The sequence below is a fragment of the Ziziphus jujuba genome, chromosome 5, assembly GCF_031755915.1.
Source record: "Ziziphus jujuba cultivar Dongzao chromosome 5, ASM3175591v1".
Classification (NCBI taxonomy): domain Eukaryota; kingdom Viridiplantae; phylum Streptophyta; class Magnoliopsida; order Rosales; family Rhamnaceae; genus Ziziphus; species Ziziphus jujuba.
In genome coordinates, this window is record NC_083383.1 from 21,121,636 (window position 1) to 21,265,814 (window position 144,179).

The window sequence follows — 144,179 nt, forward strand, 5'->3', positions numbered from 1 at the left end:
GGTCAAGACCTAATCTTTGCTGGTCATTTAAGAGGTGTGCGCATGAGAGAGAAAATGGCCGGGTTTTGTTGTATTATTTGCTGGCTTTACTGTATTTTGCTGAGTTGGCTTTTTCTCTTTTCTCCAAGCAAGGGCAACACGTGGGACTCCATAATAATCTTATTTGGCATCCTATAAAGCATATACAAGCTGATTTGGAGCTCAAACTGGTCAAATATTGATCAAAGTCAACTTAGTCAAAAAGCTAGTATTCTAGTTTCCTAATTTGATTTCTACTTTTTGTTTTAGGAAATTACCTTTACTTTTGGTTTTTATTTATTTATTTTCTGGACATATAAGTTTAGGAAAGTTATTGTTTTATTATTTTCATTGTAAATTAATTAATTCCTAATTCAAAATAAGGGAATTAATTAATCCAAATTAGATTAGGAAAGGGTGTGAAATTAGGCAATTTCCTAATTGAATTCTATGTTGGCCGAAATTTTTTAATCCTTTTAGGGTTTTATTTTTTTCATTAAAAACCTATTTAAAGGCTTATTTTCAATGAGAAATCAAGCTTGAATTTTGTACAGAAAATTATTTATGAGATTGAATTCACTTTGTTCTTTTGAAGACCTAAAACACCATTAGTGAATGAATGTTTTAGTTTGACTTATCAATTGGTCTTCCATCACCTATTGTGGCATCTTCATTATATACAAAGATTTCTAATCATAGGTTGGTTAGGGGTCAAAGTGACCATTAGAACTTGAACATAATTAGATCCAGGCTAATATAATATGGGTTTAGGCGCAGGTCGTCCTAGGTTGGTATAATTTGGTATCAGAGCCGAATTTTGTTCAGGTTTGATCTATCTTTATTTGCCTTATTTGTTTTGTGTTATTCTGCAATTTTAGCATTAGGTTAAGGTTGCTTCTATCATCATACATGTTCTGCATATTTTACAAAAAAAAAAAAAAAATCATTCCTAGTTGAATTAGGATTTCCTAGTTTTACTGTATTTTTGCTTCCTAGTTTTTTGGTTGTTTTTCATCATTGTTCTTGTTAATTTTGGTTTTTGTTGATTTTATTTACTGTTTTAGTCTTAAATAGTTGCATTCATATATTCCAAAAAAAAAAAAGAAAAAAAAATAGAAAAGCTGAACATAATAAAAAGAAAAAAAAAACTGCACAATTTGTATTCTATTTGGGAGGTCATAGGTTTGGTGATTATTTGGTGTTGGAATTGAAATTTTGGTGTTGATTCTTGTTACTGCAGTTGTCTTTTGTTCTGTGAGTAAAAAAAAAAAAAATTTGAATTTGTTGTTGAAATTTGTTGCTGGAAATTTTCTTGGAGCTACTGGGTTGTTGATTATTTATTCAATATTTGGAGTTATTCGAGAATTATTTTGTTGCTGATATTTGAATTTTGGGTGCTTAAATTATTTGGATTAAAATTAGTTAAAGGAATTGTTACAAAACTAGAATTACAAGAACAACAACCAGCACTATTCTTTAATTTTGTTCGAATTGATTCTTGTTCGTGTTTGAAATTCTTTTTATAAAATTTTATTCTTGAACCCTTAATTTCTTACCATCTAGTCTAGTTCTTATTGATTCTGAAATTTTCTTTGTTAATTTGCCTTATTTTGCCTAGAACAGCCGAAAACTAGATTTAGCCAATTCATTTGGTATTGCTTGTTTTTCCTACTGTTTTGTTGATAAGTTAAATTAAAACATACTTGTGATCTAATTGCTATTTTATGGGTGTTTTAATTAGAACTTTGATATGATTCTTTAAGTAGAAAAAGGCAAGAGTGTGTGAGCTTAAAAGAGGGTAAAAGCCGAAACTAGTGTGAAAACCATGGCATGATGAGGTTGAGCATGAATGAGGATCATGAGGCAACCATAGCAAGGTTTTTAGGTGGTTTAAATCGTGAGGTAGCCAACCAAGTGTAGTTACAACAATATGTAGAATTGGAGAAGATGTTTCATGTGGCCATCAAGATTGAAAACCAATTCAAGAGGATGGGGTACAAGCTCATGGTTTGGAGGTGTTTGTAACAGCAGGAGGACTAATTCAAGTTTTTGGAGAAGCAATCCCACCTATGAATCAGGGACAAAACCGAAGCAAGAAGATGAGAGCACCAATCGGCCAAGAAGGGAGGTTAAGGCCGAACCTGAACAAACAACAAAGTTTGAAGGTAAAACTTATCCTAAACCTTCTAGAACTCATGAAATTGTTTGTTTTAAGTGCTAATGTCAAGGACACGTTGGCAATCAATGTCCGAATTGAAGAATAATGGTGTTGAAAGGTAATGCAGAGTTGGAGTTCGAAAGTGAAGAATCCAAGGGAGAGGCCGAATTTGTTTATGAAAAAATTGGAGATGAAGAACATGAAGAGTTCGAGACCCTAAAGGTGTCAAGGGCTAAATTGAGCTTGGTAACAAACAGGGTTCTAATCGTATATAAAGATGAAAACCAAGTCCAAAGAGAGAACATCTTCCATTCCCGATGTGAAATCTAAGGTGAAATTTATAGTATGATAATTGATAGTGGAAGTTATGCTAATATTTAGTAATGTGGTAGTTGAGAAATTAGGGTTAACAACCATTAAATATCCCAAAGCATATAGATTACAATGGCTTAATGATAGTGGTAAGATGAAAGTGAATAAACAAGCCAAGGTAAAATTCAGCATTGATAAATATGTGAATGTTGTTTTATGTGATGTTGTTCCCACGCATACTGGCCATATATTATTAAGGAGGCCATGGTAATTTGATAAAGACACAATACACTATGGAAGAGAGAATGCTATTGTATTTAAGTTTATGGGAAAGAAGATTAATTTGGACACCAACTTCAAATGCAACAAAGGAGGGAGGCCAAAAAGCTTTAAAAAAGGACTAGTGTGGCACCCATAGCTTCATCACCTATCCAAGAGGGCAAGGCCAAGCATCTACATCCAGGTAAGTCTTCTACACTCAATGGTGAGGAGAAAAAGAATGAAAAAGCCTAGAGGGATGAAATTAAAGGAAAAGCTAAGAGTAGTGAAGGAAAGATAGAGAACCCCATGAGCCACAAAGAAGAAGAAAGAAAAGAAAAGAAAAAGAAGAATTTTTATCTTTGCTTGAGTGAGATTAGAAAGGCATTTATGACTGATAAACCATTGTTGGTCATGATTTATAAATATGCTTATCTAAATGATCAAACTAACTTTGAAGAGCTTGAATTGTCAAGTTTTATTTCTTCTCTTTTGCAAGAATTTAATAATGTGTTTCTGGAAAAAATTCCTAATGGATTACCATCTATCTGAGGGATTGAATATCAAATTGATTTTATTCCAAAAGCTACAATTCCTAATAGGCCTATATATAAGATTAATCCCGAGGAGACAAAGGAGCTACAAAGGCAAGTAAGTGAGTTGTTAGACAATAGTTATATTCGTGAGAGTATGAGTCCATGTGTTGTTCTTGTTTTATTAGTACCTAAGAAAGATGGTTCATAGTGCATATGTGTTGATTGTAAGGCTATTAATAATATAACTATTAGATATAGGTACCCAATTCCTAAGTTAGATGATATGCTAAATAAATTACATGGTGCATGCATATTTACTAAAATTGACCTTAGGAGTGGGTATCATCAAATTGGGATGAAAGAGAGTAATGAATGAAAAACCGCATTTAAAACTAAACATGGATTGTATGAATGGTTACTCATGCCTTGTGGTTGTATATTTGATGATATTTTAGTCTATAGCCAAAATCTTAATGAACATATAGGACATTTTAGGCAAGTTTTAAATATTCTTAGGAATGAAAGGTTATTTCTTAACATGAAAAAATGTGATTTTTGTAAAGATAAACTTGTTTTCCTAGGATTTGTTGTAAGTGCTACAGAAATTAAAGTTGACCAATCTAAAGTCCAAGCAATTCAAGAATGACCGAAACTTACTTCTATTACCCAAGTGAGGAGCTTTCATGGTTTGGCTAGTTTCTACAGAAGATTTGTCAAGGATTTTAGCACTATTGCAGCACCTTTGACCGAAGTTGTAAAGAAGAATGTTAGATTTAAATGGAGGGAAGTGCAAGAGAAATCTTTTAATTTGTTGAAAGAAAAATTAACTAGTGCTCCTTTACTAGTTTTGCCTAATTTTTATAAAACTTTTAAAATTAAATGTGATGCTTCAGGTGTAGGTATTGGAGCTGTTTTAATGCAAGAAAGAACACCCATAGCATACTTTAGTGAGAAGTTAAATGAAGCGGCATTGAAGTACCCGATCTATGACAAAGAGATTTGTGCGTTGGTGAGGGCTTTGGAGACATGGCAACATTATTTGATGCCAAAAGAATTTGTGATTCACATAGATCATGAATCATTGAAACACATCAAAGGCCAAAGGAAGCTTAACCAACAACATGCTAAGTGGATCGAGTTCATTGAGACTTTTCTTTATGTCATCCACTACAAGAAAGGTAAGGAAAATGTAGTTACCGATGCATTGTCCCGAAGGTATATATTGTTTTCTACCTTAAATGCTAGATTGTTTGGATTTGAACAATTGAAAGAACTTTATAAGCATGATAGTAACTTTGGTGAGATATTTAAAAATTGTTCTAAGCATGGTTATAATAAACTTTACATTTTTTAGGAATATTTGTTTATGGAAAATCAACTTTGTGTACCTAATTGTAGCATTAGGGAGTTACTAGTTCAAGAAGGTCATTGAGGGGGGGGGGGGGTTTAATGGGTCATTTTGGTGTTTTAAAAACTTTATCCTTACTGCTAGAACATTTTTATTGGCCTCACATGAGGAGAGATGTAAAGAGAATATGTGAGAGGTGCCTTAAATGCCAAAAGTCCAAGTCCAAGTTGAATCCGCATGGCCTTTACATGCCTTTGTCGATCTCATCCTTTCCTTGGGTAGATTTGTTTATGGATTTTGTTCTTGGTTTACCTAGGTCTAGGACACGTAAGTATTCAATTTTTGTTGTTATGGATGAATTTTCTAAGATGACACATTTTATTACATGTAATAAAACTGATGATGCATCTAATGTAGCTAATCTATTCTTTTAAGAAATAGTAAGACTTCATGGAATGCCTAAAACTATTGTTTCGGATAGAGACGCTAAGTTCTTAAGTTATTTTTGGAAAACTTTGTGGGCTAAGTTAGGGACTAAACTTTTATTTTCAACTACTTGTCATCCACAAACTGATGGGCAAACTGAAATAGTAAATAGAACTTTGTCTATATTGTTAAGGGCATTAATTAGTAGAAATTTAAGAACATGGGAGGAATGTTTGCCACATGTTGAATTTTCTTATAATAGATATTGCATTAAGCTACTAAATATATTCCATTTGAAATTGTTTATGGTTTTAATCCTTTGACTCCACTAGGTTTAACACATTTGCCTTTAAGTGAGAGTGTTAATTTAGATGGAAAACAAAAAGCTAATTTTGTAAAGCAGATTCATGAGAAGACAAAAGTAAACATCGAAAGAAGGAATGAACAATATGTTAAAAATGCTAATTAAGGCTGAATTAAGCTTGTTTTTGAACCTAGAGATTGGGTTTGGTTGCATTTAAGAAATGAGAGGTTTCTTGAGCAAAAAAAGTTAAAGCTGATGCCACGAGGGAATGAACTTTTTCAAGTTTTGGAGAGGGTCAATAAGAATGCTTATAAACTTGACTTGCCAGGTGAGTACAATGTGAGTGCTACATTTAATGTTGCTGATTTATCTCCATTTTCTGCAGGTGATGACTTTGATTTGAGGGCAAGTCTTTTTCAAAAGGAGGGGAATGATTAGAATCAGCTCCTACCGCACAACTGACTATCCACTGGGATGCTGATCATGTACAAATGAAAACCGGACCAATCACTAGGGTACAAGCTAAGAGATTTAAGAAAAACCTGGTTAGCTTCATACAAGGTGTGATTGAAGTTCAAGAGGGCATGACAACATCCGAAGAACCAAAGCCCATTTCATGCATCTAAGTAGTGAAGGCTAATATGGACCTGGATAATTGTTTTGGTGCATCTGTGGACTTTGAAATGGATCCAACACTTTATGAACTCAATTGATATCACTAAGATATCATAGAATCATGTCATGATAAAATCAAAGGTATTTAAATTCCACTTGTACGCATGACTCCTCTTGTTAGCCGAAAATGCTCATTTTGGTGCTGACTTTGACTTCTTTTGTTGTTCAAGCAAGTTTGACTTATTCCAATCAAGGGTTGATGTATGGGAATCATTATTGATCCTATTTGGCTTCCTACATTGCAAATGGGAGCTAATTTGAAGCCTAAATTAGCTGGTAATTGGATAAAGATAGTTTAGTTGTTAACTAGTCAACTAGTTTTCTAGTTTGAGTTTGACTTTTTGTTTTATGAAACTATCTTTTGTTTTGCTTTTTATTTGTTTATTTGCTGGACAAATTAACTTAGAAAATTTGATATTTTATTATTTCAATTGTAAATTAATTAATTCCTAATTCAAAATAAAGGAATTAATTAATCTAAATTAGATTAGGAAAGAATTGAAATTCGACCAACACCATTGTTTCCTAATCACTATGACCGGTTTTAAACTAGTGTTTTAGGATTTTGTTTTGTAAACCTTAGCCTATTTAAAGGCTTATTTTCTCAATAAAATATAGTACATTATTCATACAGAAAAAATATTTGTGAGAGAAAATTTTCTTTGTTCTCTTTGAACACCTAAAACACTTAATAGAAATCAAGTGTTTTAGTTTGACTTATCAATAGGACATTCATCACCTATTGTGATGTCATCATCATATACCAAAGGTTTCTAATAACAAGTTGATTAAGGGTTAAGGTTTCTATTAGAATCTGAACATAATTAAGATCCGGGCTAATATAATACGGGTTTAGGAGCAACTCAACCTAGGTTCGTATCATCATGATAATCCAAGCTTGAACACTAATGAAAGCCCTTGGCTTGAAGTCAAGCTTTATAATGTTCAATTGAACCATTAGGTTTTCATTTAACATGAAAAATCTATTTGTACCCAACTATATTTTGTGATGGAAAAGAAGGAACCAGCTACCATGTGCCATTTTTTATGAAAGTATTGTATTTTTCACTTATAGCTACTTGGCGAAAAGGATGTTGCAAAGGATGTTTTAGAGCTTGAGTCAAGAATTTAGGCTCATCAAAATCATTATCTTTAGTTTTAATAGCATGCAAAAAATTGGGGTTCAGTTTAAAGATAAAGTTTTTAAATCGAGTGATGATTATGGAACTTAGAACACGAGAAAGAGCAGAGGAACTATATTTAGGAGCAGAGTTTGGTTACTATAAGGATTATGTACTAAAGGATAGACTTGTGGAAGATAATAAGGAAAAAGAGTCACATTTAGTTGTGGCCATCTTATGCAAACATGAAGAAGGAGCGGCGGACATGTTTGACAATGAAGATGTAGGAGGACTAACAGACGATGGGGATGAACTAGAAATGGACAGAGACAATGACAAGGATGATGGAACTAAATGGGAGGATATGGACAGAAAAGAAGATGAATCAATTGGGTTAGAATGGGGATGTAGCATGGGTATAGGAATCGGAATTGAAAATTATGGAAGGGAGTTAGGGTTTATAGGTCTGTGGGTGTCAATATCATAAGAGGTTATGTTTCAAAATTAGGAATACGTATTTGTAGAACTTAACATGTTGAGATATGTACAACTTGTTTGATTGAGGATCATAGCATAAATATGCACTTTGAGAGGTGAAGTAATCTAAGAAGACACAAAGCATGAACCGTGGTTTAAGCTTGTTGTGTGTATACAGCTTGAACCAAGGGTAGCACAAACACCCAAAAACTTTGAGTTTCGCATAATTTGGAGCATATCTAAATAGGTGATAAATTGGGGAGTCCATACAAATTAAGGGATTTGGAAGCCTATTGATAGAACACACTGCGGTGGCAAAGGCATCTGATCAAAAATGGAATAGCATGGATGCTTGACCTAGTAAAGTGGGTCCAATTTGAACAATGTGGTGATGCGGACATTCAAATAAGCCATTACGTTAAGGGGTCTAGGATGGAGTATGATAGTGAGACATTCCATGTTGAGAAAATAGATCTTTTAAGTTTAGAAACTCCCATCCATTATTATAGTAAAAGGAAATAATGGAATTTTAGAAAACTTTTTCCATAATTGTCTTAAATTTTAGAAAAATGGTAGCAACATTAGATTTTTGTTTTAGAAGCTAAAACCATATATATTTGGTAAAAGGATAAATGACGATCACACAATATTTATAGCCATCAATGGAATGGATTGGGGCAGGACCCCATACATCAAAGTAAACCAATTTAAATGGTGACATCCTTATAAGAGAAGATAAAGAAAATGGTAACTAATGCATTTTTATTTGACTGACAAGAGTTACATGGCTTAACTTTAGATCACTGGTAAATGAAAATGATGCACAATATAATTTAAGAGTTTTGGCAATGGATGGCCAAGGTGATTGTGCCATTTCTAACTCGAGACCTTGACATTGGTAAAACCACATGGGGAAGACAAGAACGAAGATCATGAGAGGGCCACTCGTAAACACCATATTTATTATTGCCTTCCACTAGATGTGCTCCTGTAGAAAGATCCTTGAAAACAAAATAAGATTGGAAAAATTCAAGAGAAACCTAATTAAAGAACATAGTTAGAAATAGATAGTAAGTTCTTAGTCATTTGGGAAACAAAAAGTACATTAGATAAAGTAAAAGTGAGGAAAGGAAATGAAAGAAAAGAAGTGTGAAATTTAGAAATATGTTAATTTTTCCCATCACCAATCATGATTTCTTCTTAACCTTCATAGTTAAAATGAAGGGACAAATTTTGGAAGTCATTGGTAACATGGTGTGAGGAACCAGAGTCAACTAACCAATTAGAGGAAGGTGGAGCAGTTTGAGTAGCAAAATTGGCTATAAGATGGGAGTAGCTGGCATGTGAAGGAGGTCCCCAAAGTAATGGAGAGGTCGAGAACAATGCTGAATATTTCTAATTCGAAGAGGAATGTGGTGAGAGTCGTGGTTCAGCAACAAATAATTACCTACAGATGTAGACTTGGAGTTCCCCCACTGAAACCCTAACTACATCTTAACTAAGAGAAATCCTATCATAGATTTTGTAGAAAATCCAACAGCGTCTCTTCTAAAACAAGGACTTCCTTAAAATTTTCTTGCACAAAAAAGCGCACTCTAAAATGTGCAATCACCTTATTCTTCCCACTTACCATGGTTTCCACAAAGTTGCAACACTTCATAAATAAAACAACATAAAATAAACAAATAAATAAATTGATATGAATCTTCTTGTCCACAATTAGCATTAGAGCACTCTAAGAGCATTTAAAGATGTAAATAGCACAAATAAATGAGGAATGATAAAATAAAATAATATAACAACAAAGTAAGGAGATAAGAAAATATTTTTAGTACAGTAATGATGAAACGTAGTCAAAAAGGATCACACAGCTTGCACAACTGGTCCACTATCTACCCAGACAAGGGGAAACAGGTTTGGAAAAGAAAGAAAATTATTGAAATACTAATCATCTAGTTAGTGGTATTCAACTAATAATATCAATAATTACAATAATCATCATCATCATCATAATAATAATAATAAATAGACAAGGACACAATAATAAAAGAAACAGTAATAACAATAGTGAATAATAATTAAATAAGGGAATAAAATAGACATTAGAAAACAATTTTCTCTCAAAACTCTCACTGATCCACTCATTTTGAAAAGTTCCCTTGTTTAAACATTTTCATAGAACCCATTAATTTTGTATTTCACAAATGTTTAAATATCATTATTGAAAATAAAATAAAATGAGGTAAAATATTATTTAAATAAATATCCCAAAAATAGCATTTAAAAAAATAAATGAACTATAATGAGAATAATAAAATAAAATAAAATAATTTAAAATACTTAAAATAAATAAGTAAATAAATAAATAAACAATTACACGATTAAAATCAAAAATTAAGGAATTTTCTCTAAAAGTATTCAAAATACAAAAAATATCAGACGTACACTAATGCATTTTATTATATATTAAGTGTTGCCAAATGGCGCTTGACATCTCAAACACCACCAGACAAGAAGAGAAGGGGAAGAGATACTTGCAATCGAACACATTGGCATCCTAAAGACACCTATCATTCTATAGCTAAAGAGAGTGTGGCTAATGCTCATATCGTAAAATACCTGCTTACCCTTTCTTAACATGCTGCCATAGGATGGCTAAATAATACATGCAAACTAATCAATGATAACCAAAGAAAAAATAATTATTTTCACAAATCAAAATTTATTTAATAATTTAATGGAATAAAAAAATCTTTAATTAACATTTGTGAATAAATAAAATAAAAAAGGAATACCAAGTCTCAATTTAGCATTTACTCAAATAAATTAATTACTTTACATACCATAATTACCTTAATAAAATTTCATAATTATCATAAATAAATACATATAAGAATGTTTCCCAAAACTTTATATAGATAAATAATCTAAAAATACAATTTAAAATATACCACTCACCTAAAAAAATAGAAAGTACTCCAGTTCTTCCATGGGATCTATTGCACGATTTATACAAGTGCCTAATATAACATCTAGAATGCAATATATATTAAAATACTAATTTTTATTGTGTATTTTACATATAACTCACCTGAGAGATCAAGCACAAACCTTAACTAAGAATAACAATCTTATACCAAAATGAAGCTTGACGTATGAGTATTACAAATTTGAACTCGCCTCTCAAAGGCACGGTTGGTGGTGGCCGAAAAGTTTTGGCCTAAACTTGATCCCTTGATATCTCTTAAAATAACTCAAATTAAACTAAAAGAACCTTAGATTTAAACTAAAGAGGGTTAAAATGGTGGAAAAAGGTCGTCACTCTATCGAAAACTCGATGGAAATGGGTAAATCGACAACTTGCTGACCATCACTAAAGATTGGCTGAGCTCAGTGCATTGCAGGCGATTTGGCCATGAAATTTAAAAAGTCAGTTGGGTTTAGGGTGGGCTTCATGACAGTAGGGCGGTGAGAAAAAGAGATGGCCACAGAGAGGATTTTTCTAATGAACCTATGGGTTGTTGTGTAAAATACTTGCAAACACATAAATCAAGTAATAAAATAATTTTGAGTAAATGGATTATCAAACCCAAAAGAATAATAAATTAATAATTCTAATTAAATTATAATATTAAATTGAATGCTCCAAGTTTGATGAAAGTTGCATTTAAGTTAAATTATTAAGCTAAATAAATGAAAAGACAAGACAACAACGCAAGCAAATTAAATTGAGATTTAATTCAATAACGATGTGAAAGGGCTATGAAATTCACCATTAGTTAATCCAATTTATTAAATATCATGCTAAGTAATGGAATTTAATAGTTAATAATTTAACCAAACTTAATCCTATTATCATCAAAAATTGATTTCTCAAGTAATTGAATGTAAAGACACTAGGAAATTAGTAGATTCCTCATACTAATGACAAGACCCCTAATTAAGATCCTAAATTCATGCATTTCCATTAAGAACACGATTAAGTAATCTTGATACATTTACTAGCATGGGAACTTAAGCATGTAAATCAACCGTTAAACTACAATATAACCAGGATTTCTTTACAATTATATTGCTTAAATCAATTATAAAAGAGATCAACAATGAAGCATTAAGAACTAGTTGATTATTTAAATCACTTAAAACACAAATATTCGATCCATAAAAATTAAATCATGATAATAAAATAAATATTCATAACTTGGGCTACTTTCAAAGACTTAATTATGATTTAGTTCATAATAAGAACAAAATCAACATCATTAAATCAAAAGACATGTTTAAAAATTGAATTAAAGAAAAAAAAATGAAAAACCAATTATGTAAGCCACAGGCTTGATGGATTTAGTGTTTGCCAAGGCTTCATTGCTTCCTCCTTATTCCAAACTCGTTTCTCATGCCTCCAAAAATGAAGAAAGTCTAAGAAAAGTGGCTGCAAGAATGAATGGAAAAAAAAAAATCCTTATGAATGCTGCACATTTTTCCTCTCAAGCCTTTGAAATCTTACACTTAATTCTCCTCCTTGTAGCATGTATACGTGCCGTATATGATATGGTGTATATAAGCTATGCTTGTCGTACAAAACATGTAGCCTTTTATAGTGTTGTATTTCTTATTACCCACATAAGGTTTACCCACTCTACTAGATCACCTAGGTTTCCTAAATCCTCTATAGTAGGTCAACATGAATATAATAAAATTAGGATAAATAAGTGACTCATGATTGTAGGTTAATGATCAAATTTGAAAAAAAAAAAAAAAAAAAAGAAAGTGGGGGACCATGACATGTGGCAAGTGGGGACCAAAGGAATGCTTGAGAATTTTGAAGAAGCTTGGCCGAAATTAGCTTGTCTTGGGTGAGCTTGGTCTTCCAAAAAGGATAATTTGGTCATTTATTTCTATTTCTGCATGTGCTTAAAAATTGATCTTCAAACCTCCACCATTGAATTTTACCTTTAAATCTTGGCCCTTAATTTTGATCCTTGAATCTTGGAGATGCTTGATAACTTGAGCAAATAATATGCTTCCACATGAACCAATTATAGCCCTTGACTTGATCAATGGTGAGAATGAAATTAGAATCTCTAACCTTTTTGGAACTTTTCTTTTATAAATTCTAAACTTTAAATGATAATAACTTTTACTCGTACCTTAAAATTTGAAAATAATAATATATATAATTGTGAGATTGTGAAGATTCACATCATATCCACTTTCATTATAAAATTTTCAGTAGAACTTTTATAGAATCTTCAGAGAATCTTAAGGGACTCTTTTTAGAATCTTCCAAATGGCTTAGTTTATTTGAGCTTAAATCTTGATTTTCCTCAAAGAATCCAAATTCAGTGTTATTTTTACCAAATTCTCTCTCTCTCTCTCTCTCTCTCTCTCTCTCTCTCTTATAATTAGAAAATGACACAATTAATGGCTTTTCATAACAATTAAGCACAAATTAGTAAATAATAAGCTAAATAAAGTGGCAGAAAATCATGAGTATTTTATGCTAACACAGGTCTCTCGCTCCTACTCTCTCTCCCCTCATTGCAACCGATAACCCCCTACCAATTCTTAAAATAACCAAAGGGGTCATAGCTCACATGACCACCACCTCCATGCTAACATGTGGCATGTGTCAACATATATTTACAAATTTGTCCCCCCTTTTCACATGCTCTTTAAAGAAGTACCTAAAAAAACTTATCCCATAAAAAAATAGTATAAACTTTACAGAGTTATAACTTCATAATTGTAGCTCTATTTTAAGCATACCACTTGTCTACAGACTCGTATTTACGAGCACTGCACAATAGTATACAAGTTAAAGCCATAACTTATATAAATCAAAATTAAAACCCAACCCCCACACTATAAACATAGACAAAAATGAAAAATTCTAGTACAATTTTAGTACGAAGTATTACACGAGCTGTGATGATTTAGTCCTCAAATTTATCTTATATTGCTGCTGTAATATGCTTTAGAAACTAGTGCAGAAACTGATGCAGAATCTGTTTTGAGTGTTTTGAAGCTTCAGGAGGTCAAAACGGTGCACTTCATTATTTTGGAAGTAAAGAATGGAAAAATGGTCACTTTGCCTCACATCTTAAGTAGAGTGATGTCGTTTCAAGCAACACTTGTTATATTTATATATCTTTCTTCTTCACAATGTAACAGAGGGTAAAAAACACGAAATTTCTAGAAAATTGTAGAAGGCGGGAAAGCTCCAAGACTCTGTTTTCATTCGCTCATGTTCTTCTTTGTGTAACTGATATTCTTTGTGAGTTTGGTAAAGAAGATAGAGTGTAAAGTGTGTAATAGGGGCTTTGGGTTGTGAATATCTGAGTGTTTCCATAGTTTGAGTTCTGTAATTGTTTCCTAGACAGCAGTTGTTTAATAAAATACGAGAAGCTCTCACCGGAGCAATGAGGATGTAGGCAATCTTGGCCGAACCTCGCTAAATCTTGTTGTTGTTTGTGTTACTTAGTTTTTCCAGTTTTGCTTTCTGATTTTCCAACAGTGGTATCAGAGCTATTGGGTCTTCGCAAATTTTTGGTGAGTTGGGTATTCTTCTTTTCAATTCTTAGTGAATTAGGTTTTTCTTTCAATTCTTGGTGAGTTGGGTCTTTTCAATTCTTGGTGAGTTGGGCATTTTTCAATTCTTGGTGAATTGGGTATTTCTTCAATTCGTGGTTCATTGGGTTTTTTTTTTCTTTTTTTTTGGTTCTTGGTGAGTTCGTAACTAACAATCTTGGAAGAGAAATTTTGGTTCTAGCTAATCGCAAGGATGTCTACGAAAGTGGAGGTTGAGGTTTTCAATGGCAAAAGAGACTTCTTGCTCTGGCGCAAGAAGATAAGGGTTATCCTGGTCCAAATGAAGGTGGCAAGGGCAATCGATGGATCATATGCAGCAATGTCACCGAAGAAAAGATGCTTGAAATTGATGAAATTGCAATGAGTGCTATCATCCTTCATCTTTCTGACAATGTGTTGAGGCAGGTAGATGATGTGAGTACTACTAAGAAACTGGAACAATTTTACTTGGTGAGATCTTTACCTGACATAATTTTTTTATTAGAACAATTTTTTGGTTTCAAAATGGATACCACTAAGGACTTAGATGCTAACCTTGATTCTTTTAATTGCCTTATACTGAGTCTTGCAAACTGTAATGTTGTTTTTCATGATGAACATCATGCTGTGATATTATTAAACTCCTTGCCTGAGACTTATAGAGAAGTGAAGAATGCCATTAAGTATGTAGAGACTCTTTGTCCTTAGAAATAGTAGTGAGTACCCTCAGGTCCCGAGATTTTGAATTGAAATCTGAATCCAAAGGGGAAGGTCTTACAGTGAGAGGTAGAAACACCACACGAACTTGGGGTCATGGTGACTATAGGAGCAAATCTAGAGAGAGTTTTAGATCTAAGTCTAGGACTCCAGGCAGAAAGTGTTACTACTGCAAGAGAGGGGGCCATTTCATTAAGAATTGTTTTAAGAAAAAGAAAGATGAAAAAGAGAAAGGCCAAGTAACTGGTGATTTGGCAGTGGCTTAAAATGGTTGGGAGCCTGCAGAGGTCTTGGTTGTGTCTTCCAACCAAGACAAATTTGAATGGGTGTTAGATTCAGGTTGTTCCTTTCATATGTGTCCTGATTTAAGTTGTTTCCATTCTTATTCTAAGTGTGAGGGTGGTCAAGTCCTTTTAGGAAACAACCGGTCATGTCAAGTAGTTGGCATTGGAAATCTACAACTACAGCTACTAGATGGTACTGTTAAGACCCTTACTTCAGTAAGACATGTCCCTGATTTGAAGAGAAACTTAATTTCCCTTAGCATGTTAGATGAGTCGGGTTTATCGTGTAAAACTGAAAATGGTACTATGAAAGTGACTAAGGGCTCTCTTATTGTAATGAAAGGTCTAAAAAAGAATGGCTTGTAAACAATAGTTAATTCTAGTAATGCTTCAGTTAGTTCACAAGTTATGGACAAGACTGTTTTGTGGCACAAAAGGTTAGGTCACATAAGTGAAAAAGGCCTATATTATTTGAATAAACAAAATGTGTTTGAGAAGGACAAAATCAGCAATTTGGAGACATGTGAAACCTATATTTTGGGAAAACAACATAGACTTAGTTTTAATTTGAGTACACATAGAGCTAGATGTGTATTGGAGTATATTCATGCTGATTTATGGGGTCCTGTTAAGGTGCAAACACAAAGTGGAAACAGGTATTTTTTTGTCTATAATTGATGATTTTTCTAGAAAAGTTTGGGTTTATTTGTTGAAGATGAAAGATGAAGTTTTTACTAAGTTTAAAGAATAGAAATTACTTGTTGAAAACCAAACTAGTAAATCTGTTAAAACTTTGAGAACAGAAAATGGCCTTGAGCTTTGTAATAAAGAATTTGATATTTTTTGTAAGTCTCATGGTATACGAAGACATAGAACTGTTAAGTACACACCAAGGCAAAATGGTGTGGCTGAAAGGATGAATAGGACTTTGCTTGATAAGGTGAGATGTATGCTTGTTTCTTCTAGTTTACCTAAATTGTTTTGGGGTGAGGCTGTTATGATAGCCATGCATTTGATAAATTTGTCACCATCTACTGTTTTAAACTTTAAGACCCCTGAACATGTGTGGCTTGGTAAGAAACCAGATTACAGCAAGCTAGGAGTCTTTGGCTACACTGCTTATGTCCATCAATCTGAAGGTAAATTAGAGCCTAGGAGCATAAAATGTGTTTTCTTAGGTTATCCTTTAGGTGTTAAAGGCTATAGACTTTGGGATAAAGGAAGTCAAGGTTATAAAGTCATTATAAGTAGAGATGTTATTTTTGATGAAAATTCTATGCCATGTAAAGTTACTAACAATGCAGGTAATCAGACTAGTAACCAGCTGGAAACTAAGAGTTTTGATTTATGTCCTGAGATGGAAAAGCACGATGATGGAAATCTAAGTGATAAGGTATCCCTTGAGGCTGCTGTTGAATCTAGAGGAGTTGATGAACCTGAAAAGCATAACCCTGCCCAATCAGATGTGGATTTAGAAGATGATTAAGCAAACCAGCAATCCTCAAATTCAAGACACACAAATATAGCTTCACCAGGATACTTGTTAACCCGAGATAGAGCAAAGAGGCAAGTGAAGCCCAATAGGAAGTATAGCTATGCAAATTTTACAGTTTATACCTTAGTGGCATTTCAAGATCTTACAGATAATTAGCCAAAAAGTTATTTAGAAGCTGTGAAATCAAAGGAAGCTGCAAAATGGAAAGAAGCTATGGTTAAGAAATGGAATCTCTACATAAAATTGAGACTTGGGAGTTGGTACCAGCACCTGCAAACCAGAAATTTGTAGATTGCAAATGGATCTACAAAGTCAAGGAAGGAATGTCAAAGTTTGAACCAATGAGGTTTAAAGCTAGATTAGTGGCTAAGGGGTTCACTCAAGTGGAAGGCATAGATTACAAGGAAATCTTCTCACCGGTGGTTAAATACACAACCATTAGGGTTATGTTGGCCTTGGTGACTCAGTTTAATTGGGAGTTAGAACATATGGATGTCAAGACTGCGTTTCTTCATGGAGAATTAGAAGAAACAATATACATGAGGCAGCCCGAAGATTTTGAAATTAAGAAAAACGGTGGAGATCTTGTGTGTTTACTTAAGAAATCACTTTATGGTCTTAAGCAATCACCAAGACAATGGTATAAAAGATTTGATTCTTTTATGGTGGATGCTGGTTTTGTGAGAAGTAATTTTGACAGTTGCTTATATTTTAAGGATCCTATGATCGATAAAGCTATGTATCTTCTGTTGTATGTAGATGATATGGCACTAGCAGGTCTGAATGGTAAATTTATACTCTTTGTGAAGAATTTACTCAAGTCTGAGTTTGATATGAAAGACCTTGGACAAGCCAAGAAGATTTTTGGAACAGACATTGTGAGAAACAGATCAAGATATGAAATGAAGCTGTTGCAATCTTCATACATTCAGAAAGTGGTGTCCAGGTTTTCAATGGAAGGTGCAAAACTAGCTAATGTTCCACTTGGTGGACATTTCAAGCTGTCTAGTGAGCAATGTCCAGCTACAGAGCAAGAGAAGGAAGATATGGTGGCTGTACCATATTCAAATGCTGTGGGATCTGTGATGTATGTGATGATCTGCACTAGGCCAGATTTAGGTCATGCCATTAGTGTCTTGAGTAGATACATGGCTAATCCTGGCCGAGATCATTGGGAGGCAATGAAATGGCTTCTACGATATTTGAAGCACTCAGTTAGTGAAGGATTGTTTTATAAAGGAAATTCAAGTGAAGTTGAACTAATTGGGTATGTGGATTCTGACTATGCTGGTGATAGGGACAAAAGGAGATCTATGTCTTCTTATGTGTTCACTTTGGGTGGAAATTGTATAAGTTGGAATTCTCAGCTGCATCCTGTGGTGGCTTTATCAACAACTAAATCTGAGTATATGGCAGCAACAGAAGCTGCAAAAGAAGCCATTTGGCGTAAGGGTCTGTTAACAGAACTTAAAGCACTTAATCAAGAGGTCGTTTTATATTCAGACAGTCAAAGTGCAATCTACTTGTGTAAAAATCCAGTGTTTCATGAAAGATCTAAGCATATTCAGGTCAGGTATCACTTTATCTGAGATAGACAGCTTAACAGGTGATTAAGTTGAAGAAAATCCCTAGTGAGCTCAATCCTTCTGATATGGTTATAAAGGTGCTAACTGTTAGCAAGTTTAATACTTGTAAGAATCTACTCCAAGTTGGAGCAGGCTGATTTGGTGATGGTTATTTTTGCTGGGATGGTGATGAGCTTCTGTTGAATTGAATTTAAGGATTAGGTGGAGATATGTGATGATTTAATCCTCAAATTTATCTTATATTGCTGCTGTAATGTGCTGCAGAAATTGGTGCAAAATCTGGTGCAGAATCTGTTTTGAGTGTTTTGAAGCTTCAGGAGGTCAAAACGGTGCACTTCATTATTTTGGAAGTAAAGAATGGAAAAATGGTCACTTTGCCTCACATCTTAAGTAGAGTGATGTCGTTTTAAGCAACACTTGTTATATTTATATATCTATCTTCTTCACAATGTAACAGAGGGTAAAAAACACGAAATTTCCAAAAAATTGCAGAAGGTGGGACAGCTCCAAGACTCTGTTTTCATTCGCTCATGTTCTTTTTTGTGTAACTGATATTCTTTATGAGTTCTTTGTGAGTTTGGTAAAGAACATAGAGAGCAAAGGGTGTAACAGGGGCTTTGGGTTGTGAATATCTGAATGTTTCCATAGTTTGAGTTCTGTAATTGTTTCCTAGACAACAGCTGTTCAATAAAATACCAGAAGCTCTCACCGGAGCAACAAGGACATAGGCAATCTTGGCCAAACCTCGCTAAATCTTGTTGTTGTTTGTATTACTTAGTTTTTCCAGTTTTGCTTTCTGATTTTCCAACACGAGCACTTTGACCAAGAATGTCAAAAAATTGACGTATAAGGTGCTAATCAAATCCAATAACCCCATTGTTGTTAGGTTGGGAGTGAGAGAAAGAATCCTTGGAGTTGTTTGGATATGATGATTGATTAGATGAGTTAGACTTTCCATTAAGAGAGGCATAGTTGGCTGTGATTAGTGTGATTGTTTCAGAAGAAAATTTTCCACGTTTAAAGAAAGCTTCATAACCAATTCGCTTGTCATGGATTTAAGCAAAGGAAATTGGAGTGCCTCGCTCACAAATCATAGTAGATATTTCCATGTATTCAATATTTGAACCATTGAGGATATGAAGAGTGATTCATTTTGTGCAAGTGGTTCTCCCACAAGTGCAAGTGAATTAGCAATATTTTGAATAGAGATGGAATAAGAGTCTTTTGTGAGTTTGCTTAATGTCTCATGTCAACCTATGACATGACCACGAGAAGATTTGGCATATATGGTTGCAAGTTTAGTCCATGTTTCATGAGATGAATCCTTTGAGGCAACAAAGTTAATAAGAGAAGGAGAGAGAAAGGCAATGAAATCACTTTGAAATAAATAATCTTAATAGATCCAAAAGGTACAAGAGGGTTCGGTTGATGGACAAACAGTAGCGCCATTACTATGGCCCAAGAGATCATAGCCAATATGTAAAGAGTAACATTAAGCATACTATGTAGCGTAATTGTCTAGGGTGAGTTTAAGAGGGGCTTGTGCAGAGACATTAATGTAAACAATACTACCCAAAGAAAGGGGTGTAGTATTTGGAACATCGATTGGGTAGTTCTAATTGTCATTGGAAGCACTAGCACTAGAGGTAGAAGACTTTTCAGGCAGGATGAACTAAGAATAAGGAAATGAGGGATCGATAAATGATTTAAGTAAAAGAAGAAAAATAATATAGGCCTGTTAAAGTAAGGATTGCTCTATCACCATGTGGAAGATTACAAAATTGGGGAACAATACTCATATATTTTGTTGATAAAAGAGCAAAGCTTTCATACAAAGTATTGAACATTTTATAAGGTAATATATAGCTATCAAAGGTACATACCAATCAAATATATACATACCTAATAAGTAAAACACAATTATGGATACAATAACATAAGTTTGAAAAAATATCAATAAAGATATGATCTCCAATAATTGGCATGTTCAATGGTTTAGAAGGTCTATAGAGTGGCTTAAATGCCATGTCCAAATTGGAATGTAGGGTCTTCTCATGGATTACATCTAATGACACATCGCTAATTCTCAACAAACTTACACCAAGCTCTCCTCTTTCATCGGTATCAACCACATTTTCTTTATGTCACTGGACCAACCAACATACCGAGGCCAAAAACTTAACTGCCAATGCCACCATGTTTCAAAACATCCTCCATGCAATTGTCCTTGGTGATCCTAATCTTTGCCGCATTTGTCTCCAAAAAAGCCAAAACTACCTTAGTTCATCATTAGAGTAAAAAAAAAAAAGATCAAATCCCATAAGCCACATCAAAATTAGAGTACATAGACAAGACCAAATCTCATAAGCCGCCTTTTTGGCCAACATTTGTTGCTTTTGGATTCCCCAAACGTCTACTACACTCTCGAAGATATCCTATTCGAAGAGTGTGTGAAGAAGGAAAGCTTAACTTGATTAATGCACTAGCCTAATGTGATATTTCAGTTTTACCCTTGTAGCATGATGAACTTAATTGGCTTCTACACCACCATTTGTAAGCATTAGGAAGTTTCTCAAAGTTAAAGTCACTTAGTAGTGTTACTCTTTGACTCTGAATGCTAACCTTATAGCTTATCGACCAGTATGGATCCGAATGCTCAAAAAGAACAAAGCGTTTAACTACAATGATGGAGTTTTTTTTTTATAAGTGGAAGCAACTGGGGAAAATTTTGGCGGAGCAATTTGGGGTTGAGAGAGATTGAGGTTGGTGGTGTACATAGATGAAGGACAAAGGTTGGGTGTGGGAAAAGAACGTAGAAGAGAGAATAATTTGGAGCCGACAAGGATGGAGGACATTGGGGTTTGGTGGTTTGTGCTGTTAAGTATAATGCCTTACAAGCTTATTTATTGTAAATATATTGCTGATTAATAAATAAAGTTACATTTGGTTTTATATTTGCTTGCATGTATTATAAGTTTAAGCATATAATCTAAAACAATGCGTAAAGTTATAGTATATTTAATTAATTAAAATCATTGATAGGATCCATTATCATTACGAATGTAACAGTTTTATTTGGATTGTTAATGTAGTGATATTAAAATGAAGGTACTTTGTATAATAAAACTATATAATACTCAACCAGATAAATATTGAATTTTTAATAATGTCCGTGTTATATAAAGTACTCATATTTATCAATTTAATGATCATATATGGAACAATCTTAATCATGAATCGTTAACAAGCTTCTATCTATGACATTATGTCTTTTGATTTATTAGGAAATATTTATTATTTATGATAAGCTAAAGCCTTATATATTGAATACATAATGAAATAGATAGCTGAAAATAATAAATACAGATATAGAATTCATTCCTTCTAAATGGAAATTAGAAAAATAGTTTGAATGGTAATTCAAGTCTTAAATAATAGAGCCTTCAGTTTACAATAAAATTGTGAATTAATTATTTATTAAAAAGTTATTGAAATTCAAGGATAAAGAAATAATTAAAGAGAACTACAGTTATTAAACATAGCTCTAATTATAAACTATTCATAGAGAATTGGTCTATATGTAATGATATGAACTATTTATAATGGATCAATTTATATGTAACGATTAAATCAATAGCCTATTCAATATTTTCATTGAGTAATTAATTCTATAATATTATAGAGTGCATTTTTAGTTTCTAAGTGAAGTAATACTGGAATTAATAAATTAGATATATTAATTAAAGAATTTAATTAATTATCAAATTTATTGGAGCTTGAATTATAGGTCCATCAATCCCAATGTTATCTCTGTAGTACTTATATTGAACATAGAAAATATAAAAGGATAATTGATTTAAAATTATAAAATTTTAAATTAATTATTTTTACTCAATAAAACGTGGACATGAAAAATGTTTTCTAGGTCTCATATTTATGCCATTGCAAATGTTGTAGAATTGAATGTAATTAATTAATTCTGAATTAATTATTTAGTTAAATGCTATGATTATTTAAGAGATATGTGTTTAATTTATTTAGATAAATTAAAGTGATTAATATTAATTATTTAAAATTATTTTAATTAATTAAGATTATTTTATTTGATATAGTTTTCAAAATGACTAGTTTTAATAATTAATATTATCTAATCACATTTGAATTTTGGAATTCAAAATGATTAAATTTATCTTATCAGATATTATCTTTGCATTATGTTATTAGCTATGATCTTTTAATTAGTTAAAATGGTTTCAATTAATAAAGACAAAATTTTAAAATAAGAGAGGTTCAAATGAAGTTGGGAATTATCTTTGGTTTTATATTTATGACATAAAATAGCAAAAAATAAATAAATAAAAAAACAAAATAAAATAAAAAGAGAAAAAAAAAAAAAAAAAAAAAAAAAAAGAATGTAAAGGTTTTTTGTGTGTTGAGAACAAAAGTAGAAAAAGGAAAAATAGAGTAACCGAAAAAATTGATTATAACATTTCCATTGACCCGGATTCATCTGTTTATTGATAGGAGTTTGGGAAGATTTCTAGTCAAAAGAAAATATTCTTACTTTCTTCTAATAACTTCAAAGATATTTTTTCTTTTTAATTATTTTTTTTGTTATTAATACTATATACATTTATAACATATCTTCACTATAAAATTTATGAAATTCGTTGTTCCGCTAATCATTTGTTTGGATGCAACATTGAGTTGGGAAGCTCAGCCAGATAGTATGAACAACGAGTAAGGAGGATGGATTTTTGGGTTTCAAGAACCTCAGAAATTCCCTTGTCGCTTGGAGTGATAATATGAAAGCTCAAGAGATTGTGCCTTGAAATTTGATTGTGAGAATCAGTGCTCGTTTTGTAACGAGTTCGGTTTTAAATTGGACGAGATTTCATCACCCACATTTTTTAATTAACTATATAAACTTAATGAAAAACAAATTATATACAATTATATTAAAAACAAAAATAAAATAAAATAAAAAGACACCCAATGTGCTATCAAGCAAAACTTTGGCTATATGATTATGTCATGGTAAGTTCGTCTTCTTTCATATCTTAGGTGTTAATAACTGGATCGGCTTTGTTTTTATATTTCTTCAAGGAACATGTTTTTGCTTCTTCTTCTTCTTCTTCATTTTTTTTAATTAAATATTATAAATAAATAAGATTATATTTTTATTTTAGATTTGCTTATTTTATTAAATTTTTTTGTAAAGATATAATTTGATTTTATATGCTTGATTGATAACAGAATGCTGAGATTAAAAAAATTGAATATAATTTAAATATAGCTTTCAAAAAAAAAATACATATTATTATAAAATTTTTATTACAGATTTTGTATAATAATAATAATTTAGAAGGTGTATTCAATTAACTGTATAAAAGTATTTGAAATCTGAAATATTAAAGGATCATTAAATTTAAAATATTTTAAAAAATATTAAATTTTAATAGATTTGAAAAAATTTTAAAAGTGAAATTATAAATAAAAATACTAATCTATAATTCTATCTCCCCATCCCTACAATTTTATTAAATTCTTTACAATTTTATTAAATTCTTTACAAATTCTATTAAATTTATAAAATTTCACTACAATAATAAATTTTTTTAAAAAAATTTATTTTAAATTTATCAAATTTTAAATTGAATATACATATTTTCATCATTTCTCATTTAACATTTCTCGTTGTAATATTTTTCATAATTTAGATATCTCATTTAACATTTCTCATTGTGATATGTTTCATAATTTAGATGTCGTTCTAGGGTACCATGTCTAGTTTGACTCATCAGGAACCAAACAAAAAGTTAAGATCATCCGTTGGGTGGTTTACAATTGAAACATCGCCAAGTAGTATAAAGCTGGGCGATTAAAAATCTGTACATTCAAGGAAATCAGTATCTAGAGAAACACCAACTTTTTTTCTAATCAACTAATTATTATTATTGTCATTTTGTACCGGAGCATATCTTCTATTTGGATAACAATTAAATAAAGAAAGTTCAAGAGTCTTCGTTGACACTGCCTATGAGTCCTTCCTGTCCAATATTAAAATACAACAATTAGCTTTTAATAAAAACCAATTATACACTGTTGGGATGAGACAACGGTTTCTCTGTGATCAGAACATTCTAAGTACTTGATCAGCTATTCCATCCATTAGGAATGCAAGGAACCATTCAATAAAAATAAAAATGTAATTATACATTTTAGAATGGTCAATATCCCAACCATACTTCCTAAAACTTGTACACATACAAAATGGACCACCAGCATCGATATCGCCACGGATAATCACCAGGTAAGGTATGCTAAAAGCAAGCAGCGTGTCTCCTCCAGCGACAAATTATCATCGCTGCATTGGATCTGCCATAGTTGTTTGGTAGATACAACTCAAACTAAAGGTCCTTAATTTACAAGGCTCATTAACTTCAACCCTGTACATTGCAGGACACAGAGAAACTAAAGTGACATAACCCAACAACTACTCAAATCTCCTGGCATCAATCAGCTAATCAAAGTTAGCAGGGATGTCTATATCTGTATCTGAAGGATTAGCAAGCTCAACCAGAGGCTCCTGCAGGTCCCAAAACTTCAATATCAGAACTGTAATTATTTTTAGGAGAAACTGGAAATCAATCAAAGATGCTTTAACTGCTTTATCCAATATTCTCTTTGGAATCATTAAAAGAAAATATATACCCTAAAAGAAAAAACGCTTTGGATAAGTCCCGAAAGAATTAATGAGAGATAAAATATCTTGCATTGTGTAATCATCTTTGGAACTTAAATGTGAGAGTTATGCATGCTTCTGATGCAATATTATAGCACCAACATAGATGTCAAACCCCTATCAACAACAGTTACAGCATGTTATATGAATCAATTACAAAGGCTAGATATTTTACCTCCTCATCATTGGTTGAAGAATGCACAAGTCCGATTGGCATGGTGTTTGTAAGATCTTCAGCAGCTTCATGTAAATCCTGCATCACACATGTAAATGCAAGTCAATGGTAACAAATTAAATATATATATCAAAGAATATTTATTTATGAGAATTTTCAGGGATTCTTTGACACATTTTGTCTTTTATTATCTAAACATGGTAAATAGCCATTGTTTGTTCCAAACATACACAACACAAATATATATACAGGTATATATATATATATATATGTGTGTGTGTGTGTGTACACAGATTTGCTATGGTGGGCTCTTATCCCCCAGCATAATGTGGGCACACATCAGGCAACACAATTCCCTTCTTTAGCAAAAATTTTTATACACATATATAGCTATGAAACAAACGAAATAAATTTATTAAAGAATCCCAGCATGCAAGAATTCATAATACAATTAGTTTTTTTTAAAAAAAAAAAAAAAAAAAAAAAAAACAGTTAAGCAAATAACCATCTCAGTAAATCTAGTACATAAACAAAATATGACAAGTAAATAGTAGCCGAAAGACACTTGGACACTTTGAATTTGCACCAAGTTGTTTTAACCTGTGCTTTCAAAGGACTGACTGACTAGAAGAGCAGCTATGGCACTCACCAACCCTTCCTTACCACAAGGGTGGAGAAAGAACTTTGCCAGGAGCATTTTCAAAATCCACAAATTTCTCTAGCCCAAAAAATAAATATTCTACAACTGTAATCTGCAAATTCCATCTTCTGCGAAGATAACAAGAAAACGCTTACAAGATGCATTAAAATTAAACCAGATTGTTTATAATGTTACCAAGACAGAACTTCAAACATATAATAAAAACTGAGCTATTGGATGAGAGAAAAAATTGATAACCTAAACAAAAAGGTGTATCTTTCTATCACCAAGCTCACATTCCCAATCCTAATCATATCTGTTGACAAGCTCAAGTTGCTCGGCAACAAGAAAACATCAGTCAAAGCATCAATAGCTTTAACCTCATTCCATGTTAAACTAAACAATGCCTTTGGCAACCAATAAGTATATCCAGAAAAAAAGAACTCAAATAAGGTAATATGTAATGGAAAAGATCTCATCAAAAGGCTGGGGGCAACTATTGAATTGTAAACATACTTCCTCATCAGGGTTGACAGAAGGATCATTGGATCCTTCAGTAACTGTCTTAGAAGGATCTTCAGGAGTTCCCTGCATGCACCACAGATTTGATTAGAAAATGAAGCAAGCTTAGCACCTTATTTAAAAAGTGTCTGCTCATGTAACAGAGAAACAATACATGGCCATCCTGGTTGCCTGATAATTCTCCTTCTGCAATTGAAGGCTTGACATCGAGTGGAGTTTCCTACATGACCGATTCACATCATTATATCAAAGAAACAATCTTATAAAACAAAAGGTAGTAAATAACTGCTATTTTGAAGATAAATAGTATCAGCCAGATATATCTGATACACATAATTCAACTGCTATTTTGAAGATAAATAGTATCAGCCAGATATATCTGATACACATAATTCTTATTCCTTGTGATAAAGTTAAAACCACATTACCCATGGTAAGTCAGGACCCTCTACTAGAGCAGAGAACATATAAAAATCAGGTTAAACTAAAAAGCTTTTAGTTTCCCTGGCCCTACCCTTGAAGGAAAAAATATTCCTCATCCACACACTCAAAACACTGTACGCACACATTAAAAATAAAATCTTCAGACAGTTCTTTTACCGTATAGACAATGCATTCATTAAAAGTTAATACAAAAGTAGAAAGGAGGCCCACAAGTTTTACTCTCACAAAGTAAATGGTTTGGTTCACAGGCTATACAAAGATGCTGTTGACATAAAGGAAATGAAATACACATCTGAAAGACAAAATGTTGTACATACAGGTTCTATATGATCCATTGAAAGGTTTCTTCCTCCCTTACTGAGATCTCTCAATGTTCCCTGTATAATCAATAAACTGGTGAAGAAAAAAAGATGACTAATAGATTAAGAAAATAGTTATACAGAACTTAGCAACAACAAAAATATGGCTGAGTTAAATGCATGATTAAAATACATGCATTAGAATGGAAGACAAGTTGTGAGAGATATTTACTATTATAACAAGAAAAAATATTTAATATCGTAGAATAAGAGATAGTTATTATCATAGCCAGGATGACTAACAAAATGGGAAGAGTAGTAATTGGAAACTGAAAATGTCAAATCTACATATCACCTAACACCTGCATTTAATACCGGCAGCAATCAACATATCCACCACACGAGCAACTGAAACAGTGAATGCTATTGGATGAAGGACTTTTTGAGAACTATAAGACCTAAAAAGGAAAGCTTCCTGGTGGCTGAATACCTTCATTCCCCAAGAATTTCAGCAAAACACTTTATGGAACAACACACTGATAACAATATGCCTTTTCATATATTGGAAATGGTGCGTAAAGAGCCTGGGCTCCAAAGTAACTAAGTATAGTAAAGCAGAGTCAGTTAAGCTACCAAATTGCATTAACCATATCTATCTGACTACCACCTGCTATTACAACTCTATTGTGATGAGTAATTAAAGTCTATGTACTTGTGCATGCAATGCAAAATGAGATGGACAGAAGGGTTTTTAAACAAGATAACCAAGTTACATAAACTCTAAAGACTGATCAACTACTTGCTAATCAATGCTAAAAAAGCCTGACCATCACAAAGGCATATTAGTAAAACCACAAACAAACCTTATTTGCCCACATAAGACCACATGCATTACACAAAGTTCTTGGTCCAGCTGGCCCCCGCCGCATTGCAGGAGTATTATTTTCACTAACACCACAGTGTTGACATTTTCGCAAACTGGAAAACATAGCACGAAAGGCAAAGAAAATTAAATTATATTACACAGAAACCTAAAATTTCTTAATTAAAATAAATTGTAATCCAAAGGCTGAAATCAAAACCATATTGCACTTCTAACTCACACAGTTTCGGGACGAGGAGTGCCATTTTGAAGGCAACTCTTTGCTGAATCCCAACTTGAAGTCCCTGAACTTTCTTTCAGAGAGGCAAACTGCCCATTCTTACGGTGCATCCTATAAAGGCAAAACAAAAGCAATGATGCCACGTTCAGCTTTTTGGCAACAACAAGAATATAGACAGCATTTTTGGATTTTTGGCATTGCAACTCTAATGACTTCAAACTAGGACTTTTAAGTGACAAAAGCTCACTCTCTATTTATAGCTTCTAACTCAATCCTAACAAAAATGAAACTTAACTTTATGACATCACCTTATGTTTAGAAATATTTTTTCCATCATACACTTAAGATATGCAGAAGTTTCCTACAGGAAATAAATTTAATTTAAAAAAAAAAAAAAAAAAAAAAAAAAGGTGCCCTTGGTACGTTCCCCTTAAGTACAAGGAAAAAGCAAGAATTCCATAGTCTTAACCCGCATTTGCTTTTGGGATTTATCTAGGAAAAAAACTTCAAATGACAAAAACACAGAGAGACATCCATGTGAACATATGAAATGCAGCACACACCAAAACCCAAATGAGAAAGAAAAAAGAAAAATGTGTCATCAACGTTGTATATTCAGGTATGCCATTAATTCCATTAAGAAAAATTTGTAGTAATGTGGATACCATCATATGAGTGCATCAAAATCAAATTAACAATAGTCCTAATAATCAGTTATAAAATTACACGGAGTAAAAATTCAATGGTATAAAATCTTCGATATCATGTAGCTACCTAAACATGTTTCTCCAAGGGTAAGAACCAAAAATAGAAAATTAGTTCAGTTCCGCAAGGTAATCAAAACATTAAAGATTGTAGAGATGATTTGCCAGCAACCACCATAAGGAATAAATACATGCATAAAAAATTTCAAGAATGAAAACAATGCATGCTATAGTTCTGATACACTAATACTATGTGTTCATTATGTCAAGCTGAAACTCTAATTTTATGTCAGGAAAAAGATGGATTCCAGAAACAACAAGGTTACATTCAAACAGTTGACCCAACTGAAGAACATAAGTTGGCTGATCTAGTCAGATGCATACCGATCCCCAGTTATGTTAAATTCTAATTACAGGTTAAATTTTAATTAATTAAGATATTCACGCACCCAACCTCATTCAATAACTTAACATCCAAAACTATTTAAAACAATCAAACTTAAAAAGCATTAATTTTTATTAATATTATTATTATTATTTTTCCTTTCAAAGTTAAATTTACCATACCTCTGGGCAACCTCCTTACGTACAGTATACCTAATTTTCTTGTCAAAACATCTCTCCTTCCGTTTTTCACGGAACCTAACCAGGGAAGCTATTCTTCGTGAGAGATTTGAGCGCTTTGGAGTATCACCTACAACCTAGAGATTGTAGCAGATAACACAGTTAGATAAGCACAGAAGATATGCTGTTAACTGGAATCAATAATTGTCACATGTTCATTACCCTATTCTGATCATAAGGTACTTCAATGGTAGTGGGTACACCAGTTGGTATGTCACGTCCTCCCAGAAGCAAGAGCACTGCTTGCACCTGTTGTGTATAATCAAGAAGAAAAAAAGGAAGGAAAAGGTAACAGAAAGAGGAAAAAAATAAAAGAATTCCTTCAGATACTCTAATCTAGCAAACCTACCAAAAGAAGAAGGCTAGAAGTCAACTAAACTATCCAATTTAAAATCGGTTGTAACAATCTGACTGATTATAGTGTCCAATTAGTATAATGAAGCAACCAATGGAATCCAAGTACCACAAAAATAAAAATGGAATTAAAAACTAAATTATGCATTAGTTGCTTGCAAAATGCTTTAAAAAAAGAACCGAAAGGAACACAGATAACAATTGCATTCCCAAAATGCAAAATTTCAACCTCATATTGCTTCACAAATGAGTAGTTAAAAAATACAGTTATCCACACTTTACAAGCAGATGAAAACACAGAATAAATTACATAATCCATGAACAGAGACAGAATACAATTCAAAATTCATTACCAATAAATTACATAATCCATGAACAGAGACAGAATACAATTCAAAATTCATTACCCAACGCATAGTAACAAATTAGTGATACTATTTACTATAGTGAAATCAGTATGAATATGCCAAAAAGTCATAAGCTCTTAAAAAGGTGATTAAACACTCCCAACCCAAAAATAAAATAAAATAAAATTTTATATAAACAGAAAATTCCCAAACAAAACTTTGAAAAAATTAAAATCCACAAAATCATATTCTTTTTAAAATTTTTCTTATTTTTTGTGGATAAGCAGAATTCCAGTAACAATAATCAAACCAAAATCCGAATGAAGAAAGTAAAAGAAAATTTCTTTAAGTTCCCTCCAAAATATACTATCCTGCGCACACCCATGAGCACCTACGAAGAAAGGAAAATTCAATTCAACCAATAATTATTTTGATTGATTTCAGTTTCGATGTTTAGCATAATCAATGAAAACCAATTACTTTAATTACACACACAAACACACACACGCATATTTATTACTCAATTAACCACAGAATTTATCAGTATTCACAGACACAGAGACAGAGTACCTTCTCAGGCGTAACAGCAGGGAACACATACACCTCCCCTTCAAAAGAAAGAGTGAGCTCACTAGTCCTCGAAGCCATAACCATTGCTCCATGTTCAATAACATTCGCCGAATTTATACGATTCTCTTCCACCTCATCCATTCCATCATCACCATCATTTCCACCACCACCTCCTTCTTCATATTCACCATCATCGTCTTCGATAGGTATAGGACCCCGCAAGTGTTCCTCGAATGGTCGCGCTTGCAAAGGCTGTGGATTAGCAGCCGCCATAGATGATACCTCCTTCGAAACCCTAAACCCACCAACTTTACCGAAACGCTAAGCTGCAAACCTGTTCCATCGGAGGAAAAAAGGAAGATCTTTTTTTTATTATTATTTTTCTTCTCTATAACACAAAATTATCGAAAAACCTAACCCTAATTACTGAATTTTTCGAGCTCGAAGAAGCTTCGAAACTGAACCAGGAAAAAAAAAAAAAATTTAAAAAAAAAAAGGATAAACAAGCTTTAACCCTAAAAATAGCTAAGATTTGCAGGGTGTGCCCCTGTGTTTCCTTGGAAAGCCTCAAATTGGGTAAATTTCACTTTCAATTTTATTTTTCTTTTTTTTTATAATTTTTTTTAAATGTTCTTTTTTTTTTTTTTTATTCTTTCTATTTTCGTTGAAGAAAATTGCAAAAAGAATGTGCAGGCCCATCCAGAATTTCTATAAATTTTTTTTATTTTTTTTTTTGTGGGAAATGTTGGTTGTTTTAATGTCAACGCTTGAATTTTGTCTGAGGAGTTTCTGGACCGTCCGATTATTGATGGAGGGATGATGATGATGGGATGTGGGACCCCTTATTCACATGGAGTGTGTTTGTTGGGGAGGGTGATTCATAATTGGAAACCGTGTGCTTGTGGAGCCCACCTGGAAGTGAAGGTTTTTAATACGATTGTGATCTGACGGTCAGGAAATAAAGGTATGAATTTTCTTTTTACTGGGAATTACTAAAATAGGAATATGTTTTGGATTTTTTTTTTAATTTTTAAATTTATTTTTTTTGGCCGAATTTTTTTTTTTTTTTTTTTTTATGAGTGTGTGTTTTGGTGCCTGTCCATTTAAAGAAATGGGGGAATGATGGTATTTTGGATAGGAATTTGAAATGGTGACTAATTTTGGCATTAAATCTATAATCGGATAATACTTTGTGGTTGATTGCATACCTTTTGGAATACATTGCGGACTGGTATGTCTTTGCACAAAGCTTGGAGCTTTTTTTAACATATAACAATGCACATATGTCCACGTGTCCTCAATTATTTATTTATTCATTTCGCCTATAAATATAACAAAAAAAATTTTAGTTCTGATATATTTAATTTAACATGGTATACAAAAAACAATAAAAATGTTTGCAAATTTTTATATTTTTTTAATTTTCAAATATGTACTTGAATGCCTGAAAAAACCGAACAATAAAATGAGTCACATAAACAGCAAATATTGCAAGAATTGAATAATAATAATAATAAAGCTAGTTTGTTGAGTGGAACACACAAGTGTTTGGGAAAATTCTCTCTACGACTTGGAACCAATTTTTTTTTTTTTTTTTTGGGCGATTCCCATGTAATTTGACTCCATAACATTTAGGCAGTGGCATAGCCACACTTTGGCATGGGAGCCATTGTATTTTTTATATTTTAGAAAATTAAGGGAGAAAATTATTTATATTAATATTTGGTCCCCTAATTAAAATATTAATTTGTCTAAATACATTATCATTATTTTCTATAAGAATTTATTATTCTAAATTGTAAACTACATTAATTAAAAATAAAACATTATTTAAATTATTGACTTAATTAATTTAATTTTAGTGTAGTTATTAATATGCAATGTTATATGCACGATTTAATCTACAAACATATCTATTAAAAGTACACCATATTAATATTTGATTGGTTAACAAATAAACATATTATATAAATAGATAAATAAAATTTTCCCCAAAAAAAAAGATAAATAAAAATTTAAAATAATAAATATTTAAATATAAACAAATCAAATAATAACACATATATCCATATTTACTCGTATTAAATATGTTGTAAATATGTTAGTAAAATGGTATCTGTAGCATCATTATATTATTGTTTTGTTGGAAGTTGCTATTACATAGCAGTTGGTACTGTTTGCATAGGCTTACATTAAAGTGGTCCTTACTTTGATTTTTGGCCGTCAGTATGTACCATATCTATTGAATCCATTGCTGTCGAACTCCGTTTTCTGCATTCACTTAGAATTTTCTAGTAATTACCACCACTAATAAGCTATTTCACTTAACAGACTACATCAAAATCTCCTCATCATACAATTTGGCATCACAAAAAATAAATAAATAAAAATAAAAAATGTTAATTTTAATACAAGAGTGCATTCATCAAGAGAAATTATATTTCACATTCTATATATAAGATCTAGACCAGATTGTAAATTACATTGTTAATAATACATATATATAAAAAAAAAAAAAAAAAAAAAAAAAGGGCCCCTCTAAAATAAGACGCCATGTAGTTTTTTCCTGATGCCATATGACAACAAAAAACAAAGTAAAACTGAATAAGTAACTGAATACAAGATAAGCAAAAGAGAGCTACTCTGAGAATAACTAATCTGGCGTGTCATTGTTTTGTAAGATAGGATATATACAAGTACAGAATAGAAAAGAGATGCCTACTTAAAATCTCATAAATCAAATTCAAGCACTACATATCCTGGAGAACAAAAATCCAGCTGCATGTTAGAAATGAGAAATATGAGAATGCAGAAACCTGATTCGGTAGCTTTGTTCGTTTCAACTGGGTTACTACAGACAAGATGCCAAGGGTCTAATGAATAGTTACCTCATCTCTCTTTAACAAAAGGCAAGTTCCTACTACTGACTCTGCCCCAACCACCTGTAACAAAGCAGAACCATAATAGTCTTGCAACATTGTCTACCAGCTTCGTCATGTTTGGATACTTAGGAGAAAAACCATCCCATGCTATCAAGAATTATTAATGTAACATATTTTAATCTCTTTTCATCCTCCCCTCCCCCCGCAAACAGTGTGATTGTAGTCTCTCATGCAACTAGGAGTTAGAAGTACCCCTTAAATAAATCGTGCCTTGAGCATCAGCCTTGATAATACTCCGTAATGTTGGTGGAAAATTGACTGGTGAAAGTACAACATCATTTCCCAAAATAACCATCTTTGCAAGATAATCAGCTGCTCTATTAGTTTCTCGCCACGAGTGAGTTATCTCATAGTCATCAAAATTCTTAAGAAGTTCCCAAATCTTATTCAAACAGGTATCTGCTTTCTGATTATAAGACTGCTCATTATTAATGGTTTTCACAGCACTCATAGAATCAGACTCAACCCAAATATATTTAATCCCAAGACCCAGAGCAAGAACTAGGCCTCTCCATATAGCCCCGAGTTCGATTGAGAAAATATCATCTCTAGGAGCTTTAGAGACGAAAGCACATAACGGTTCACCCTCGAAATCACGAAGCAAACCTCCAAAACTAGCATTTTCTCGATCCAAAGATCCATCGGTATTTAATTTTTTCCATCCAGGATCTGGCTTTCTCCATCTACAGAATCTAATTGATCTAAGACTGCAAGCAAATTGGTTAAGCAAAATTATCCCATTGGGTCTCTTCGTCACTAAAGAGGACTTGTATCCATTCTTTTTGGCCTTTTTGTAGGCTTTTAACTCTTCTACTTTGGCTCTGTGTTTAGTCCCCTTAACATGTATAGACAAACATGTTTTACTGGTAGTGCTTACCAGACAAAGAGCACAACACCATTCCTTCTGAATATTTTTTGCACTTACAGGACAAATAAACTCCCTTAATGTTGTTTCATAAGCACATTCAGAGTTTCCCTGCAACCATAGAAGATGAAAGCATTTTCCTCATCAAGTGTCCTCTTAACCCGATTTATTTAAAATAAATAATGAAATTTAGAAGAGAGGGGGGGGGGGGGGGGGCGGGGGGGTTAAGGTCCACAACTTTTCGAGCATGCAAGATGTTAATTGTGTATGAAATTATAGAAAGCTGCTGGTCAAAAATGGAGAGATCTACTTATAGTCTTCTCCAATCGTCGCTTTGCAATCAATTTGGCCCAACATTTTGGTACAACACAGAGTGACAATCTCATGCAGTGGCCTATGCTTAATCATGTCCTAGGTACATATTCCCAAGAACATAATACTTGTACTCCTCTTAAGGTAAAAATTAAAACAATATATGAAAGACACTGATAAAGTAAATTGTAGTAAAAACAGATTAAAGTCCTAATTGCACCAATAGTCGGAAAACTTATGGGAATTCAAGCCCTTGATGTGCTAGGATTATTAGTTTCCTATATAAATCAGCCCCACTGCTTAAGAAATACATATTAGCCTGTAAAAGATCAGTACACAGATAGGCAGACAAGAATAAAAGCCCACCTGATATAAGATGTGTCTCTCTGGTTCATCTTCAACCTCAAAAATGTTCTTTGCAACCACATTAACCAAGTCTTCCTTTTCACTTGCAATTAAATTTTCTCCCCTTGGGATAGAGTCAACAGAAAAGATGTTCCATTTCCATACAAGTGGACTTTCAGAAATATGGGACCTAATAAATTGCCTGTAGACATAAAAAGCACCACTGAAGCATGGTATCACTAGCAAAACAGTGATGACACCCTTTGTGTAAGGCCAGAAAGGAAACCTGACATCCAAAACAATTTCAAGGATTAGTAGCGAATATGTAAATATAAACAGCAAATCAAAATGAATTCTACACAATGAACACCCAGGGCGATGAAATCACAACATAAAGCATACACAGTACATAAAATCGATCCATCAATATGTAGAAATACAGAACTCCTCTCTTTGTTCCAACCCAAGACAACATCAAATGGGTAAATGTTGTTACACTTACAATAGCGATTAAGAAATTCCTTATATTAAACAAAAAGTAGGTTATACTTGCAATGAACCCTAGACACATTTCAATTAAATATGAAATTTAATGACCAACCTAATCCAATATAACGGAGCAAATTATAACGACAAAAGCATCAAGTGCTATACAAGAACATTTGAATACAAGCTACTGATCCATTTGTCATTTTTGCACAATAAATTTCATCTTCATGAGTAAACAAAATTATTTAATGCAACCAGCATTCAGAAAATATTTCAGATTAACAAAAATTGTAGATATGCATTTTACCATTTCAAAAGATTTGCAAGGGCAGACTCTAAGATTTTAACCAAAGCAAACAGAACCCAGAAAGAAAGACATTGCTGATTTTTGGATTCTGAATCAGTTTCTATTGCTCGAACAGAAGCAAACCTGTAAATAAGATATTAATATTGAAGACAGAATTTTCTGCTGTCAGTTCTATGGTCACGAAAGCAAAAAGAAAATTGTAGGAAACAATAATTCCACAAAACGAAATAGTAATCCCAGAAATAGAAAATATAATTATTAGAAGAACCATGAAAGGAAAAACCACTTACAGAGGAAAGACCAGAGTAAAGGAAGGCCTGCACATCAAAAACAAAAAAGAAAGAGAGAGAGAGAGAGAGAGAGAGAGAGAGAGAACTGAGTAAAGAGTAGAACCCACAATCAAACAAAAATAATCATAGGGAAAACAGAAAACAAAAACAAAAGCGTGAAAATGTCTTCGTTTATTTTTTTTAATGAATAAATGAAATAAAACACAAAACCCTTGAACGTCCATGCTTCAGAATTCAGATCAGCTAAGAAAAACTCCGAAAAAAACAAAAAATAAAAAACAAAGATGATCCTATTACCAGGAAAGAACATCGAACAATTTAGCAAAAAGCTCAAGAAATGCTCCCCAACCCATTACTTGAATGTGCAATATCTTCCTCTTCGAGCCCTCTATCTCTAGCAGTCTTTCAGACAAGACACTATCTGAACAGGATTACCATACACATATATATACTATACATGTTTTGTCTTTCATTCCTTGTCTGGGTTAAAGCGATCTAGAAAAAGGGCTTCGAGGAAGCAGTGTAAGGGAAGACCAAAGAGTCAATGTTTAAACTAGTAAAGATGCGGTATGTACGACCGTTGGTATTTTCAGTTTATTGCTCGACTAAAATGCTTTATACGTCGTTCTTTTGAAAATACCAACGAGCCTTTTTTCTATTTTTATTATTTTTAAATGGTAAACCAACAAGCTTATTTATTAATATAAAATATTTTTAATGAAAAATGACGAACAAAAATAAATAAATAAACATTTTGTGAGAAAATAAATAAATTATCATAAAAAATGAAAAACAAAATAAAAAGTCATTTTTAAACACCTTTACCAAATGGTTTGGCATCAGGGCGTTTCATGACTTGTCTGCTTCTAGATATCATTGGCTTCTCAGATGAGTTCGGAATTTCCCATTTTTTAATGTTTCTTTTTCATTAGGCAACCGTAGTATTGATGTGTCGGCGAAAATGAAAAGAGAATTTTTATTTATTATTTATTATTATTATTTTGAACATTTCCTATTTTTTTGGCTGGGTTCAAGTAATAAAAAAAGTAAGCGCATATTTTCGACCTGATTACCGACCAACTAATAGGAGCAGAATTGATGTAAAGATGACCATAATGGTTTGCCTTAGTGGCCCAATAAAAAATTTATATATAAAGTATACAACCAAGTTAACGTCAAATCAATCAAATTTTATTTATCCAACATTAGATTTTTATAGTGTTATTTAATAATATTATTTATTTTTAGTTTTTATTTATTTTAATTTTTTTTATCTAATTATATATAATATACTTGGTCAAATATTAACTAATAAAAATTATAATTTATTAAATATTTATCTAGATATAAATATAAATAGTTTATTAATTGAATCCATTTGGATTATAGAATTTATTAAACATATTAAATAATTAAAAATTAAAAAAATTAAAATCCGATATAATTTTAAATTGTGTGCAATTTTTTACTTATAATTTTTTTTTCTTTTTTAATTTTATAGCTAATTTAAAAACAAATTTTGACTACTTTTTAACATATGCAAATTACACATAAGTATGTTAAAAAAAAAAATTAAAAACAAGTATGTCACCAAACTACACATAAAGGAAGAAATTTTAAAAATTCATTTATAATTCATTGGATCTCTATAGGTTTACTTTCTTCAAAAATGATTTTATATGTTACAAAAATTCATGTTAAATTTTTAATTGGCATTTAAATTTTAACATTTAAAATAATCCAAAACTAATAAAAAAATATATTATGCTGAACCATTAGGCCATATGAACCTGACTCTATTCACACACACACACACACATGCATACATATATTGTAATGACTCGTCTCGAAAAAAATATTTGAAATTTGAAAATTTTGAATTATTTGACCAAAGTTAACCTACCATTCTCTTGGGTTTGACCCAATTAAGTTCACCTCAAAAACAACTATTAAGAGGTTCAGGTCATCTACTTCTTGTGTAACTTCTTCTATTACATGTGCCTCTCTACTTTTCATCTTCGTCAGTAGTCTACAATCTGCTACTCTGTGACTTATCTTGTTACATTTGAAGCACTTTCTATGAAATTTTCACTTTTTGGGTATTTTTGTTTTGGTTTTAATTTGGACCCTTTTTCCAGTCTTCGTTTTTAACTTGGAGCTTTGAACATGCTCCATAATGTTGGCCTTAACACTAGCTTGAGATGAAGCTTTCCTATATAATCCTTTGTTATCTTCTTCAATTGAAGCCTAATAATTAGATCTTCATCATTCATCTCCTTTCACTCATGCTTAAGGTAGTTCAAGTCCTTTCATCCAAAAGCTAGTTTCTTAATAATAACAACTACTTAGAAGGTTTTACACAAAACCATCCTTTCAACATGAATCTCATGCAAGATCACCTGGAACTCTTGTACTTGACTGATGACAAACTTCGAGTCCACCATTTTATAATCCAAAAGTAGGCCCACAATTAATTTCTTGGTACTGGTATCCTCAATCATATATTTTCAGTTAAAGACTCCCACAATTCAGTAGTTGTCCTCTTCGTACTATATATATTATAAAACGAATTAATAAAATTGTTCAACACATAATTCCAACACAGACAATTAGACTCATTTCATTCATTATATGCTTTAAGAGATTTTTTATCATCTCAATTTATCATTGGAGTATCCTCAATCAAGATCCCCGTAAGGTTCAAGGTAGTCAGGTAAAATATCTTTTTCTACTACCACCTTTTAAAATTCATCCCATTGAATTTCTCTGGTTTTTCTACATGTTTCATAGGAACTATCACAATAGAAGTTGGTGTTTTATGCCACAATTCCAAAGGCAGGCACTTGTTCCACAATTTTAAGAGTTGGCATTTGTGTCCTAAGGATGGATGTTATCTCTTTAGAAGAAGCACTTGCAGCCATTGTCATTTTTGGTATATATTACAAATTTTAAAAAAAAATTTAAAGTTGCTTAAATATTAAAGATCACAAAAAAAGAATATCCAGTAGCAAAAAAGGGGAAAAAAACCCACAAAAATACAAAAAATTACCAAAACAAGGGGTGATGATGTCAAAATGTTGAAAAAAATTTAGTAATGACACATCATGTTGATGTCATCAATCAATCAATTGACATAAATAACCTGAAGTTGGCTTCCTGCATCAGCTGACCCAGACCCAAAAGGCTTAGGCTCACACACCAATATCCTAGCTCGCATCTTCTCCTTCAGCCCAAGTAAGTTCAATCAAGCACCTTAATCAGGCCTAACTCACTCGACCTGATCCACTTCTTGTCATCTTCAACCTCTAGCTGAGTTGTAAGTCAATCTGATTTTTTGGTTTGCAAGTCGCAGACCTAGTTCAAAGATTTGGCAATCTATCACTATTTCAGCCACTATTTTCAGGTGGACCGGTCTCATTTTCATCATTTCGACATGGGGAATCCATATTTATGGTCAATTTGGCCAAAAAATGCCTTGAAAAACATATTTAACTAGTGTTAGTAATCTTTGTTTCACAGCAATCTCTAGAATTTTGGTTTTTGTTTTTGTTTTTTTTTTTTGGGCCAAATTTATCCTCAAATTATATTCCATTCTTCTCAAATTATTACATATATCCTAACCTATGTTTTAATATTTCTAGAAAGTAAATTTTTTTAACCTTTTTAAAAAAAGGTTGATGTAAACATTTTGGATTTGCTTATACATGCTTATTAGAGACTGTTAAAATAACAAGAAAAGAAAACAATCTAGAATAAATGATTAGTAAAAATAACAACAAACCATTTGGCAAATAAACGAAACTTAAAATTGGAAAAAACAAAACATTATATGAACATGCACAAATCCTAGTACACATTTGTCTCCCAAATAATTTTAAATTAACAAGGTATCAAAAAACAAAAAATTTTGACCAAAAGGACTTTAACGACTATAAACATAAATGTAACAAATCATCCTAAATAAACACCTAGATTTTGAATTTTTGACCAAGTAGACTGTCTATGAGTTCCTAATTTGACTTTTTGTATGATCAATAATTTTGGTTTGACATCATAGCATAAACTTCATCGATATGAGTTCGTAGACTGATAACACACCTAATTTCGAATTACGATTAAAAAGTTATGGTTCTAGAAAATTTTAAATATAAGTATTTTATTTACGTCCTAACCAGCTTTGCGATTTTGTCTTTTGGTGGGCTCAGGTCTATATATACCTCGAGAACCATGCCCACATGAAATAAATTAAAAAATATTCAAAAAATTCTAAAACCCTTTACCAAATCTGAAACCTGAGGGCATGGTCGATTTGACCCATCATCACCACCAACCAGGTCACACCGATTTTTTTCTTTTTCGGTCATCATTGAGTACCATGAACTGGAAAGGGGTGTTGCCCATCATCTAATGACCTCAGCCTCAAAATCTTTGGCCAAACATATGGATTAATCTGATAAAGTTGGGGTTGTGGTCTTATAGGTTGTCAGAGATTTTGGCATTTTCCGATCATTCTAGGCCAACCCATATCCTTTACCCACCATAGTTGTACTTTTGAGCTCAAATATGTCCTTCGTTTTTTGAAATTCTTCATGATTTAAGAGATCTATCAATATCAAGTTTGGCTTAATTTTTCAACGTATTTCCAGCCACTATCGATGTTTTTGGACCAATGTAAACTTATATTCTTATTACCCATTCCACAAGCTTTCCATTGAAATAAATTTTGTAAATTTTGGACATTTATATTCTTATTACCCATTCTCCAAGCTTTCCATTGATATAAAGTTTGTAAATTTTAGACGTCATTTGGTTATTTGTACATTTTTAGATAAATTAGTTAAGTACCAAATAAAAATTGGACTGTATTTAGATACAATTGCACAATTTGGACAAAATTAAGTTGGATTTGTGCATTTAGGTGTTGGTGGGATCCGATAGAAGGTTTAACTTCAATAAGTTGGCCTCCGAGTAAAAAACCCCATTTTTGGATATCAAGAAGGGCTCATAGTATAATTGGACTATTTAATCTCTAATTTTACAAATTTTGGAGTTATAGAAACTATTTTGGAGTATCGGTTTGCACCAATATATTGGAATTGATTTTTGGAATCTGAAAAATATTTTATTATATTATAGGTACCCATATTAAGCTTAGAGGTGATCCCATTAAAAAGTAGAATTGGATATCAGTCGTATCAGTGAGTTTATATTTTGAAATGATTTTTTGGTATATTAGTACAAATATATATATATATATATATGGTTTGAATATTTTATATAAATGGTTTGATTTAAATACTTATAGTATCATGTATAAATATATGTTTTATATATATGTGTTATCATTTCATGTAACTTTTAATAAGATTTTAAATCATTTTAAATTCAAATTACTTTATAGCAAACTTGAAAAATTTGGTATTTAAATATCCAAGTATTTGAATTGATGTTTTAGCTATTTTGGAAAATAATTGATTTTGAGAAAATGGATTTGAAATTGTATATTTTTAATCATGTTTAAGTATTTGTATTTTAAAATGCTTAAAAATGGTTTATGATAATATATATTTCTTGTTGGTATTTATATTTTGATATGAAATGATGATTTTGAATATTTGGAGTATTTAAATAAATGGTAGGGTTTGAAAATCAAATTTCTGTTTATGGTACTCTATTTGGTTGGGAAAAATAGAAAATATGATTTTGAAAGGATTATAAATAATGTACTATTGTTTTTCAAGGATGTACCATATAGTACCAGTGGTTCTAGTTATGTTATTAACCATGTGAGGCTTAGTCATCCTATGTATAGTCGTGATATGAGAGAATGATAATAAGTTGTATGCCATTTTCTTGGAAAGATGATAAATTGTGTGCCACTCCTTTGTGACCATAGGATGACAAATTGTCATGATACGAGACATGATGATAAGTTGTATGTCATTCTCTCGAAATGATAATGAGTTATGTATTCCTCAATCATGATACCGGTTTTTATGTATCTCTTTACTGTTCGGTGGTGTTTCAAAACATCGAGCACCATCTGGTAGTGCCAGGTATACATATGGAACATTGTATTGCCTCTCCGATATCTTATTTTAGTGGTTTTATTATGTTTGACTACTATTTCTAAATTATTATTATATTATTTATTGTCCAACATTAAATTGATGTTCTAGTTGGTTAATGATATTTTAAATTTTTTAATCATGAAATGCTCTTTCTATGATATTATTTTAGGGTATAAATTTGGTTTTGTGAAATAGTTTTAAAAATGGAAACTTTTCTAAAGAGTGAAAGTGAAATCTTAGTGAAAAATGTTTGAATTCTAAATGACTATTTTTATATGTTGTGCCCTAAGGTCTTAACTAACAAGCTACATACATTACATTTGCATCTTCATCATCTTTCTAGTATATTTATCATCTCATACTTTTATTGCCACTGTTCTTCTATTGTTGATGTATTTTCCTTTTCGCATATTTCTGATGAATTTATCATTTAAATTGTCTTTTATTTAGTCTTAAATTGTTGCATTTCTTTAGACTGCTTTGGTAAATTGACCTAATATGTGTAACTTTTTATTTTATATTTCTTTCTTTGGATTTAGAATCCTTAAGTTGATATTGTTAATTTATGAAAACAACTTACAAGTATTATTGACATTCTACTTATACTGTTGGGTTATATCCATTTTGTGGAAAAATTTCATTGGATTTTTTGGTAGTGATTCGGTGAGATTTTCCTAGACAGGACCACTTTAGATGTTTGATAAAGAACCCGAAGGCAGTCCTTATCAATAAAAATTCTAGAATATAAAAAATCATAAATCGAAAATTAAATCACAAGCACAAACACAAATCATACAATGAGCAAAACAATCAAACTTTCTGGTAACTCTAATATAGAAAATAATAATAATTCCATCTATTGAAATTTTGTATAGAAAAATTGTCTTAAGTTTGTAAAATGCTCACGACAAAAATAATATAATATAACAATTTGTATAAATATTTGAACAAATAGTAATATTACTTATTTACCTAATATTACAAATATAATGCAATAATAAAACAAAAATTGCAAACAAATATATATAAAATAAAAACATGGTATATATTAGAAGAACTCCACAAAGCTTAATTCAATGCTCCTGTACCATCAAATTCACAGTACAAGGTGCAAGTGTTTCTGCAACAATTATCTTTCACAATATAATGAATCTACTATAGTTTAGAAAATATGCACTTTCAAAAACCTATGGCTATTGAACTTAATATAGTCCCTTTACCTTATCACATACTATAACTTCTAGGATGCCTAGAATATTTTCTTCTATTTTTATTTATTTATTTATTTTTCTTTTTTGTTTTAAAACATAAGGACAAATATATAGGTTCTAGGTATAGGAAGTTACAAAAGCCTATTAAAACAAACAATAAAACCCCAGCTTTAAAAACTTAAAATAGCCAATCAAAAGCCAAATTAATACATAAGTTACAAATTCACTCAAAAAATTGAAAATCTTGTAACTCGTAAAATTAAAAGCCAATAAACATGGTTGTTAGAAGAGTTTTTTCTAACGAAAAATATCAATATCTGAAATATAGTTACAAACTCTTTTTGTTCCCCCAAAAGATAATCCATCAAAAAAATGAATATTCTTTTTTTAAATGTATTAGTTACTTTAATTATTAAATGGTTGTAAATATTTAAATTAAATAAATAACAAATAAACTTTAATATGTTAATATTTATGATTTTAAGTAAATAAATAAACAACACGTGTTTTAGTAAATTATATTAACAATATATATACAATGTTTTTATAGATTTTTTATATAATTTTTAAAATTTTTAAAAATAATTACATAAACTTCCCTTCTAGTTTGAAAATTGGGCACACTTGCCTTTTTATTTAAATTTTTTTAATAAAATTCCTTACAAATTTTCATGATTTGCAATAATTCCGTCTTTTCATTATAAAATATAAATTGTATGAAAACTAATGTGGACCAACAAAATATCTTAAAGTATTATAATATATATTTAAGCAAATTTCATTTAAATTTTTCGGTTTTGTAATAACTGTATTTAAATCCATTTTTTTGAAAAAAATTATCATTAATCTCCCTGTAATTTTTTATTTATATTAATACAATCTTATCTATCCATTTTTTTTTTGGGTTTTTATATATTAATTTTAATGGTTTAAAACCAAATGGAAATTAAAAGTTAGTGTTTTATGATTGAATTACATAAAAAAAATAATAATAATCATTTTAACTTTTAGTGTTAAAATTAGTTGGACAAACTAATAGATGAATCTATTTTGATAATATAAAAAATTAAAAAGAGGTACATGATAATTTTTCAAAAAGCTTAGAGTCTAAATATATTTAAACAAAGTTGAAAGGTTTTAAATGAAATTTATCTCTATATATTTTCAATTAAATAAAAAGTAAAAATTGTAGCTCTAAAATTTATTTTAGGAATACATTATATTTTAAATATTATCAAGTAATTTTATTGTAAGTCTATCGATGACAATTCTTTTTCTTTTAATTTTAACTGTTATGCTTTCCCATTTATCAGTTTGAATCCCATTTTATATTTTATTTTTAAATAAATGAAGCCATTGTAAAGAAAGTGAAGTATACAACACCCAAAAAAAAAAAAAAATCAAATTAGAAGGAAAGTTTTTTAAGAATAAAAATAAAAAGGGAAATTGGCAAGCATGCACCCTAAACTATTTTTCTAGACCTTAGACTTTCATTTTACTTGCATTTTTAGTTCTTCTGTTAAAAATAAATAAAGGAATGATTACGTGCCATGCACATGCTTATCAAAGAAGGTTAAATTAGGTAATTTCACATCTCTCAATTTATAAACTAAGGCTCCATTTGAGGACATTCAGGAATTATAGCCTCAATTTAGAGATACAAAAGGGAGAGTGAAATTATAAAAGAGGGGGAGCAAATGTGAGAAAGCAATAGTAGGGCTCAAAAAAATTGACGAAGAATTTCTTCATTGCAGCTCAAGTTGCATAAGAAAGTACCTCGTGGAGATATTGCAACTCAAGTTACAATACATGAATGAGGAAAAAATTAAAGAACAGTAATAAAGAATTGGTGGAGCAAATTATTTGCCATTGTGGAATGCAAGCTGTGGAAAGAATCTCATGAACTAACATTCACCCAGGAAAGAGGATTGAACTTAATTTTAAAAATATTAGATCTTTTACATTCTTGAATTCAAATGTCAATTTTAGATTTTAGCTGAAAATAAAGTTTGGAGGTGTCTCAATTAAAATTTTGAGATCATTATGTAGCAGCACATTTTATTCCTTAATTATATTATCTAGTAACTATTTGTTAATTTTTTTCTGTTATGTTTGCAGAAAAATATAAGAAAAGGATGTAGATTCTTTAAATTGTATGATTCACCAATGTGTTAGTATTTAATAAAGGTGATACCTAAACTACTAAGAGATACTACAAAGTTAGAGGAAGATAATTATAAACTAAAAAAAATAGTTTGTGTTGGATTTGTTGTATGCGTATTGTTGGTTATGTATATAATGATGAGAAATAGAGAATACAAAATAAGGGATAGTTGATTAGTGGTACTATGTTATGTCATGTGTATTGGAATTGATCAAGACGATAGCATATGTTAGTATCCTTGTACCAAATTGATATCAAATATATATATATATATATAATTACCAGCTTCTTGTTGATATCTTGTATTTATTTCAACCTACAAGCCCTTTATCTATAACTATATTTTTAGGGTTTGTCCACCTTGTAAAAAATTAAGTCTGACCAAAAGATCAAAAGCTATATATGCAAAAAGTAATACAAGATAATATCATAAAAGCAATATATTTATAAATACATTCCAAAATATATGTTCAAGTGTTTAAATACATGATAAATTTTATAATCCCAAAATACATGTATATAATAGTGTTATGCCCAATCCATGTGATCATGCACATAAACTATCCTAAATAGCACATAAACAATCCTGCCGTAATAAAACATCCTAAATAGTCACAAAAACAAATAACCATATACTAGCATCTTCATAAACTGTCATACTGCCTCTACTCTGCTCTTTGTGCTCATCGTGCTCCTTGTGCTTCTTATTGCAACCACTCACATTTAAAGTTGGCACATATAGCTTTAACTTTGTCAATACAATTCTTCTTAAACTTAATTGGTCTTTGTTAAATGATTGCATACTCCCTCACTACTTTTCTAAAGTCATTTACACAACTAGGCAACATGCCAACCTTAAATTTAGGATCTCTCATATCTGCCTGCACATTAAACTTAGGAAAATGGAAAATACCTATTATTGTTTCCTTCATCACTAAATGACCCACTCCTTAATACATCATCATCATAATCATGATCAAACTCAACGTGGACTTCATCAGTAGAAGTAGTGAGATTTTTAGGGGGTTGAACACTTGAGAACTCAACATTACTATCCACAGGATCTTTAAACATAATCTCATCATCTGACAACTTATAATCAGATTGTTAAAATTTTGAGTCATCATTATCTTCATCGTGATCATTATCATTGAAATTACAACCACTACAACCCCTATCCTCATTGCCGTCAACATTATCATGATCACTCTTTTTAACTCCACTAATATGTATGTCAAAATTAGGAAGATTATTTTGTGGTTGGGGCTCATTGCCACCAACATTACCCTGACCACTCTCTTCATCTCCCCTAACATGCTCACTCTTTTCACCTCCACTAACATACATACCATTATTAGAAAGATTATTTTGTGGTTAAGGCTCATTGTTACCAATATTATTATGATCAATGTCTTCACCTCCCCTAACATGATTACTCTCTTCACTTCCACTAACATTCATGTCAAAATCAGGAAGATTATTTTGTGGTTGGGGCTTATTACCACCAACATTACTTTTATCACTCTCGTCACCTCCTTTAACATATAGGTTAAAATCAAGAATATCATTTTGTAGTTGGGGCGGGGTATCTAAACTTGATTCTTAGGATTGGTGTGGATCAGTTTAGGGTTCAAGCTGTTGGGTGGCTAGTTCTTGATGATCATTGTGAGGTTCATTGGTCAACAACCCCAAAGGTACTTGCTAAATGAAATATGTTTCCATAACTCTATTATTAGGCACAATACTTGACATGTCTACCATATCCTGATATTCTAGTATCCTTACTGATGTGATTCCATCCATGCCCACACATCCATATCTCGGAGGATATCATACCTCAGAGGAAATCCATATCTTGGAGGTCATCCATACCTCGGATATCTTGAAGGACATCCACACCTCGGAGAACATTTACCTCGGACAACATCAATCCATCCATGTCTCGGACAACATCAATCCAGACATCTAACTCTTGTTCAACTATTTTGGACATTTTACTCTTGTCCAACTATCTCGGACATCTGATTTTTGGACAACATCAGCTATCTCGGCCAGTTGACACTATATAGTTCAGACACAAGCTAACTTGGATGGAAGACAAGTTTGGTCATAAGTTAGCTTGGTTGAAGACATAATTCAGCCTAGATGTCAAAGTCAACTCGTTACCTAATTTACGATTGACTTTCTTTTCTTCTTGTTTTTATTTATTTATTGGTTGAGCAAATTGATTTAGGAAAGTTAATATGTTATTTTATTTTCATTGTTTAGGAAAGTTGATATTTTTGTAAATTAATTAATTCCTATCTCCAAAATAAAGGAATTAATTAATTAGAAATTAGACTTCTAGGAAAGTAGTGAGATTCGGCTACCATGATTATTTTTCCTAATATTGGCCGGATTTTTCACCTTAGATTTTTAATATTTTATTTGTGACTTTGTAGCCTATTTAAAGGATTATTTTATCATTGAGAAGGAAGCTTGAATTTTATACAGAAAATTAATTGTGAGAGTGAATTTTTTTTGTTCTCTTTGAACACCTAAAACACCATTAGTGAATGAGTGTTTTAGTTTGACTTATCAATAGGACATTCATTACCTATTATGGCGTTTTCATCATATACCAAGGTTTATAATCACAGGTTGGTTAAGGATTGAGGTGACCATTAGAACTTGAACATAATTAGATCCGGGCTAATATAAAACGGGTTTAGGAGCAGGTCGTCCTCGGTTCATATCACTTACCAAACCATCATTTAGGCTTTTCTAAGGAATCTGATAGAAATAAAAATATTGATCTTTGCTCCTAATAGTTTTGCAAATTTATGAAAGCTAAAATAACATATAGTGTCAGCATGGCAGTTGTCAATAAAATTGACACTCTCTTTTAAGTATACTGTCTTACCCATCCTTTTAAAGAAGTCCACCACCATGGTGAGCTTTTAGGGTAAAGTACCCTGACCCAACAGTTGCAATAGTATTTTACAACACAAATAAACAATAAGCAAAAAGACATAGTATATAATAGTGACATAGATATTATATAAGAAAACATAATTGTAAAAAATTAGCTTTTAATTTCTCTACCAGTTACATAGATAGCTTTTTATTTGGCATATTACGTTATTTAATTGAAATTTAAAGTATTTTAATAATTAATTCAGATGTAATATACATACAACAACCATAATGAAGTTAACACATTTTGTTTTTTTATATTCAATTTACACATGTACAAACACAAACTTTTTAAAATAACACAAACCTCTGATCAAATCAAACCCAGGGAAACCCATATTTAGGACCACACCTCACCCACAAATCCAACAAAAAATCAATTTAATATATAATGTGTGTGTGCAGTGGGAAACAAACTTTTTATACAAGATGGAATATGGGATCCACAAGCAACACCAACCTCTTGTCATGTTCAATATGCAAACTATGTAAGAAAGTTTCAATGTATAGAACCTACAACCCAAACAAAGGTGCAAAAAATTTCAGAGCCATTTACGATATTTGGGATCTCATCTTCTACTTTCTTCATCTTTAAATTTCGCTTAGCTTAGCTCCTCCAATTTTTGTTCATGCAAAACTCCTCTCCAAATTTTGTTCACGTTATGCAAATTTTCTTCACCAAACTCTAATCAAGCTTTGCAAAATTTCTACTCAATAAAATCAAGATCAATCTGACAGGACCCATCTCGAGAACCCTTCCGGGATCTCCTGGATGGTCCCGCCTAATGAAGTCCCACTGGACAATCTTTAGAGGATATCCAATGGAATCTCACTTAAAACGTGAACAAATGAACACAAGCATTATTAATAATATCTCAATATATAAAACCACAATAGCATAAAAGTCCACAACTGTGGTCTATAACCAGTCTATCGTACTACAGGTCATAACTATATATATATCGATTTTATTGTGTCTAATATTTAGATCAGAGCATTCTAAGAGTATTTGAAAAGTTTAAAAGAACAAATAAATAATAAATAAGTCCAAACAGACAAGGATAAATAAAGAAAAATAGATTATGCTGCTGCTGTGGAAAGAACAAAGCGACAACCGGTGTATGAGGTAGACTACCACTAACTGCCTGAACCTATGGGAACGAATTTAAAACAAATAAAATGTGAGATAAAGAAATCTCAATAAGTGGCATAGTATAATAGAAAATAATATTTTATTTCCATAAAATTTTCTTTCAAGACCTCTCGTGCCACTTGTTTGAAAGTTTCCTATTTAAAATTCCTTTCATAAAACCCAACCTTGTACTTCAATTCGATATCATAAAATTGATGCTTAGAAGGTATAAAGTGAATGATCATTATAACATTATAAAATGTTTTAATCAATATATAAATATTGAGCATAAAATATTATAAGCACAATTTCACAAAATAATTATGAAAGTGCAGTAATAATCATAATATTGGAAAACCATCAATATACTCAGAACATATACAATATACCATACGATATATCAAACATAAACCGTGGGATACACCCACTTCATGACCTTTAGTGTATGAATAGTACCATGGAAATAGTAAACCGTTGGGATGTATCCATCCTCACGGTCCGTGGTAATAATAAACCATCTGGGTGAACCCAACCTCATGGCACCGTGGCAAACCCAGGCACTATAATATAACACTGATTCGAAACATTGATACTATATGATACATCATTTAAAAATAAACAATACAGTATCCGTAAAACAATCTTCTGAGATCATATTTTTCTAAACAATTTTGTATCATAAATCATAATTTAATATTCAAACTCAACCGTTATTTAAAAATTTCAAATCATCATTTCGTGCTAAAATCAGAAATACCACGGTAAAATATATGTCACGATAAACCAATTTTAAGTATATAAAATTGTAAAATACTTGAACATACTTAAAATCATATAATTTTCAATCTGCTTCGTCAAGTCAATTATTTTCCAAAATGATTTAAAACCTTATTTTCAATACCAAGATATTTAAACAACATAATCCACAAGTTCATATGAACTCATCAGAGTTAGAAACCATTTAAAATCTTATCAAAATTCACATAAATTAATAACACATATATGCATAAAGTAATCATTTAAATCAAATGATATATATGTAAAATGACCAAAGCATATATATTATACTACATACCCAAAACATTTTAAAAATATAACCACTCACTGTACAACAGATGCTTATTCCTGCTCCCTTGCAGGATCACCTCCAAACTCAACTTGATTGCCTGTATTATAATAAAATAATTTTCAGACTCCAATAACTAAACCAAAGACACTTGTATGAACCAAATGTTTTAAAATGATTTATACCACTATAAATTTACATAAATTGGATATCGAACAATTCAATTATACTGCATACCCTTAGGATCCGGTACCCAAAATTGAGGCTTTTCACCTGAAGGCTAATCTTTTAAAATTGAACCTCCTAATGGGTCATAATAATATCTAATTTCACTAATCCAACTTCAATTTTGTCCAATTTAACCAATTTTATCCAAACACCGTCCCAATTTATTCGGTATTTAACTAATTGACCCCAAAATGAAAAATTTATCAAACGACGTTCAAAATTCACAAACTTCATATCAATGGAAAGCCCAAGAGATAAGAAACATAATGGTGTGCTCACCTTGGTTCAACGATGTCTGCGGTGGCCCAAAAACTTGATGGAAATCTCGGCTAAACTCTCCGTTGATTTATCTCTCAAACGGTGAAGAATCTGGATAAAAGAAGCACATAAATTAGTTCAGAGGTCCAAAAATGGGGAAAGAGGTGTATGGGTAGGCCTAAAACAGCTGACCCACCTAGCCAATCGCCGTAGCTTTCGCCACCCCGATATGGGTGGGTCGGTTGGCCGTTCACTGTAAAATTTCATTGCCGAGCTCACCATCGTGTGGGCTTCCCTTTGTTGTGGCATGTGTAAGATGTCGATGGCCAAAATGGGCAAAAACGGTGATGACTCGGTTGGACGGTAAACGAGTTCACTAACAGACAAAAACTTGGGATTGGGTATTTCTTGAGTTTGAAGGACAAAATGGGTATTCTCAAACTTGTTTCCTATTGGACATGCTTCTCAACATTCACTAACAGATAAAAACTTTGGATTGGTTTGCATACTGATATAAAACTGATATTTGAAACTTTACAGAACCATAACTTTTTATCCAAAACTTAGAATTTGGCATGCCACCAGTCTATAAACTCATATCGACGAGTTCTTTATAATGGTACATCAGTCAAACCAAAATATTAACTATAAAAAAAAATCAATTTAGGACCTACATACAGTCTACTTTGTTAAATGTGGTCAAACTTAGTAAATAAGGATATTTTGATATGGGTTGTTACAAGTCTGTGAATCTCTAACATCAAGCTTAGTTCTTTTTGGCACTCAAAACACCAATTTAAGGAGACCAATTTTGTGATCATTGATCACACACACAAAAAACACGTGATAAGGCTAGTGAAATTACCTGATTTAACCTTACTTGACAAGCACATGTGTGATACATGATAATTCTGTTATGCATTTTTAACAGAAGAACTAACGATGTATATAAAATATAAGTTTGAGGTGTAGATTGCGAGAAAAAATAATTTAGAATAAAATGTGTCAATTTCAATAAAATTTGGGATGCATGATAACCAATATACCAAATAATAATGTAACTTTGCAAAAGTTATACTACAATAGCAGTTTGCAAAATTATCCATTTTTAAAAAAATTTGTTATGTATAATTTATATTATACACAAAATTCTCATTTTGATATATGAATTTTAACCTTGACATAGAAGTGGCAATTCCATTACTAAACTAGATAGAAGATCAAATGAAGATTAATTTTACATTTTTCATCCCATTTTAAAATCAAAATAAACAAAAAAGAAAAAAAATTAGAGACCAAATTAAAATTCTCATTAAAATATATATATATATATATATAGACTAAAGTAAAAATAAAATACCACATGGCTTAGAGACTAACGGTCATAATTACCCCAAATATATTATAAATTTCATTTTTTTCTCTTGTTTGTCAAACCGTCACAAAATTTCCATCTGTATGTCGTTGTCTACATCTCTTCCCATGCTGCAACTCCTCGACGACTTTCCACTCAAACGATCGTCGAAGTGGAGCAACCCATTTCTCTCTCCCACACTTTTAATGCCTTTCCCTCGCGAACCTCGACCCTCAAATGTCCACCTTATCTCAAACCCACCACTGGTTCCCAAGCCAAACCCCAGAAACCTCCGCACCCAAACCAAAATCTCACCGAGGCGTCGTGATATCAGAGCTCACATTTCGAGCACAAACCCACCCACAGCCTCCTCTACCACCAAACATATCGTCTTTGGCTCCGTCTTGACCGTTGCATTCGCCACCACTAATCGCGTGCTCTATAAGCTTGCTCTTGTTCCCATGAAAAATTACCCTTTCTTTTTGGCCCAATTCACAACTTTTGGGTGGGCAATTATAACCCCTTCTCTCTCTCTCTCTCTCTTGTTGGACTAAGAATGTGATTTAAATGCTTTGGAGATGTATGTAATAAATGGGTTATGTGTCTAATGCAGGTACGTGGTTATATACTTTTCGATATTGGGTATGCGATACCATGCCGGGATAGTTACTGATGAAATGCTAGCGCAACCCAAATCTCGGTTTGTGGTTATTGGTGTCTTGGAAGCTCTTGGACTGGCTACTGGGATGTCCGCTGGAGGTACCATTTCGGGGTCTTTATATATATATATATATATATATATACATGTATGTATACACACTTAGAAAGGAAGTATGCAATCGAGTATTCAAAGCATCGGCGATGAAAAGACTTAAGTAGGGGTTAAATTTCTTTGTGAATTTCTGAATTTTAAATGGCTGGCTTGTTTTTGTGTAAATGGAATATTTTTTAGCTTCTGTTCTGTGTTTTTATTCTGTTGTTTTGATTGAGACAATGGTACTTACCACATACTAGTTAGTATTCAATAACGTTGGATTGCTGTAGAGGAACTTTGATTTTTGTTTGGGACTAATTTAGAAGAAACTGCATAACTACGTCAGCATGTTTGTTTGAAGAGATAATAAGGCAGAATATTTGCAACGTGATTTTGTTGTTTATTCATGCTAAATCTTATGCATCCTTGACAGCCATGCTACCTGGACCGGCTATTCCTTTATTGAATCAGGTACTTTCTAATATCCTTTATGTGGCGAAAATATGTACCTTTTTTTAATAGTAGTTTGATTTTTGTTTTCATATATTAATTAAACAAAATTAGTGAAGATATGAACTTAATTATATATATATATATATATACACACAGTCCATCTACCATTAGAATATCCTGATGATAGAATTTCTATATTATATATATCATGATATTGGGCTTTTGAGTGTCGTAAAAGGAGATTTTTATCTTTGTTATTTGAAAGTGGAGTTGATGGAATTCTCAGGTTTGCAGCAAACATAGAATTGATAACCATCTTTCCCCTATGGACTATCGAGAGCAAAATATATTTCTCTGAGAAAAGGCAGAATTGTTTATCTTGTTAAGTCACTGTCAAACACCAAAACTTAAACTCAACCTTGTGGGAAGCTGACCCTACTTTATATATGAAGCCAACAAACCTGCACATGTAGCTTTATTGTGTAATGGAACAAAATTTGAGCCTTATCATGCATGGTGAATAAGGATTAACAAGATTCAAACAAGACTAGTCAGTAAACTAGGCTATCTTATCATGTTAAGTTAGCACTGGTCTTAAAAGTGTAAGCTTATAAGGAATGGACTCCACTAGCATTTCAAACCTACAAAATATTCCTTACCAGCAATGTATTGTTATGCTTAATAACTTGGACATGTGTGCTTTTGAATAGGATTCTAGGATCTAGATGTCTTTGAATTGGCAACTCTTGCATGGATTTTTGCTGATTTTAAGCATTAGGACATGCTATATGCCAGTACGAGGTTATTTCCTTTTTCCTCAAATAAAATTGAGCCTTGAAGCTTTGTGGAGGATCATTACATGTTACTCTTCCTTGAATAGTGCGTGTTAGCTAAATTATCTTTATTTATGTAAAAGCATGACAAACCTTTTCTTCTTTCCCTTTGTCATTAATTAAATTAAATTGTAAAGCGTAGTAGCAGAGTGGAACTTCTTATTTTAACCCTGAATTAAATAAGTTATTATTCAATGTGATAAAAAATCTGACCTTGACAATCATAAGATCGTAAAATGACTTATTTAAAGAGCATGGTTACTAAATCCGTAACACTTCATGTTCCTATGTTTTTAAGGAGCATGTACAAAATCTGTAACATTCGTGTTTTACTGTATCTAAAGGGTGAGGGTCTACTCATAAATAGTTTTTTATTTTTAAAAATTCGAAAAATGGATAGTCTACTATAACTATAGTATACATTATTGTCTCGACTTACTGCATTTATCCGAGTGATCCACAAACGCCGAAAATCTCTCTTTTGCCTATCTCTATCCCGATGAGCTGAAACCAAAGCTCTTATTTTCTGTTGAGTAATAGTCCGAGTAAGTCTTGAATGAGCCCCTCGAAAGCTTGAGGCAAATAAACGAATTTTTGTTCTACGTCTTCGAGCTATATATCCCCGTTTAATTCTGGTCATTGAATAAATGAAACTTTGATGAATAACTAATTGATTTCTTTTCTTTCAGTTATTTTCTTCCCCTTTCCTAGTCTATTAATAACAAAACGGATTCTTCCAATGTATAAAACAAAATTCCAATGGCTTTTGCTACTATAACCTTCCCGACCATGATTTTTTTTATAGGCTTTCGCCTCGAAATAATAAATTTTTTTGATACTAGGTATCAAAAAAAACATAGTAAATAGATATTTCAACTGCTTAAACAAGAAACATGTTTTCTAGATAAAGGAGTTTGTGGAAATAATGTATCAATGACAAAGAGTACATGAAGATCAAATGGATGCATTGTCATAGTCTAGAATACATTCATCTTACAGTTATTATCTCCTCAAAATAAGCTTCTGTTGTCTTTGTTTTTGCAGACATTTTTGGTATGGCAGCTGATTTTTTCAACATTTCTTTTGGGAAGGAAATATTCCTTTAGTCAAATAGCTGGCTGTTTACTTGTAGCCACAGGTGTAACGGTAGCTGTCACAAGGTGTCTTAAATCTTAATCTGTTCCTGGGCAATTTCAGGAAATGCACTGTATCTCTTACATGCCAGTTTTGTTGGTTCCATTGCTTACCATCAAAGACTTTAGGAAATTGGTCTTTTGAAGGCACCATGCTATTTTGAGCACGGCTAACATAAAATGGAGTAATATCAGTTTATGATTGATGTGCGTAAGCATATGATATGATTGAAAATATATAAATCAAAGATTAGAATCATTGGATAAAACCTACCAGAATATTGGATCAAACACTTCACATAAAACAACTCTGGAAGATGTACCTTTTTGTTACATGTAAGAAAATTTATTAGGTAGCTGTTTGACATCAATTCCTTCGTATTTTCCCCTCTTTTAGATAAATGTGATTTTGGCATTGAAATATTATTATTGAAAGTGCTTGACTTTAGTTAAGGTGCACAACTTATAAAATCATGCCTTGTATATTCCCATTTCAAATGCAAAGTAATGTTTTAATAAGGTTTTCTTACTATCTGCATGGCTTGTTCTTAATTGGCTACTAAAATGCTTCAATTGGTGGAAAATCCTTACAATTAAGACATTAAAATTTTACTAAATAAATTACTGTATACCTTTGTGGAAGCTATTTGATGGTCTCTAATTATAGAGAAGCAAGGTGGAAACTAGTAGGTTAATTGTGATGGACTGGGTATTCACATTGAAGTTTTATTATCATTATAGCTCCATTAAACAGTTGTCTTGAATATCTAAGCAATACAGTATGAGAAATAAATAGGTGAAAAGACACAAAAAGAGAACTGGAAGAGATAAAAACAGGGTCTTTTGGTATTTTGTAATCTCAGTTACTAGCCAAAAACTGAATCTCTATAAAAATAAAGGCATGGTGTGTATATAAAATATGAAAAACTTAGAATTAAGAAAGAATTCTAACTAAACATGATTAAAATTAAATAAGAAAACTCTAAATTCTCACAAATGAAAACTAAAGTAGATATAATTAACAAGCACGTGTCAATGCATAAATTAGTACAGGCCGACCACTTAGTACTTTTCTAGTTGTCATGCCACTTGCAGTGAAGTAGGTTGCTGATATAGCTATTGATGTTCCAAATTGCAGTGGGTCAAATTCCAGTAAGATGCTATCTGGAGTTGAGTTTGTCTGGCCAGCATTAATGATAGCTTCAAATGCTTTTCAGGCTGGTGCATCGATTATCAAGGTCAAAGCAACAATAAATTGAAATAAATTATCTAAGCTACTAGTACCCTTTGTAAGCAAATGTAACTAAACTTGATTTTATCTGCATGAACAGGAATATGTATTTATTGATGCTGGAGCTCGCCTTGAGGTATAAAAGTTTATTCTTTATTGGTTTAAGTAAACAGATGATATTCCTTATGCAGTTGGGCTTTGTTAAGCTTGTGAATCTCTGTACACCCAGGGCAAGTCACTTGATATATTTGTTGTCAATTCTTTTGGATCTGGCTTTCAGGTAATACCCACATGGTTTGATATGATTTTTTTTTTTTTTAAATGTTAATTTTCATGCATTTCTGTGGTCCATTTTTTTAGACTATCGTATTTGCCAGAATGAATTTTGTGCTGTCTCATGGGTGTGCAAGCAGATTACATGGCTATAGAATTTTTTTATTTTTATTAGTATATGACTAGTGATTTATTCTGGTAATGGAGTCACAAGATTTCAAATGTTACAACAGGCAGTCCTAGTTTTAGATGAGTGTTGTTGTCTGCTTGTGTGTCTTTGTGTGTCTTGTAAGCATAGAAACAGATGCTGAATTGCAGGCACACACAAACATATATATATATATATGTGTGTGTGTGTGTGTGTATCATGTGTGTCCAAATGTCTATGAAGTATTTTTTTGTGGTCGTTAGCTGCATAACCAGACCTGTTTGTGTAGTCAAATATTGGACTTAACTTATCCTGTGATTAGGGTTGCAATTGGTAGTTCTTTCTAATTGCCACATGGTCTTAATTTAACATTTTAAGATTAATCCATACCAGGATTGTAACACAAGATCATTTCAACAATTTGGTAATGTTATGATATGATTAAAAGTTACCATCAATCTTAAAAGCTTAAGCTAAGAAGTGAGTCCAACTGCATACGAAGCAAAAACAACAAATATGTTTTATTTGATAAAAAATTAGGCTCGATGATGAATTTAGCTCTATGATGAATTTAAAGGCCCTCCATAACTATCAAATAAACTATTGGTAACTGTTACTTATATAGTATAGAAGAGAAAATGGAGAAAGAAGATGAAATGAAAGACATGACATAGAGATGGATATCAGATTAAAGGAGAGATAGAGAGAATTTGAGATGGATGTGTAATGATTGAGAAGGGAAAGATGGATATTGGATAGTGTGAGGGGTGTAGGATAGTCTAATTGCAAATATAGGGTATGGGGTAAAGGTATGTATATGTGTGTGTCTGTGTAAGAGTGTCCGGTTACCACATTTCTTTCATGACTATATTTAAGTACCTTAACAAACACGGAGCCACTTCATCCAGATGGATTGGGTTGGACAGGTTCTTTGTATTCATTGGAAACTTTGAAACACCTTATTCACAAAAGCTGTTTTTTGTGTCAATGACTTAGTCACTTGGCTATAGCCATCAAGCTTTCTTTTATGTATATTGTCTGTGATAAATTGATAATTACTGTTGTCTGGTGAGCCTGACATAACAAAACTTAGCTTCAGAAACTACTTTAATGTTTGGTACTTTTGTTATTCAATATATACCCATTCAATGTTCATGGACTTGAACACCAATTGGAAAAATCTCTCCACGTTGAATTGGAATATTTTTTTTCCTTTGAATTGCAGGCCCTTTTTGTCCTTCTTTTTCTACCTTTGTTGTCAAGCATGAAAGGAATTCCATTTGCCCAACTTCCTTCTTATCTAAAGAGTGGTGCTGGTTGCTTTCTAAACATTGGAACCAATTCATCAGGCAAATTCTCTTGCTTTTGTAGATTTTTTGGTTGATAATGTTTTATCTTGTTAGCAAAGTAATTTGATTTCTGAGTTCTATATGAAATGCATGCCGAAGAACTCTAATATAATATGATGGTTGCTTGAAAGCGATATATATCTATCTTCTTCATTGGCTTTTGCTAATATTTATTCAGAACCTGTCTATAAGATTATCTTATAACCGTGAGGCATATTTGATTGTTCACCATCCTTTTTATATAGAGAAATTATTTACTTGTTTCCTTTGTTCTGTTTACCTATTTGTCTGAAATGATTCACTTGCCTCGGGTAAAAATCCCTATAACCAGCAAGGAACCAGGTCGACATAATGAAAATTGCTCTAATTTTCATGCCATATCATCATGAATTTTAATGAGTTGAAATCATGCAAGTGATGTTTAAGCGTTGAGGTAAACCAACTTATAATGCAGTATCATGAATTAGAATTATTGATTATTGCCTCAACCAATTTATAATGCAGTATCATGAATTAGAATTATTGATTATTTTGCTGTAGCTTTTTTTTTTTTTTTTTTTTTTTTACTGAAATTTATTATTGGTGGTATATTATTTTCGTGGCCTGTTTAGAAGGAATTAATTAACCTGGTATGTTTAATTAGAATCTTGTTATTTGAAACTACTGAAAAGTTTTTGTACCCTGATTTTACTTGCTGCAAGCAGAAATCTTTTATTTTAATTGCCTGCTTAGCAGAAGATGATAAGCCATTCTTTTTTCTTCTTCTTCTTCTTCTTTTTTTTTTTTATTTTATAAATAAAATAAAATTTTCACAATTGGCCATGCATTTCAAATGGATGTCAAAGCTTGTCCATCTTCAGTTTTACTTACCGATTTTCACGTGCTCGTTTCAGATTGTAACGGGGCTCCGTTGCTTCCATTCCTTTATGTAATTATCAATCTTATTTTCAACATATCCTTGCTCCATTTGGTAAAAGTGTCTTCTGCAGTTGTTACTTCTCTTGCTGTGATGTTGTCAGGTTATTCTCTGTCTCTCTCTCTCTCTCTCAAACAAATTATACATATTTTGAGTACTAATGTGCATGGTTAGTCATGTATCCATACAAACATAATAAGGATCTGCAATATTGGTACAAGCTTTTCTTATTTTGCTAACATTTGCTGCTGTTTCTTATGCAGTGCCGATTTCGATTTATGTTCTTTCCCTTCCATTACCATATCTACCAGATGGTACTACTTTGAGTCCCTTTTTCCTCTTCGGCAATATGGTTCTTGTGTTGGGTCTTATCCTGTACACCATTCCTCAGCCTACCAAGCAAAGCTAAACGATGCTTTCATACAGAGCTTTAAGCCCCCGTATGTCATATTCTTAGAATCCTGGTTGAGTGCATATCAGTTAATGATTTTCCCAAATGATACCATTTTATTTTCAGGATTGCCTTGTTAGACCTCGTGGACCAGCCGAAGAATTTCCATTTTTCTTTATCATTGTAATTTACCATTTACCAATCACGATGCCACGTTCACACTGAATTTGACACTACAGAATATGTGGAGTCTCAACTCAACCTGGAATTGTTGCTGTATTCACTAACAACAAATTTCTGAGGTTGCATTTGCATGTGCCAATCGGCTAAAACTGTTTTCACTGGAAACATCTGTTTTTTCTTTTTCTTTTTCTTTTTTTATTATTTTTTTATTATCTTAGTTAAATCTTATTCTCCCTTCTCTCTCTTTCTTCTTCTTCTTTTTTTTTTTTTTTTTGGTGTTTCCCTTTTATTGTACGGCGTATCTTTTTATTTCAGTTTGATGTGGGAATATGAATGTAATCATGCATTGAACGATGGGATATTGGCACAAGTGCAATTTAAATTATACACGATTTTACATTTTACATTATATATATATATATATATATTTTCCTGGCATTATGCACATTGAACTTCATTTTTTTTTTTTTTTTCTTAAGCATCGTTGCAGCCTCATTTTTCTCTTTTAACTTTTTAACAGAATTTGTTGCATGATTCCCCACATGGGACCAAAAGTGAGTGTGCAAACTGCAATTTTGTAGAATTCGAGAGTGCTAAATGCAAAAATTTTTAAATAAAAAAACTCATTAAAATACAAAATAAATTATTAAATAATACTATTATTTTTAAAGAAGATTGTATGGGGGGGAAAAAAAAAAGCATAACCTAAATGAAACTTTAAAAATGTAATTTTTCAAAAACAAAAATAAAAATAAATTTTTTTGGAAAAGTAAATTTTTTACAAAAAAATAAATATTAGAAAATGTTCAAAGTATTTTTCTTAAATAATAAATATAATAAAAATACATGTAATAAATATAATAGCATACTTTACCAAAATAATCGTTCAAAGTTTTCTTTTAGATTTTATAAATAGTTGATTTTTTTTTTATGTCATCATTTTTTTTGGAAATATCTATAATATTTACATTTATATTTTTTATTTTTAAAAAAATAACATTTACATTCGTATAAAACTTTTTAATTTATTAAAAAAATAATAATTCTCTTTGATGAAAAAAGTTTATTGATTTTTTATTAGTTTTTTATTTGAAAATTTTTATATTTTACATTTTAAACTAAATAAAATTACACCTTATACCCTCCTTTTTTGGTTTTTTGTACTAACCATGTGACAAATTAGTTAAAAAGTTTAGAAAAAAAAGGAAAAAGAAGGAGTTTTCAATATAAACAAGGGGGGAAAAAGATGCAACAATGCAAAGAAAAGTAAAGTTTAAGGTGTAAAATTTCAGAAAAAAATTAAAATGTAAAATGTCAAATTATATATAATTTAAAATGCACTGAAACCAATATCCCTTAAAAGATACGGATGGTGAATCTAATTTACATTCTAATAATTTATTTTTTAATTTTTTTGGGGAAAACATTTTGATAGTTTTGAAAATTGGTTAAAGTAGGTTTTAAAATGGTAATATTGACAAAAAAAAAAAAAAAGGCTATAACGCAAAATAAGATTAAATTTCAACTTTTTTGAAATAATATATATGATAAATGTATAAAACAGTTTATAATTCATGTATTCATTCAATTTCCTTTAATTATATAATTTTTTGTTTCCCAACGAGTTTTATTTTTCTGTTTATTTATTTTTTTTAAATGACAATTTATATTATAAACTATTAGTTGCATGCTAAATTGGTGAATATAATCAGGCACAGGTTTGCTATGGTTTCCTCAGCAAGATTGCCTAAAAATACATACGGTCAACACTAGAAGGGGTTCATTAACCCCCCCAAAAAAAAAAAAAAAAACCCGAAAGGTATGACTAGAATTATTTTAATTTAACGAGCACTTGTTACACTGCTTTAATAATTAATAAGTGAAGCTTCAAAATTTTTATATTCCTCTTGTTCCACTAACACGAGTCAAAAGGAACAGTTAACAGTTCTTCATTCAAGTTCAGAAACAGTGCCCCTCAAAACATTATGTCAAAATTATATTTATTGGAAAACAGCTATTAGATCTCGGGATATAGAAATGCTGTGAAAATCTTGCTCTTTGAGTCAATCACAGAAGTTCTTCCTTCAATGCTTCCTCTGCAGATGAACTAAGATTGTCAGCCGCTTGTCATCAAATAATATGCAAAAAGTACTTAAAAATATGACAAAAGGAATTAAGAAAGAAAAAAATACAATTACAATTGAATAAAAAAGAAAAGCATGTAAATACCAAATAAACACAAGAAGAATAACAGCCATCTGAATATATCAGACAAAAACACTGTAAAATGTTCAAGCCAGCCTACGGATTCCCATACAGCTAGTTCACATTTTTCACTCTTGATAAGTTCTTTATGACACAATCTATGTACAAATTTCCCAAACTAGTCAGTTTTTTACTAATGATAAATCACTGTTGCAAAAATTATTTCAACAACATAATCATAATGCCTAAAAGTACCACTTTCATAGTTTACTAATGATAAATCACTGGAGCACGTATGCTCACCTTATAGTGCATGTATCATGCTTCTCCACGTGTGGAGAGGGCCTCTCCCCCTGTGGACAGGTGAACAAGCACGCCTACTCTAGCAAAATGATATATATATATATATATATATCTATGGCAGTCCTAAGGCCGGTGAACTCACCCACTTTAGAACAATTGTGTATATATATATATATATATATCAAAACCCCTTTTAGCGTAGTTTATATTATATAATATTAACAAAAGGTCAAAACTATGAACTTATGTTTTTACTAGATCCATCCACTTCATAAAAACTAAGGTCATTGAAGAATCAACAATCACCAGTGTTAATGCTAATGCCTAATGTGATCAGAAAATGATAGGATGTAGTGTTACATAATTTCAAGCAAAGAATGATTTAGCAGGTGGAATTAGTTCATATAGAATGAATAATAAACCTATAGATTCTATATAGTTTACCTTCTGCTTCTTATGTTTTCCTCCCATGCCACCACGACCATTGCTAAAATCTGCCTTCTGATCACCAGTTTCATCATCTTCCAGCGGTAAATGTTTAATTTCGTCATAGAAACTGTCTGTCAAAGCAAGCAACCTAATATAGAGAAATTAAGAACAGTCAGCAATCATTTACAAGCCAAGTTAATAAGAAGATGAAACCTATAGAATGGATTTGGATTTCAATTTGTGCACACCCATTTCTCGACTTCTTTAAGTGCTTCTCTCTCTTTTTGTCCATCTTTGTAACTGGAGCACGCATAAAAAGCTCCTCTTCACGCCGAGCTTGTTCCTCCATCTTTGCCATATATCTGGACAGTTCAACACTTTCTGCTCCAACGGTTTCTTGAATCTGTATATTGACATGAACAGCAAATAATTACACTATAACCATAAATCAACTGATTCATGCCTAGTACAAAATTTATAAATCATAAAAACTAACCTCTTCAGGTCTACCCTCAAAGTCATTCAACATTTCTCTCACATAAGCACTCTGCCTTGCTTGTCGTAGAGCATTTTTCTCCTTTCTTATTGCATTTCTGTCCTGCTTTGAGATCTTATCTTCCTCCATTGATGTAGGAGCAAATTTGGGGGGTTTATATACACCATCCTACAATAAAGACACAATTTATAAACAGAACTCACTTAAATCGTTGTACTAGCAAGTAGTGAATAATATATTAAGATTTATTATCTAAAAGAAAAGGATTAATCTGTTCAGAAACAGAAAAATGAAAACAATCCATACTCTACGCGAAATGCAAACTACCTTAGAAGTCATATCTGTTTTGCTAACAAGCATATCAGGGTTTGGCCGATATTTCAACAAATCCTCTGTCTTCTGAGGTACATCCGATTCCTTTTCACTTGGACCCACATTATCTGTTCCACCTATGGTAACCTTTGTGAGCTTCTGAATTTGGTATTGGAGCTTCTTATCAATTGGTCGAATCTATTGGAAACATAAATGTGAGAATTGTGGAAGAGTCAATGTACTGGTAACTCAATGGTCAAGGAAAAAAAAAGGTCAGAAATTGAGACCTTTTCCAAAAACAATCTAGTCTCTACAAGGCTTCGAACAACAGGATGTCCCTCAATTGAATACCCTTTAGCTTTGCGAAGCAAGTAATATACAAGTGACTGGCAATAGTTTAGAAGCAGTAAATGTTTGGCTTCAAGATAGCTTAGCCCTTCTGCTGTTGGTAATTGATTTGCTTTAACCTAGTAAATGGATTAGAGGAATGAAGGGATTAATAATGGCAAGAAAGTTAAAGACAATAAAAACAATAAAATAAATGTAAGGCAGGAAAAGAAAAATGTATTAATTGACAGAAAATAATTTAAAAGAAAACAAAGCGATAAGTTATTAATTGTATTGGTGTATCTTGTGTTAACTTGACATCAAGAGTTAAGACATACTTCCCAATAGTTGAAGTTTTTAAGATTCATGATAAGCTAATAATGTATTAGCGCTTGATTATTTGTATCCAACTGTCCCTACTTATGACAATTTATTATTTTGCACATGTAATGCGGATTCTTGCCCTGCTAGATTAAACCCTACAAATGAGGGAGAGTACTTAGTTTCGGTTTTGTTCACTTAATATGTGCATGGCTAGGCTACTTCCTATACACCGACAGGAAAAACATAGTATGCAAATAAAGAGCGACTCAGTTGATTCTGTGCCTACAATGCAGAGAAAATGACAAAACAATATGTTGAGCACAGTAACATTCATATAAACCAACTATGGTGGCAATAGTTGTGAAAAAGCAGAAGCAGCCAGCACAACTAGCCAGTTAAGAATGGCACCATGATCGCAAATCGGAAGACAATAAAGAAAAGTGTACGAAAGCAGTGGTATAAAAAACCTAAACAACAATCAAGTGGAAGTGAAGTAGATGATAATATTTACAAAAGTTCTGGATTCACAAGATCAAGCTATTTAAGTTGTGTTTGCATCAGAGTGTCAATTACTAAGTTTGCTATACATCGCCAATATTGCTTAGAAAACAGTTTCACCAAATGCCAAATCACCCAATTATTTTTATTATTATTATTATTTTTTGCTTTAACAGGTATATACTAAAAGCAAGACTAAAAATTGTTCTTTACCTTCGCAGTTAATGCCTGCACTTTTGTCCGCACTGAATCTAACCCATCCTTCATCTCTTTTAACAAACCAACCATCTGAGGCATTTCTCTAAAACAAGAAGCATTAAAATTACATGTCAGACTTGCAAAAGCTAATCAACATAAATTTGCAAGCTCAAATACCACGCTTACTTGCCTTTTGATTCAGTTATCATCAATTACTATACAAAAAGAAAAATTGCAGAAACATAACAAGTGAATCCAATTTAAGCACCAAATTTAGCTTCTATTTATTGAAACTAAAAAAAGTACATTATATATATCCATAAAGAAAATGCTAACCATGTTAAAAAAAAAAGAAAAAAGAAAAAGAAAATTATATGTCTGGTAAAGAACCGAGAGCTGATAACAGATTTAACTCACTGGACAAAACAAATTAAATACCCAGAAAATAAAATGCATATATTTAAACTTTTTACATCAAAGTAGAGCTCGTATATATAAATTATGAAATGAAACTAAATGCGTATAACAACAATACCTGGAAGCCGACATCATATAAAATTCAACAGTGGAGGCAAGCAACTACTGATGGGTTATATTTGAGGCTCTAGCAAAACAGAAAGAGAAGAAACCCCAGTAAGCAAGAGCTAGCAGCAGTTGATATCTATCTAGGTTTCCATGAAATACGGCAGGTACAGAACGTTGCAAAGAACTCGATTTTAAAAACAAAAAAAAACAAAAAAATCCAAGGGTTGTACTCGATAAAACATACGTATTGCTCTTGCGGACTTGGGTAGGGCACCCTGTAAAGATTGTAGTTTTAGAACTTTTGGTCTAGGTTATATACTTTGAGCTGAATAGGTTCCATGTCTTTTTTTCCCTTTTTTTTTGGGGAAAAAAAAAAAGAAAAAAATCATAATAATAATAATAATAATAATAATAATACAAATACAAAAAAGAAAAAAAAAAACGTGTATACTGATAATATAATGCAACCATTCATAATTTTCTTTTTGGGTAATTAACCATTTGTAAATATAAAACATTGCATGAATGATTTTAAAAGTATATTACACTGCAATTAAATATTTTCATAAAATTATAAAAATATAAAAATAAAAATATTTAATTATAATAAAAAAAATTTAAAAATATATAATGTAATATACCCATAATTTTAATACAGTGAAAATCACTTTTAAAAATATAAAAAAAAATAATAATTTTTTAAAATATTTGACAAAAAAAATATACAGCCGGTTTTTGATGATTTATTCTTAAAAAACTATTTGAAAAATCACTAAATAGATGATTATTGAAAAATCTCTTTTTTAAGGATGTGTTTGCTTTCATCTTTTTCACTTTTTGTTTTTCATTTTCTTTTCTTGACAATGCTTGAGGATTAAAATTTTATTTGTTAATAAAATAGAAAACGAGTTAAATTGTTTTTTTTGGAAAAAAAAAAAACAAATGAGATAAATCATTTATACATTATTTTATTTTTTTAATTTCATTTAATTTTATTTATTTTTTTGTTGTGCCAGCTTTTAGTTTTAGGTTTTTTTTCCTTCTCTTTTATTTCTTTTTTCGTATCTTTTTTTTATTATTTCTTTATTTATTTTATCTTTTTTTCCTCTAAATTATTTTTTTTTCCCTTCTTTACCTATATATTTTTTTCTCCGAGCTCCTTCAATTTCTTTTTTCTTTTTTTTTTTTTCCTTTGTTCTTCCTCTCCCTCGCACAAATGCTTGAATTTGTTTTATTTTTTCTTCTTAGCAATATAACAATTATATGTGAAATTTTGTCGATGTCTAGTATGTACAATTTTGGCAACATTAATATTTAATAATATAATAAGTTAATTAGATAAATTTTTTGAAAAAATATTATTAGTTTTCAATTTTTATGAAAGACATTTTTAGTTATATAAACAATCAAAATTTGAAAAATAATCAATTAAAAACCAAAAAAAAATAATAATCAATTATTTTTTTTTTCAAATTGGTATATTGATATATCTATACTAAAATTTAGAAGGCAATTGAAAATTGAATAAAAAGTGCAAAAAAGAATTTTGTAAATTTCAAAAAAAAAAAAAAAAAAAAAACTAGAAAAAGAAAAAGAAAGCCCAACACACCGGTCATCGTAGGGTCATTGTAGGAGCGCAGTGGAGTAATAAGTAACGGTCAAGTAAATTCGAAATTTGAAATTTGAGAAGAATAATAATTGCTTTTGCTCGCCAAAAATACAAAAAGTAGTCTAAAAAACAAATTTCTGAGAACCAGCTCAACTTTTTTCTTTCATTTTCTTAGCTCCTTCAAGAAAGAAACTCTCTCTCTCTCTCTCTCTCTCTCTCTCTCTCTAATGGCAGAGACAAATTCTACCAACACCCATTGCCAATCTGCACAAACCCTCCTCAACCCAATTTCTTGGTCCAACAACAACGTCATTATTGGCCCCGACAACAACGACGATGCAGATTCCGCCGATTTGGCTCTTTGCGTTCCGGGTTCGAGATTGGTTCGTACCGGCTTCGTGCATTCTACTTCCTCAGGTTTCTGATTCTTTCTTTCCTTTTTGTTTTTTTGTTTTTTTTTTATTTTTATTTTTATGCTGTCGAAATGCAAAAACATATGAGTTCTTCTTTTTGCTGCAGAAGTGTCCAAGTAGGATTTGCAAATCTCTTGGAGGTTTTTAGAAAAGGCTTAAACTAGTTCCAAGAATACAATATATATAATTAGAGTTATAGATCTGGAATTTTATTTGGTGGGTCAGTTCAAGATTACAATTGAAATTCCTGTCAAACATTTTTATGCATGACCCATATAAAAATGATAATTTGACTACCGGTTAGCATATGTGATCTTAAAAGTGCAGCCTAACTATATTGTTAGCAGTTAAGAGTAAATTATTTTAGTAACCAGAAGGAATTATAGTTAATTGCTAAATTCTTCTTACAATTTCATAATTTACAGTGCTTTTTTTCCTTTAAAAAAAGTAAAAGTTGCAGTGTTAAATGTATGTAGCATGCATGTTTTAAGTATTTGTTTCAAGTTAACAAACAAATTGTTTAATTAATTCAATCGCAAGAAATATATAAATTATTATATAGGAAGAAAAGAAAGTGGAGACAGAATAAATTGATATATATAATACATATATATTTTTCGTTTATATATTTTAAAAGTCAAATTCTGAGAGTCTTCGGAGAACCAGGTCTTATATGTATCAAGTTTGCTGCATGTCCACTTCCATAGATAGAGTTATTAAGTTTACATTGATATGATATGCACACTTAGAGAGTAAAACGAACTGAATAAGTAAAATTCCATGGAGTAAGTTAAACTTATAATTTATCTGATCAGAGTTGCTTTGGCATGAGTAGGTTGGTTGATTTTTCTTGAGGCCAAAAGAGATAATTCTTAGACTTTTGTAACCTATAGCTAGGCAAATCTAATTATTTGTGAATAAACTAATCCTTTCTTATGTCAAAATATTTTCTTTTTAAGCTAATTATTTCTATCTGTTTCAGCGTAAAATTGTTTACTGACTTAATTGGACTAATGTTGGTTTGATTTGTTGTAAGTAACTAGTATATGTATATATAAATATATGAATATATACCTTGGTCTTCGTCTGGTAGAGTTGGGTATAAGATTAGTCAATAGACTGCATTTAATCAGCTTTTTCATTTCCTATATCTGATTGTATTCAGACAATTATTATGGGTTAGATTGAATAGGTTGGATTAGTTGGTTTACTCAAAAACTAACCCAGTGTACACTCTTTCTAGGTAGAAATTCTGAGTTTGAATACCCCAACCCAAGATTAAGAAAGAAAAATTAACATATTTAGGTAAAAGTACTTATACAACTTAGTATGGTAAAAAAGCACTTATATAGATACAAATTAGCATGGTAAAATGTTAAAAAGCACAATGCTTTCACTGTTTAAAGACTTTATGTATACATGCATATTGAAGAACGCTCTCTCTCTATATAATGGGTGTGTCTCTTTAGGTGCAATAAAGAGAGTAAGTAAAACTCAAACCATGATGAAAGTGATTGAACTTAGGCTTGTACTTTGTTTTTCCATGCCCCCTTGTTTTTTTACTTTAAAACTAAACAGCAGACTGGTTAAAAATTTACATTTATCTTTCTTTGACTCAAGATTCAACTACAAAAATTTAAAAAAGAGTCAAACTTTGTATTCTGTCAGTGGAACATTTTTATAACATTCTTTTTTTCTCCTTTTTAAAATTAAGTTGATGATTTAAAACCTCCTTCAACTAATTTCTTTTTCTTCTCTTCTATAATTTTGTTGTTGTTGTTATGAAATGTAATATAGTTCTTCTTTCTAAATATAGAAGCTTATGGTCGATGCGGACATTGATTCATTATAATTTGGTTGCTTAAAATCAAATTTTCTTTTAGTTCCCCAATTGACATTATTTTGTCTCCTGAAGCAGGTAACACCATGTTGTTAGTGAATGCTGGAGGTGAGGCTCCAATGGAGAGAAGAGATTTGGATATTCAAGTTCTGAATGACAGGTTTTTCCATGGTGGTGATGTTCTGAGAACTGATGAAAACATAGCTGAGGGTGGCAGTATGCCATGGATTTATCAATCAGCACGATTTGGGAACTTCTCTTACCGATTTGAGAATATACCCCCTGGAGAGTATTTGGTTGATTTACATTTTGCAGAAATCATATACACAAATGGCCCTAAAGGAATGAGGTTATTTGATGTATTCATGCAGGAAGAAAAGGCAAGTAAATCCCAATAAAATTTATTTACCATCCAATTTCTCTTTCATATTCTACTTTCCTTTGATATTTTAAGTTTGTAAAAATGCTGGTTATTTTATAAATCATTTCTAACTCTGGTAACAAATTTTTGGTTGATGACTATCAATAGGTGCTGTCTGAGCTTGATATTTATTCAGTTGTTGGAGCAAACAAGGCGCTGCAGCTGGTAGATGCTAGAGTTTCAGTAGGGGGGGATGGGGCAATTGTTATAAGGTTTGAAGGAGTTAATGGAAGTCCAATTGTTAGCGGAATTTGTATAAAGCAGTCAGCAGATTTTCCTGGTATCTTTATTTTTCCTTCTCTAGTAATTTATCTATGTGAAAACTATATCAACAAAACTTAACTTTTGAAACTCATTTTCTCTATTGTAACTTAAATAAAGTATCCAAGGTGAAACATGGATATCTTGCATGCCACAATTGTTCTGCTGAAATTGAAGTTTCATTGACTCAGGTAAATCTTTTAAGCAAATAGTAGTTTGCAAATGAAAATTTTCTGATGGAGTACTAATTTACAGATCAGGTTATTGGAAAAAGAGAAGCAGAGTTTAGAGACCTTTCTAGCAGATATGAACATGATAAGAGGCAATGGAATGCAGTCATTGAGAAATTAGAGAGACAAGTTAAGGTAGTTTATAGTTCACTAGCATTATTTCTCCAGCAACACTTGCTAGATTCATCTTGTGGATGCATAAGAAATGAATTACTGATTGAATGATTGACAGACCATGAAGCAAGAGCATACTTTGCTTTCTTATGAAGCGCGCAAATGCGCTGATTCGATTCCTGAGCTGGATAAGATGGTCTCTGCAGTTCAAGCATTGGGTAAGTTTGCATCTCTTGAATGATGATGCCATTGAACTTGATATATCTTGATAATCCATCCATAATGCAGTTGCACAGTGTGATGATCTTAAATTGAAGTTCAGTGTGGAGCAGGCAAAGAGAAAGAAGCTTTATAACCAAATTCAGGAAGCAAAAGGCATGGTCGTTCCCTTTTCTTTTCTTCTTCCACAACACCCATTCCTCTTCTGTTTTATGTTAAACTTCTTAGAGAAATGAGGAATTGTATTTATTCTATTTCACTTGTAAATTGAACCTATCCATGCTTTTGTCTTGCATCGTATTACAGGGAACATCAGGGTGTTCTGCAGGTGTCGCCCAATGAGGAAAGATGAGTTATCAGCAAGACATGCAACAGTAGTAGATTTTGATGCAGCCCAGGATGGAGAGCTTGGGATACTTACAGGTGGCGCCACAAAGAAGATCTTCAGATTTGATCGGGTTTATACACCAAAAGATAATCAAGGTACGTATACGCTGGTATGATAAAATTTCTTGAATATTCAAATATCTGATGCACATAAACATGATCTCATTATACATGCAACATAATCATATTAGATAAGTTTCAATTGGTTTTATGTCCAACTGTTTCATAATGTTTACATGAGTTGTATTATCTTTCTTTCCACATTCAAAATATTCTCCTGCTCTTTTTTGTTTTCTCTTTTGCCAATTCTCTGTCAACTTTTTGTAATGTTCCTCACTTAGATTACATAATTTGAAATTATCTTTTATATTATAAGTCATTGACTATGAAATTTTATCTGGTTGTTACAGTTGATGTATTTGCGGATGCTTCACCTGTGGTAGTTTCGGTTCTAGATGGCTACAATGTTTGTATATTTGCATATGGGCAAACAGGGACAGGAAAGACTTTCACAATGGAAGGTCCTGAGCAGAACCGAGGAGTGAACTATAGGACCCTGGAACATCTCTTTAAAATTGCTGAGGAAAGAAGGGAAACTTTCATTTATGATATATCTGTTAGTGTGCTTGAAGTTTATAATGAGCAAATCAGGGACTTGCTGGCTTCCTCACCAGCCTCAAAGAAGTAAAATTTAATCTCATATCTTCCAGTGTGATTCGTTCAAATAAATTGCAACATTTTTTGTCTCTAGCCTTGCCTCTAGATATGTATGACTTGTTTTGGCCATGTAACACATGGAGTGTCCTGATTTAGAATGGTTTGTACTTTAGGTTGGAGATTAGGCAGGCTTCTGAAGGGGTTCATCATGTCCCTGGAATTGTTGAAGCTAAGGCAGAGAACATTTCAGAGGTCTGGAGTGTTCTGCAAGCTGGGAGCAATGCAAGAGCTACGGGATCAAACAACGTGAATGAGCATAGCAGCCGATCTCACTGGTCCGAATAAATTCAAACCTGCATTTTCACATATGTTTATCAGATCCATGATAATCTTTGCATGTGCAAATTAGTCTTATAACTTTGTTTTCTTTGATGTATTATTGTTTGAAAAAATTTTATCAGCATGCTTTGCATAATGGTAAGAGCAAAGAATTTGATGAATGGTGAGTGTACCAAGAGCAAGCTTTGGCTTGTTGACCTGGCTGGCAGTGAGAGGCTAGCAAAAACTGAAGTGCAAAGTGATCGGCTTAAGGAAGCTCAAAACATTAATAGGTCTCTTTCGGCTCTTGGTGATGTGATTTCTGCATTGGCAACCAAAAACAACCACATCCCATACAGGTTTTCTTCCCCCCTCATTTTTTGTGTTCAGAATGTTCATATGTCTTCTTATTCTAATGTATGTTTTTGGAGGTCCACAGGAATTCAAAGCTCACACATCTTCTACAAGACTCTTTGGGTGAGTAGCCACAAGGAAACAAAATGAGCTTGCAGCTTCCATGCTTTTGTTATTATATCTGCAAAACAAGCAATTAGACTTGTCTGAATTTATTTCATCTTCTTGTTATTAATTACACTTGCATTATAAAATGGGAAAGAAACCATAAAAGGATTGAATCATCACAAAGAATGGTCTGACAAGTTGATAATTGATGGAAGATTTTTGAAACATGCATTGCATCTCTATACCATAGATAATAGCTTATGCGAATTTATCTAAAGTTTAAATTTGCCTTCATGAAATTCTAGTTGCAGCCCAAACAAAGTGTCTCATTTGTACTTTTTTATAAGTCAATAAGTAGTGACATCTATTTTTGTGACATCTACTTTTGTTGAACCAGTGTTTTTTCAAGATCTAAAAGGATTTTTTTTTTTTTTTTTTTTTTTTAAATGCTGCAGGGGGAGATTCTAAAACTCTGATGTTTGTCCAAATCAGCCCTTCAGAGCAGGATTTAAGTGAGACCTTAAGTTCATTAAACTTTGCTACTCGGGTTCGAGGGGTTGAGCTGGGTCCTGCAAGAAAGCAGTCTGATATGGGTGAAGTTCAAAAGATCAAATCGATGGTAATCCCTGCAAATAATTTAATTTTCTTTTAATGGCTTTCCTTTTGGTTCTTTGTAAAGTATGTTGATGAGCTATGAGTACTTGGGTCTTTTTTTGGTTCTTTTGAAGCTCGATAAAGTAAAACAAGAACTGAGATCCAAAGAAGATGCTTTATGCAAGTTAGAGGAGACCTTGCACTATCTAGAAAGTAAAGGAAAATCAAAGGATCAGCTTTTCAGAACTCAACAAGAAAAATTTATTGAACTCCAAGACCAGTTGGATTCCAAGACAAAGTTATGCAGACAGCTGGAAAAGCAGTTACTGGAACTCTCGGAGGAAACAAAGGGAAAGGAAGAAATTTGCTCAAGTCTTCAGCGAAAGGTGTCTTGGCGAATGATTTATGTTTGGCTCACATACTGCATTAACATAGTTGTAAACCCAAGCTATGTCCTCTGACATCTAACTTATATTTTTTCAAAGGTAAAAGAGCTTGAGAACAAACTGATAGAACATGGGTATGCGGAGTCCATGCTACTTCAAAAGAAGGTATATAAAGCAAAACCTATTTTGTCCGACTCAAATTTCAATGAAATGTTTTCTATACTGATTCTTATTATGCGCAAAAAAATCAGACTCAAAAAAAAAAAAAAAAAAAAAAAATTCCATGCAGTTGCATAGTCTAATCAAAGCACCTTGCATATGGTGGAAAGAAATCCCCCAAGTTGCATAGTCTAATCAAAGCACCTTGCTGTGAAAACTAATTATGCATTTTTTTTTTTTTCCTTGGTTATCATCAAGTTTTAAAGTGGTCCATGCCAAATATTTTATGACTTGTCATTTTCCGGGAAAACAGATGATTAGGCATGCTTTTATGATTGGTCATTTCCAAGGGGGAAAAAAAAAGATGATTAGGCATGCTGGAAAGTCAGCTAGTTGCATGTTTACTTAAACTGATGAACTCAAAAGCAAAGTGGAATTTTATTTCTCTTTTCAGGCCATGCAGGTTGAGCATGAGAACAACTTGAAAGAAAGGGCGCAAGAGTTTGAGCATCAGTCAGTGATACTTAAACAGAAGGTTACTTTCATTTTAAGCATTGTTATTTGTTTTCTTTCAATACTGCATTGCAAGTTATCAAAATTAATCTTCATAATTTTCATTCCAAAAATGCCATTAAACCCTGTGGGCACTCCATTTATCTTTCTCAACCTTTAGATAACCTGGAGGTAGGCGCTATTAAAAACCAAGTAGAGGGTGAGGCAGGGAGAGGGGAAGGTGTAGGGAACTGTAAAGCAATTTCTTCTAGTTTAAGTAAAACCTGTTGATCTTATTTCTTTTCTGCTGTCATTCCTCAATTTTACACCATAGACCAGATATATAATCTACTACTTCTGTTTGTTGCAGGTTAAGGAACTTGAAAACAAGCTGAAAATGAAAGAAGAGGCCAATGAAATTCACTTCCTTCAAAAAAAGGTTCCTTTCACGTTTCGCATTGTGCATCAACAAAATTGGTATAAATGAGGTCATATATGCTAATTGTTTTTTCCTTCGTGCCGATAGGTGAGGGAGCTTGAAGGAAAACTTAGACAACAAGAAAAAGAGGGTGAACCACTAACATTTTCTGTTGAAAATCTAGGAGCAACCCCCTGTGAAACAAGATCTTGGCTTAGAGCGGAAACTCCTTTGAGTACAAAAAGGTTGAACTCTAGCAACCAAGTGATGAACCAGGAATCTGACTTGCTTAAAGGAACCGACTCTCTTCGTGAGTTAAGGAGAAGAAGAGAGTGGCAAAGCAAAGGGATTGAGAACAATATCTTATTGTCAAAAACTCCTTTGCCTGATAGGAAGATATTATCAACTGATTCAAAAATTGTAAAGCCTGTTGATCCATCAAGAGCATTGGCAAGGATTACAAGAAACACTAAGCCATCAAGTACTGCTTCAAGAGTGATCTCTAACAACAAAAGCTACAGAGATCAGGTTCCAGGAATCAAGTCAAAGATCTGGTTAAGATAACTTCGGTTGATGAATGAATCTCTCAACTGGTTATACTGTGCATATGTTTGATACTTTGTTACACATAGCTTTATGGCTGGACGTTATTTGCATAGGTTAGCCGTACTATATCAAACAGTTCTATGATTGCCTTGACTTTGTCTGAGGCTGGAAAAGCAGTAATAGGAGATAAACTTTTCAAATCTTTTTTTTTTTTTTTTTTGTTGGTTGTATATGTATAGCTAGTAATAAGAGTGCTGTGTGAACGAGTTGAATGAGTTGACGCGGGGGATTTTCATAAGAAAATTTCAGTTTTATAAATTTTCAGAGTTATTTTTGTTTGGTATTTCACATCCTTCAAAGTTGCTTCCTCTTTTTTTTTTTTTTTTTTTTTCCGGTTTTTTTGGCATTGCACTTTTTCATTCTGCGACCCAAAAAAGGAATTGTATTTTTCTTTCAGGTAGTCGCTACAACTGTAAATTCCTTTTTTTTTCCCCAAATAAAGCCGAATGAGAGTATTAGAGGGATAAGTAAGATAAAATAAAGACAATATGAAAAAATTTGATGAATGAAGTGATATAGGTGTGAAATCTATATATTCATTTGGTAAAGTAATAAATGAAAAAATATTATTAATTATTTATTGATATTTTCATATTTATATCAATATGAAATTTGGAAAAAAAAAAAAAATAGAGTGCATTCTCAAGCTTCTATAAGTTTTTAAGTTGGAGGAAAGGAAAAAAATGGGGCGCATTGTTAAAGAATTTTGAATAGTTTACAAAAGTTTTGGAAATGGATAAGAGAGTATTTATAATGGAAATATTTTCATTTTTAAATAAAAAATCTATAAAAGTTTGGATTTTTAAAAGTCAATAAAATTATTAACAATTTAAATATCCTTAATTTTTATTGATTTTTTTAAAAAAATTAATTAAATGTCAAATAACTTTTATAAAAATTTTAAAAGTAATTGAAAGTTTATATTGAACACATTATCGAGTTTTTAGGAGTCTTTATCAAATATATTTAGATTTTATAATTCCACAATAGTCTATAAAAGCTTATAAAATCTATATTCAATACATCCTCTTAAATTTTTTTCTTTTCAGAATGTACATTTCATTACATTTCCATTTTATTATTATTATTATTATTATTATTATTTTTTGCCAAAAAAACCTCAAACTTCAATGAAGAACAGAGCATAAGTCATCCTGAACAATGGAAGATAAACAGGAAGGCTATCTTCCATCCAGGAATCATACAAAGGAGCTTTATGAAGAAAAACGAGTTAATCTTGGGCAGCCCTATTATTTTCCCTGGGACTAGGAAAAAAAAAAACAAAAAAAAAAAAAAACCAGCATTTACTCCGATAATGCTAAAATCAATTCCTCCATTCATTCAGGATATAACGCTACTAAAATCCATCTCACCTGCAACTCGCTCAATTCCAATTTTATGGTCATTTTCAAACCATAGAATAAACCCACAAGCCTCTGCTGTTAACCTTTGCAAGAATAACACCAGCACTTCCGAAATTAGAGGTGCTTCAAGGTGAGTGATGAAAATATCAGTATTGATGAAAATATCGAATATATGATATGATGGAAATATCATAAAATTATAAAAGCTATAAATATTTAATTTAGAATATAAATTTTTACATATGAGATCATTAGTATAGTAAAATAATATAAAAAATATAATAATTATAACACAATGATAAAAAATATATACTTATCCTATATATTATACAACAGAAAAACTAATAATATTATTTATTTATTATTTTTTAATAGATAAAATCAAATTAAACACTAAAAGAGTAGACAAAAAGATAAAAAAGAAGGATATATATTGAGATGCTACAATCCTGCAATTTTTAAAAATTTTAAATTTTTTAAAAAGATCCATAACTACATCTTAGCCAGTCCAATTAATAAGTTGGATATTTGAGTATATAAAAAGCTTATGAAAATATCCAATATAATATTAGCATATTATTATTTTTTATATATATATTTTTAATATTATTTTTTTCTTTTTTTTCTTTCTTTTTCCTTTTTCCCTCACATGGGAAAAAATATTTTTTTCTTCTCCTTTCTTTTTCTTCCTCTCTTCCCTTCGTCTTCTTCCTCCCTCTTTTTCTCTCTCTCACTCGTTCTCTTTCTTTTTCTTTTTTTTTTCTTTTTTTTTTTCTACTTCTTCTTCACCTGTTCGGCTCCTCTACTACACTCTTCTCTCTCTCTCTCTCAGATCACAAAGACACACATCCAATCCGGCCGAGATCTTCCAGAAATTTCCACCGACAACCGCCGACAATCCGTCAGTTTCTCCACATCATTTCCACTGTATCCACCTAAAAACTGAAACCCTCACCGACATTGGACGATTCCGTCGACTTCCTTCGATTATGGCGACAAATCAACGGCACCCAGGGCAGAAACTTCTTCCCCCCTCCCCCCCTCCAATCAGTGTCAAAGGTGGCCGGCAACCGAAAGTATCGACGATATCTCGACGGTTTCGTCGATTTTTGTTTCCCTGGTCATGGTTAGGATAGTTTTCAGTTTTTTACCTTATAACCGAACCGAGTTGAATTAATCAAGTTTTAATGCCTATTTAGTTTAAACCACTCATATTTCAATGTCCAATCCAAACCAAATCGAATTAATTTAATTTGGTTTTTGATTGGTTTGTTGGGTTAAATTATAGTATATTGTTATATTTATAAAAATATAAAAAAATGAGTTTAAACATTAAAATTAATTATTAGCATAGGCTTTTTTAAATTAGTCTAGGCTTAAATAGTCTAGGCTAAATATTACATTTTTCTATTTAAATCTTCTAGTGACTTTTACACTTCTATATTATATCTCAAGATTGAATACATTAACATGTATCATAAACTAAAATTTTATATGACAATAATAATAAACACTATAAGATAAATTTTATTACTAAAGTATCAATATAATAAAATAACAATATAAAAAATATGATCAAAATATTTGGTTTTATTTGGATTGGATCAATTGAAAATTTCTTTAAACCACAAATTGAACCAAACCGTTCAACTTTTTAAAATTTTTTACTAAATCAAAACCAATTAATATAAAAAAAATAAAAATAAAACAAATTTTAAAATTTCTAACCAAATCAAAACCATTTAACATAAGAATAAAATAAAATAAAAATAAAAACAAAAACAACCAACCAACCTAAATTGAACCAAATAGTTTGGTATGGACCATTTTTTATTAGAAAATACCCAAACTAAACAATTTGTATTTTATTTAATCATTATTTATTAAAGTTTCTAAAAGGCTAGAAAATTTTTTTCGTTCGACAAAAAAAATTGAACGCTGATTTGATGTTGATCTTTGTGAAGTAAAAGGGATATTACACTACTCAAAATAAACATCTAATTTTGTGGGCCTATAGGGAGCATGTGCCCACCTCAATTTTTTTTTTATTATTATTTTTCATATATATATATATATATTTTATGTATACTTATTTTCATACTCCTAATATTATTACTGTGCCCCTCCTAATTTTGTGCTACAAATATTGTCTAATTGTGTATTTTAATAAATATGCCTTTTATTTTGATTTTTGTATTAAAATTTGGTTATCTTAATTTCTTCACTAAGCCCTAGTTTAGGATTTGATTCTAGGACTTCTAGAATCAATTATGCTATAATTTAAAAGCATTTCAGTGTTTGGTGAAACAATTTCTTTTAAAATTTTTTGATAATTTTTGCGTTATACAACAAAATCAAGTAAAAAGGGTGATTTAAAAATTCGGACTCTCTTATAGTCAAGATAAAAATAATTAAAATCTCCAAGACTCCTTCCATTAATGACTATAACTTCACTTTAAATTAGAATTTCTATAAAACAAACTCGTATTATTTATTTTATATTTTTAAATAAATCAATAGTGAATTTAATATAATTACTAATTATTTATTATATACGATTAACAAGATATTTGAGCTTAATTTTAGTATCAAAAAAAGACATTAAAAGTACTATACAGATTTTTTTTAAATAAACTTACGTATGGTTTTAAAATTTATAACAATTCAATTTTATAAGATACCAAACACTTATTTGTAACTTTTATACCTTACAACAATTTTATCAATATATATAAAGAACTAAACATTTAATTGATTCTTTGTACTATTATTTTAAAATCTACAACAAAATCATACCTTCTTAATTCTTCTAGTTTTGCTTTTATGTAAAAATATAACTAACAAATATTACTAATAAAATTTGTAAGGTTTAGTATACATTTTTATAAATCAATTTTGTAAAATGAAAATGCTAAATTGTGTTTCAAATTTTTAAAATTTAGAAACATGTCTGGTTATATATTTAAAAATATTTTATAAGAATGAAAATGTTACATCCATGTTTAGTGAATATTATATATGATATATATCCATCATTTGTATCTAATATATGTTAAAAATGATATATATCTATATAAAATAAATATTTTTTAATTTAAAATATTACATATTATCTATTCCCTATAATATTTTTGTTTTCAAAATTTTCTAAATACATGCAAAACATTTCTAGGACATTTCCAAATTTTATCTATATTTTAGAAAATGTTTCCATTAATTTTTTAAAAAATATATATATTTCAAAAACAGCTGTTGAATGTGTTTTTGAACATTTTTCTGTTAGTAGAATGAAAAACCGTTTTCCAAAATGATAGCTTTAAATATTTCTATTTATTCACATCAAATTTTGTTTTTTGATAAGATAGTATCTAATTGTTCTAAACATATCTAATAGTTAATTAATTTATTTAAGTTCTTTTGAGTTGATTAATTACTAACAAAATTAGCCTATGGAAGTGTGTGTATATATATATATATATATTATTATTATTATTTTTTGTATAAACTTGCTGTGAACTTTAAATATCTTTGTTTTAATAGACTTTAGATCATCTAATTACTTTTAATTTATAATTTTTTATCATATTGCTTTGAAATTATTATATTTTTTTTTCATTGAAAATCAACTTGAAAATACCTCCAAATTAAATATTGATTTTTTTAATTAACTATTTTTGTATCTTATTAATATTTATTTTGATTTTATTATTTATATTTATATAACTTTATTTTTTAGAAAAAAAAAAATTGTTACGTAACAGTGTCCCTTCAAATTTTTTTTTTTTTGAATCTGTTACTGTAACAACTTGTACTAAAAATAATATTCCAGTTAATGAGATGAGCATCATCATTAACATTGACTCTAATATATCCTTGCACCAAATTCAAACTTAGCCACTAATGCATGTGCTACAATAATAAAAATTAAAGTAGAGTAATTGAGAAAAGAAAGGGAGAACTTAAAATTTGAGAAGAAGGAGATGCAGGGAAAGGAAATTCACAAAAAGAAAAGGAATGTTTTTAACTTTATTCACACCATTCAAAGAAAGACTAAATGGCTTATTTATAGGCTGACGAAACAAACTAGGCAAAAAAATAAGCTAACGGACTTAACCCGTGACTCTTTAATTTAAGTAACACATTAACAAACTTAAAAAACTCAACTACACACCTTAGTCTCACTCCATCTAAATCCAACCCCACCGACTCAGTCCATTTTGCATGATCCCCCTGCAGATATACCCATATCACTCCTCCCCCCTTAGAACTTCCTTGTCCTCAAGGAAGAAGTTCAGAAAACGTCGAGCAAGCTTCTGCCTATTTTTTTAAGTAGTGTTCGCCTTCGATGTCCCTGACTATTGGATGAGAACCTTTGCCCTTGGCCTATACATGCCTTCTGAACTTCTCTAGTGGCCAATATAGCTATAGGTCATCGTTCATACTCTTTTTCCTATTCAAAAATCGGAGGTGGAGAAGTTTCCACAATTATGGGTCCCTCATAACACCGTAGCAAACTAACATGGAAGACATTATGTAGCTATAGGTCATCGTTCATACTCTTTTTCCTATTCAAAAATCTGAGGTGGAGAAGTTTCCACAATTATGGGTCCCTCATAACGCCGTAGCAAACTAACATGGAAGACATTATGTATTTGTGACCCCTTGGATAGTTTCAAACGTAAGTTACTATCCCAATCCTTTGTAGAACTTGATATGGCCCATAATACCTGGGAGTCAGCTTGTGAGAATTTTGAAAAGACAGTGATTGCTGCCTGTAGGGTTGTAACTTTAAAAGAACATATTCCCCAACTTCGAAATTCACCTCACATCATCCATGATCTGCTTGAGTCTTCATTCGACTTCAGGCTAAAGTTAGAGTAATAAATCTGCATGTTGCTTTGACATTTCATCAACGAATTGAACCTTGGTAGTTCCTAGAACATAGGGCAACATAGATGGAGGAGGAATTCCATAAACAATTTCAAAGGGTGATACCTTGATAGAAGAATGAATTGAAGTATTGTAGCTAAATTCTACCCATGAAAGCAATTCCTGCCATTTTTTAGATTGATCCATGACAAAGCAGTGCAAGTATTACTCCAATTTCAGGTTAAGCTCTGTTGTTTGTCTGTTGGTTTGAGGATAGTAACTTGAACTCATCTTGAGCATTATTCCCTATAATTGGATGAGAGTTCACCAAAAGGTGCTCAAGAAGATCCTATCTCAGTCAGTCATGATTGAGAGGAGCAAATTATGAAGATTTACTATATGGTTCACGAAAGCCCTTGCGGGAGCAGTAGAGGGATGCTGAAGGAAAACAAAGTGTGCATATTTGGATAAACGATCTACCACAACTATTATTGAATTATCAGTCCATACCTTTTCGAGTATTAGTAGTGGTTGTAAATTCCCTATAGGTTTATGCACTCATATTTACTTCTTTATAATAATCATAATCTTAATAAATTCTTTCATTGGTTTCCTCATGCCCTGGCCATATGAAATCAGGCTTAAGATGGCTAGTTCGCTCGTACCCAAAGTGCCTACCTATAGGAGTTACGTGTGCGTTGGTCAGAAGGGAAAAAATTATAGATGAGGTAGGTTTCAAACAAACCCTATCCTTTATGAACCAAACTTCATCCTGTAATTTAAACCTCTCTTGGGGCGTACATTTCAAATAATAGGAGTCATTTTGTACCTCTACCTACAATTCTTTATACCAATTTACTGGTGATGAAGAGATGGCACAAAATTGAAATTCCACCTTGCGCTAGAAGGCAAATTGATTCTTATTGCCCTATTTATATTAGATATGATAATCATATTCCATTATCTTTAGTAACTACCTAGTTTGGGCAGGTGTGGTGATCCTCTTTTCCAATAAAAATTTAAGACTCCTTTGATCAGTCCTCACCATAAAAAACTTCCCTAGAAGATAAGATCTCTACCGTTTGATTGCTTTGACAATCGCGATCATCTTTTTCTCATATGCAAACAATGAGTGACATGATTGTTTAAGAGCTTCACTAAAGTAGGTCATGAGTTTTTTTTTTTCTTGTAACAAATAGGAATGTCAATGGGGTGGGGCAGGGCCGGTTTTTAAAATCTCGTCCCCGTCCCCGTAGGAAATTTTTTATTCCGTCCCTGTGGTTTTCCCTATTTCTTTACAGGCGGGACGAGGACAGAGATTTCCCAACCAGAGACGGAGCGGGGCAATTTTTCCAGTTTATTTTTTTATATAATTGATATTTTTTTATGAATAAAATTTAAATAAAGTAATGAAAATGTAATAAAAATACAATAAAATACATCAAGGTCCAAATTTACAATTATAATAAAATACATCCTTAAAAAATATAATAGTCCAAATATATAAAATATATAAAAAAAAGTAAATATATACGGGCAAGGTTCTTTATTCTTGGTTCTGATCCGTCCTCGATTCGGGCCTTAAGGAGTTATCCCGAACCTGCCCCACGGTGTAGACTTTTCTTGAAAAAACCACCCCGTTAGGGGAGATGCACCATGGTTTTTGAGATGTGCAGGGCAAATTGACATTCCTAGTAGCAAAATAGCCCTTATGCCCTAATTACATGCATCACTCTCTATCGTAATGGGCTGAGAAAAATTTGGCAATCGCATCATTGAGGGAGAGACTAATGCCTTCTTTAATTTATCAAAAACCACGATTGCTTTTGGAGTCCATTGAAATCCTTCTTTGGAGAGCAACCGAGTGAAAGGGGCAGCTAATCCTCCATAGCCTTTTATAAATTTTCAGTAATACCCAACAAATCCCAAGAACCCACACAATTCACAAGTGGTGGTAAGTTGTGGCTAGTTTTGCATTGCAGTATCTTGGTGGTTTCTACCCATACATCATCTTTTGAAATCACATGACCTAGGAAACCGATCTATTTTACACCAAAGTGACATTTGGATTTCTTGGCAAACAAACTATTAGATGATAATATTGAAAGTACAGTTCATAAATGCTCAAGATGTTCCTTTAATGTTTTATTGTATACCAATATATCATCAAAAAAATACAAGAACAAATCTTCTTAGGTTCTTTCGAAATAAGTCATTCATCAAACCTTAGAATATGGCAAGGGCATTAATGAGCCCAAACAGCAGTACCACAAATTCATAATGCCTAGCATGAGTTCAAAAGGCAATCTGAGGTATGTCTGCTTCTCTAACTCTTATTTAGTTGTATATGGCGCGAAGGTCGAGCTTTGAAAAGTATTGAGCCCATGTAATTTGTCCAATAGCTCGTCAATGATAGGAATTAGAAACTTGTCTTTTATCATGATATTGTTTAAGGCTCTATAGTCCATTACCTTTCTGACTAGGAGAACAGGAGAAGAAAATGGACTATTACTAGATCAAATTAATCCAGATTATAAGAGTTCCCACATAATTCTTTTTAATTTTGTCTTCTGGTAGTATGGATATCAGTAAGGTTGCACATTACAGGTTTACTTTCGGCTTGGATGGGGATAATGCAGTCGTATTGCCCCGTCTGCGGTGGAAGAGAAGTCGGTTATTGAAAGACATATTCAAACTCCAGTAGTAATTTCTCTGTTTCTAATGTCTGCTCGTCCTTTGAATTTTCACTGTGTAAGGTCATTCAAAAACAAAAAACTCCCCTTGCCATCAAGGTGCATGAGGTCTTTTTTTTTTTCGAATAGAGACTCCAAGGGTGAGCTCCTCAAACTCTTAATTACTACCTCATTCCCTTCTTGAGTAAATTTCATGGTTCTGTTCTTATAGTCATATTCAATTGGTCCCAGGGTTTCTAGGCATTAAATCCCTAAGACTACTTGACAAGCTGCCACATCTTACCTTGGACCCGCATAGTTTATGCGTTGGTTATCTCTGAAATTGCATGGAAGGAATTTCAAGTTAAAACTTGGTTTCAAATTCTACCTCAAGTTTGTCGTGGTCATCTCCATTGTCTGAATCTACATCTTTGATCATGAAGAACTGTGGCTTTTTACATTTGTGTCCTGGTGCAAATTTCTCGTTACAATAAAAGCAAAGCCCTTTATACCTGCGCTCCCATATCTCATGGGTGAAGGATTTGCAACCATTAGTGACATATTGATTTGGTAAATTGGCCACGGTTCTAATAGGTGGTAGCACTCCTAGAATGCTAACGGAAGTATTGAAGGATATTTTAACCTGGGTAACTACTGGAGTCACTCCGGATATATAAATGTTCTTCTTTGGAAGAGCCTTTTTTTCTTCAACCAAACTAGCCATGCCGATTGCATCTGCCAATAGTCATGGTTATCTCATTTTTGCCTCCATGCTTATCTCATCTCTTAGTCCCCCTATGAAGGCTCCAATTAGGAAAGGTTTTTGATGGCCATCAATACATTGTGACTCAAATTTAGCTTGGTAAGCTAGCACCATGGTAGTTTGGTACAACCTATTTAGTGATTGGGATGGTTCTTCATACTCTGTTGGGCCAAAGCATTGAAGGATTGAGAATTCTCTCAAAGTTAAATATCCTTTAAATTTGGAATACCATCTATACCACTGTAAAGCCAAACCATATAGATGAGAAGCTGCCATTTGAACTTGCTAGGAGGGAGGTATCTGGTTAATTTAAAAATATTGCTCCACTTTGTATATCCATCATGTCGGATCTTCACCATCGAAGTCGGGAAAGACTAGCTTGGGGTGCAATTGCTGCTGTCCTTCTCTGATCTTGCTTCAAGATGTCTTGCCATGACAAATGTATTGTTATCCCATTCATGTGACATAGATCCTTGCACGTAAAAGTTTAAAACAATGCATCATGTCTTGCCTACAACTCTTGAAGTTCGGCCTTGAATTTGTTGTTGGCATTGGTAATCTTACTTCGGATCTCCAAGGGGCGACCATGCTTTGATACCAAATGCTACGATAATAAAAATTGAGATAGAGTAATTGAGAGAAAAAAAAAAAGAAAAAAAGAAAAAAAAAGGGAGAACTTAGAATCTGAGAAGGAGACGTAGGGAAGGAAAATTCACAAAGAGAAAAGGAATGCTCTTAACTTTATTCACATCCTTCAAAGAAAGGCTACATGGCTTATTTATGGGCTCATGAAACAAACTAAACAAAAAATTAAGCTAACAGACTTAACCCATAACTCTATAGTTTAAGCAACACACTAGCGTTTTACTTTTTTCTTTTCCTATTATGACAATTAATCTTTAAAACTGTCAACCAATAAAAAAAAAATTGAATTCTAGGAATGATTTTGATAGCCTTAAAAAAAGAAAAAAAAGAAAAAAATAAAGGCTTTGATTTGCCAAATGCTGTTTCATTTCCAATCACCAGCCTCCAGAATATTTTCTACCATGCATACGCATATATATTGATAACTTTTTGAATTATAACTATTAATCAGATAACTTATCCCGGTTTGATAACTTTTTTTTTTTTTTCTGAAAATAAAAAATAATTATACAAAGTTGTGTATAATTAAGTTATTATTATTATTGGCTATCTTAAATTAGAATTCTCTCATACATAACTACACTTTTTTTTTTGTTTTTTTAAATATATTTGCTCCAGTAGTCTCACATTGCATTGATCTCAAGACTTTATTTTTAACAATTACATCCTCCAAATCATCAAAATAGTGCATCCCATTAATCCTTGAATTTTTCATCCAAAAAACTAACAGGTTCAACACATATACACATATCCATCACCTAAAACCAATATAGATGATAATATACATGTGGAAGTTCAAGTATCTTTTCGTATTTTTTTCTTAAAAAAAAAAAAAAAATTAATCATGATAGTAAAACAACAATTTGCCCTTTAGACAAAATGGAAATTTTTACCACTTTGTGAGTGTAGAAAGATAACATTGGCCCTTATTTTTGTGTTACGTGATTGATATCTGCTGAATCGTGAAAGATCTTGCACAAAAAATTAAAAATCGAAGTCAAAAACAGAAACTAACGGTGCACTGTTCCAATGAATTCGAGGATGTTATTGCCTGTAAAAATTTCAAAAAATGAAAAATGAAAAATGATCAAAGTGCGAATCGCAATATATTTGTGATGTTCGCAACTGAACGGACAAAAATATTTTATTACAAAATCACAGCATTATTTTATCCTCTAGGACGTTCAAGTTATATGGTAATATTTTAGATGCGAGAGAGCCAAAAAGACAAGGGAAACGACAGCCAACTTGTTTGAGATGAAACAAGGAAATTAAATATCAAAATGGTGAAAAAAAGAAAATTGGCACATTTAAAAAAACTGCCAGACGCATTTCCCATTAGCAAATAGACGACTGTACAGTTTATCAACATGTATCAACAAGAAGAACATATTTGCCACCTTTTTACTACCCAATTCCCCTTTTAATGATTCAACTTTTTTAAACATAATCTGTATGTATCTACAATGATGGCTCTGTGTGCGTTAATGCCTCCACTGAACTCTCTTAACCAAATCCAAAGCCTTCACTCGCCTCATGAATTGCAAGAAGCAATCTCTCCTCAAGATGTTGCTTAGAAGGATACTCTGGTAGATCCAACTGATTGAAACTGCATAAACCAAAGCATATATATATATATATATTCAACAAATTGCATTTTGGCTTTGCGACAAAATATTTTTAACAAAGGAAATTGGAACTTCACTGAATGAAATCCGAAAACACTTCCAGAAAACCCAAAAAGAAGTTGCATGAAATAATAATATTTTCAATAGTAGACTACTGTATTCAAAAATGATAATAGAAAGACATACCAAGTATGTGCAGACGGCAGATGATCAGGGCTGCCATATGCCTTGTGTATCTGAAACTTCTGTGAGCCTGAAATTCCTTGAAGTGCACTGAACCCTTCTAAAGGAACCTAGACCAAATTGAAAAGCATAAAAATATTACCTTTTTATTGCAATATTCTATCAGATGGAACTAAAATTATAAGAAAACCATAAGCATCATATTTTTGAAGTATGTGGGACATCTAAATAAATTTGTAAAGGAACGAGCAGTGTCCTCCCAACCGCTGAGAAATCACCAACATTAGTGATTAACCACTTTGAAAGACCAGAATGCAAATGAGAAAACTACCTTTGAGGTGCCAGTCACAAACTGTAAAAGACGAGCCTTATCCTCCTTGCTAAAACCTTGGACAACCTCCCAAAACCATTGTACGATGGGGGATGCAGCACTGTATCCAGAATATTCAGTATTTGCTCTCATGTCATCCACTGTAATGCATCAATAGAAAATGATTAGTAAAACTAAATGTCAGTATTATAAAACTTGAAAATTAGAAAAAGGACAAAATAGAACGCCATCCATGGGAAAGGAAATTAAATGACAACGGAAACTCACAATCAATATCAGGAAGTCCACTGATCAATAGTTCCAATTCTTTATCATTGAAAATAGATATCAATTCCCCAGGAATTAATTCATTGAATCCTTCCAGAAAAGCAGTTATCTGAGGCCGAATAGCTGTTGTCAACCGATGCTCAGCAACTAAATCAACATATTGGTGCTTATTTTCCTCAGTTACTTTAATGTTTCTTCCACCAGGAATCAGTTCATAGTCTGTTACCTGCAAATTTTTTTTTTTTACCAAATTAATTACTAAAGAAATATGTAATCAGGAAAAATCAAAGCAAAAACAAACAGGGAAAGAAAAAAATTACTTCTGTCCTCTCATATAGTATCAGTTTTTCCTCATCTGCATCAATGCTGAATGTAAGGTCTAGAACATCACTGATGTCATTCTGCAAGAAAAAGACACAGAAGAATTCATAAAAACAGTATTTCTGGAGGCAACATGAGCACAGATGGAAATAAAGGGTCAGGGAGAGACAAAAGGGTAGAACCAGACATACCTCAAGCATCCACTTGAGGTTTTTAAAGTAATCAGGATCAATGGCTTCAATGTCATGATAAGTGACCTTAACCTCCAAAATGTGTTTGTAGAAAGACCGAGTAAAATGTACGTCCAATAGCTGTCCATCAAAAAGTGCTTTCCCTACCTGTAAAAAATAATGAAGCATAAACTTTATGCACATAATCAAATAACTCAATCAAACAAGAGGAACTAGAAGTTTTGCTCACCACTCGCCCAACAAACTTAAAATATGATAGGTGTTCTGTTTGGTAGACAGAGTTGGGATTTGGCTGGAAAGTCGACTCATTTCCCACAGTTGTAAAAAGTAAAGCTCCCTTGTCAAAAATAACCCTGGACAACAATTGATACCATTCCCTTGTGAGTCCACCTGCATCAATACCCTCCTCTCCTTGGAAGTGAACTGTCAATCTTCCCTTCAAGTCATGCGTTGATCGCATCCGCAATTGGTTATATGAATCTTCAAGAATGTATGCTCTTCTTACTGAAATTCTCAAAGGACTGTGATGATGATCATGTTGATGCTTTATTTTTGATCTAAAGTGAGAACGTTTGTTGTCAAAATCAATAAAGCGGGGAACCTTCAGCAATAGCGAGAATGACTTCTCAAGCAAACCAGGATTTTGCCGAATGAAAGCATTAAGAAGCTTCCTGTGCTTCTCCGAAAACTTCACAAAAGCAATCTGTTTCTCATCAACTTTCAAAGAACCCGAGGCAGCTTTTTGCAGGCTAGCTGATGTGCTGGCATCTTCAATCTCAGTAACTGCAGCAATACTGAAATCATGCCCAGGACCGGGTAATGCAGGATGTAACTTCTCACACACCACAAAGAAAGATTCTATATATGGCAAGATGTTCTGAGTGCCAACAGGCAGTGGAGATGTTGCACTAGATGGTTTAGATGTGGAAGTTCTATATGAAGTCATCAAGTCAGGGGCTGAATCTGAATAGCTCTCTATTTTGCTTATGCAAGTGCTCAATTCCAGCCACAAAGGCTCCAAAGCTGCATTTATGTCCCAAACCTGAGAAAGAGAAGAACTATGCGCTTTTTCAGAAGTTTGTGAATCCTTCTCTTGCTCAATCAATGAGGCAACTAGAGAGCTTAATGCTTGCAGAACTCTTAAAATTGCAGCTCCATCAGAGGTTGAAGTGCTGAGGAGTGCTTTCACTGCTTCACCAAACATGCGTAACTCAATCATAGCAGATCTGGTCAAATTTTGAACAGCTTCTGCAAGCTCGGTGATAAACAGCTTACAATGTGTGGGAGCAATGGCCACCAACTTATTCATTACCTCTGCAACTAGAGCATACGCATTATCTGACAATCTGGGTGGAAAACATAAAATGTCAAATACCAAATATATGTACAAAACTTTGCACACGATATTAACCCAAAAAAACAAACAGAAACAAGCAAATACATTTGTCAATGAACATAATACCAGATGGATCTGATGGCCTAAGATTATGTCAGTTATACAAATTTTATCATTGTTAGAGAAAATAATTTACCAATGAAAAGTACAGTAAACAAGAAAATAAGAGTATTAATCATTTTATACCCTTCTCGTGCAAGCAATGAGCATAGAAGCCGAAGCTCAGCTTGTGGCAGGTTAAGCAGAACAGTTTGAGTATCACATTCATTATCTGCCGCTGAAGTGGTGGGTTTGGAGAAACTGGCAACCTTATTTGATGTACCCACCCTAGCAGAAACGCCACCAGAATCTGCATTCATCTCAGTATCTGACGTCAAAAGTTGAGGACCAGTCTGTTGTTCAGAAACAGAAACCTCAGATTTTTCAGATAAAGTTGACTTGCTTTCGGCAGCACCAATAATGACCTCCAACAAGTGAAGCAGCTGAAAGAAGCATTCAAAATGAACATATAGCTGATTCAGCAAATGTCTTTTCCTAAAAGAATAACTATCATAAAAGTTTTAGTTTAAACTAGCAGATTTTCACCTGTTCAAGATGTGCTATACTCCTCAAATAAAGGGGTTGATTCAAGAGACCCAAGAGTAGGGCAATGGACAAATATCCTCCCTGATCTACACTTTTATTTTGTCCATTATCATCAACAACCATCACAGCTTTGCCACTAGTCTGATCAACCATATTCTTAGATTCTTGAGAGGAAGGGAGAGGCAACTTGAATTGAAGCAAAATCTTTGCCACATAGGGATGATTCCGCGCCAAATAAGTTAGAGTTTCAAGTACACGCCGAGACACCAAGGGAGGAACACCTATTAATAAAAAAAGACGATGTATGAGAATCTAGTAACTAAATCAATACTACTTAACAACAGTAAAGTGTTAAAATCTACCACATACAATTTTAAAATAATTCAAATAAATAAATAAATAAATGAAGTCACTAAAAAATTTGCACACTTAATAATTAAATGTTTTCGCCCCAAATCTGTGTGAGGACTGCTTAAAAAGCAGTTACTAGTAATATCTTCTCTATAAAACTAAATATATAACACTCAAAGAGGAATAATAATAGACTTAAAAGAATTTTTAACTAGAAAACCAAGAGGATGAGATTTATTAGCGATCAGTTCCACATAAATATGGAATATGACGTTATATATTGAAAAAATTCCAAAGAAAATATATGATATATATCGAAAAGGAAAACAACAAAGGTACGACCAAATTCAGATAAAAGTGCAGTCCTCTACTACATATGGTTACTAAGCATTATAAGAATAGCCTTCTAACCACCAATCACATTACTAAAAGTATGTAATAGAAAGAAACATTGAACTCCGAACCACTCACTCCTCAGTGTCATTTAACAATAATAGACGGTCAGTGAACAAATAACACTTGCCCAACATAGATACTTCAAAAATAGATCTTACCATCAAAATATTGAGGGCGAGAATACATCACATTAGTCTGGCATGCATAGAGCCGGTAAGAAGGCTCTGCAGCACCTAAATAATTAACAGGCTTTCTTTTGCCAAGGATTAGCATGTCCATGAGAATTTTCACAAGAGAAATTCTGGTCTCATTATGGGCACATAAATTCAAAAGAAGCCTCTGCAGCTGACCCTTATACAGTGGCTGCAAAATTTAAATCTATTAATTTCCAGATCATATAGGATAAACCATGAAAAACAGATAAAAATTAGTTATCAGATCATAAAGGATAAAGCATGAAAAACATAAAAATTAGTTATCTGTTGCAACCTGAACAATGCGGAGCAACCGAATCATTGCATGCAGAGCCTCTGCATCAACCAGTGGAGCTCCATCAGCTTCAACTACCTTAGCTCCTATAGACCGACGTGAGGCAATACCCCCAATTCTTTCCAGGCTAGACCCAATACCATCACCCCGTCTAGAAGTCTCACCTCTACGGTTTCTAGGATACATACCAAACAGGGTACGATTATAACGATGAGCAAATCTTTCACGCAACATGTTTGCCTCCGCAACTAGAGCAGGTGTAAGATTAGCAAGTATGGCATCAGATGAAGTTAAAAGAACCTGAACAACACAAAGATGATATTACAATTTAAAACAGAACCTCCCTACTTCAAAAAAAATGAAAGTCAATCATGTACCTCTTCACGTAAATCTGAAGGAAATGTTGCAATAATTGAGACTGTGTCCATTTCAACTGGTTGACCTTCCAGTTCCTGCGATTGATGTAGCCTTTGAGCTTGCTGCTGTGCTAGAACTTCTGCTCGGATGTCAGGTGGAAGGGCTGCAAGGAATTCTGGATCAATATCCCCTGCATTTTGTGGTTCAGCATTTGAGGGAGGAGCTGCCTGACCCTGTTGAGCTGAAAGAACCTCAGCTCGCAACTCCTCAGGAAGAGCATCCAAGAATGCAGGATCTATTGCTCCTGAACCAGCATCGCTATTATTTTGCTGCTCTGATGCTGGACCATCCTGTTCAGCTTCTCGGCTAGAATTTTCTGAGACTTCAGTCACGCTATGAAGGGGCACATCTCTTGCACCAACTGTTGAAGAGTTTCCAAAAGATACATTAGCTCTTCTCGTGCGAGCTGCCTGAGGATCACCCAGAGAGACCCTATCTGCAGAACCTTGCCTCTCCCCACCATCCTCATGGCCATCAGCACTTCCAATTTCAACATCTAGGCTGCGAAGGCTCTCTCCTAAAGTCGCTCCACTTCCACCACTTTCTTGGCTAACAGCTTCTACATCCCGTACAGCGGCATCATTATGTTCAAATTGCATCTCAACAGATTGTGAATGTGTGCTAGACATATCTGCTGGTTGTAGAGTTTCACTTGCTGCAGGTCTCAAATCAGCATTTCCCAAGGGGTCAACTGTATCAGTGGGACGCACATTTCCACTTTCAGCATTTGCATTGTTTTCAACAGAGATTTCAGGCCTTACACCTGCTTCTGAATCTTGTAACTGAACTTCACCTTTGTTTTGAGGCTCCACTTCTTTTTTCTGATCTGAAGGCTTCTCAGGGGCCGTTCGTCTTAATTGAGAAACAAGCAACTCCTCAAGGCCTTGTGGTACAACACCTGCATTGGATCCACCACCTTGCTGGTTATCATCTATCCACAAATTCAATCGATGTCCATGGCGCCCATTTCTCAGCGACCGGAAGATACTATCCAACCGTGATGAGCCGTTCTCTGAATTCCTATCTGGCATGAGTGCATCACGGACATTCTCTGAAACAGCGAGTGCAAAGCATCAGAAATGCATGATCAAAATTACAAGAATAAATGCTAAGACAAGAAATAAAATGATTTTACTATAGGATCAGACTACAAAACTAAAAACCAACCACCAAAGATGATTACCAGATTGTCTAAGAGGGGCTGGGTGCAGTGATGAAGGTCCTGGTCCCACCAAAAGAGGATGCCGTGATGGAGCAGCATTCTCACCAGTCCTGCCCAAAAGACTGTAAATAGAAGTGGTCCGGCCCTGACGTCTGGAACCAAAAACTTCAACAGGCATTACATGGAGTGTTTCATTGGGAAAACTATGGTCTCTACCAAAAACCTCAATATGATCAAACACATTAATTCCATTAATGCCCTCCTCTAGCCTCAGTATAACCCCATCCTCATCATCCTCATCATCTTCATCATCTTCCTCCAATACTTCCTCATCAAATTCATCATCAATCTCATGATCATCTTGATCAGTGTCGGGATGTGGCAGATGATGGACTTCATCTTCCAGATCATTATGCTCCTCATCGTCCTCATCTTCATCTTCATCTACTTCATCTCCCTCATCCCCAGACATCTCTTCATCATCGTCCTCATCATCATCATCTTCATCAAGATTTTCTTGTACATGAGGCTGGATTTCAAATCTTATGCCCATGGTATCAATACCATTTTCAAGGCCCCTTGTATCCTCAGAGTTTTCATGCATATAATCATCTTCACTAGCAGGATTAAATCCTCCATCAAGATCTTGGTCATGTTCCATATCATCTGTTACAGCCTCAGAACCACCAAATGATTGCACAGTGTTATAAGCCTCAATGTGCTCAGGTGCCACAGAATCATGATGCGACTGGGATACGGTATCCATGGACTGTGATGTGTCACCAATATTATCCACCCTTCCTGGTTGATTATGATCAGAAGGCTTTGTGGAGACATCACCCTTCCCAGTATTGGAATCAGCAGAGTGAACATGTTCCTTAGTAACCAACTCCAGAGATTTGACAAGACCCGTAACAACTTTAGGTGAGTCAGCATGATCTAGGTCCAAAACTTGCAGGAGTCGAGTCATTGACCCAACCAGACCAACATCTATAAAAGTGGCCGAAGCCTCTGCTGAGATATATGTACCAGTAGGCGTACGAGCAGCCAGAACATCATTTAGCAGATCAATAAAAGATTGTATTTCATTGTTGGGTGGCCTGAGACCATTACATGAATCGACAAAGGCATTAAAAATATAGCTGATCTCTGTAAACACCCTCCTCCTTGCCTCTGATGAACGAACACACGATGCCACCAAAAACTGACTAGCCCTACTTGCCAGTTTGTGCCTCCAATCACCATCTATTTTCTTTTCCTTTTTGGGATTTCGAGAATATGGAAGAAATTTATGGAGAACATGGTGAAAGATTCCACCAGTGGATACAGCAGTTTGAACCTTTTGATGAGAACCCCTGCAACTGCTAACTTCAGCATCTCTTCGAAGCAGAACATGAGCAGATGAAGCATACATCAACAAAATTTCTGTAAGAAGCTTCAGAACAAATACAACCTTTGCTAAAGATGCAGAAGATTCCTGGCTAGTAGTTTCCTTATCTTCAGATGCAGTTGCAATGGCTTTTCCTTTTCCTTTAATAGCAGCAATATCAATTTCCATGTCAGTTGATGATGGGTTATCAAGGGGTACATCTGTGACAATGTCATCTTTCAAGGGAGGTACATAAGCACATACAGAATCCAAAAGTAGCTCAATCACATTGACAAAACTCTGAGGATATTTTCGATGAGCTTTGCCTCCCTTCGAATTTGAATCATGAACCTTTCCCTGACCATTACCAGAAGTTGTCAAATTTATATTTCCTGAAGAAGCCTTTGCATCAGTCATCACTGATTTGTCTTTCTCCGTAGATTTCTCCTTTTCTTTCTCCTTCTCTTTGCTTTTATCTTTGTCACGATCCTTTAACAAGACCACATAGGGCCTTTCACCAACCATTTCAACTTGGCAGACAGACTGAGCAGCCCTCATAAAAATCAGCGGGTCACGGGAGATGGCAGAACTTAAACTTGATAGGAAATTCCGGGGAGAGACCCTTCCATTTGAATGCCTATTAGCTGCGGCAACAAGGCTGTGCCGTATCTCAAATTCCATTGCCTGCTGAAGAGTTTGAGGATCTTCAAGTGCATGACGTATGATGGTAGCCGCAACGTTATCAAACCCAGGAAAGAGGCTACTGGTTGGCAGAGAAAGCAGTAAACTTAAGCCCCCAGCATCAAGGAAACTAACGGCAACAGAATGAGTTTTAGTGAGAGTAGAGCATAGTTGCAGAACAGCATGCATCGTTTCAGATGGAAGCTGGTTCTTCATACAAGCACAAGCAATCTCAATTAGCCTTTTTTGGTCCTTTATGTCTATATATTTTGAAGATAATCCCAATGCAGACTGCAACCTACTTTGCTTATCCTCATCAATGGTAAGGGTGTGCTGGCTACTAATACCATCCTTTTTCAACTGCTCTGCAATTTCAGAATTTAGTTTTTGATCCACCTGCAACAGCCTATCTATAGCAAGTATAGCTGTTGTTACCCACTTTGGTACTTGACACTTCTCCTGGAGAAGAGAACCTGACTCCCATTGAGAAAGTAGATCTGACGCAACTTTCACCACACCATTCTTTGATGCAATTTCTCGTGCCACTGCATCTTCTTGAAGAATTAAAGCAAGAACATGGAAAAGAGCAGATAGAGTGGTACTACTTCCGCTGTCAGAAGTTAAACTACATTCCTTCACTCTGTCAACAATAAATGTGATGATATTTGGCCTATATTGACCATCATTTTGGGAACACATCATTGCCAGCAGGTCCCGGACTGGAAAAGCTAGAGGTTCTTTCATTTGCAAAAGCTTCGTGCATGTAGATAACAACTCCTCAACGGGAGGAAGTTGGACCACCTCTTCTTCTAGCTGACTTGCATTGTCATGTGCACCAGCTTCCTTATTGTCTGATTCAGAATTTCCCAGCGATATGGCAAGTGCACGAGCAAGTTCATCATCTTCTTGGGTTTCCTCTGGATGGGAGAACAACCACTCCATTGCCAACTCCACACTGTTTGATCCAACTTGCCTCAAAGCTTCCTCCGCCCTAGGCCTTGAAAAACCCATCTCTACAATTGTTGAAATAGCAGTTTCATTTGGAGGGGGGCCAGTAATTCGAGCACTATTGTTGCTATTAACATTCTTCACTTCTACCCCAGAATATATGTGCCTTATGATAGAAATGACAGTAGTAATGAAATCATAACCAGAATCAACAAATTGGGGATGATTCCATACAGGAAGCACTGCTTTCAGCACCATGGATTGGAGGACCTTTACAAAATTCTCAGCATCACGTGGAAAAGGTATATCTCCACTGGTCAGAGGTTGTGCAAGTAAGTGTTTGGTAAAGGGAGATAAAATAAAAGAAGATGTCACTAGGTGGTCCATGAGTTTGCCATAGCTAGCTAGAGGACCATAAATCCATGAATGATCTGTATCTTCCTTTTCATCCTGCTTTAAATTCCCATCATCAGTTTCCATAGGCGATGCAGGAGCCCTATTGACAGTGAAGAGCAATTGGCTAGTAGCTTCAAATGTGGTCAAAACTGATTGAACAACACCATGTCCATACAAGCAATTTAGCAGAACAGGATTACAAGAATCCGGCCTCTCCAGTAGACTGCCATCAATAAAATCAACTACCTTGCCAAAGTAGCGACACTTTGTGGATATGGAAGCCTCTGATCCCAAAGCATTTACATGGCCCTTAAAATTCATGTGCTCCAATGCAATGACAGCAAAAGATGAAGCCACAGATTTCGAAGCAGGGGAAACATTCACAATATCATCCCGTCTACGTGAAGGAAGCAACATTACCTTTCCCAGCTCTTGAAACAAATGGGTGATGTGAAAAGAAAGTGATCTCACCATATCACAACAAGAAGCATAATAGGATCTCTGTTTATCATATTCCTTTCTACTAAGAGCCCCATCAGAATCTGAAGATCCAGAATTATGCAACTGATGACTTGCTCCAAACCTTGAATTTGAAGAACCATCAGCACTTGTTCTTTGCTGAGAACTAGTGGCACGACCAATATCACGATACAAGCTAATGAGGTCAAAAAACTGAGATTCAATGCTCCATCCTGACGTCCGCCTTCTCAATAAAGGATCAAGAAATTGCCTAAAGGAGTTGAATCTTTGCTCTTCAGTTTCATATACATTCATTTCTGACTGTTGCGACTCAGCTGTGGAACTAGAACCATCATCCTCTATCTCAGGCTTACCATCTTCAACAAGCGCAATCTGCCACAAAACTTCACGATGGACACGTCCTATATCTTCTAGAACATCTTTGCTACCATTTCCAAATTCTGTAAGTAATGAAGTTACCCAGCGGTTGTCCTTTGAGGCAGCAATAAAGAGAAGGAATTCAACAAGGAAAAGTGAAGAAAACACTCCACCTTCTGCTGTCATCCTGGGATCCAACAAATAGGAACCTGAAACCACATCAAACCCGGTCAAAACTTTCTTCAGATGGTCCCTAAGAGAGGAGCAGAATGCACGGGCAAGTGCAGCAGAGTGATGCTGAGTAAAACCCTTGAAAACCATTGTGCTATGTAGAGCAATTGACATCCCATCAGATGACTGTACAATGCTAGGTCTCAACAAAAGTTTCAATAAAGCTTCAATTCCTGACTTCTCCACAAATAACCGACATGTTTCAGAATTTTCCATTGTTCGGTGAACCAATACCATCAGATGAAAGATGGATAATTGGATGAACTGCTCATCACTGATCCCCTCTGTGGCTGAATCTACAGCACTGACCAGACAGCAATGCCCTTCATTTTCTTTGTCTTCAGAATCCATTTCCATTGCAGTACTTCCATTGGCTTTTTCCACAGACCCTGTACCGTCGGCATCAGCGAATGAAGCAATTTTATCAACAATTTCAATGATAATATCAACACCAGTGCTTCTTAATGAAGATACATGGCGCAAAAGCTCTTCAACAGCATTCGCCAAAGGAACAATAGCTTCATTCATTGCAACAACATACTTCTTGCTGGTGAAGATATCGACAAGAAAACGTAAAGCTGATCTTTCCTTCACAGCTTCCAATCCCTCAGCATTAAGACAAACAGCACCAAGACCATTAGGCACACAGGTAAGAGCTTTAGAGGAAGGAAGAACTCCAGCTACCACTGAAGATAAAAAAGCATCTGGAAGACCCATTTCTTGCAAAGCAGAAAAACAAGTTGGATCTTTGTGGATAATTTCACTCATGACAGTCACAGCAGAATAATAAATGTCCCCACCAAATTTATCTACATTTCCAAATATCAGCGATAGAGTAGCAGGTAAAGAACTGTCATGGGAATGTTGAGATCTAGAAGAGTTTCCAGGAGCATATGTGGCAGATCCAAGTGCCTTCAATGAAACTTTGATAAGCCTCTTTTGTGAGTACAAATGATCATCACCATATTTTGAGCTTTCACCTATGACCATTGAATTATCACTACCTTCGGCATAACCAATAACTCTATGTACTTCTATCTGTAGTCTCTGAGCCAAAAGCTCAACTCCTCCCAACTCCTTAAAAAGAGACACAGCTGAACTACTATAATCCATGAGCTTTTGAAGAGTTTTTACGGCGAAACAGACAAGATGTAAATGTGTAGGATCAGAATCCTCCAAAACAGGTAAGAATGTAGGAACCATACCTGACCCCCTTATATTACTTCCTGTAGTTGAGGATGAAACTACATGAAGTAAATAAAACTGAAGGAGAGCTTCAACAAAAGCAAGAGAGGATGGATCATTGGAGTTTTTAAGTGACAAAACAGCTCTCTGAAGCACATTCAGGAGTATCATGCGATTACCCCCAGCAAAATTGATACTAGATCCACTCAAAATCCGTGCCCGCTCATGAGATGCTGAATATGCAGCTAATTGAGCTCCCAGAGCAAGCATTGCAAGGGTTCTAATATTTCCTGAAACAGCTTCTTCAGACCTTACAATCCTGATTAATTCATTTGTGTACTCTGGTTCATTTGCAAAAAAGGAGACAAGTTCTTCATGAGCATCACTAGACTGAACAAGCACAATAAAAGCAAGAAGGCAAATCCTGCTATACAGCCTACATATTCTGGGAGAACGGAAGGCACGAGCATATCTGATTCTGGTCAGCAATGAGAACCGGAGTTCAGGAGGTACTTTAAACTCCTCAATACACTGTTTCATCAGTGTCAGATCATCTTCCTTCCTTAAATGCATATCTGGTATATGTATAACTCTTGAACTAGAAGAATTTACACTGCTACTACTTTCCTCTGTACTTTGGGCATTCCCATGTAGTTCAAAATAAAGAGTAGAACCTATCCGGTACTGAGACTTGTCAGAATCAATTTCTACATCAGATGGGAACAAATGTAGCCCTTCATCTTGGGTAGTCTCATTGGCCATAACACATGAATATAATCCCAAGCCCTCTTCCTTGCTTCCCCACCCCTGCGCCAGAGACAGGAGATAGCTATTGACTGAGCCACAAGCAATCAACTTTCCACTTCCATGCAGCTTGGAGGGATTTATTTTCACAAGTGCAGAAAGAGTCTCTAGTGTAGCAATAAGGATCTCAGGATCTGTTGATGAGAGTAGGAGCTTGAAATGCTGAAGAGGAATGACATACAAATATATTAGAAAATTACATAACAATCATTAATAGCACTGGAACTAACAAATCAATCACTTAAAACAAGCAGATATGTACATTAAGGTTCACAATGAGAAACTGTAAATAAGCACCAGTCATGAGACCCGCAAAATTGGACATACCTCTAAGCCATCGAAAGAACTTTTGTTATGGCAATTCTCTAAAATAGTTTGCATTACTCGCAGAATTTGTAAAATTGCATGTTTTGGAAAAGGACAATCATCTTCTAAGATTTTATCTGACAAGAGGAGGTCATTCCTAGGGGACAAATATGTCTTGAAATATGTATCAAAATGCAGAAAGAGTGGCCTCCAATGGTGAAAATTTCCCTGAAATCAAATCGACAAATGAGTGAAAGAGTGAAAAAGGTAAAGTACTTGATGCATTAAAGGGGCACATAACACACCTTACTATACTCCCAACGAAAACCAGAAAGAGGTATTTGTATATCTTGTAAAGGGCATTGGATCACCTTGTCAATAAAGGCTTTGATCTTAGGAGGCTGCACGCAACAAAATGCAGTCAAAATAATGTATATTGAACATATTGTTAAATAAAATTTAAAAATAAAAAATAAAACTAAAAAGGATGCATAAATCTAATTATGTATGCATAATTGGTAATAAAAACTAGCAGATACATCTTTTGATAACAATTAGCAGCCTGTATCTTTCAAACAGAGAAGAGGATATAAATCGTCTCCCAACTTGTTAAGACACTCAAACAAGAACATTTTATAATATTTACACAACTTCAGAACCATAAGATCCATTTTTTTGTTTCCATAACACACATATGTTGACCATCCCTTTTGAAAATTATCTCCAGTTATGTAGCATAATATCAATCTGGTCAAGTATATTGTATCTTTGAATTATTTCAAATCATCTGACATTACAGAATCTCACAGGCACCATTAGAGAAGAGTTTGGAAGATTTAAAGGAAAATAAAAGAACCAAAAAAAACACCAAAAACATGAACAAATATACTTAAAATGATGGCCATTAATTTTGTTATTATGTCACAATTTACAACTATAATATATATATATATATAAATATATGTTTATAGATTGTTGTGGCATCAAAAACATCCATTCATTAATAACATGGAAAGTTGGGAACTTGACATAAGCAAAAACAGTAATTTATATAACAACAAAACCAGTGCTTTCCATGTGACTGCTCCTAAAACAAGAAGCTTTTAACCATTTAAAGTAAAAGGGTAACAAATGCAAATTTCAAGGCAAGTTTGAACAAAAAGGAAGAGCAGAGACAGAAGACCATTAGGACTGTTACTTCTAAATCATCTTCAATCCTTATCTGATACCATAATTCAATAATTATTTCCCAGTATCTCCAATACATCAAAATATTTAGCTTCTGAACATCAGAAACTTGGAATTGGATAAATAGTTAGAGACTCGACCTTTATACATATTTGATGAAATAATACATTAATGATGCTTGTATGATAAAAAAATGTACACTTCAATTAAGTTTTAGAATATAAATATCAATTTATTCATCTGTTTGCCAACTCATTCAATTGCCCAAACATAAGTTCCTACATTTCAAAGTTGATATATACCATCGCATCTATATTCTGTTGTATAAGCATACACAGGAAACCATCCTTTAATAGGAACTTTACTTCATTAACGAAAAAAACATTACATAAGAGAGGATGGAAACCTCAAAACACAAACAACAAGAACTAAAGTAAAATAAATTAATAAAATTAGATCACATTACACGGGTAATCTTAGTTATACCAATGCTTCCTAGAACTAAAACATTACTTACGAATTCTAAAGGAAAAATTGAATCAATAAGCCATCATGCTTTTGGCCAAATATGCAAACACTTACAAACTGTTTTTTGGAGGGGAGAAACACATTAGTCAAATTAAATTATATACGACTACAAATGATAAAGAGAAAGACACAAATACAAGCCACAAAATTACTAGACAAAACCACTGAAAATGCCGGAAGTGAGTTGCTTCTACCTGTAACTTTCTAGCACCAAACATCAGTGAATACCTTTGTAGACCATCAACAATACACCAAAATACTTTTAAGCAAAAAAGTTACAAAATTGAAGTCAAAAATCTCACTGATCCTACAAAAACTCAGTCCAAAGCAAAAGGGGTCAACAAAAATCCTAATGAGTATCCCAATCACTACCGAGTTCCCACATAAACCCTAATTAAGAAGGCATATACAGATTCATCCAAGCATGTCCATACACATACAACACTTACACAAACACAATATTAACTTGTTGAATTAACAAAAACTCACAGGGTCTGACTCCAGTTTGATAGACGGCCCGAAACCGCCATCGCCGGATAGAAGTTGGCGCAACCTTGACGGCAAGCTTGATCTTAACGTCGTCATATTCCCGCCTCAGCTTCTCTACTTTTAACTACTGCACCAAAAAAGCCAAAATACGAAAAGCAAAAACAAAAAAAAAAAAAAAAACAAAAAAAAAAACAAAAACAAAAAAAAATCCAACCAAACGCTAAAACAAAAATCGAACCAAACTCATAAAATCGATGATTAAACTGAAACCCAAAACCAGAACCAAGCCCTAACGATTAATCCTAAAACGAATAGATCAGACACATAGAGATACATATAAATAGAGAGAGTACCTGAGAGAGGAATGAAAGAGGGGCGACGGATGTATACACATCCGGAGTTTGGGAGGCAAAGAAGATAGAGAAAAGCCCTAAGCAAATGGAAGAGAGAGAGAGACGAAGAAGAAGAAGAAAGCGAAACTCCAGAGCGCAGAGAAAAGAGGGAAGAAGGGGGTATTGCGGGGTTTGTGAAGGTCGCTGCTCTGTTGTTTGTATAATATAATGTGTTTTTTTTTTCTTTTCTTTTTTTTTTTTTTTGGTTTTATTCTTTATATTTAAAATACTTTTATGAAGCTGAGGCGGTGAGAGCCCCTTATTTTCTTTTTTTTCTCCAAAAATAAATAAATAAAGAGAACAAGGATTAAGATAAAAACAAACAGAAACAGTTCCATTCCTTCTACCCCGTAGAGGGTTCTATGTAAAAAGGTCATTTTGCTATGATACCCCTGTAATTATTGTTATTTGTCTTTGTTCCCTTACAAATTTTGTTTTTTCATTTTCTAAGTTTTCCGACACACATACTTTAGTTAAACGGTGTTTTTATTTATGAGAAATAATTAAAAATAAACTGTGCTTCATTCTTAAGCAAGGGATTTAATGATTTTTATTGGGTATATGATGGGTGATTTCTTTTTTTTTTTTCTTGATACTTAAAAGATCTTGAATTTCTCATTATTGTTAATTTTCTTTAAAAAAAAAAAAAACCTAACTAAACAAAAAAATTATATAACTCTTAATTTTTATTTTTCCTTTTATTTTCTAGTAAAAATAATGAATGAAGCAACTTGGTTAGAAACTAACATCAATACCAAATTATAATATTAGTTATGAATTTCATGGGATTCTTATGCCCAAAAAAAAAATGTGGCTAAAATAATAAAAATGAAATAGTTCAGGGGCATTTTTGTGAAGCAACTATTTTAAAATGCATAAAGTTTCTCTCTATATATATATATGTACATATATATTTTTGTAATTAAAGATTCTGAATTGAACATGATAAGGTTTTTAATTAAGTTTAGGAAAAATTAATGGAAAAAATAGGTGACAAATATAATTAGCAATTTTAGTATTAAGTATGTCAGTATAATTCTATTTTTGTTCCCCAAAAAAAAAAAAAAAAAGAAAAAGCAAAACAAAACAAAACAAATGTTATTAAGGTCCCCAAAGCCACTTGTTATGTATGTATGTTATCAAGGTCTCCAAAGCCACTTCTTATGTATAATTTCATACTACTCTCATCTAAAATCATACTGACCGAATAGAGTTTCATGCGAACATGGACTAAAGCCGGGACAAAATTGGCATTGTTAAAAAAAACCAACGTTTTTTTTTTTTTTTTTTTGTGTAGCATCTCTTTTTTTTTTTTTTAGAGAAAAGTCAATGTATTTTTTTTGTATAGCATATGTTTTTTGCGGATCCATATACAACTCTATTCAAACGATCCTAATTATATAAGGACTATTATGTATTATCAAACCTAGTTGGTTAAGTTTGTATGTGTTTTATGTTTATATTTAGAAGGGTTATGAATTCAAAATATTAGGATGAGAAGGAGGAGAAGAATATTGTTGTAAAATGATCAAAAAAAGTATAAAATTGTATGTGGGTTTGTCCTAAAGCAAATAGGTTGGTACAATTTACTTTAGTAAAGACGTAAATTTGAATCCTTCCATTTAAAAGAAAATGAAATGAAAGGGTTAGGTATTTTCTTTTTCCTTTTTTTTTTTAAAAAAAAATTTGGATGATGTGAATTACTTCATTTTCTCAAAAAGAAAAAAAATATATATATTTCTTATCATTTTTAGCACAGCCCATGGACCATTTTCAGTTAAGCTACAGCAGCGATACATTGTTATGTGGCAGTGTATGAGACCTAAACTGTTAAAACTCTTACTAGCTTAATTGTGAATGTCAACTCAACCATGAAGAATTTAGATTAAAAATTACTCTAAAGAAAAAAGAAAATAAACCATTACCAGCGTAGTTATTCATGTTAGCTTAACAACAATAAATCTAGGTTAAATAGTGTTTTTAAAAAATAAAAATAAATTAAAATTGTATGGGATACTTCAATGAAGAGCCAAAAATTACATAAAAATAACGATTTTTTTCTCTTTTTTTTCCTTTTTTTTTCTTTTTTTTTTTGGGCTAAAATAACTACAACATTGCTAATTTGTTGTTCTGAAAATTTAGTAGTTATATGGGCAAAACTTGACTGTTAAGTCTTGCTCAAGGATAATCAAACCCCAGATCATAAGTTTACTAAAATAAAATATAGTGTAACTATGATTTAGAAATTTCAAAATTTGAAAAACCTCACATATGGAGGTTGTCATGCAAGAACATAGTAATTGAATATTTGTTAAGAGTTTAATGATATATAAATATAATAACCATAGTTGATTTTTTTATGAGATCATGCAACTTAAATGTCATTCACGAATTAAATTAGTTTTTTAAATTTATAATCAGAAAAATTGTCAGAAAAATCTAAATACTAGTACTTATTGGAGAAAAAAAAAAGTATTTAAAGCTGTTTTGAAAACGCTTAAACTTTAAAATTCTCTTAAAAAAAAAAAGCTCTACTTTTAATTTACGCAAGAAATGCAAATTACTATTTAATGAAACTTTATTACTTACTATAATTACCAAAATAATAATATTATTTAAGGCAATTCTATTTACACCATAAAAGTGATTAGGTACAATACAATTTTAATACCTTTTTTTATATTACACAGTACCCATTTATAAAATTCCACAAATAATCTTAAAGAACTTTAAAAATAAAAAATAAAAAACTACACTACCTTATGAAAAGTTCCAAACCCAAATCCATGGCACATTCGAAGCACTAGAAAATTTAAAAGCATTACAAAAGCCAAATGAGCAAACAACCGGCTCAAATTTTATGGCAACTCTTTTTGTAGCAAAAAGAAAACTCTTCTTGATAAAAATTCTCTTTTGTTTCCCTTGATAGTGTTTCCTGCAACTTTTCCTGAAGACAACAACTATCCTCTTATGGATTTTTAACTAAGGGCAATAGCTATTCTCTTATGTATTATGTGATACATAATATGGCAGCCAAAAAATCCACATGTTTTCTTTTATAATTTACTTACCACGTTTTATTTTTATCATTCAAACTCAACTCATACATATTCATGTTTTATTTTCATCATTCAAACCCATCTCATACATATTTAGAAAATAATAATAATAATAATAAAAACCACCATCTTCTCCTCCTCCCCCATCTTCTTGCAGATTTTTTGGTTAAAAATCTTTGGCTGACCAAGCATCGATTGTTTTCTTTCCCTTCTATTTTATATTTCTGTGAAAAGCTTTTTGTCAATAGATTGATTTGCTACTTGCTTCACAAACCCTAAACAATAATATTTACCATGCTAATTTTAGTATTATTAATTTTTGTTGATGTTATATATTTTCTTAATTAACATTACTTATATAAAAAATATATATATTGAATACATAATAATAATAATAACAACAACAACAACAACAAGGAATCTTATACATATCTAAGCTGAAAACACTTTCATAGTTATATTGCTAGCACTCATTTTAATATTCACAAAACTCTTTAAATCGAGTAGTCATTAGTTTTTTAATTAAAAAAAATCTATTATAAAAAATTTTATAGATAAAAAATTCTATTTTCATCAGTTATACTGTATGTATCCTTAGTTGTATTTTAAAATTTCTATAATGGCAATGTTAGGGACAAAAATTCAAACTCCTAAAATGCTTTTTTTATACCCTATAATTCTTTTGACAAAATCTCAATTTCACAATCTAAAGTTGGAAATAAATTATTGTAATTTTGAATATACGATTTGAACAAATTAATAACAATTTTTTTTCTCAGAGTTATATTTATATTATTTAACGTCGCAGTGTAAATAGACTTGAACAATTTGAGATTAACTCATTTTTAGCTTGTTTAAACTTGCTTCACAAAAATAATAATAAAAAAAAGCAATATTGAACAACAAATGAAACTTGTACAATATATCTGCTAATTTTGAGTAGTTCATAAATAGGTAAGGCATAGTTAAATTTTTATATTTTTATAGCTATTCAAATATACATATATATATATATATATATATTAAAATATACATATACATATTAAAATTAATAACTTAAATGTTTTGAATATAAATATATAAATAAATAATTACTTATGGTTAATTATATAAAAATATTTACTATTACTTACAATTAATTATATAAAAGAATTAATATAAGAGAATCTAATAATAATTTAATAATTAAAGTCAAAATTAAGGAATCAATTTAATGTTCAATACAAAACCTTAATATTTATTTAATTTAAATATTTAAAATTAATTTTATTTAACTAAAATATTTTGGATACATATGATACAAATATCACTTATAGTTAATTGTGAAAAAAATGTATATAAAAATAAAATGTATAAATAATTTAATGCTTAAGATAAATTTGAGGAATCAAATATGAAACGTTTAGGTCTAGAAAATTTCAACTCTTTAATTGGCTTAAGCTTTAAAGAAGATTAAGTTAGAATTGCTTGATTTCAAGAGCCAATTTATCTTATAACAAGTTGAGATAACTTTGAGCAAAATATTAAAAAAAATTGCGATGGTAAACTAAGATTGATTATTCCTACACAAGCCTAGCTCAAAAATTACAACATCTGTGGCCTATTGCTTATAACAAAGTTATTGTTTTTTTTTTTTTTTAACCAATGTTTAGCACAAATTATTAAGACCATTAAAATAATAAAATTCAATGTAAATAAAAGATGAGAAGTTAAAATCAATTATGAATTAAATTTTTTTTGCTTCTTATCTTTTATTTACCATTGGTTTGCATCATTTTAATGGCCATGATAATTTGTCATAAACATTGATTGAAAACTTTGGTATAAGAAATCTTAGCATAATATTTAAAGCATCTCCAATCATAAATTTCCTTTTAAAATTGACATTAGTATATTATATCTAATATAGATATCAATACCAATACAAAATTTTAGTATTGAATCTTCAATTACATATGCTGAAAAATAACATTTGCCATATATAACTGAGCTTTATTTAGTCAAATTTTTAGTCTTCCATTATATTAAATTTTTATCACATCTGTACATCATATTTTAATCTATCACTTTTATTTTTTCATCTACCAAAACTTTAATTAATACCATATTTTATTTTCTACACCCTATCATAATGTATACACCAATTTTTTTTTTTTAATTATTTCACTAACCATTCATCAATTTGGCTTTCAAATATTTAGATAAAAGATCAAATATTTGAGATATTGATGCACTCTTTGGCCACATGTTTTGGGAACTATTTTCTATTTTTGAAACATAAAATTATTCCCAAAACAAAAATGTATTGTTTGGCCATCAATTTTTAAAAAGTATTTTTTAGAAAAAAAAAAAAAAAACAGAATTTACAAAACAAAAGAAAAAAAAAATGTTTTCATAATTTTCAAAATAATGAAAAATATGATGTTTCCTGAGGCTCGTCTTCTTTCCCACTTCTACTCCTTAATGTTATTCTATGTTACGGTTCCTCTGAGCTCCATCATAGATAATAAAGCTTTTTTTTTTAATTTTCTACTACATTCAATTCTCTTTTACTTTTTTTTTTTTTTTAAAACCAATTTGTTCTAAGATTTTTCACAAATTTATGATTTCATTGATCTCTCTTTAGTTATCTCTTCACCAATTTGTATTTTTCATAACTTTTTTCTTTTTTCTCTTTCCATTGATTTTTAAGATACTCATTTGTTTTTACATTTGTAAGGATAAACTAAGTGAAACAAAGTTTGCGAGAAAATCTTCAACTCCTTGAGCACAAAGGGAACAATTTGTCTTTAGAATCCATTAGTATTCTTACGGTGCATTTTATTTTAATGTTTGCATGTATTTGGTTCTGAAGTATGTAATTTTTTTTTTTGGGTAGTTTTCGGTTTTAAAATATGAAAAATGTTTGTGGTTTTATTTACTTCATCATAGAACTATTTGTGTTTTCATCACAGAGTTGTTAGTTCGTTTCTTAATATGAAATTGTTTCTTATTTTGGTTTGTTTTAGGAATTTTTTTTTACTATAAATATATCCCATATAATCCTCTACAACTTAATTTTGCTTAAGTAAAATAAATTTATCCTATTTTTTTAATTGATAAATTGACTAGGATTTTGTTATGACTTCTGAGTAGCGTTTTGTTCTACTTCTTATATTCAAAACTCCATATATATATATATATATATATATATGCATAATCATAATTAAGAATCATGACAACAAGTTATAAATATATAAATATATGTGTAGCAGCTAGATTATTGATGAAAAATATAAATTATAAATAGATTATGAAGTACTAAATACCATTTGATGGTATGTGATTAAACATATTTAACAACTTCAACTCGAATAGGTAGGCATTGGAAAATTTGATGGGTTTTTGGTTTGAATTGTGTATTATTGAAAAATTTATAAAGTTGTACATTTGGATAGTTTGCAGGCTTGAAGTTCTTATATTGTCTTGGAGAGTTTTAAGGGATATGCGGTCTAAATTTTTTTTTCTTTTCTTTCTTATTTATTTATGTATAGTTAGAGGTGTAAATGAGTAGAGTGAAGATGAGTATTAGAATTTTTAACTCGGGTCACATAATTTTCCAAGTGTTTAATCTCGATTTGGTACACTCACCAAGTGCTTGTGGTAAATCAAAAGGCAATCTCTCATATTCTGCTAGGGAAGAAATTAGACAAACATAAACCCTATAAGTTGACATCACAAATTCTATCCCCAAAATCTATATTTTGATTGCGTCTCAACTATATCAATTGTATTTGAACTATTAGATAATCATAATTGACGGTACTATCATTTTTTCCATCGCTATTCCAAAAATGTACATGAGATTTTCACCTCTTACGGCTCTTGAAGGGCCATAAAAAAATTTAAAAACTGAATCCTTTTATCTTGTGATGCTTGATTATATTATAGATAAGATTCAAATCTATCGTACGGTTCAAAATTAGACCAATTGAATTTTGTCTGTTATGTTTTAATAAAAAAATAATAATTAATATAATTAATATTAATAATTAATAATAAAGTTAATAATTAATAATAAAGAATTCAATTCATTATTAATTTAATAAATTAATAAATTGAATTAATAATAAATAAAAAAAAATACTTTTGAATTGATCTCATCCTTTTTTTAAAAATTTCCATAATCATTTAAATTTTTCTTTGTTATTTATAAATATTATATTACTTCACACAAATAAAAAAAAATTAAAAAAATAGATGCATTAAGAATAATATATAAAATAAATATTTTTTGATAATAAAATGCATAAAATGAATATGAAAATTTCAATATTCAATATTAAAACGTGTCATATGGAAATTGAAAAATCAAAAAGAAACTCCCGATTTCTAAATTAAATTGTCAACATTCAATCCATAATAAAATAAAATAAAGAAATAAACTTTTCGGTGCTATACTTTATTCCAAGCAAACTTCTTGCATAGACTTTTCTTCATCCTAAACAGAAAAAAAAAGAAAAAAAAAGAAAAAAAAAGTATACATATATAATTAGTCATTACAGTTAAATATTGATTTATACAAAAAATAAATATAGATATAGATATATAAGAAACATAAATAAACCATAAACCTTAAAAAGAATATGATTATACTTACCTCAGTTGACTTAAAAATCTTAAAATCAGAGCGTAGCCATCCTGCATATACCAAGGCTTCAATAGTGTTTGGCTTCAAAGAAATCCTATATTAATTAAGAACTTTACCACCAGACCTGAAAGCAGATTCAAAAGTAGCTCTACTGAGAGGAATGGTCAATATGTCACATGCCATTTTGGATAGAATTTGAAACTTACTAACATTTGTCTTCCACCCCTTTAAGACATCAAACTGTTGGTTTGATTCAAGACATATGTGACAACCTTCTTTTAGATATAAATCCAAATCATATTTAATTGGTTGAATTATGTCCATATCCCGTGCCCATAGATCAAACTCAGTTCTGCCCTTTGTGATGTTTTTTACGCCACTATTATTAACAACATTTGAAGAACTACAAGCTTCTGAAATCATCGGAATGTAAATAGTAAAATATTCCTTAATAAGATCACATATAGAGTCATGCACAAGTTTAATATATACTTCTCAATTTAAAAATGAAAATAATTTTTTGGAAAGCAAAACTTAATACTTCTCATTTTATATCGAGGATTTAAAACTGTTGCAGTAGCCATCAATAAATTTGCAATCACCCCAATATTTATTAAACTTTGCACTCATCTTCATAGACAGCATGTATTCAGTTTTATCCACTGATACTTTATTTAAAAGTTGTTTTATTGTCCAAATTTCAGGAAGAAATGAATTAGTAGTGGGATAATAACTCAAAAAAAAAAAAAAAAATGTATGTAGTATCATTGAAGGCTTCTAAAATCTTAAATATCTTTTCAGCTTTGCTCCATTCTTCTATAGATGGTAGTCACTGATTGTATAGATCTCTTTCTTGATATCTTGGAAATACTTCATTAAAGCATCAAAGCAGATTCTAACATTGCATATATTGAATACCAATGTGTAGATACATCTAAAATCATTCTGATGTTGATAACTATAACTGCTTTACCATATCTGCAACTTATGAAGTTGTGATGGTGAGATTTTAAAATACTTCACACTTTCATGAATATATATAATAATTTTTTATATTTCACTAAACCATCCTGGATCAAAAAGATTTAATATGTGTGCATGACACCTTATATGAAAAATCTTACCTTTGAAAAATAATGTTTCCTTCAAAGCAAAATTCTCTTTTAAATTTCTGACAGCTACAACATTTGTTGAAGCATTGTTAAAAGTAATTGTCAATACCTTATTATCAATTCCCCAATCAATAAGACAATTTAAAATAGCATCACCAATTGCAACACCAATATGAGGGGGTGCTAAACCACAAAAGTTTAGTATCCGACTTTGTAACTTCCATTCCGAATCTAAAAAGTGTCCTTTTAGACACATGTAACCAATTGCTTGGTTGTCAAACTTATTTTATCAACACCCTTAAGCATCTGTTTGATTTTTATTTTTTTTTTTCTCTGCGGCAAAAATATTCATGCAATCAGTTTTCAATGTTACTCAAGAAAATTTTCAAATTGTAGATTTAATGTTTTCAACAACATATTGAAAAATCGATGCACCAACATTTGAAATGGGTATTCATGGAATAAAACCATTTGTCCAATCATTTCTCTAACCTTGCCTTTATCATACTTCAATGTTGAGAGATTACCAATATCTAGTTCAAGACGAAAAGACTCAAAATTGAACACCTTTTTTCTTTTTACAAAAAAATTGTTGGGCTAAACAATTATTTGAATATCTATGAAGATGAGTAGTTGAACTAGAAAGCATAAAAAGTTTTGAATTACAATGCTTATTTTGAGCTTTTTCCATACCACTTTGAGTTGTTATCACTGTGAAATCGTACCAAACTGTTGATTTTTTCTTCCTTGCCATATTGTCACCTTCAAGAGAAACTTTTTCTTTTCCTTCTCGTTACCCTTTTCCTTTGCCATTATCTTGATCATTTGCTTTGTCAGTTGAATCAATTGTTGCTGTGATTTTTGATTTCTTGTACAATTTTATATCTGAAAGAGAAAAATAATGACATACAACATTATCACTAACCGTATGGTTAATTGATACAATTAGGAAGGGATTCTATTTTTAATCAATTTCTCATGTATTTTATTTGCCTTGAGAGAAGGAGTGAATGAAATTGGAAACTCTTTGAAACTCTTTGTTGATCATTAGAGAAAGAATTAGTCATTAATAACCAAATTATGAAGTCATGTGTTTGGTCCAAATAAAGTTAAGTTCCTGGAACTTTTATTCATAGAATTCCAATCTTTTGCGTGGTGTTTGCTTTCGTTTTACATTTTTAATTGTAATTTATTTTGGAGTTAATTTTGATTTTCTAGATAAAGTTAATTGCTTAATAACTTTAGTATTTAGTTGAAATAGAAACTATTTTTGGACAAACCAATTTTCATGGGATGATACTTTTATTTACTTACTTTATTATTTAAACGATAAGTATACTTGTAGAAATCAAAGCAAATCAAGTTTTTGACTAGTTTGCAAGAAATTTGATATTGCAGCGATCATCGATCAAGTGTATTTTGGGCATTATTTTTTTCTATTTGGAGCTAAAGAGGAGAGAGAGAGATGGAGGTATTAGCTTAACATTTGAAGATTAGAGCATACAAGTCCAAACCCTGAACTTGAACAAAGTTTCTTTGACTATAAAACTTGCGATTAATGTAGGTTTTTTAGCAACAAAAAAAAAGTCTTACATGTAAATTATTTTTTCATTTTTTTTTTGAAAGCATTTATTTTGTATCATTCTTTTGTTTTTATATTAGTTTTGTATGTATTTCGAAAAATATGTATATAATACTACTGCTATATGCAAACTCTTTTATGATTTTATTAATATTTATATGTTAATGAAATACAAGGATTATTCAAGCCATATTTCTTATAACTCTATCAATACTAAGCTATTTATATATTCATTAGTGATAATGTTGTTTGTCATTATTTTTTTCTTTCATATATAAAATTGTACAAGAAATCAAAAATCACAGCAACAATTGATTCAACAATTTTTTTCTTTCAAACACCACGCAAAAGATTGGAATTCTATGAATAAAAGTTCCAGGAACTTAACTTTATTTGGACCAAACACGTGACTTCATAATTTGGTTATTAATGACTAATTCTTTCTCTAATGATCAACAAAGAGTTTCCAATTTCATTCACTCCTTCTCTCAAGGCAAATAAAATACATGAGAAATTGATTAAAACTAGAATCCCTTCCTAATTTTATCAATTAACCATACAGTTAGTCCCCCTTCGAATTATCCAAGCTAAATTAGTTCTTTCGAACTCAATTAAAGCTGTATTAAGGTTGTCCAGAACCTAAACAAGCTTTGTCAAGCTCACATTAGTTCTTAGATTGTATTTTCCTAATACTCAATCTACTAAATCAGGCTTACCCAAGTATTAATTCTTCTGTCTAGAAACACCCAACCAAATCCTCATTCTAATTAGGCTTGTTCTTCAATTTAACCATGGAAACACAAATGATTGCATAGAAATTAAACCATTAATAAACTAGAGTAATCCATAACAAACATGATCCAAGTTACATCAAGGCCCTATATCAAAAATCTAGACTTTTATAGAAACCAACCAAAAAAAAAAAAAAAAAAAAACTAAATAGAATTAATTATAAATATCCAAATATTGTCTTTATATAATTCACGAATTCTATTACAAATAACCAAGAAATAGTGTAGAAAGTACAGAAGAAGAGAATTCTCAAGAGATGATAGCTCTTTCAAGTAAAATGAAAGCCTCGAGCTTTTCAAGAACTCCAATTTCTTAGAGTTTTTCTCTCTAAAAAGACCTTTCGCACTCTAAATTATGATGTATCCAATTCCATAATGATAATTGATATGTTGAATGAATAATGATCATCCCCTATAATCTTGCCTCATTTGGAAAATATATAGCCAAATTTCAAGAGCTTCTCTTAATCCTTAACCTATATAGCTTAATCTCTATCTTTTGATCTCTATCATAAGATTATCATAAAAATAAGCATAAGCAACTCACATGCTTCATCAAAGACCAAGCCTTGAGCTCTAAAAATCCACACTTAATCAAAATTGAGCCACAAAAATGGGAACCCACGTAAACTGGTGTTTACACATTATAAACTGAAATGTGCACGCCATCTTTCCTTCATCCTTGACAAGAACTAGGCGTACGCACTTCCCAAGTGAAGTTTGTGCATGCCACCCTCGTTGTATTTCGCCCTTTTAGAGACCAAAAGTGGTGTGTGCATTTCCCCAGGTCATGTGTGCATGCCCGAAAATGAATCCATAAGGTCTTCACTTCATCTCTCTTGTTTAGCTCTCAAGAAATACCTTATGTATGCTGCAAAACTTTGACTTTCAGCCAAAAATCTTTAAAAACCTCAATTGAAGCTTTTTCTATAACAAGAGAAGAAAATGTATCAAAAATAACTAAAAGTTGTAGAAATCAAATAAATAATTAAGTTTTGATAGAAATCAAATAAATAATTAAGTTTTGATTGGCTAGATTAGTAAATAAAATACTCATTAATCAACCCCTGACGTGGTTTCCATTGTATTCTATGCCAAAAATACCCGTGAGAAAACGGAGTATGTGTTGGGCATATGACATTTAAAAACCAAATATGAACGGTGTCAAGATGCTTGTGTATTGCTGCCAAAAAACATGAAGTTCAAAAGGTATGGATGCTAAACATGAAAGTCAGGGTATAATTTGTAAATCTTTTGAAAGTTTGGAGGACATTGTTGTCAAAAACCATTTTTGAAATGTTAAAGTATAATGAGAGAAACAATAATTTTTTTTTCTTATTTGATAATGAGAATAATAATTCATTCAATTCTTATGGAGATTCATACTTTCTAAAGTTATGTATCTCATTTTCATAATTTTCTCCTAATCAAAAAATAAAATCTAAAATTTATCTTATATCAAGAATTGAATGGGAAAATAACTTTAGAAAAATAAATTCTTATTACTTTTTTAATAAAAAAACGGTAAGTACATTTTACCCTCATAATAATACATTTTTACACTTCACATCTCAACCATAAATCTCTTAAATTGACTCCCAAATTATTATATGTTAAATCAATCTTGTTAATAATAGAAGTTTAAAGGTAAGTGTAAACGAAGTAATTTCAAGAAGAGCGATTGTTTGGGAGTAGGGGTGGTAATTCGAGACCATTTGGGAAGATTGGGGGTGGCAACTTCAATTCTTTTTCTTCATTTTTGCATCACACTGTCTAGTGAGATTGTGGCCGTTAAGGAAAGCTTATGTTTCTATATACAATCCAGATTTCATAATGATGTAGATTTGATAAGTAATTCTAATCAAGGTTTAAAAAATCAAAAAAATCATGAAAATTTTGTTTTTTTATTTCTCAGTAGATGGAAATTTAGGTTCCAAATAGAAATAAATAAAATTTTCATAATATATATGAAAAATTTCGATATTTTTTTATAGGTTCTATGAAATTTGCATGAAAATTTTAGAAATATTTATTAAATTTAATTTTTTGAAAATATCTATTAAATTTAATTTTTTTAATTTGTTTATCAAAAAATTTATAAGTATTATTGATGTTGAGTATAATTTTTTGCTTAACTAACTTTACTGATATATATTTTTTTTATTCTTTATGTTTCCTTACAAAAATTAAACAAATAAAAATACAAAATTCATATTTAACAAATAATGTCCAAAATTTTTTTAGACAAATCTACCTATTCAATTCTTAGGGGAAAATTAGTATTACAAGTCACAAGTCTACTTACCTATTATTATATTTTTTTGACAATAATAAATTTAATATTTATATAAAATATTATAAAGTATATAAAAATTAGAGCATAAATAAAAATTGAAATTTACGGAAAAATATATTGTGTAAACTAAACCATTAGAGAATAATAATTGTGCACATAGTCTATTAATATCTAATAATTATTATCATCAAAGATAGTTATATTTTATACAAGATCCATATTATGGATATATTAACAATTGCATGAGATAATCTTTTAATAATTACTTTATATATTTTATATTTTAAAATGAAAATGAAAAAGAGACTAATAATTTTCAACTGCTAGAGTTCTATGTACTATTGAGATGATTTTTATGAAATATAATGTAATTGTAATAATTATTTTATATATATCTTAATTAATAAATAATTTTATCTAATATGTATTTTTTTTTATATATTTTCTATTAATAATTATATAACTATGATCATTAACACTTATTATAACTTGATTAATTTTAAAAAAATATAATATCTACTTAATATTTTTTTCAATCTTTATGATCAATTTAATAATTAATTTATTAAATGAAGTAATTCTAAAATTTTAATAAAAAAATTATTTTTATAATAAATTTTCATCCATATTTATAATTTTTATGATTTTTTATTGATATTTGATAATTTTTAATATTTTTAACAGTTTGAATTTTCAATATTTTCGTTGATATCCATTTTTTAAACTTTGATTATCATAATACTGTTAAATTGATTAATAGTAGTATCATTTATTTGAATCATGGTTATTTTATTGTTGAGAATGAAATTTGCTAGAGTCAGTAATTTCGCTCGTTTCTCTGTTCATAGGATGCCAATTGTATGGTTAATATTTTAACTTGTCAGGCTTTATCTTTAAATTCTCTTAGATGGAAGAAGAACCGGATTGGCTGCTTCAGGCTATCCATGATGATTTTTGTATCGACAGCAATTCTTAACAAAATATGATATTTATTTCATAAGAAAAAATGATGATTGACGTTTACAATTCTTAATAAAATATGATATTTATTTCATAAGAAAAAAATGATGATTGACGTTTAAAGAGAAAATAAAATACAACATTTGCCTCAAGTGATAATTTCACCCTAAACAGTCACGCCATTTACAAATTTCCATTACTTATTCAATTGCTTGTTGTCCATTAGATTAATTTAACAAAAGCACAGTAGTTTAAGAAGCAATAGTAGTTTAAGCAGCAATACAATAGGTTTCATTTTGTTTTGAGGCATGGTACAAAACAAACTACTTTCAGCCCAAAAAATAGAAAAAAAAAAAAAGAAAAAAAAAAGTACAGAATGGGCCATGGTTGAGGTGTGAATTACATCTTCTTTTTTTAAAAAATATAATATAAAAATAAAATTACATTATATTTCAAATTTTCAAAAGAATATAAACGGATTCCGTGCTCTTGTTTTCTACTTATCTAGCGGTTTCCAAATTCCATATGTGGTCTCACTTTTCTAAATAATTTCTCACAGAAATGAAAGACACTACGGAAGCAGCACTGCAAGGCAAATACTCATAGAACAAGGCTACTTCATTTACTAATTTTTTGGTATATATCTTAAAAAAGAAAAAGGAAAAATTAACCTAGAAATATGCATGAACAAACATACAACACCAATTAAGTATACAAACAAAGGAAGAAAGCTTCGCAATTTCATGTTCAATCTCCTATAAAATGCCAGTTCTGCAAGCAGTTCCTAATTTTTCCACTCTTCCCCATTACTCTCTCTCTACTAACAGATTCTGAACTTCTTTATTTAGCAAACCCCTATCGATTTTACATCTTATTGTGTAAGCAACTTTGAATCACAGGCCACTATTTTAACGCGCTTGACCGCTTCCTCGGATTCCTCATTCTTAAACCGAGCATCCTGTAAGATGAAGGTCCAAACATTATCGCAGAACCTATAGGTGTGGAGATGTCCCTGTTACAAAAAAATAAAAAATAAAAATAATAAAATGTCATAAATCCCTCGAATAATTTGATGTTCAAATACTAGTAAAGTAATTCTATTTTGACTTAATAAAACAAGACATGGTAAATAGTCAGTGTGAGATCTGACAGTAATGTGGAAGTTCAAGGACTTGATGTGTAAACATCACAAAATAATAATAATCATAATAAATATTAAATCAAATACTTTAGTGATAAAAAGTTAATATTAAAAGGAGAAGAATAATGCACAACAGAACCAAGTGCAAGATTATGATGGTATCTTCTAGACACAAGAAATAAAACGTCCATTTTAGAATGATGAACGCAGATAAAAGGTACATCAACTTAAAAGATTAGGATAGAATGATGAATGATGGTAACATCGCAATCTTCCCAAAAAGCAACAGTAAAGCAAAGTCTGTCTATACACATAATTTTCTGGACTGCAGACTCTCACTTACCACACTTTTTTAGAAAAGCATAAGAATGCAACTAGCATGCAAAACATTATACTACTAAAGGAAATAAAAACAACGTAAAACAAGTACTACGAAAGGCATGTTAAGAAAAAGTTACTAAAGGCATGTCATTATTTCAACTATAAATGTTGTAGAAAGACAGAACTAACAGAGTTGTATGCATCAGAAACTCGCCAATTTTTCAGGAAGTGCAGTTCTCTTATTGCACATGAAATGTAATCTATAAAATATATCCTTGGTAGAAGTCACCAATGACAAAGGGATCAAAACCCTAGAAAATCATGCACAAGGCATTAAAACTAGCCATCAAAGCAACCATTACACAATTTTGAGTGACATATAAATGATCCCAAATTATTTCCGGAATTGGTGACTTATGGTTATAGATGTATCCTACATTAGTTAGTGTATCGCTGCCAAAGAGCAATGAGAATATTGTCTACATATAAAAAGAAGTTAATGTAACATATAAGGAAATGAATATGCTAGGATCTCTTAATTTGTTGCATTAAATTAGTTATTGTTCATCAAGTTAATTAGAAGAGTATAATAGCATAACAACAATAATATGAAACAGCAATTATAGTTTGCTAATAACATGTTGCTTTTGGTATGCCCAATTTGATTGGCTTATATGCTCATTTTCATTCAGTTATTCTTCCCTATTCACAAGCAGACACACAGAAACACTCGGAAGAAAAGCAGAAGCATCAACACAAAGCACAAGAGAAAAATCCAATTGAAATTTAGAAGTTAAACATAGACATTTTGCACTGTCCGAAGGACTATAGTAACAAAAGCAACAATCTAGTAATAAGTGCATAAAGACAAGGCAATTTACTCCAAGCAAGTACTTTATTGGTAAGTTCCCAATGTCAGCATACTGGCTACCAATGAATTGCAAGCTACAAAGCATCCACACAGATAGAAGTAGAGATAGAGAAATGTCAAAACAGTGTTTCTAAGAAAAAGGATAATGTGCAGATAGGGAATGGACGAAATAAGTACACACTCATAAAAACAGCTGAGTTGATATAATACCTTACATACTGTTTAAAAGCAGATAAACATACAAGCAATCTATGCAAAGAACAATAACAACAAACACATTTACATTTTAAACAAAGATAGAACTTACATCTCATTGTTATATTAAGCCCTGCAACAATAAATGAAACAATAGACCCTTTTTACCAAAAGTATACCAACTATGTGACCTTTTTTACAAACATATACAAGGCATACTCTTTCCATATCAGCATTTGCTGCATATGCCAACCATATATACCTATGCATGAATGTATTCAACACCTATCCCGTAAATCAAGTACTATGGAACTGCTTCAGAGTATCCATGCGACATAGATATCAAGCACTATATGCTATAAGTTTGCAAAATACTTAAATGCTGCACTGTCAAATTAAGAAGAAAATAATTAAAAGAAATAGAGAAGATTTAAAAAATTAAATAAAATAAAAACAGATTAGGAAAGAAGCAGGAAATCTTATAACTGGCAAGCTAAACTAATCAAACAGCTTTTAAGATTCCAATTTAAGCTGTGAACAGAACCAATTTATACAGTAGATTAAAAACAAATCCAAAAAGGAACATTTTAAGTTTTTGAATGGAAACAAATATGATGCAAGAGACACAAAAGAGAGCACAAAAAAAGAGGAGAGAGAAAGGGATTCAGTAACTTGTATAATCTACTACTAAAGTATATCCATGTAGATTTACAATTGACCATAGTTTGTCATTTCCATGTAAAACAAACCTAACCTAATAAGAAACCTAAGAGCAAATCAACAAATAACCAGAACAGCCACAGTTACCTTGTAAATGTAGGTATAGGTTACGTTTAGAAAACGATACACATATGCAATGTAAACATGTTAAAGTTTGAATACAATATTCCAACAGAACTACCATTTCATCACATTTTGACACGTAGTAAATATATATATACATAGATTATAACTTAATTTGTTAGCATTAAATATATTTTAATTCCACAAAAATCCGACCAAACTACCATTTCCTCAAATTTTGACATCTGGAAAAGGCTGGTTCCAAGTTTGTTTTCTCTCAACAATAACTGATGATCCAATCAGAACAGAGCAGACCTTTTAGCTAGAGAATCATGCTCACTGGTAACATCCACAGTATACTTGCTAACATAGCAATACAAGTTATCCAAACAACTTCACTTTCATTTATGCAAAACTTTACTAATTACAGTGTACACAACCAGGTCCAGATCAGGCAAGACATATCGTATTATGCCAAAAATCAATTCAGAAACAACTTTTATCTTTTTTTTTTTTTTTTTGAGGTATTATTTCAACTAAATTATCCATGCAAATTGTGGCTTACCATAAAATTCTCTCAAGTGCTCTTCATCCACCCTGATTGGTAGTCAGAGTATACAGTATCAGGGTGTTACACATCTCTTATACTACCATCTACCATCAACCAATAGAGCATAAAAACTATTGTGCCTCAATTAATCTTTTTTTCACATGTTATTATTACTGTGTCAGGCCCATAAACCCTTTTTCCATAACACAATTTAAAATTCAAAACTAAATGTAAGGTTACGTCTCAAGATAACATCTTTAACTTATGAAGTACTACACCTTCTTCTCAGCTTTAGTCTACTAGCTTATAATTGACTCAAAGGTTGTATATTACAAACTCCACAACAAATAATAAAATTCAAAATGTGTCACCATCTAACTTCACTTATGGAAAGAATGCTTAATTGGTTTCCACTAAGGAGATTTCAATAACCATAAGAATTAAAAATAGTGGTAATCAAAGGAGAAAAATATATATATTTTTAAAAATTAGGAATTACAGGTTGCATATTGCTTGATAATATCTAAAACAGTAGGCTTTATTAAGATGTAGAAAAGATAAAATAATTCACAAGGTCAAAAGTATGCACGAAGAACATTGCAAGTGTTTTGTTCACAACCACACAAGCGAATTTCAACTACAATTTTAAGGTGCCACTATCCATAAATCCTCAATTTAACAGATTCACTCAGATAACATTATAGTTATTCTTCACAGAGTAGCACTCACTTGTGTTCACATTATGAACCATCCATATGTTGCATCATAGATCTCCATGAACATGAGAAGAACATCAACATCCATTGTCCAGTATTACAAATAAAGCCTCTTACCGGCAACAACAACATAATGGTATGATGCTAACAAACAAACCCTCCATGGAGTTAATGCTTCATAACTAGACCATTTTGCCTCTTGATATTATATATTGTTTTGGCTTCATCCGAAGATGATTTTACGCACTAAATCATGCATGCAGTAGAACGTCTCATGAACATTGAGAAAGAGAGAGAGAGAGAGAGAGAGAGAGAGAGAGAGAAGCTCACTTAAAAGCGGCAAAATTGTTTTTTTTTAAAAAAAAAAAAAATCATTTTTCAATAGCATAAAAGCAAATCCAAAGGCAATATATGACCAACAAATGCTCAGATCAAACAGATACAACGAAGAAGAAAAAATCTTTACTATGAAAACACTAGCATAATAAACCCCATAATTTTATTTTTTAAAATTTTTAAAGGAAAAGAAAAAAATGAAAAATGAAGCTGGAATAAAAGAAGTTTACCTTGATCGAGACCTTGCTCTTAACTTGGGATTCCAGAGCTTCCGTCATAGACTAGAAATTCACAAAACAATCAGAATAACAAGAATAATAATAATAATATTTCAGAATTAATCGAAATTAAAAGTTAAAAGATTAATGTAAAACTAAAGAGGAGGCAGAAAACCTTGTCAAACTGGACGAGAACCTGAATGGCAAGCTCGGGACTGAGAGTACCGTTCTGAACCATCTCGTCCAAAGTCTCAGTCAGACACATTCCGATTGTCGACCTCCGGTAAAGCTCGAACGTCGCCATAATTCTTCGCCGAACACGATCTGCAACAAAAAAAATAAAATAACATAAAATACATGCACAAACTTTCCATAACCAAAATTATATTAATTGTGATGTAAAACTCTGGATAACTGTAAGAAAATGGCGAATGCAAGGAAGTGCAAGAATTGGCAGGAAAAAGAGAGAAAAAAGATAGAGAAATTTCAGGAAAAATTGGAGAAGTAGATAAAGAAATTATAGTTACAAGTTGGTGACGACGATGTGAACGAGACTTTGGCTTGGGCTCTCCCTCGCGCTTTGGTGAACGTTGCTTGGAAAGATTTTCTCAGCTGAAAAATTTGGGGCTTTTTATACCCTAGCTTTTGTAGCTCTCGGGTATATATAGTCGCGATAGATTTGGGAAAGTTGAATTGACCTTTATGTCCCCGCCATATGTTTTTCAATTTCTATAAATATATAAGTATGTATACTATGTTATTGCAAAATATTTTTATTTTTTTGAGCAACTAGACGTTAACACACCCCTGAACTTTTTCTTCCCCTCAATAAATGTGTATTATTTTCATCTTTTATAAAACCTCCCCGTCTAGAAAATAAAATGGTTAGTGCTCTTTCAAATAAACAAATTTTGTACAGATCTTGTAATTTTTTTTCACTTTTATTTTAGAACATTATTTATTCTTTTCTATAATTTTTATATATATAATCATTCTATGATAAGGTCCGATTTGACCAAAAAGGTATGGTCCAAAAAAATAGAGAAATATCTAGTCATTGGATTTCAAGAAGTCTCACGAATGGTTTAAATACTTCTTTTATCGCACATTCAAAAAAATTTTCTTTAACCTTTTCATTTTAAAATATACTTTTTTTTCCCGATTGTACCACTGTTTCACATAGACCTCACCATTTAAAAATTTCCAAATAAAATTCACCATCTCTATTTCACATAAATCTCATCATTTCAAAATTTCCAAATAAAATCTACTATCTCTCACCATTTCAAAATTCCAAAGTAAATCCACCATCAAAATTCTCAGATAAAATCCACCATTTCTAAGTGTTTCGAAGTTCCCAAATAAAATCCATTATTTCTCGCTCTGCTCACACTACCGTTCTAGCCTAAGATATTCTTCTATTGCTTCTACTGCCCAGGTCTTTTTGGCAATAATCCCCAATCCATTGAGGACATGGGTTAAAAGTTAGTATTTCTGAGCCATTGGTTTTTTTTTTTCTTTTTTGAGCCTTTGTTTATTATTATTATTATTATTATTTTTTAAATGTGAACTAAAGGCTTATTAAATCCTGCATTGTCCTTTTTCAGAAGTTACAACTGGAGATTAGCTGTGTAAGCATGTCAACAAATGCTAGTGAAGTTCAACCAATCTGGATGTGCTCATGTGGGCAATATATGCATTTAAAAATATTAAGGACAGATAAGAACCCAAATTGTCAATTTTGAAAATGCTTAGATGAAGAACAGGTCATATAGAAATGTTAATTTATTGAATTTTCATTTGTTTTCGCTTACAAAATAATTCAATTTTATATTTTTAATTGAGACAGAAAAAAGAATGTGGTAAATTCATTTGGCCAAAAAAGGGAGAATCTAAGCTTGACAAAATGGATATACTTATCGGTGAAATTGGTCGTTTGTCTTTACAAGTGGAAAAATCTAATAATATTCTTAAATCAATTCAGAAAAATACTGAGAGGAGCCATCAATATGACTTTAAGATTGTTATAGTTGTTTTAATTTTATTATTTGGTTTGTTTAAAATGTTTGGCTATTGACCTATTGACCATATATGTGTCTGTTGGTAAACTTATTTTGTACTAAATTCTGCTATGTCCTTGTTAAGCACCATATGTATCCCACAAAAATATGACTTGTTTTGTTGAAACTGTGTTAAAATTATCTATGCAATATGACTTGTTATGTTCAACTATTTTGTTAATTAAATGGCATTGTCGAATCTAAATGAATCACAAAAAATGTTAGTAATTGTTAAATATTGACAGTGGTTTATGTAAAACGAAACAATATTGAACTATTTTTAGGAGTGCGGTGTTGATTGGGTTGAGTTCAAATTATCACTGCCATTTATATGGGCCTTACTGCTTTTACATTACTTCCAACAATGTTTTAACGCATTAACACAATGTCTTAGTTATGGCCTCCAAATCTAATGATAATGAAAATGTTGACTTTTGTATCATAAATAATGGTGCATTTGACATAATTTTTAGGATGAAAGCTAAATGATCAATGACTTATGGTTTTAAAATTTGTCAAAATTTTTTGTTTTAAAAGCTAGATATAGATTAACTGTTTATTTAATGTGGCAAGCAATATTGATTAAATGTTGCATTGAAAATAATCAATATAATAGTTTAACATCTTGTTGTGCAAAAGAAATGAAATATGGTTTTCAAGCAAATAAAAGAGAGAATATAAATTTGAAAATGGTGTTCAAGCCGACGTTTTTATATGTTAAAAGCGTTGACTTTAATAAAATATATGTTTTTATTAACTTAATTAATATATATATATATATATATATATATTTTGCATGGTGTTTACAATCTGTCACAATTAGCTAGATTGATTGTTTAGCTAATGTTGCTATTAAAATATGCAATAAAATGGTTTAACAACTTATCACTCATTCAATTATACTAGTTTAGCACAATTTATTATATCTAAGCTAAAAATAGATATGTTGCATGAAAGTCTTTTTATTTTTATTTTTGCTTAGTTTTTTTCCTTATACTTAATCAAGATATAATAGTTTAACATCTTGTTACTCATTCAACTATACTGATTTAGCAACTCAAAGCAAAATATCAAAAAAAAAATTTCCTCTTATTTTTTTTTGAAAAGACCAAAGGAGATGCTTTTATGCTTAAAAAGCGTCGGCATTTCCCTAATAATTATTATTTTTCCATGATTTTGATTTTGAAACTTTGTCAAATATGGTATGTTTAAAAGCTAGGTAGATGCAAGAGAAATGAAAGATGGTTTTCAAGCAAATAAAATAAAGAATATAAATTTGAAAATTGTATTCAAACCGATGTTTTTAGATATTAAAAGTGACTGTTTATATACAATTTTTTGTTTTTATTTATTTAATTAAATTTTTTTTGCATGGTATTTACAATTTGTTACAATTGATTATGTTTAGGGTAGATATAGATTGACTGTTTATTTAATGTTGCAAGCTATATTGATAAATGTTGTATTTAAAACGTGCAATACAATGGTTTAACATCTTGTCACTCATTCAATTATACTCGTTTAGTACAATTTATTGTGTCTAAGCTAAATATAGATATGTTGCATGAAAGTGTTCTTATTTTTCTCTTTGCTCAATTTTTTTTTCCTTATACTTAATCAAGATATAATGGGTTAACATCTTGTTACTCATTCAACTATAATGATTTGCCAACTCGAAGTAAAACATCAAAATGTTTTTTTCCTCTTATTTTTTCTGGAAAAGACCAAAGCCAACGCTTTTGTGCTTAACAAGCATCGGAATTTCCCTAATAATTTTTTGTTTTTTTCCATGATTTTAATTTTGAAACTTTGTCAAATATGGTATGTTTAAAAGCTAGGTAGATGCAAGAGAAATGAAATATGGTTTTCAAACAAATAAAAGAAAGAATATAAATTTGAAAATTGTGTTAAAACCGACATTTTTGTATGTTAAAAGCGACTGTTTATATAAAAATTTTGTTTTTATTTATTTGATTAAATATATATATATATATATATATTTGCATAGTGTTTATAATTTGTCACAATATAAGCTAAATATAGATTGATTGTTTATTTAATGTTGCAAGCTATATTGATAAATGTTGCATTTAAAATGTGCAATACGATAGTTTAACATCTTGTCACTCATTCAATTATATTCGTTTAGCACAATTTATTGTGTATAAGCTAAATACAGATATGTTGCATGAAGGTGTTTTTATTTTTCTTTTTAATTAGTCTTTTTCCTTATACTTAATAAAGATTGGACCGTTTAAAAGCTACCTACAAGCAAGAAAAATGAAAATAAATTTTCAAGCAAAAAATAAATAAAAAACAATATGGCAATTATTATAAAGCTGATGCTTTTATACGACACAAGCATTGGCTTTGATAAAAAATATATATATATATATATATATATTTTTAATTTGCATTGTATATAGAATTTGTCAAAATTTACTATGTCGAATCTAAATAGAGATATTTTACATGAAAGTATGTTCTTTTCCTTTTGTTAGTTTTTTTCCTTGTACTTAATCAAGATTGGACCATTGAAATGCAAGCTAAAAGCAAGAGAAATGTAAATAAATATTCAAGGAAAAAAAACTAAATAGAAATTTGAAAATTATGTCAAAGCCGATGCTTTTACATGTTAAAAGAAATTACAAAAAAATTAAAACAAAAGTTAGAAAAATAAATAAAATAATTTACAACATTTATAAAAAATGGCCAAAAAAAAAAATGAAACAAAGTCAAAGATTTTTGTTAGAAAGGCATCGGCTTTTGTCCCATTTTAAAGAAATTAGACGAAATAATTAAACAAGATTTTAAACAAAAGTTACAAAATCATTAAAAAAAGAACAAAATTTACAAAAGAAATAAAAAAAATAAAAAACCAAAGCCAACCCTTTTAACATATAAAAGCATCGTATTAGGCCCCTTTTTTATTTTTTATTTTTTTTCTTCTTATCCTTCACTATTGTAAGTTCCATTAATACTTGTAAATTTTTCTAATAATTTTATACAAAATAATTGCAAAGGATTTTAAATGAAAGTTACAAAATCATTAAAAAAAAAAAATTTACAAAAGAAATCAAAAAATTAAAAAAAAAAACCAAAGCCAACGCTTTAAACATGTAAAAGCGTCGAATTAGGCCCCCTTTTTAATTTTTAATTTTTTGTATTCTTATCCTTCACTATTGTAATTTCTGTTGAATTAAAAAAAAAAAAAAAACAAAGCCAACACTTTTAACATGTAAAAGCATCGGTGTAGGCCTCTTTTTTAAATTTTAATTTTATTTTTCTTCTTATCCTTGACTATTGTAATTTTCATTGATACTTGTAACTTTTTCTAATGATTTTAGACAAAATAATTTTAAAAGATTTTAAACAAAAGTTACACAAAAAAAAATTTACAAAAGAATAAAAATAACCAAAGCCAACGCTTTTAACATGTAAAAGCGTTAGCTTAGGCCACATTTTTTATTTTTTATTTTATTTTTCTTCTTATCCTTCATTATTATAATTTTCTTTTTATGCTTGTAAAATTTTCTAATGATTTTACACAAAGGATTATAAACAAAAGTTACAAAATCATTAAAAAACCTTACAAAATTTTCAAAAATAATCAAAAAATTAAAAAAAATACCAAGGCCAACGCTTTAGATATTTAAAAGGGTCGGCTTAAACCCCTTTTTATTTAATTTTTTTTTTTGTTATCCTTTACTATTGTAATTTCCATTGATAGTTATAAATTTTACTAACGATTTGAGACAAAAAAATTACAAAGAATTTTAAACAAAAGTTACAAAATGAATAACAAAATTAACAAAATTTATAAAAGAAATCAAATAATTAAAAAATATCAAATCCAATGCTTTTACATGTAAAAGAGTTGGCTTGGGCCACCTTTTTTATTTTTAATTTTATTTTTCTTCTTATCTTTTACTATTGTAATTTCTATTGATTCTTGTAAATTTTTCTAATAATTTTAGACAAAATAATTTCAAAAGATTTTTAAAAAAAAGTTACAAAATCATTAAGAAAAGAAATTTTTTAAAAGAAATCAAAAAATTAAAAAAAAAACCAAAGCCCACACTTTTAACATGTAAAAGCGTTGGCTTAGGCCACCTTTTTTATTTTTAATTCTATTTTTCTTTTTATCCTTCACTATAATTTCCATTGATACTTGTAAATTTTTTCAAATAATTTTAGATAAAATAATTTCAGAACATTTTAAACAAAAATTATAAAATCATTAAAAAAAGAACAAAATTTACAAAAGCCAATGCTTTTAAAATATAATAGTGTTGGCTTAAACCCCATTTTTTATTTTTTATTTTATATTTTTTCTTATCCTTCACTATTGTAATTTTTGTTAATGCTTGTAAATTTTTCTAATTATTTATACAAAACAATTATAAAGAATTTTAAACAAAAGTTACAAAATCATTAAAAAAAGAAAAAATTAAAAAAAAAACCAAAGTTAATGCTTTTAACATTTAAAAGCGTCAGATTAGGCCCCTTTTTTATTTGTAATTTTTTTTCCTTTTTATCCTTCACAATTGTAATTTCCGTTAATTCTTGTAAATTTTTCTAATGATTTTAGACAAAATAATTACAAAGGATTTTAAACAAAAGTTACAAAATCATTAAAAAAAAATTTTTTTACAAAAGAAATCAAAAAATTTTAAAAACATCCAAGCTAATGCTTTTAACATGTAAAAGCGTCAGATCAAGCCCCCTATTTTATTTTTTACTATTTTTTTCTTCTTATCCTTCATTGTTGTAAGTTCCGTTGATGTTTGTAAATTTTTCTAATGATTTTATAAAAAAAAATTACAAAGGAGTTTAAATAAATGTTACAAAATCATTAAAAAAAAGAAGAAAAAATCTACCCAAAAAAAAAAAAAATGCTAACACTTTTAACATGTAAAAGTGTCGGATTAGGCCCCATTTTTTATTTTTTATTTCTTTTTTCTTACTTATCCTCCACATATTTATCAATGTTAAACTTTACCTTAGCTTGTTTATTAACCTTCATCTCACCACTATGATTAAGCCATTGTAATCTATATGGCTCAGGATGTTTGATTGTTGCTCAACCTAATTTGTCAACTACCACATTACTAATTACATTAGCACAACTTCCACTTCAATTATCATACTACGAATATTACCTTGGATTTCACATCTGGTATAGAAAATGTTTTCTCTTTAGACTTGATCCTTATCTTTATACATGGTCAAAACCCTCCTTGCCACCAAACTTTAATTCGGTCTTTGCAGCTTTGAGAGTCTCGGCTTCATCTTATTCTTCATCCTCAATTGCTTTATCTACAAGTTCGGCTTCTTCCTTGGATTCTTCACTTTCGGACTCCAACTCCCCATTGCCTTTCAACACCATAATTCTTTGGTTTGGGCATTGGTTGACAATATGTCCTCTTCCCTGACATATAAAACAAACAATATCTCTAGTTCTTAAGGATTTAGGATCATATTTTCCTTCCAACTTAGGTGCTTGAATGGAATTCGGCCTTGTATCCCTCCTTGGCAGATTGGAGCTTTCTTCTCCTTGCTTCGGTTTTGGCCTTCATTCATATGTGGGATAGCTTCTCCAAACACTTGAATTGGATCTTTCGCTGTTGGAAACTCCTCCTAACCGTGAGCTTGTACCTTTCATCTTGAATTGATTCTCAATTTTAATGGCCACATGTAACATCTCCTCTAATTACACATATTGTTGTAATTCTACTTGGTTGACTATCTCTTGATTCAAACAACCAAAAAACCATGCCATGGTTGCCTCTCGGTTTTCATTCATGCTCAATCTCATTATGAGCATCTCCATCTCTTTGTACTACATAGTCCTACTTCCTTGTGATAATGATTCTAGCCTTTGATACAGCAACCTATGGTAATGTGTTGGCACAAATCTCTTCCTTATTGCTCCCTTCATTTGTCACCAAATGGTGATTAATTAATCACCAACTCTCTTTCGGGTATGTTGCTCATTATTCCACCATTGGAGTTATAATGTCCAAATTCCAAAGCGGCCAACTTAACCTTCTTTGCCTCGGAATAGTTATGGCAATCAAATAATATCTTTATGTGTTATTTCCATTCTAGATAAGCTTCCGGATCACTTTTTCCCATGAATAGTGGTATAACTTTAATGTTTCCAAGATCATCATCTTTCTCTTGGGCTTGCCTCCCACGGATTTGCCTTCCTTAGAGTGCAAAGATATCTTCAAACTCCTCCTCGAGGTTAGCTTCAAAATTAACTCCTTCAAATTCCTCCCTAAAATGTCCATGACCTCCATGAAATTCTTGTCTTAGGTTCGGAACACCTTGGGAATTCTCAAATCTATCCATCATTTGATCTAATTGATCAAAACAAGCATTCATCCTTTGTAGTTGCTCCAAAACTGCCATCATGTCGGTAGGTTCACCTCCACTTCCCGTAGCTCTAGAATCCCCTTTGAATCCTACGGATTCCTCTTCAATATTTCTTAATGAACCACCTACTCTTCTGAACCTTGAATCTGTCATGTTAGAGAAAATAATGCAAAAATCTTTGCTAAAATCACTCCAGCATGTGTTTCACTCAAACAAGATCTCGACACTCGTGTTTGCACACTAGTTTCGGCTTTTCATCCTCTTTTAAACTCACACTCTCTTGCCTTTTTTCACTTAAAGAATTATCTGAAAGTTCTATTAAAACACACTCAAAATAGCAACTAGACCACAAGTATGCTCTAATTAAACTTATCAACAAAACAACAACTAAAATAAGTAAATAGTGAATTGATAAAACCTAGTCTCGGTCTTATAACCAAAAACAAGGTACATCAACAAGCAAATTTCAAAATTTAATTAAGCAGTAGACTAGAATATCAAGAAGCCAATGATTCAAGGATAAAATTTAGAAAGGAGATTCAAACAACAATAAGAAACAATTCGAATAAAATATGGGATAGTTGTTGGTTGTAGTTCTTGTAATTTAAGTCTTTGTCTAAAATCCTTTAACCAATTTTAATCTAGACAATTTTAGCACTCAAAATTCAAAATCCAGTAACCAAATATTGAAAAAATAATCAACAACCCAGCAGTTACAATTGTGTCTCCCGAAAACAAACAATTCCCCAATAATAATCTACCAAATCTGGCTCTTTGTGCATAATTTTTTGTTTGATCTTCAGCTTTTTTTATTCACTCATAGAATATAAATACAAACTCCAGTAGCAAGAATCAACACAAAAATTTCAATTTCAATGTCAAAATTTCACCAAACCCGATCCACACTTCAAACAAAAATAAACTGCATAAATTTTAGGGTTTTATGCAATATGTTTTCAAATCTCTCCTTTTTTTTTTTTTTGAATATATGAATGCAACTAATTAAGATCAAAATAGCAAAGAAACATCAACAATAGACCAAATTACTAAGAAAAATTAGGCAAAACAACCAATAAACTAGAAAGCAAAAATTTGGCTAAACCAAGGAAACAAATTTGGCTATGAAGAAATTGTTTTTTTTTTTTTTAAATGCAGAACGTGAATAAATATGAAACAACCTTAATATAACGTTAAAATTTTAGATTAACAAAAAAAAAAAAAACAAATAAGATAGATCAAACATGAACAAAATTTGGCTCTAATACCAAATTATAGGAATCTAGGTCGATTTGCTCCTAAACTTGTATTATATTAGTCCGGATCTTAATTATATTCAGATGCTAATGGAAACCTTTGGAAACCTTAACCCCTAATCAACTTGTAATTAGAAACCTTGGTATATGATTAAGATGCCACAATAGGTGATGAATGTCCTATTGATAAGTCAAACTAAAACACTTGATTTCTATAAAGTGTTTTATGTATTCAAAGAGAACAAAGAGAATTCTTTCTCACAAATATTTTTTTTTGTATGAATAATATATTGAATATTATTGAGAAAATAAGCCTTTAAATAGGTTAAAGATACAAAACAAAACCCTAAAGGATTATGTCAAAAACCGGCCACCTTTGTGGTTTCCTTAATGTGGCTGAATTTCACCTCCTTTCTTATTCTAATTTGGATTAATTAATTTCTTTATTTTGAATTAGGAATTAATTAATTTAATATCAAAATAATAAAATTCTAACTTTCCTAAATTAATTTATCCAGCAAATAAATAATTAAAAACCAAAATAAAGACTATTTCCTAAAACAAAAGATAAATATTCAAATTAGGAAACTAGTTAACTGGTTTGCCAACTAAGTTATCTGTATCCAATTACTTACTAGTTTAGGTTCCAAATCAGCTCAAATATGACATGTAGGATGCCAAATAAGATTAATATTGATTCCCAAAAGAAGTCAAAGCCAGTGCCAAATTGGACATTTTCGCCCAACATGAAGCTTCATGCGCAAATGTGATGAATGAACAGCCTTGCTTCTGCCTTGGCATGATTTATGGCCCCTTGGAGTACTTAATCACGTTCATAAGCTAACTAATTCATTCTTTGCTGGTCGGGATCCTTAGATACACCAAAACAACTTGCAGAACCCATTTTAGCTTTCATAACTTGGATGCACAAGACTGGCTTTGGATATTCGGATATTGTCATGTCCTTTTGGATTGAATAACACCTTGAATGAAGCTAACCAGTTTGTCTTTAAATTTCTTAGCTTATGCCCTTGTGATTGATCTTGTCTTCAATTGTACAGGATCAGAACCCTAGGGAGTAGTCGATTGTACGGGGACGAGCGGATTTTCATTAGCAGACCTTTACACCGGGGTATGAGACTAGCTTCGAATGATCATAACCAAGTGTGGGTGGAGTTTCAATATGAAAAACTACCTGATTTTTGCTTTAGGTGTGGATAATTGGGACACATACAGAAGGATTGTGGTAAGATGTTGGTTGTGGGGAACAGTATGGGGCATGGTTACATGCAAACCATTCGATTAATTTATCTTTGGGTGGGAAACCTGTTTGATAGAAACTTGTCCATCGAAATATTTCAAGTGACAAAGGCTCATCAAAATCTTTGGTTCCATCAAACTTTGGTAAAAAATTCACACCAACCATAGCATCTCCACCAATAATTGAAACAACCATGCCCGAAAAGTGGTTGGGAGAGATGGCAATTATTGATTTGGAGATACAACAAAGTAGTTACAAGAATGAAAACCAACAACTGCTTCTCCTGATTCCCTCTATTCATGTGGATAACTTACATAAAATGATATCGTTGGATGTAGACACATTAGCTCTTCTTAAAGACATGGATACTGAAGTGCCTATACATATGGGGATTGTTTCACACTAAAATATACACAATGCCTGTATGGTTACTCAAAATGATGTGAAGACATGATCGGATAATGAGTGATTGGGACATACGTCTTCGGAAAAAAAAAGTTATCTCTGGTTTTACAAGACAAGTTTGCTCTATTCTATGAAGGCTTAAAAACACAAAATGACTGAGAGGCTCTTTTCTGGAGGATACTGATGTGAACTTTTCCAATGTGGTGGGGATTGGTGATCAGCCCCACCATGACCATGAAAATTCTAAGTTGGAATGTCCGAGGTTTAGGTAACCCTCAAACATTAAAAGCATTTGCCAGAATGCTCAAATCTGTTGACCTCGATATTATTGACATCATGGAAATGAAGTTGCTTTCTCATTAACTTGAGCGATCTCGTCTATGTTAAAATATGGTTGGTTGTTTTGGTGTAGATCATGTAAGGCTAAATAGTGGTTTGGCTCTCTTTTGGAATCAAAGCATAACTGTTTCTATAAAATCCTTCTCTGCTGGTCACATTGACTCGATGGTCATTCACCCATTTAAGGGGCCTTTTCGATTGACTGGCTTCTATGGAAATCCTGGACCCACATTGAGGCATTTTTCATGGTAGTTGTTGGAAAAATTACATTCGGTTTCTACTTTAAGGTGATTTTTAATTGGTAATTTCAATGAGATTTTAGTACCCATGGATAAGCTTGGAGGATGGCCTTGTAGGGGATGGTAGATAGATCAGTTCAAAATGGCACTTGATGCTTGTTTTTCACATGCACTCCTATTCACAGGGTATAAATGCACTTAGTCAAATGGGAAATGTGGAGAGGTAAATATTAGAGAGTACAATGACAGAAGTTTAGCAAATATTGATGGCCAAAATTTATTCCCTCGAATGGTAGTTAGCATCTTTCAAGTTCCGTCTCTGATCATCAGGCTATTTGTTTAGCATTACAGAGTAGTGACCAGCTAAATATACGACCAAGAAAACGTTTTCATTTTGAATTTGTATGGATAGGGGAGACTGAGTGTGCAAATATAATTGAGGAGGAATGGAATTCTATTTTTAGTAGGATTATTTCCATATAGGATATTATTATGAAGATATGCAGCTGTGCTACAAAATTGATGAGATGGAATAAGTATACTTTTAATCATATTAAACTACATCTCGGTCATTGTTACCCATCCTTATCATAGCTTTAATCTAAACCACCAATTGAGGATAACATACGACAACTTCACCATATGGAACATGAAATTAGCAGCTTACTTGATAAGGAGAAGTCCAAATGGCAACAACATTCATAAATGTCCTGGCTACATGAAGGGGATCGAAATACCAGGTGTTTCCACAACCATGGGAATACTCATCGACATAGAAATATGATCAAAGGTATCATGGATTCTAGTTATTCATGGACTACTGACCAACAGCTTGTCAATGGGATTTTCATGGATTATTTTATTACTCTATTTTCATTAAAAGGACTCATATTTATAGTGATCTAAGTTTCGTCATTTGTGGATGAGTTATGGACTCCATGAATGCAAACCTATGTAAACTATTTACTGCAGATGAAATAAAGACCAGTTTATTCCAAATGCATCTTTTAAAAGCCCTAGAATGTGATGGTTTCCCTATCTTGTTTTATTAAAATTATTGGTCTTCAATTGGTGCAATAGTAATTGAGGTGTGTCTATGGATTCTCAATGATGATGTGGATATGGGAAATATTAACTGCACTCTAATTGCAGTAGTTCCTAAAGTTAGTGAGTCCTCCCATGTTACTGATTTTCGACAAATAAGCTTGTGAATAAACTAAAGTTGATTTCTAAAATCATTGTGAATAGACTAAAGCTATTTCAACCTTTGCTTATTTCGGAGGAGCAGAATGCTTTTGTGCCAGGAAGACATATTACAAATAATGTTTTGGTCGCTTTTGAACACATGCATTTTATTGGTAAGACACGTTTGGGTCCAAAGGATCTCATGCAATTAAGCTAGATATGAGTAAGGCTTACGATCTAGTTGAATAGGACTTTTTAAGGTGGTTGATGCATGAAATGAGGTTTGACTTTAAGTGCATAAACTTGGTCATGCGGTGTGTATTTGGTGTTTCATACTCACTATTTATAAATGGTAGGCAACATGGTTTTTTTCAAGCCTGTTTGTGGATTACATCAAGGTGACTTGTTATCCCCCTATCTCTTCCTATTGGTTTCTGAGGGTTTGTCTATTTTACTATGGAGATCACTATCTTCAAATGAGTTTGTCAATTGCTCCCACTTCTCCAACCATTTCTCACTTGTTTGTCGCTGATGATACAATCTTGTTTACCTATGCTACTGACACTGACTCTCAACAAATCCTAACAATGCTCGAGCTATATGAACAAGCATCTGGTAGAAAATCAATATGCAGAAGACAATGGTAATGTTCAATATGCAGAAGACGATGGTAATGTTTAGTCCTAAAACTTCCCAGTCAATTCAAAATTTTGTCCATCAATCCTTTCAAATTCAAGGCACTACTGGACATGACACATACCTTGGCTTACTTTCTTTTGTTGGCAGAAGGAAAGTTGAGCTTTTTCAGTCTATCAAAGAACAGGTATGGCATAAAATTGAAGTTTGGAATGGGAAATTGTTGTCTAGGGGAGGAAAGGAGATTCTTCTTAAAGCTGTTGCATAGTCTATACCAACTTATACCACGAGCTAGTTCAAATTACCAAAAAAATTAGTTGAAGATTTAACAGGTCTAATGACTCGTTTCTGGTGGGGTTCTTATGGTGGTAAGTGAGGTATATCTTGGAAAAGTTGGTTAAAGCTTACACAACCAAAAGTAATGGGTGGCCTGGGTTTTCGGTCTTTAGATGAATTTATGTTAGGCCAAAAATATTGATAATTTTATGCCATATTTATAATTTAATGTTTGTTAGTTTGTGTTAATTTATTATGGAAAAATACTTAATTATCTATTTTTCTTAATCTGGGTGGAGGAAGAATTACAAGAAAACAACCATAAAAATTGATTCCTCGGGTCGAATTATGGTCGAAAGCAAGAATAGAGCTCAAACGGACCAAACATTAAAAAGATTCCAAAAAGATTCCTTAAAGATTCCATAAAGATTTATCGGAATTTCATGATGGAAGTAGATGTCATATGAATCCTTACAATCTGATGATTTTAAATATCACATTAGTATTGGAATTTGAGGTGTGAGCAAAAAGATATCATCATTTTAAGTTTGGAATTTATGAAAATGAATATTCTAGTTAAATCTCCACCATTGATAGATGAAATCAAGGCAATCCAAGGGCTAGGATCAGGACAAGTGGCGATAGTTGGTTAATTTATCATTAATGAGACACATGTCACGTCACATGCTTCATTAAGGTAAATTAGACTAATTAACTATTTTTTTTAGAAGGAATTAGAGAAAATGAAAGTAGTGGAGAGCAAGTAATATCAAGTTTCTTTTTCACACATGAAATTCATCCAACCCTTTTAATAGCTTAAAAAAGGTATCTTGTAAGACTCTCACATTGAAAATAAAGAGAGAAAAAGATTGCCAATATTTTATATATATAGCCCCCACTTCATTGAAGGAAGATATATAACTTTAGAGAGTTATTTAAGAGCTTTTAGGAGGCTTGAAAAGAAACAAACTAAAATTTGGGAGTTTCTTAAATTCTCTTAAGGATTCTAAGGTTTTAAAGTCTTAGAGTTTTAGGAAATCAATTGGAGAGCTTAAAGAAGGCATAGACATGGCTTGCTTGGAGAAAAAGGCCACGACTTGGAGAGCTTTTGAAGGATTTCTTTAATAGTTTTTATTCTCTACTCTTATCTCTTTAATTGTGAATCTTATTGTTTTTAATAATTATAAATGTTGAATTTATTTTTGCCATGAACTAATTTTCATAGCTAGGGCGATAATTTAGCCCTAACTATGAAGGTTTAATTACCTTAATATATGTTGAATTTTATTTAATTAGAAATATGTTTTGTTAATAAATCATTAGTATGTTTAATGCTTTCATAGGCCAGAAAGAATGAATGATTTTAATAATATTTGAGCTTGGAAAATGATAATATTATGGATCTACAATGATTTACATGAATGCATAATTGATTAAAAAATAGCTATGTCTCATGCCATATTATTTGCTTAATCTATGCTTAATGAATTTGCATGATTTAATTTATAGGCCAGAAGAAATAAATTAGGTTATGTGAATATTATCACTTGTGAGTGGAAACTACTTTTGATTAATTTTGTGATTAAATATGGTTAACATAATTATTAGTTAATTAAATTCACATATTTACGTAATTAAATTGGAATATTTAGTGGTGAAATCAAATGTGTTAGTATTTATAATTATTAAATTTACTCTCTCTTTAATTGAAGTTGATCTAATTTTAATTGATTGCTTTTGTTTAGTTTAGTTTATTTATTTTCAATTGCCATCCTAATTTTTAGTTCAAATATTATCAAAACCTAATTATTTTTGGTGCTTAATTCTTAATCCCTTAGGTACTAGAATCCTATTTTTCCACTCCATTTGAAGGAAAAAAATATACAAGTTTAGAGAGTTATTTAGGAGGCTTAAATAGAAACAAACCAAATTTTGGAAGTTTTTAAAGTTCTTTTAAGGGTTCTAGGGTTTTAAATTTTAGAATTTTGTGAGATCAATTGGAGAGCTTGGAGAAGGCATAGAGACGTGGACTTACTTGGAGAAGAAGGTTGTGATTTGTAGAGTTCTTGAAGGAGAATTTCTTCAATGGTTTTTATTCTCTTCTCTTTTCTCTTTAATTGTGAATTTTATTATTTTTAATAATTATGGATGTTGAATTTATTTTTTCCATGAACTAATTTTCATAGCTAGGGCTATGATGTAGCCCTAACTATGAATGTTTAATTACTTTAATATATATTGAGTTTTATTTAATTACTAATATGTTTTGTTAATAAATCAGGTATGCTTAATGCTTTCATAGACCGGAAGGAATGAATAATTTTAATAATATTTGAGCTTGAAAAATGATAATATTATGGATATACAATGATTTACATGATTGCATAATTGATTGGAAAATAGCTATGTCTCATGTCATATTATTTGCTTAATCTATGCTTAATGAATTTGCATGATTTAATTTATAGGCTGGAAGGAATAATTTAGGTAATGTGAGTATTATCAATTGTGAGTGGAAACTACTTTTAATTAATTTTGTGATTAAGTGTGGTTAACAAAATTACTAGTTAATTAAATTCATATATTTAAGTAATCAAATTAGAATATTTAGTGGTGAAATTAAATGTCATAGTATTTATAATTATTAATTTCACTCTCTCTTTACTTGAAATTGATCTAATTTAATTGATTGGTTTTGTTTAATTTAGTTTATTTATTTTCAATTGCCATATCAATTTTTAGTTCAAATATTATCAAAACCTAATTATATTTGGTGCTTAATTCTTAATCCTTTGGTTACGAAAACCTTATTTTTCCACTTTATTACTTGAAAACAATTCATATATTGGCAAGTTGATTTTACACATCAAAGACCATTTTACATGGAAACATAAATAAAATGGTGTGTATACAGTTAGGACTGGCTATTGGGAAGCTAGTAAGATGGAGGTTGGAAGCCAAATCAGTGGACCAAGTGACTCTCACACTGGTACATGGTGGAAAGCCCTTTGGTGATTAACTATTTCTAACAAAGTGAAAATGTTGATGTGGCGTGCATGTAATGATGCCATTCCTTGTTTGTCTTTACTAGCTTCATGTCACATCACAAATACTAGAGAGTGCCTAATATGTTTTAAAGAGGGGGGGGGGGGGGGGGGGGGGGGGGCAGAGAATACACTACATGCCTTCTGGAGTTTTGTGAATGCATTTCAGATATGGAAGCATTTCGATTTTTACAAGGAACTTAAGAGTGGGGTCTATAATTCTTCCTCTACTTTGTGTTATCATGTCTTTAAACAACTTTCAGAATTTCAAAGAGAGAGATTTTCATGGACATATTGCTGTTGATGGAATAACAGAAATGCTCTCTTACACAGTAACTTCGTTAAATCAGATGTTCAGATGTTGGACTCTATTTCACCTTTGCATGTGGAGTTTAAGGAAGCTATGCAAGGTAATAATACTCAACGCCCAAACAGACAAAACCAGCACTTGCAACAACCACAAGGAGACAATTTTAAAATAAACGTAGATGCCTATTTTCAAGTGGGTAATTCCAAGATTGGAATTGGTGTAGTTGTGAGGAATTCTCCTGGTGAGCTTATGGGAGCTTTGGCAAAACCTTTTGAGGCTTCCTGGTTAGTTCAATATTCAGAACTCACTATCATTCATGAGGCAATCTATTCTTGTATGGAGGCAAGTTTCCTTCATGGATAAATTGTAATTGACTGTATTAAAGCTATGCTTGCTGTGAACTCTGCTACTCCAGGCAACCATTTGGACCCAAATTGTTTCTTGATAGAAAGGTTACAGGTGGTGTTTGTTACATGGGACTGGCCAGGACCGGATGGGTTAGAGTCCCAATCTGGTGTTTGGGAAGGAAAATGAAGGATGGGACACACTTATCCCGTTAATCAAATTATCCGAAACGAAGGGGACAAAACTGGCCCACCAAAACACCTGGGTCACTTTTGTCCTGCCCTCTTTCGATGCTTTCAACCTCTCAGCCTCTCACACCCGTTCGCCACTTCTTTTCAGTTTAAAGCCACAATTCTTGACCTCGAAGACATTTCCTACCAGCACGCCAGCCACACAGCTGTCAAAGCTAACCCTAACTCTGCCGCCGGCAAAACCCATTTCAACCTCAAGATTGTCTCCCCGAAATTCGAAGGCCTGAACCTCGTGAAATGGCATTGTTTGGTCTACGACGCCTTGGCTGACGAGCTCCAATCTGGACTCCACGCCCTTTCTATCGTCGCCAAGACTCCTCAAGAGCTCGAATCTCAACCCAAACGTCGACCAGAGTAAAATCCAAAACTGGGTTTTTTTTTGTCACTGTGAGTGGCCGATATCTTTGCTTAATTTGTGGTTTATTTTTTTTATTTATTTTTTAATTATTAAATTTGTAATCGTATATCTTTGCGTATTTCAGCAACCGGCCTTTTCTCCCAACTCCGAAATTCCAGCATTTCATTTCTTTTTCCCTTGCCTCATTGCCCACTCTTCCACCCTGCTGATCCCCAAGGCCAGTGACCGTATCTAACAGGTAATTCTTCATTCCCAATACTCTCTCTCTCTTTTGCTTGTTTCTTGTTGACCAAATGGACGTGTAACTAACTCTCTGATCTGGGCCTTTTGTTTCTTTTTTCCTTTGATTCCACTTCCTGTCTGTATTTGGATTTCGATGTCTTTGAGACCCTAGTGATGCTCTTTTTTGTTGTTTAGTGTCCTTAAGACATGAGTTACCCCTGCTTCCCGACGGGAAAACTGTAAAGATAAGAAAGAAAATGTCATATGTGAAACTACAAAACTGTTATAGAAATTGTTATTGTGATGTGACAAAGATATATTGATAAAACCACAGTTAGAATTGTAGAGACTAGATTGGTCGAGACTTGTCCTATATCAGAACCTCATTTTTATTGTTGGAAAGGCCTTTTTTAATTAAAAGTGTTTGAAATCTCATCAAACAGATTTATAAGAAGTTTCAGATAAAAAAGCCACACCAAGACATAAATTTAATGAGAAATTGTCTAATTTCAGTACGTTAAATCCAAAAGTCAACTCCTCAGGTTCTATTCAGGAAAACAGGACTGTGTTCCAATGGCTATGATATTATAAAGAATAGAATTGTAGAAAGCAAACAAAATAAGTATTCTAGCACGCTTTGTGTTATATATATAGATTGGCTATAATATCAACATGAGACCCTTTAACAATTTCTACGAGACAGCTTTCTATTTAGTCATTCTCTCAAGAATGGTTGAAATTATGACAATGCAACATCAACCTTTTTAGATTGCTTTTATTTATTACTAGTTTAGACGCTTTTACTGATTTTTCTAACATGATGAAAAATTCTTCTGAATGATCTAACATGTCTAATGCAAACTTGTAAAGATCTGGTTTGTGTAATTGGTTTTTGTTTTGGATTGTCATTGGTGGTTGTTTTGAATCAGTTTGAGGTTGTTGGTTTGTAATAATTGGGTGTGTTACGCCAAGTAGATAGATAGATAGATAGATAGATTGATAGATAGATACAAGCAGATAGATACAAAATGAAGCATACTGAATGAACACATTAGACAGATCATCTGGTGAATCCCTGTGATGAGCTGCAATTGCTCCTGATCTCTTAGCTATTAAATTCAGATGGCATTCCTAGTTGCAAGGTTTAGAAAGCAAAGAAAGAAACCCAGATTAGGAGACTAAATATGAAACATGGGTTTTGTCTTCTCTAATAAAAAATGGATAAGCTTTTTATTTTTATTTTTATTTTTTTTCCTTTTTAACCTTGTAGAGTGATCTTGCTCTGCCAAATACAAAATCAACTCTGCCTTGGATGAAACACTTGTAGAAAAGGTGTGTTCCACTTTCATCTAAAAGCGTATCTTGCTTCCCCAAAACCCTTGCTTTATAGAACATTGCTTTATCACCTGCAATTCTCAAGGCTACTGCTTGGTTGCCTTGTCCTCTGCGAACTGGAACTGCAGAATTCTGCAAACACCCCACACCATGAAATTATGTATCAAATAATTTGCATTTGAAAGTTTGATCTTATTGTTTTTTGGAGGGAAGGACTTAGGAAAGATGTTTAAGTACCTCGAAAGTGATTCTAGTTGCACAGAAATAATCCGACTCTACGGTTACAGATGCTGAGTTATATGTTCCCAGTGCAATACCATATTGATTTTTATCTGATGCCAAGTCATGCCATGTAAGTATAGTTCTGGATGTATGATTCATTTGTCCTATGAATGATATATATGGCTTCGTATTTGTCGTCTAAGAAACTATATTAAATAATAATAACAAAAAGATTCAATATTTTTTTTTATTTACTTTGTTAACAGTCAACAATAAGTTACACCATCAAAGTGCTAATCCTGATTCCTAGGAAAATGGCTTGCCTAAAATTCCTCACCATAAAACACCTCAACTCAAAGAAATTTAAAATATACACCCAATAACTATTTTTGGTATCCACGTTACTTGCAAGAAACCTAAGATAAAATTTGTTATTAAGCCAAAACACAAAAGCACCATGTGAAGTCCAGTAGGACCTTCTTCACATGCTTCTCTCATCACAAGCACCATGCTTTCCAAAGCAAAAACTAAACTGCAATTCCACATTCCAAATTTGTTCAAAATTGTCATCTAAGTACCAAAAATAATATTAAAATAAGCCATAGTGAAAGTTAGAGAGAACACCAGAAAAACAAAAAGGATGATTAAGAAGAAGGTGTATAACAAAAAGCTGAACTATTTTATATCTAATTAAGCAAGAGCAGGAACTGCCAAGTTTGTATCGTGTTGGTGACATATAAGAAGATTGAGGTTACAAAACAGCTTAGCCATTTGCATAAAACATTTGATGTTTTGTAACATAAGCAGTTAGCATATAGTTGTGGTCGACCGCAAAAGGTAGGTTAAGAAATGAGGCTGTACAGTAATGGAAGTAGTGACCAAATTTATTTACTTCGAGTCCCATCAGTGTGTTTCTTACATATTCTTCAATTTTATTCCTCGGCACAGAAAAACCAACCCCTTCATCGAGTAAGATTCGATAAACCTCCCATTCACGATCTTGGATCATGTGTCTAGCTATCTCAACCTGTGAAAAGAAAGTGTGTGCGTATATATATATATATATATATATATATATATATATATATATGTATATATATTTCATATATATAGACCTGTATGTTCCAGGAAGAATGTAGATTTTCACCCTTTGTGTGTTATGTTCTGGAACCATATCAATAGCACCTTGAATTGTACTAAAATTTCCTCCTCCATTTGTGTCAACCACAATAACATGGCTTAATTTGAATTCAATTGCTTCTCATATAAGATGTTTTTAATGCCACTCTTGGATTCCACGCAAATGTATATATGTTTTTAAAATTCTTACGAAGCAAGGAAATAAATAAGAATAAAGTGGAATGGTATAATAATTCCAAATGTACATAAAAGAAGTCGGTCAACACAAAAGTCGGTCAACATAAAAATGCATAATGCATTAATT

General features: G+C 31.7%; 8 protein-coding genes across 15 annotated transcripts in view; 2 read left to right on the forward strand and 6 right to left on the reverse strand.

The window, feature by feature from the left end:
* Positions 1-24,338: 24,338 nt before the first annotated feature.
* Positions 24,339-31,453, reverse strand: LOC107421329 (GATA transcription factor 24). 3 transcript variants are annotated; one of them, XR_003056393.3, is made up of 11 exons: positions 30,813-31,451; positions 29,704-29,790; positions 29,485-29,618; positions 28,214-28,324; positions 27,974-28,088; positions 27,129-27,188; positions 26,522-26,587; positions 26,362-26,433; positions 25,855-25,973; positions 25,206-25,283; positions 24,812-24,874 (listed from the first exon to the last, which is right to left on the reverse strand). XR_003056393.3 is itself a non-coding variant. In XM_016030549.4 (10 exons), exons 1-10 carry the CDS (start codon positions 31,083-31,085, stop codon positions 24,809-24,811), a joined length of 1,062 nt encoding a protein of 353 aa, XP_015886035.1. In that variant the 5' UTR covers positions 31,086-31,443; the 3' UTR covers positions 24,339-24,808. The 3 variants fall into 3 exon arrangements, 2 of the variants coding, with proteins under 2 accessions (XP_015886035.1, XP_015886036.1); XM_016030549.4 differs by lacking the exon at positions 25,855-25,973 and having other exon boundaries at positions 24,339-24,874; positions 30,813-31,443; XM_016030550.4 differs by lacking the exons at positions 25,855-25,973; positions 26,362-26,433 and having other exon boundaries at positions 24,339-24,874; positions 26,480-26,587; positions 30,813-31,453.
* A 2,084-nt stretch (positions 31,454-33,537) lies between these two features.
* LOC107421324 (uncharacterized) lies at positions 33,538-36,975 on the reverse strand. The gene is made up of 5 exons (XM_016030544.4): positions 36,660-36,975; positions 36,363-36,389; positions 36,073-36,195; positions 35,298-35,562; positions 33,538-34,730 (listed from the first exon to the last, which is right to left on the reverse strand). The coding sequence occupies exons 1-5, from the start codon at positions 36,713-36,715 to the stop codon at positions 33,930-33,932; spliced, it is 1,272 nt and encodes a 423-aa protein (XP_015886030.3). The 5' UTR covers positions 36,716-36,975; the 3' UTR covers positions 33,538-33,929.
* A 3,204-nt stretch (positions 36,976-40,179) lies between these two features.
* LOC107421333 (uncharacterized) lies at positions 40,180-66,416 on the reverse strand. Of its 4 annotated transcripts, none has more exons than XR_009639093.1 (9): positions 66,093-66,372; positions 65,573-65,660; positions 64,498-64,677; positions 64,226-64,408; positions 63,899-64,066; positions 63,651-63,805; positions 63,418-63,550; positions 62,448-62,561; positions 40,180-40,190 (listed from the first exon to the last, which is right to left on the reverse strand). XR_009639093.1 is itself a non-coding variant. In XM_048476551.2 (9 exons), the coding sequence occupies exons 2-9, from the start codon at positions 66,107-66,109 to the stop codon at positions 63,086-63,088; spliced, it is 957 nt and encodes a 318-aa protein (XP_048332508.1). In that variant the 5' UTR covers positions 66,110-66,161; positions 66,327-66,416; the 3' UTR covers positions 63,071-63,085. The 4 variants fall into 4 exon arrangements, 3 of the variants coding, with proteins under 3 accessions (XP_048332509.1, XP_048332508.1, XP_048332507.1); XM_048476551.2 differs by lacking the exons at positions 40,180-40,190; positions 62,448-62,561 and adding an exon at positions 63,071-63,118 and having other exon boundaries at positions 66,093-66,161; positions 66,327-66,416; XM_048476552.2 differs by lacking the exon at positions 40,180-40,190 and having other exon boundaries at positions 62,286-62,561.
* LOC107421325 (protein CLT2, chloroplastic) lies at positions 52,866-60,698 on the forward strand. Of its 2 annotated transcripts, XM_016030545.4 has the most exons (11): positions 52,866-53,306; positions 53,415-53,560; positions 53,989-54,026; positions 55,886-56,001; positions 57,113-57,212; positions 57,306-57,341; positions 57,435-57,485; positions 58,852-58,975; positions 59,869-59,994; positions 60,155-60,331; positions 60,409-60,698. In XM_016030545.4, the coding sequence occupies exons 1-10, from the start codon at positions 52,906-52,908 to the stop codon at positions 60,298-60,300; spliced, it is 1,284 nt and encodes a 427-aa protein (XP_015886031.3). In that variant the 5' UTR covers positions 52,866-52,905; the 3' UTR covers positions 60,301-60,331; positions 60,409-60,698. The 2 variants fall into 2 exon arrangements, with proteins under 2 accessions (XP_015886031.3, XP_048331945.2); XM_048475988.2 differs by lacking the exon at positions 57,435-57,485.
* A 1,386-nt stretch (positions 66,417-67,802) lies between the features above and the next one.
* Positions 67,803-75,938, forward strand: LOC107421322 (kinesin-like protein KIN-14R). The gene is made up of 17 exons (XM_048475026.2): positions 67,803-68,108; positions 70,020-70,324; positions 70,474-70,645; positions 70,882-70,991; positions 71,089-71,188; positions 71,259-71,345; positions 71,496-71,672; positions 71,987-72,260; positions 72,407-72,568; positions 72,695-72,910; positions 72,991-73,028; positions 73,469-73,632; positions 73,742-73,993; positions 74,093-74,158; positions 74,607-74,687; positions 75,015-75,083; positions 75,171-75,938. Exons 1-17 carry the CDS (start codon positions 67,919-67,921, stop codon positions 75,624-75,626), a joined length of 2,919 nt encoding a protein of 972 aa, XP_048330983.1. The 5' UTR covers positions 67,803-67,918; the 3' UTR covers positions 75,627-75,938.
* An 11,344-nt stretch (positions 75,939-87,282) lies between these two features.
* LOC107421336 (E3 ubiquitin-protein ligase UPL2) lies at positions 87,283-103,247 on the reverse strand. Of its 2 annotated transcripts, none has more exons than XM_016030560.4 (17): positions 103,014-103,247; positions 102,661-102,784; positions 100,761-100,856; positions 100,477-100,683; positions 93,720-100,311; positions 92,497-93,587; positions 92,120-92,419; positions 91,789-91,993; positions 90,884-91,164; positions 90,485-90,780; positions 89,132-90,248; positions 88,903-89,049; positions 88,711-88,791; positions 88,391-88,616; positions 88,124-88,263; positions 87,796-87,902; positions 87,283-87,590 (listed from the first exon to the last, which is right to left on the reverse strand). In XM_016030560.4, exons 2-17 carry the CDS (start codon positions 102,754-102,756, stop codon positions 87,488-87,490), a joined length of 11,085 nt encoding a protein of 3,694 aa, XP_015886046.3. In that variant the 5' UTR covers positions 102,757-102,784; positions 103,014-103,247; the 3' UTR covers positions 87,283-87,487. The 2 variants fall into 2 exon arrangements, with proteins under 2 accessions (XP_015886046.3, XP_024930706.3); XM_025074938.3 differs by having other exon boundaries at positions 102,661-102,787.
* Positions 103,248-118,079: 14,832 nt separating this feature from the next.
* On the reverse strand, positions 118,080-123,300 carry LOC107421332 (transcription initiation factor IIA subunit 2). Its single transcript, XM_016030555.4, has 4 exons — positions 123,141-123,300; positions 122,789-122,937; positions 122,626-122,676; positions 118,080-118,494 (listed from the first exon to the last, which is right to left on the reverse strand). The coding sequence occupies exons 2-4, from the start codon at positions 122,915-122,917 to the stop codon at positions 118,354-118,356; spliced, it is 321 nt and encodes a 106-aa protein (XP_015886041.1). The 5' UTR covers positions 122,918-122,937; positions 123,141-123,300; the 3' UTR covers positions 118,080-118,353.
* An 18,090-nt stretch (positions 123,301-141,390) lies between these two features.
* Positions 141,391-144,179, reverse strand: part of LOC125422941 (pectinesterase QRT1-like) — a 3,616-nt gene continuing 827 nt past the window's right edge. Inside the window, exons 2-6 of the mRNA XM_060817295.1 lie at positions 143,836-143,973; positions 142,751-142,931; positions 142,442-142,645; positions 142,218-142,309; positions 141,391-141,415 (exon numbers count right to left, since the gene is read on the reverse strand). Of these exons, the coding sequence (XP_060673278.1) occupies positions 141,391-141,415; positions 142,218-142,309; positions 142,442-142,645; positions 142,751-142,931; positions 143,836-143,973 (640 nt within the window). The remainder of the gene's footprint in view (positions 141,416-142,217; positions 142,310-142,441; positions 142,646-142,750; positions 142,932-143,835; positions 143,974-144,179) is intronic.

What these genes read in the sequence shown, in the direction of transcription:
- LOC107421336 (XM_016030560.4), bottom strand. Translation starts at nt 102,756, where the DNA reads ATGACGACGTTAAGATCAAGCTTGCCGTCAAGGTTGCGCCAACTTCTA. An exon ending in TTCGTTGGGAGTATAGTAAG is followed by an intron (nt 100,684 to 100,760) that starts GTGTGTTATGTG and finishes ATTTGATTTCAG; the next exon opens with GGAAATTTTCACCATTGGAG. An exon ending in TTAAGTTTGTTGGGCGAGTG is followed by an intron (nt 89,050 to 89,131) that starts GTGAGCAAAACT and finishes TATTTTTTACAG; the next exon opens with GTAGGGAAAGCACTTTTTGA.
- LOC107421324 (XM_016030544.4), bottom strand. Translation starts at nt 36,715, where the DNA reads ATGGGTTGGGGAGCATTTCTTGAGCTTTTTGCTAAATTGTTCGATGTT. An exon ending in TTGTTCGATGTTCTTTCCTG is followed by an intron (nt 36,390 to 36,659) that starts GTAATAGGATCA and finishes TTTGATGTGCAG; the next exon opens with GCCTTCCTTTACTCTGGTCT. An exon ending in AGAGACACATCTTATATCAG is followed by an intron (nt 34,731 to 35,297) that starts GTGGGCTTTTAT and finishes CTATGGTTGCAG; the next exon opens with GGAAACTCTGAATGTGCTTA.
- LOC107421322 (XM_048475026.2), top strand. Translation starts at nt 67,919, where the DNA reads ATGGCAGAGACAAATTCTACCAACACCCATTGCCAATCTGCACAAACC. An exon ending in CCAAATTCAGGAAGCAAAAG is followed by an intron (nt 71,346 to 71,495) that starts GCATGGTCGTTC and finishes ATCGTATTACAG; the next exon opens with GGAACATCAGGGTGTTCTGC. An exon ending in TTCAAAAGATCAAATCGATG is followed by an intron (nt 73,633 to 73,741) that starts GTAATCCCTGCA and finishes GTTCTTTTGAAG; the next exon opens with CTCGATAAAGTAAAACAAGA.
- LOC107421333 (XM_048476551.2), bottom strand. An exon ending in TTAAAGAAGTCGAGAAATGG is followed by an intron (nt 63,551 to 63,650) that starts GTGTGCACAAAT and finishes TCTCTATATTAG; the next exon opens with GTTGCTTGCTTTGACAGACA. An exon ending in GAAAACATAAGAAGCAGAAG is followed by an intron (nt 63,119 to 63,417) that starts GTAAACTATATA and finishes ATTGTTCTAAAG; the next exon opens with TGGGTGAGTTCACCGGCCTT.
- LOC107421329 (XM_016030549.4), bottom strand. Translation starts at nt 31,085, where the DNA reads ATGGCGGCTGCTAATCCACAGCCTTTGCAAGCGCGACCATTCGAGGAA. An exon ending in TACCTTATGATCAGAATAGG is followed by an intron (nt 29,619 to 29,703) that starts GTAATGAACATG and finishes TACAATCTCTAG; the next exon opens with GTTGTAGGTGATACTCCAAA. An exon ending in CGTAAGGAGGTTGCCCAGAG is followed by an intron (nt 28,325 to 29,484) that starts GTATGGTAAATT and finishes TTGCCTTTATAG; the next exon opens with GATGCACCGTAAGAATGGGC.
- LOC107421332 (XM_016030555.4), bottom strand. Translation starts at nt 122,917, where the DNA reads ATGGCGACGTTCGAGCTTTACCGGAGGTCGACAATCGGAATGTGTCTG. An exon ending in TTCTCGTCCAGTTTGACAAG is followed by an intron (nt 122,677 to 122,788) that starts GTTTTCTGCCTC and finishes GTGAATTTCTAG; the next exon opens with TCTATGACGGAAGCTCTGGA. An exon ending in AGAGCAAGGTCTCGATCAAG is followed by an intron (nt 118,495 to 122,625) that starts GTAAACTTCTTT and finishes TTTTTGTAACAG; the next exon opens with GGACATCTCCACACCTATAG.
- LOC107421325 (XM_016030545.4), top strand. Translation starts at nt 52,906, where the DNA reads ATGTCGTTGTCTACATCTCTTCCCATGCTGCAACTCCTCGACGACTTT. An exon ending in GCCCAATTCACAACTTTTGG is followed by an intron (nt 53,307 to 53,414) that starts GTGGGCAATTAT and finishes TGTCTAATGCAG; the next exon opens with GTACGTGGTTATATACTTTT. An exon ending in CTTTTGGATCTGGCTTTCAG is followed by an intron (nt 57,486 to 58,851) that starts GTAATACCCACA and finishes TTTGAATTGCAG; the next exon opens with GCCCTTTTTGTCCTTCTTTT.